Consider the following 121896-nt stretch of genomic DNA (forward strand, 5'->3'; position numbering starts at 1 on the left):
AGAGACCAGATCTAGTAGGACAAAGCTGGGAGTTGGAAGGGAATGGAGGGGTAGGAGGAGCAAGGTTCATTTTTCAGGGGCTCACTAGTTTTTTCTGAGTTGTAATTTACATACAGTAAAAGTTGTTGATTTTAAGTGTACAACAAGATTTTCTTGTGTTTCCTAGAGAAAAGTTTTAACTTTTCTACAACTGTGTATTAGATCCATTCAGGTTTTTACTTCTTGGGTGGAGTGGGGACAATTGGGTCTGGTGTTTGCCTCAAGATATTATGAGTAAAACTCTGCCCCCTTTCTGTTTGGATCTTGCCCTTAGAACCTAACTGGTAGGGCCAGGTGTTGTCTCCGTAGCTACTCAGTTGTTGAAACAGGTGGGGTTAGACAAGGGACTAGGGGCAGCCATTCTGAGAGCTTAGTCTCTGTGGTTTTTCTCTGAATTTGCTAGAACACTTGCACTTCAGGTCAGTGCCCTGGGCTTATTGAGCTGGTTGTATTCCATGGTGAGAGGAGCATGCCTTTGAGTTTTGTGTGTGTGTGTGTGTGTGTGTGTTTCCATTTCCACATGGCCCAGCCACTTTGGTAACCATCATTACTAGTATTATTAGCTCTAGGAGCTGAGCTTGGAGAAAACAGTATGCTGGTAAACACTGCTCATTGAAAATCCCTTCTGGGAGAAATTCTTGGATGAGGATGAAGAGCTTTGCAGAAGTTACAAAGGTTTTAAAAAAAACTGGAGCAAAAAGAATAGCAGGGGTATCTTGTCTGTTGCAGGACTGATATTTGAGTAGAGTAGAGTCCTGGCATGGATTCCTAGCTTTACAGTTGTTTTCCCAGCATTTGATGCTTTTCTGCCAAAGCCCCTTTTGGACCCTGCATCCTAAGTTTCAGATCTGAGGCTGAGGAGCTGTGCCAGGAGGGGAACCCAGATGCTTGGCCTCACAGATGAGACCAGCTGCAGAGGCTTATAGCTCTGGAGTCAGTGGTCTTTGAAGCAAAAACTGGTGGAAGCAGCTATGGTGGGGTCTTGAGGCTGCTAGGACCTCCAGAGGAGGGGTGACGCAACTGCACATCTCAGCTCAGGCTGCACATCATGGGGGTGTCAGGAAGGATGGAGAGGATCTGGTAGTTTTTGCTGCCCAGGGTCTGACTAGCTGTCATTGGCTGAGGAGCACAAGGAAAATGTTGATAGTAACCAGTAACTGCAATGGTTTGTATTTATATATAACTCTTTTTTTCGGGCCTCTCACTGTTGTGGCCTCTCCCGTTGCGGAGCACAGGCTCCGGACCCGCAGGCTCAGTGGCCATGGCTCACGGGCCCAGCTGCTCCGCGGCATGTGGGATCTTCCCGGACCAGGGCATGAACCCGCGTCCCCTGCATCGGCAGGCGGACTCTCAACCACTGCGCCACCAGGGAAGCCCTATATATAACTCTTTTAGGACAATATTTCAAAGATAATTAGCATTATAATGAATCAAAACTGCAAGGGACTGTGTAAAATGGGGTATGAGTGAACTGAATTAATGAGATTGCATTTTTCAAATTATTGGCTCATCAAAGAATTGGTTGATAGTTTAAAATGAGTAAATTTTTAAATAGGAATTTTTAAATGACTCTCATAACGATCCATCATGTTTGTAGTAAATAGACGCAAGTCTATAACCAGTGGACCAAAAAAATGTGAATGCACATTAGTCCGATTAAATTCAAAATCACCAACTTAGTTCCAGCAAAATAACACTACCCACCACATTAAATTAACCTTAACTTGAATTTTATTGCTCTTTCTAATTTTATACTTAAAATTTTTATTGTTATTAGATAAGCCTACAGTGTATACATTTCGTATCTGTATACCTTTGAGTAATGTAATAATAAAATAAGTTAGCGAAAATTGGAGTTCAATATATGCGTGGTGAGTTTTACTTTTAAAAGGGATCTCTGATTCTCAGCCTGAACACAAGTAACGTCTGTCACACTTGATGTCGGTGACACCTAATGGCAGGAGGCAGAACTGCAACTTCATTGATGGTTTAAACAGCCTCCTCTTGGATAAACTTCAGTGTTCCTCTGGTCTTGAAATGAGTCTTGAAATGAGGTGACCACCAGTCCCTGGTCTCTCCCTGTGGCTCTTCAGCTATTTGGAGCAACTATGTGGAGGAGAGAATTATATTTAATGTGCTGGGAACAGAACGTGGAAACAAATGGTGACTTTTAGAGTGAGGAAGTCTTCAGGAAGGCATTTCTAACAATTCCAATGGTCCAACAAAGTACATAATTTGGCTAGAAATTCTCTTCTCTTTTTTTTTTTTGTGGTGACTTTAACATTCCTTGACCTTATGCCCTCTGGGTAATAAGCTCCCCACCACCAGAAATGTTTAACAAGCAACTAATGACCATTCGATCAGGGAGGGATTCTATTGAAGGGTCTCCTGAACTTGGTGGGAAGATAGATTAGAAGGCCTCTTGGCCCCATTGCAGCCCCGAGGTTCTTTAGACTCAGAGTTGAATCTGACTTCAGTGACTCTATGCAGGTAGGATGAGAAAGAAGGGGCTGCCTCAGAGCAGGTGGGCAGGACCCATTGATCCAGGTCGTGGGCCCAAGTCCACTCTGCTCCATGCCCTTCTGAAAAGTGTCCATTCAAGTCTCCACCTTCACCATCTCCACATCACTTGAGCTCTTATTAGGGTCAATTGAATAAAATATTGCCACTGCCCTCTCTAGGACATCTGGGTGTCCTAGAAGTCACTTTGCCTTAAGAAGTTTCTTAAAGCACTTTTTGAAAAGAGCTGATGTGCTCTAAATTGAGAACAGACCAGGGAAAGAATTATGCTTTTGTCACTATGAAAGGATCAAAGGTGGCCATGGGCTTAATGTGTGACAATGTGTGCAGTGGAGAAGCAGGGGTCAGAGCTGTAGATTTATAGAGTGATCCCAATAAGAACGGTAGGCGCAATGCCTCAAACCCCCTCACAAGTGGAAGGCCCATCAACTATGGCGCCTTAGGGGAAAATCCACAAAGTCTGAGAAGGAGAATGAGGACAATATAAGGTTGTTTAAAACAAATGTGATAAATTTAGAAAGGTCATGGACAAAATGCAGTTAAAAGGATATGAGATATTCATCACAAGTACTGCTATGACCAAGGTCCTATTTATACAGAAGAGAGTTACAGGGAGCCTGAGACAAGAAGAACTTGTACTCTAAAGAAATGTTAAAAACAAAACAAAACAAAGGAAATGCCATGGTCCTTGAAGACCTGGAGAGTGGGAGCAGAATAAGAGAATTCTCATTAAATGAAGGAGGCTGCCTAACACATTAAGAGGAGCGTGATTTGTTTTTCTCTTTCTGACTTACTTCACTCTGTATGACAGACTCTAGGTCCATCCACCTCACTACAAATAACTCAATTTCGTTTCTTTTTATGGCTGAGTAATATTCCATTGTATATATGTGCCACATCTTCTTTATCCATTCATCCGATGATGGACACTTAGGTTGCTTCCATCTCCTGGCTATTGTAAATAGAGCTACAATGAACATTTTGGTACATGACTCTTTTTGAATTATGGTTTTCTCAGGGTATATGCCCAGTAATGGGACTGCTGGGTCGTATGGTAGTTCTATTTTTAGTTTTTTAAGGAACCTCCATACTGTTCTCCATAGTGGCTGTATCAATTTACATTCCCATCAGCAGTGCAGGAGGGTTCCCTTTTCTCCACACCCTCTCCAGCATTTATTGTTTCTAGATTTTTTGATGATGGCCATTCTGACTGGTGTGAGATGATATCTCATTGTAGTTTTGATTTGCATTTCTCTAATGATTAATGATGTTGAGCATTCTTTCATGTGGTTGTTCGCAGTCTGTATATCTTCTTTGGAGAAATGTCTATTTAGGTCTTCTGCCCATTTTTGGATTGGGTTGTTTGTTTTTTTTGTTATTGAGCTGCATGAGCTTCTTGTAAATTTTGGAGATTAATCCTTTGTCAGTTGCTTCATTTGCAAATATTTTCTCCCATTCTGAGGGTTGTCTTTTGGTCTTGTTTATGGTTTCCTTTGCTGTGCAAAAGCTTTGAAGTTTCATTAGGTCCCATTTGTTTATTTTTGTTTTTATTTCCATTTCTCTAGGAGGTGGGTCCAAAAGGATCTTGCTGTGATTTATGTCATAGAGTGTTCTGCCTATGTTTTCCTCTAAGAGTTTGATAGTTTCTGGCCTTACATTTAGATCTTTAATCCATTTTGAGCTTATTTTTGTGTATGGTGTTAGTGAGTGTTCTAATCTCATACTTTTACATGTACCTGTCCAGTTTTCCAATAAGCACCACTTATTGAAGGGACTGTCTCTTCTTCACTGTATATTCTTGCCTCCTTTATCAAAGATAAGGTGACCATATGTGCATGGGTTTATCTCTGGGCTTTCTATCCTGTTCCATTGATCTATCTTTCTGGTTTTGTGCCAGTACCATACTGTCTTGATTACTGTAGCTTTGTAGTATAGTCTGAAGTCAGGGATCCTGATTCCTCCAGCTCCATACTGTATGCTAACACATATATATGGAATCTAAGAAAAAAAATGTCATGAAGAACCTAGGAGTAAGACAGGAATAAAGACACAGACCTACTAGAGAATGGACTTGAGGATATGGGGAGGGGGAAGGGTAAGCTGGGACAAAGTGAGAAGGTGGCAGGGACATATATACACTACCAAACATAAAATAGATAGCTAGTGGGAGGCAGCCGCGTGGCACAGGGAGATCAGCTCGGTGCTTTGTGACCACCTAGAGGGGTGGGATAGGGAGGGTGGGAGGGAGGGAGACGCAAGAGGGAAGGGATATGGGAACATATGTATATGTATAACTGATTCACTTTGTTATAAAGCAGAAACTAACACACCATTGTAAAGCAATTATACTCCAATAAAGATGTTAAAGGAAAAAAAAAAAAAAGAGGAGCGTGAAGTCCTCACTGTTTGCAGGTTCTTCAGAATTGGGGAGAGATCAGATGCAAAGAGTTTCTACAAAGCCCTTCTCAGCAATGCCCCAAGCACTTTCCTTGGAACTGGATACCTGGCCGCAGAGCCCCTGTGTTGCAGACCCTGGATCTGTGCTATTTGAGAGAGATGCTGCCCACCCTGGAAAATCTACCTGATCTAAGCTCTGAGATCCAACTGTTACACTGGGTGACCCGACCATCCTCTCCATGATTAGTTTCCTGCGTGCAAACAATCAACTGTAGAATGTGTGTGACCTGACTGAACTTGACAATTATTCCCTCAGGATCAAGTGACACTGAGACCTTGAGCCCATGGAGCATGTGTAACCGAGCAGGACCCTATGTCCTCTGCTTTAGTTCTTCTCTGAAGTACCTAGATAACAGTATCTCATGAATATTTTCTGAGCTGTTTTACAGATGCTAAAACCTCCACCAGTGGAAGAAGTTAACTACTTGATGACCATGAGCATGTAGCCCCCAGACCTAGTGCAGCCTGAGGATTGATAGTGTTAACCCCTGTGACACCGCCCTGTTACCTCACCATCAACCAATCAGAGAATTGTGCACGAGCTGATCACACACCCTGCGACCCCCCCCCCCCCCCACTCAGCTGGTCTTTAAAAATGCCTCCCTGAAGCCCATCTGGGAGTTCAGGCTTTGTGAGCATTAGCTGCCCCAAACTCCTTGTCTGGCGCCTTACAATAAACGCTGCACTTTCTTTCACCACAACCCAGTGTTAGTCGGTTACCTTTACTGCATGTGGACGAGCGGACCCAAGTTTGGTTCGGTAACACATCAGACTTCTTCAGGGAGTCTGACAGTTGGGCTCACTTGGGAGCCCCTGGCAGCACGGTAGCATCATTGAGTGCAATCCCGGGGTTTCCCTTTAGGGGCAGGAATGGTCCCTATGGAGATGTGGGTGGGTCTGATGTTGCACAAGGATTGGAGGGGGTTTGTGTGGCCTGGGGATGGGGCAAGGTTTTGTGGGGCCCACATGCGCTGGACCACCTGGAGATGCTCTCTGAAAGCAGGTGACCATGTAGGCTCTGCAGACACAGGCCCAGCTCTGTCACTTTCTAACCGGGTGAGCTTAGGCAGGGTAGTGAACTTCACTGAGCCTCTGCTTCCTTTTTCTCTAAAATGAGAATAAGAATATATTAGTTGCACCTGCCCCATAGGGTTGGCTGTAATAAGTGCAGTGAGGTGCCCAGCTCAGTGGCAGACACATGGGGGACCCCAGCAGAGGTGAGCTACAGTTACTGCAATGTAGCTACAGCTACAGGCAAGGGCCAAAGTGGTCCATCTGGTTGGACTGGGAGGGGGCTTATGCTGTTAAATATTGTTAAAAGGTTTGGATTATAAAGACTGGATTTATAAAATTTATGGAGCTAATAGAGAAGAATCATGTGGCAACCACCTCCCTCTCTCTCCTGCGCCCAAGGTTGCAAAAAGACAGTTGTGAAAAGTCCAGAAGTGTTTGGTGCCTCCGTGATGGTACAGACAACTTTTTCAGGGTGGTCTGTGACTTGCAGGGGAAAAGCTTGCGTGGCCGTGGGAGTGGGATCAGGCATGGGCTGCTGAAGAGGGAACACTGTAAAGACTATCATGACCTTTGGAAAGCTGTAATTTAACATCAGTGGTCTTCAGAAGGTCTAGAGCATGTAGCAATTTATAAATTTACAAATACAAAACTTGGAATCATGTGTCTTGTGAGGTTGGTATGTGTTGTAAGTTGCTTAGCTGGGGAGTGAGCCTAGCAGACAGCCTGGCAATCCCAAGCAATGTTAATGGTTCTCTACCAGTCTTCTCAAACATAGAAGGTGCTTGAGATGTGATTAAAAATGAGTGTGTGTGTGTGCACGTGTGTGTGTGAAAATGGCTTTCCAGTGAGAGAAACATGCTGTCAGAAGGCAAAAAGGTCATTGACTCACAGCATGAGGATACTCACAGGAGACATCTGTCTCAATGAAAACCGATTTTGGGGATAGGAGGGAACCTGCCCCAGTGGCTCCTTACATGTGAGCCTGGGGTCGTCCACAGGTGTCCAGACAGCTTGCAAGGACCCACGGTGTCCTGGATGGTTGTTATGCCCTGGGGGGAAGTGAGGCTTTGTCTGCTCAGACTCTGAGGGTGCCTACCACGCAGGCCCAGCCTCCCAGCCATTATCAGAAGCCGGCCCTTTCATGAAGGGGCTTGAGGTCTGCCAAGTGGTAATAATGTCCAGTGACGCCAGGGTGTGACAGCACTGAGGGGACCCATGTGCGCCGATGTGTGGTATTGATGCTCTGGTACATTTCTATAATGAGATCGTAAGCCTGTGTGCCGATGGTATGACTAAAATGACAAGGGTTGAATGAAGGGAAAGAAAGAGACATGCCTCTGCTTTAAGGAAACCCTAACCCTTTTGGAGCCTTTCCATCATCACGGCTAACAAAGCAAGTGAATTAATAAAAGGAAGTTGTCTCCTCTACTCTTCTCACCTCTTGCCCTTGGCAACAGAAACACACACACACACACACACACACACACACACTTGTCCCCTCTGGAGGGTGCGGGAGGCAGGTGCACTTTCTTCCATCAGGATGAATGTTTCTCGGCTCCTTCAAGTGGGGCACCAGGGCAAATTTTCCGGTATGTTTGTGGATGTCGGTCCAAAGACCAGGAAGAAGTCCAGGTGAGAAACTCTGAGCCACCTTGCCTCCCCTTCCTGCTACAGTCCTAGCCTGCAGCTTTCTTTCTGGATGCTTCTGGCTTTGCTCAGTCTTTTTACAACCCTCCTTTTCTTTTAATACAGGCACGCTCCTTTGCTGACTGTTCATGGGGTAATAGACCCACAGAGTATAGCTTTTGCCTGACTGGGTGATAAGTTCTTCCATATATGCTGGGGCAAGCTGATGTTCTTACAGACATTGAACACTGGTATTTATGGCCTAGTCAAGCATCTTTCCATCTTTCCACAATATTCCCAAGGGCCCTTTTGCAATTATATGTAGATGGCCAGACTGGAGTGATGGTCTGGTTGTGAGGGAGGGAAAGTATAAATTCTCCATCAAGAATGGCTCTGTGGACGCCCGCCCAGAGGAAACGAGGCTTTCCTGAGTTCATTTGTCAGACTGAGGCTGCTTCCCATCATTTGTCTTGAGGGTTTTTTTGTTTGTTTGTTTATCTGTTTGTTTGAAAGAACTCATTTTATTACTTGGATTGTTAGTCTTAGGAAAATAGCTTTTCACAAAGAGTAAAATGTAGAAAATATTCCGTGAAAGCCTTCTGCATCCAAGTGGGGAGTTTTTGAGTTTTCAGACATTAGGTCATTGATGATCAAAAAGTTGTCATTCCCCTTGGGAAAATGGTTATTATCTCCACAAGACAGTAGCAAGCTGACCCCAAAAGGGACGTGTGAGAATTTGTGTTGTGCATTCTTACACAGCTGTGCCAAGGGCAGCGATATCTGACAGTTTCTTCAAGTCCACATACAATATTTTATTACCATGTTTTAATTTTTTGGTTTCAGTTTCTGTTTTTTCTTTTACAAATAGCCTCTTACCAGAATGGGCAGAGGTGGGGTGTGTGTGAGATGGCCTAGAATGGTGGGAACTTCTTCTTCTTTTTTTTTTTTTATTAGTTTCTGCTTTATAACAAAGTGAATCAGTCATACATATACATCTGTTCCCACATCCCTTCCCTCATGCATCTCCCTCCCTCCCACCCTCCCCATCCCACCCCTCCAGGCAGTCACAAAGCACCGAGCTGATCTCCCTGTGCTATGCGGCTGCTTCCCACTAGCTATCTACCTTACGTTTGGTAGTGTATATATGTCCATGCCTCTCTTTCAGTTTGTCACAGTTTACCCTTCCCCCTCCCCATATCCTCAAGTCCATTCTCAAGTAGGTCTGTGTCTTTATTCCCGTTTTACCCCTAGGTTCTTCATGACATTTTTTTTTAAAATTCCATATATATGTGTTAGCATACGGTATTTGTCCTTCTCTTTCTGACTTACTTCACTCTGTATGACAGACTCTAGGTCTATCCCCCTCATTATAAATAGCTCAGTTTCATTTCTTTTTATGGCTGAGTAATATTCCATTGTATATATGTGCCACATCTTCTTTATCCATTCATCCGATGATGGACACTTAGGTTGTTTCCAGCTCCTGGCTATTGTGAATAGAGCTGCAATGAACATTTTGGTACATGTCTCTTTTTGAATTATGGTTTTCTCAGGGTATATGCCTAGTAGTGGGATTGCTGGGTCATATGGTAGTTCTATTTGTAGTTTTTTAAGGAACCTCCATACTGTTCTCCATAGTGGCTGTACCAATTCACATTCCCACCAGCAGCGCAAGAGTGTTCCCTTTTCTCCACACCCTCTCCAGCATTTATTGTTTCTAGATTTCTTTTTTTTTTTATTAGTTTCTGCTTTATAACAAAGTGAATCAGTCATACACATACATCTGTTCCCACATCCCTTCCCTCATGCATCTCCCTCCCTCCCACCCTCCCCATCCCACCCCTCCAGGCGGTCACAAGGCACCGAGCTGATCTCCCTGTGCTATGCGGCCGCTTCCCACCATCTATCTACCCCACGTTTGGTAGTGTATATATGTCCATGCCTCTCTTTCGCTTTGTCACAGCTTACCCTTCCCCCTCCCCATATCCTCAAGTCCATTCTCAAGTAGGTCTGTGTCTTTATTCCCGTTTTACCCCTAGGTTCTTCATGCCATTTTTTTTTTTTAATTCCGTATATGTGTGTTAGCATACAGTATTTGTCTTTCTCTTTCTGACTTACTTCACTCTGTATGACAGACTCTAGGTCTATCCACCTCATTACAAATAGCTCAGTTTCGTTTCTTTTTATGGCTGAGTAATATTCCATTGTATATATGTGCCACATCTTCTTTATCCATTCATCCGATGATGGACACTTAGGTTGTTTCCAGCTCCGGGCTATTGTGAATAGAGCTGCAATGAACATTTTGGTACATGTCTCTTTTTGAATTATGGTTTTCTCAGGGTATATGCCTAGTAGTGGGATTGCTGGGTCATATGGTAGTTCTATTTGTAGTTTTTTAAGGAACCTCCATACTGTTCTCCATAGTGGCTGTACCAATTCACATTCCCACCAGCAGTGCAAGAGTGTTCCCTTTTCTCCACACCCTCTCCAGCATTTATTGTTTCTAGATTTCTTGATGATGGCCATTCTGACTGGTGTGAGATGATATCTCATTGTAGTTTTGATTTGCATTTCTCTAATGATTAATGATGTTGAGCATTCTTTCATGTGTTTGTTGGCAGTTTGTATATCTTCTTTGGAGAAATGCCTATTTAGGCCTTCTGCCCATTTTTGGATTGGCTTGTTTGTTTTTTTGCTATTGAGTTGCATGAGCTGCTTATAAATTTTGGAGATTAATCCTTTGTCAGTTGCTTCATTTGCAAATATTTTCTCCCATTCTGAGGGTTGTCTTTTGGTCTTGTTTATGGTTTCCTTTGCTGTGCAAAAGCTTTGAAGTTTCATTAGGTCCCATTTGTTTATCTTTGTTTTTATTTCTATTTCTCTAGGAGGTGGGTCCAAAAGGATCTTGCTGTGATTTATGTCATAGAGTGTTCTGCTTATGTTTTCCTCTAAGAGTTTGATAGTTTCTGGCCTTACATTTAGGTCTTTAATCCATTTTGAGCTTATTTTTGTGTATGGTGTTAGGGAATGATCTAATCTCATACTTTTACATGTCCCTGTCCAGTTTTCCCAGCACCACTTATTGAAGAGGCTGTCCTTTCTCCACTGTACATTCCTGCCTCCTTTATCAAAGATAAGTTGGCCATATGTGCGTGGGTTTATCTCTGGGCTTTCTATCCTGTTCCATTGATCTATCTTTCTGTTTTTGTGCCAGTACCACACTGTCTTGATTACTGTAGCTTTGTAGTATAGTCTGAAGTCAGGGAGCCTGATTCCTCCAGCTCCGTTTTTCGTTCTCAAGATTGCTTTGGCTATTCGGGGTCTTTTGTTTTTCCAAACAAATTTTGAAATTTTTTGTTCTAGTTCTGTGAAAAATGCCAGTGGTAGTTTGATAGGGATTGCATTGAATCTGTAGATTGCTTTGGGTAGTAGAGTCATTTTCACAATATTGATTCTTCCAATCCAGGAGCATGGTATATCTCTCCATCTATTTGTATCATCTTTAATTTCTTTCATCAGTGTCTTATAATTTTCTGCATACAGGTCTTTTGTCTCCTTAGGTAGGTTTATTCCTAGATATTTTATTCTTTTTGTTGCAATGGTAAATGGGAGTGTTTTCTTGATTTCATTTTCAGATTTTTCATCATTAGTGTACAGGAATGCCAGAGATTTCTGTGCATTACTTTTGTATCCTGCTACTTTACCAAATTCATTGATTAGCTCTGGTAGTTTTCTGGTAGCATCTTTAGGATTCTCTATGTATAGTATCATGTCATCTGCAAACAGTGACAGCTTTACTTCTTCTTTTCCAATTTGGATTCCTTTTATTTCCTTTTCTTCTCTGATTGCTGTGGCTAAAACTTCTAAAACTAGGTTAAATAAGAGTGGTGAGAGTGGGCAGCCTTGTCTTGTTCCTGATCTTAGTGGAAATGGTTTCAGTTTTTCACCATTGAGGACAATGTTGGCTGTGGGTTTGTCATATATGGCCTTTATTATGTTGAAGAAAGTTCCCTCTATGCCTACTTTCTGCAGGGTTTTTATCATAAATGGGTGTTGAATTTTGTCGAAAGCTTTCTCTGCATCTATTGAGATGATCATATGGTTTTTCTCCTTCAATTTGTTAATCTGGTGTATCACATTGATTGATTTGCGTATATTGAAGAATCCTTGCATTCCTGGAATAAACCCCACTTGATCATGGTGTATGATCCTTTTAATGTGCTGTTGGATTCTGTTTGCTAGTATTTTGTTGAGGATTTTTGCATCTATGTTCATCAGTGATATTGGCCTGTAGTTTTCTTTCTTTGTGACATCCTTGCCTGGTTTTGGTATCAAGGTGATGGTGGCCTCGTAGAATGAGTTTGGGAGTGTTCCTTCCTCTGAAATTGTTTGGAAGAGTTTGAGAAGGATGGGTGTTAGCTCTTCTCTAAATGTTTGATAGAATTCGCCTGTGAAGCCATCTGGTCCTGGGCTTTTGTTTGTTGGAAGATTTTTAATCACAGTTTCAATTTCAGTGCTTGTGATTGGTCTATTCATATTTTCTATTTCTTCCTGATTCAGTCTTGGCAGGTTGTGCACTTCTAAGAATTTGTCCATTTCTTCCAGGTTGTCCATTTTATTGACATAGAGTTGCTTGTAGTAATCTCTCATGATCTTTTGTATTTCTGCAGTGTCAGTTGTTACTTCTCCTTTTTCATTTCTAATTCTATTGATTTGAGTCTTCTCCCTTTTTTTCTTGATGAGTCTGGCTAATGGTTTGTCAATTTTGTTTATCTTCTCAAAGAACCAGCTTTTACTTTTATTGATCTTTGCTGTCGTTTCCTTCATTTCTTTTTCATTTATTTCTGATCTGATCTTTATGATTTCTTTCCTTCTGCTAACTTTGGGGGTTTTTTGTTCTTCTTTCTCTAATTGCTTTAGGTGCAGGGTCAGGTTGTTTACTCAAGATGTTTCCTGTTTCTTAAGGTGGGATTGTATTTCTATAAACTGGTGGGAACTTCTGAGAAGTGTGCTGTCCGCATCTGTCAGGGTTTCAGGAACCCAGAGCCCAGTTTTGAAATGATCCTTTGGATTTTTAATGTATTTTCTTGATGTGAATTTTTCTCAAGCTTTGTATCTTTCATTTAGTACTTCCTGTTGTGGAACATCTTACTCCGATGCTTGACCACCTGCTTAGCATCACTGGCTCTTCTAGAAAACACTGTGGACGATGAAGCTGCCTCTGGAGACCTGACCGCCTGCCTCAACCACTGGCCACACAGCTGCCACATGCCTTACTTTTGGTCACCTGAGCCCTGCGCCTGTTACACTTCCACGCCCCTGTGTGGTGGCCTGTGCAATTTGTATGCACCACACAGGGTTAGTGGCTTTCAAGGGCCTTAGAGGAAGGACGGAAACTGAAGATTCCTTCCGTTTTGAGGCCAGTGACCTCATGAATGTGGCTCCTAGTCCCTCTGTGGATTGAGAGTCTAAAGAGTGTCTGGTGGTCCCACTGGCTCTCCTGTAGGAATCCCAGACCACTCTGGGCCCAATCCCTTCCCTCCCACAGGGCCCAGGGCCTAACTTTTTTTCTTTCCCTTTGAAGTGTTCACCAGCCACTTTAAATGAGCTTTTCTCTTCCCTTGACCCTGACTTTGGACCCAGCTCCCTTGTGCCTGGCTATTCCTGGGCCTCTTTGTTTTTGGGATTTTACTGGTCTTTATTCAGAGGATATAGGCTAGGGACACAAAAGTAGGCAAGGTATAAAGTTCAATAACCCCTACAGGTGTAACCTGAGGCTTAATAGCTGCTGAGAGTTTTTGTGAAAACCTCATGGGCTGCAAGCCCTGGGGTAGCTGCCAACATAAGAAAGGGGAGACCGGGTGGGGGTCATGGCCAAAAGTCAGGTGTATTTTTTCACCCTTAGTGGGAGCTGGAGATGGCGCAGAGTTTGTTTGCAAGGTGGAAGACAGTAATTACCAAATCACTACATTGGGTTTAGGTTTTAATTTTTAAAAATTCAGAAATTACGTAAAATTTTTTTTGTCGTTGTTGGAAAAGAACAGTGAAATTGTTCCCTTGACACCACAATTATCTTTTCAGCATTAAAAATAAGTCCTTGAATACCATGCACTTTAAAAGTTTGATAACTTTACTGCTGAATTGTTTGTATCAACCTGTGAACATTTCCAAATCACTTTTTGTTTTTACCCTAATTATTTTTTGTGACTTAAATAACTTATCTAAAAACATTTCCGCACAAACTCATCTAAATGTTAGTAAAGCTCCTCCTGGTGGCGAGTCTGAGTATTGATGTCCCGCGGTCTATCTTCCTTCACGGGCACCAGCAGGCTACGACCTAAGCTGCGTGAAGAGCAGTCTGTGCCAACCTTTTGATGGTAAAGCTCTTATTTGCCACTGATAGGTGTGTGTGTGTGTGTGTGTGTGTGTTAGGGAGTGGCTGGGTGTGTGAGCAGAATGTGCGTAGAGGCTAAAGATGGAAAGAAAGACCATGGGTTGTATTTAGGTGGGAGCTGAGAGCAAACAATCAGGAGATCTGCTTGTCCCTCTGCATCCCTGTTCCCCTATCAGCAGCGCTGAATTCGTTGGCCCAGAAAGGACCCTCATCACACAGGGGAGTTGTGTGCTCTCCACTCTCCAACCTGAGGCTGCCCATGTCTGAGGCACCACTGGCTGTGCACAGAATGCCAGCTCCTACTGCTGGCAAAGCCACTGGCCTCCAGCTCCTGCCTCCCTCTGCCCTCCTTCCCTATCCAGGCCCCAAGGAGACAGGAGGCAGCTCCCCCAGGTTGTTACTGGGGACTCTGCTCCCAGGCCTGGCACCAGCCAGGAAACCAGTGATAACTAGTGGTCACTAGTTAGAACTATGGCTTTACTTTGAATTTTCAGTGTGCCGTAATAACCTCCATACTAAATAGACATATTCATGTGTAAAGAATACATGCTCGTGTTTAAAACTCAAACAATAGATAAAGGCATTCAATTAAAAAAACTAAAATTTCGGGGCTTCCCTGGTGGCACAGTGGTTGAGAGCCTGCCTGCCAATGCAGGGGACACGGGTTCGTGCCCCTGTCTGGGAAGATCCCACGTGCCACGGAGCGGCTGGGCCCGTGAGCCATGGCCGCTGAGCCTGTGCGCCCGGAGCCTGTGCTCCACAACAGGAGAGGCCACAGCAGTGAGAGGCCCGCGTACCGCAAAAAAAAAAACCCCAAAAAAACAAAAAAAAACAAAAAAAAACTAAAGTTTCTCTTCCTTATTGCTCCACATTTACTACTGCAATGAACAATTTCTGAGTCATCTGGTTATTAGCACGCAAATGTAAATAACATGGCAATATATGTAAATTCTTGATTTACCAACTTTAGGTAGTATCTATTAACTACCTTGCAGGAAAGGTAAAGAATTTAGGGCATTATATAGGCTTCCTTTCTTCCTGCCCCCTCTACTTCCTCGTTTGGATCTGTAATGTTACTAGGTTTTCCAGTGGTTAGATACACGATTTAAGAGTGTACTTAAATCTCTATTTCTTGATGTATCATCTTTAGACAAAATCTACTGATTTTCCACTACGCAAAACAAGAAAATCAGTGCATGTAGATGTCCCTCTGCTCTCCTCCTCCAGATTTCTGTCAGCCATACTATCATTTTTATATTGAGCATGTTTTTTATAGCAGTTAAATGTTAAAGTAACCATAATAAAGTGTTCTATGCTTTGGGTTGATTCTGAAAACTGAAACCCCTTAAATGATATTTACGGCATTATGATTATGTAAACACTATTCACTTCAGAACCAAGTGTTGTGATTAGGCCCACAGAAGAGGAAAGAAAGTAACATGTAATTAAACCTTGGCCACTCAAAGGAGAATGTTCTTTGAATGAAGTCCTATTTCCTTCCACTCTGTTGTTTACTCAAAATTATCCCACAGTTTAGTTTGCACCAAATTTGAACCATGACTTTCTTAGACTGGGTTTTTCCCAAGGTTTCTAATTGTCATTTTACTTGTTGTTATTGGAGAATCACATATCTTCATCTTATTGTTTAGAATTAACTACGACCTGCTTAGGATATTTATTTTGAGCTCTTATTCATATAATTTGCATAGTTGAAGTGGCTTGCTTTCTGAACACAATCTTCACAGAGCCCTTTGTCTTTGGACCAGTAACCCTTTGGGTTACTTTCTAGGGCTGCTATGCTGTTGTCAGCTTAGGATTTTTTCACCTCACACCTGAGTCCCACGTTTTCTTGGATGTGGGTCATTTTCTCTTTTGGATTTATTGTTATTGCTAACGTACAGATTCACTAGAGAACATACTTCCATATAACATAGCAGTTAAGAGTTGCCCTCCTGGGGTTTCCTTGGTGGCGCAGTGGTTGAGAGTCTGCCTGCCGATGAAGGGGACATGGGTTCGTGCCCCGGTCCGGGAAGATCCCACATGCCGCGGAGCGGCTGGGCCCATGAGCCATGGCCGTTGAGCCTGCGTGTCCGGAGCCTGTGCTCCACAACGGGAGAGGTCACAACAGTGAGAGGCCCGCGTACCGCAAAAAAAAAAAAAAAAAAGTTGGCCTCCTGAGTTTGAAACCTGGCTTCATCGTTTATCATTCTGTGGTCTTGAACAACTGTGTGTGCAGGGTCTCGGTGTCCTCCTCTATAAAATGGGCATAATACAGCTCCCTCACTGGTTATTTTGGGATGGGCTAAGGTAATACATGTGGAACTGTTAGGTCAGTCACCAGTAAATGATAAAAATTAATATTTGGTGGATTTGGAGAGGGAGAGGAGTATATTAGTGTGCTCATTGACCATTCAACCATCCTGAAACATGGCAGCCAAAGCATGTTTCTGAAGTGGTCATGAAGGACCTGAAGGACCCTCTGCCACTGGGCACTCCCTTGATGATATTGTGCTGTCTTTTATGCCAATGACTCCCAGGTGCGTGTCTCCAGACCTCTCTTCTAAGCCCAGACTTCCATCCCTGACTGTCTACTTGACATCCCCACTTGCATGTCCAATACACATCTCAAACGCAACTTGTTCAAAACTAAACCCCTCATCTTCTCTCCCAAACTTGTTTCACTCCCACCATTCTCCAGCTCAGGATGGAGTTGCCATCCTTCTAGTTGCTCAGGTCAACCATTTCAGAGTCACATTGATTTCTTTTCTTTTTCTTGTATTCCACATCTAAGCCATCAGGAAATCCTGTGTACTCTATGTCCAAAATGTCCCCAGTATCCTACCCCTTCTGACCACCACCACCGTCTCCGCGCTTGTGGGAACCATGATCATCTCTCACCTGGACCATGCACAGCCTCCTAACTGGTCTCTCTGCCTCCACCATTGTTCCCTGCCATCTATCCTCAGACTTGTCAGGTATGATCCTGCCTTTCAGCCTATGCCCTCTTCCCAGGACTCTCCTCCCTCAGAGACCCATTGTCTGTTCGATGAACCTATCATGTCTTTGCTCCGACGTCACCTTCCCAATGAGGACTTCCATGGTCACCCTACTTAAAACTGCAGCCTGCCCTGGCCACTCCTGATTCTCCTTATTTTGCTCTACTTCTTCTTCTTTCTCCATGGCACATACCACCCTCTAAATGACTACACACGTTACTTATTTTTCATGTTTATTGTTTAGTATCTTTTCCTCTGCTAGATTGTCAGCTCCTTGAAGGCAGAGTCTTGATCTGTTGTATTCATTGATATATTCCAAGTGCCTAGTGTGGTGCCTGATTCAGTTGCAGGCACAAAGTAAAATTTGGTGAATGAATGAATGAATGAATGGCAGTGAGGAGAGTTGGGGTTCTCCCACACTGGCATACTCTGCTGGCCCAGCTATTTGAAGGTGACACCAGGAGGAGGCAATTTGGTTAATAAGTCCAGGGAGCAGAGTCTCCTTAAAGTTAAGAGTTACAGGGTGGTGACTTCCAGAGTGCAAGGCTATCAGGCAGCCTGAGGGTTTCCCACCCCAGCATTCACTGGACCTGCTGGTCTCAAGGCTTCTTTCCAGCTCCAACCTTCTGTAATTTCAGACCATATGAGGTGCTGAGTTCCCTGGAGGTATTCCAGCATAGGCTGGATGATGGCTTAGGAAGGATAGTGCAGAGGGATCCAAGCATGAGAAAAGCATTAATAGTGGATGACCTTCAAGTTCTCCTCTAATAATAAGATTTGATAATTAGATGACTGACCTCCCCCTGGTCTCTCCCATCCCTCAAAGCCTGAGTCACAGCCCTAGAATCCCTGGTCCTGCTGGGTCCCTCTGAGCCATTCCCTGACCCTTCCTATACCCCTATTACTCCATGGTTATGGTCACAGAACCTCTTTCCCCTCCCCCACAGAACATATTCTATTTTCGCCAAGGCAATGTAGTGTCCTTGACTGAGAGAGAGCAGCCTGGACTAATGGAAGGAGGGTAAGTGAGGGACACCTTCCTCTCAACCTTACTCTTTCATCTCTTCTTCTAATTTCTGCCCCTTCTCACTGACATGGCCACATGGCCAGCTCTGAACCACAGTTATCCATCAGGTTTGCACTGTGGTTCTCCACTTGGAGACGCAGGTGGACATGTGAGTTCAGAGGTGTGGAATAAGCACAGGAGAGATCTGGATGATCTCAGCAACCTGGTACCAGAAAACCTAGAGCTACAGGATATGCTGAGCTCTGGCCCAAGGAATTAGAATTTATTCAAAGCCCTCTTGTGAGCAAACAACATGATCTTTTGTCAATAAGAGGCCTGGGAGACTATGTCTAGCAAAATCACCCCTTTGCTTTTATTTCTCTGCTAAATGACCAGATAAAACCCAAATTACATAGGTCATTCCCTGAAATGCTAATATATATATTCTCCTACCTCTCACCTAATTATCCCGTTCCTTTCACATTAAAAAGGTTAACAAGTTATTTTCCACTATTTTCTTCTGGAGTATGTTTATGGCAGTTCAGCAGCTGCTTCACTGTAATGATGGAGTAGGGACCAATAAAGGCAGACAGCAATGCAAACTTTGCAGTGAATGCAAGTACCTTGCCGCCTGCTCTGAGAACACCTGCACAGGGTTTATACAAACATTATCTCTTTCAAAAAGTACTCCAGGCAAGCAGCTGATGTTATTTTCCTGTTTTACAGGTGAGGTAAGCAGAACTTGGAGAGGCTAGATAGTGAGCAGTAGGGCCATACAGGAGCCAGGCCTCTGACTTCAGCTCTCATCTGCTCTCTGCTTCTTCACGAATGTCTCTCTCCAAACAGGACTAGTGACCCATGAAACCCTGCAAGGACATTGGGTGAAGAGGCTAAGAGCATGGACTTTGACGCTAGCTCCAACTTACTAATGTGTGCTCTTTTCTTGTTATGGCTAAAATTTATTTATCTATTTATTTAAAAAAATTTAAATTGAAGTATATTTGATTTATAAAGTTGTGTTAGTTTCAGGTGAAAAGCAAAGTGATTCAGTTATATGTACATTATATAATATATATATTCAGCTATACATATATATTCTTTTTCAGATTGTTTTCCCTTATAGTTTATTACAAAGTATTGAGTATAGTTTCCTGTGATATACAATAAGTCCTTCTTGGTTATCTATGTTATATATAGTTACATGTATATGTTAATCCCAAACTCCTAATTTATCCCTCTCCCTCTTTCCCCTTTGGTAACCATAAGTTTCTTTTCTATGTCTGTGCATCTGTTTCTATTTTGTAAATAAGTTCATTTGTATCACTTTTTTAGATTCCACATGTAAGTGATATCACATGATATTTGTCTTTGTCTGACTTTCTTCACTTAGTATGATAATCTCTAGGTCCATCCATGTTGCTGCAAAATAGCATTATTTCATTCTTTTTTATGGCTGACTAGTATTCCATTGTATATGTATACCACATCTTCTTTATCCATTCATCTGTTGATGGACATCTAGGTTGCTTCCATATCTAGCATAATGCCTAGCATGCTGCCTTATATTTATTACTTCTTCAATAAATAGTAGTTTTTCTTATGAGCTAGGTCTCTGATGAGTGGGCTGTATTGATCAGAGGACATTGGAAGAGGGGAAAGACAACAAGGTTGGCTAGTTGACATAGAAAGAGTTAAGTCTGGAGATTTTGTGCAGGCTAGCCAGATGTCAAAGAGAAAGATGGACCTTGAGGAGGAACAAAAGACAAAACAGAGAGAGAAAACAGGTGTGCCCTTGAAATGTTTGACATTCTTTTAACTACCAAAATGAGGGAGGCCAGACAGGTACCTCTCCTCTTTGAGGACACCCCCCAAATAACACCACTCTTCCCTGTCATAGTTCTGAACCAATTGAGAAACAAACAAAAAGATATATTGGAGCCAGTTGACCACCTTTATGATTGTGATGATAAATTTTATACATCAACTTGATTGGGCCATAGGGTGCCCAGACATTTGTACAAACATTAGTCTGGGTATATCTGTGGGGGTGTTTTTGGATGAGATTAACATTTGAATTGACAGACTGAGTAAAGCAGATTGTCTTCCTTAATGTAGGTGGGCCTCATCCAATCAGTTGAAGGCCTGATCAAAAAAAAAAAAAGGCTGACCCTCTTCCAGGTGAGAGACAATTTCTCCTGCTTGACTAGCTTCAAGCAAGGACATCGGTTTTCTTCCTTTCTTGGACTCAAATTGAAATCTTGGCTCTTCCTAGGTCTCTAACCTGCTGGCCTTTGGACTGGAATTACACCATCAGCTCTTCTGGGTCCCCAGTTTTCCAAATGCAAATCTAGGGACTTGTCAGCCTCCATAATCACATGAGCCAATTCCTTATAATAAATCAATCTTTCTTATAGATAGATAGATAGATAGGTCATCTCTTGGTTCTGTTTATCTGGAGAATCCTAATGTAATTATTAATAAAGCTGAGGTGTGAGAACCAAATGGGCTGGCTAACTACCCCTCTCCAAGCTGGAACTTGAGACAACCCACCTGAGGGAAAGTTTCAGTCTTTAGAGAAGACACACTTATCTAGATAGCAGGCTTACACTGGTCCTGAGTAAAGAGGAAGGAGAAAGGGAACAAATCCCCATGTCTATAACTTGGATAGAATAGATTCACCAGTGAAGATGTGAACAAATGGCCATTATCCACTAACTGGGGAAGAATAAGCAGTGTTTAGGGAAAATTCTAATGTTCCCTAGATTTTTGTGCAGCTCACTGTGCTTATTAAGCCTGTGGTCGATCACAGCTGTGGGCAGCAGAAAGAATATCTACTGATCCCATCTATGTGAAGCTGCATCCCCAAACCAAATATTCCTCCTCTGTGCAGTCTTCTGGGAGCAGAGCTGAGCAGCTCAGGTTTTGTAGAGAGCTCTGAAATGGGTCAGAACAGTGAACTAACTAGAGTCCACTCCAGCTCACAGTGTACTTGAAGCTGAGAGTTTCTTCTCTGTTCTATTACCCGCCCCTAGTTATTTCATCTGTATTGAGGTCTGATGACATCATTTACTTCTCCAATCATAACATGCCAACACAAAGATACTCTGATGTTGAAAACAAACTCCATTCCATTAGGAAATCCCCAGGGAAGAATGACAGCTCAGAATTTAAATTCTCAAGGAAATTAAAGTAAAATATTTTAAGTTAAAAACCCCAGTCATCATCCTCAATGTCCTGTGTGGCTCTATCCTTGGCCAGCGTGTCTCAGTGCCTGAGCCAAGCAGGATTCTCATGACACATGTAGTGGAGAGGGTAGCTCACAGGGCTGGGTGAAGTTCTATCAGCATCTCAGGTCACCTATCAATTCAATGCCAAGTGTCTGAGGTGCTTCTCCCCTACCTGATGCTTTATTTTAAAAGTTTTCAAATCTCAGAAAAGCTGGAAGAGAGAATAGTACAATGAACACTGCCATGCTCTTCCTTGCATTCACCAATTTTTTGCCAAATTTGTTCTCCTTCTCTCTCTCTCTCTCTCTCTCTCTCTCACACACACACACACACACATACATACACACACACAGAATTTAAAAAATATTTACTGAATCATCTGAAAGTATTTTGAATGTTTTCAAAAATATTTATATAGTAATATCAGGTTTTTGATTCAATATTATCAATAATATATAGTCCATATTAAATTTTCCCTAATTTCTCCCATGGCTTTTTTTTTTTTTGATCAAGAATCCAATCAAGGTTCCTATTAGGTGTGTCTTTTCAGTCTCCCTTTGTCTCACTGCCCTTTTGTTTTCATCTTTTGTGACATTGTCAGTTTTGGGGAATCTCTCTCAGAATGGCCCACATTCTGAATTTGTCTCCTCACGTAGGTTCTGGGTTAGCTTCTTTGATAAGAGCACTCTGAAGGTGACACTGGACTTCCCACTGCACCACATTAGAGATCACCGAGGGTCAGTGTCCCCCACTACCAGTGAGGCCACATTTGATCACTTACTGAAGACTGGCGCTGCCAGATCTCTCCATTGTAAAGGTACATTTCCCCTTTTGTACTGTGGGTGGTGATGCACTGAGACCCTGTGGATCTCTTGTTGCCTAGCAACCTCTTACCCAGTAATTTTAACATCCATGGGCGATCCTTGCCTGAATCAATTGTTACCATGGGATTGCAAAGTGGTGATTTCCTAATGTCAACATTCCTTCTACATTTATTATTTGTTGTCTTCTTCTGTAAATAAGAGATTTTGGCTGCTCTTTTTTTCTTTTGAGAATAATTGTCTCATAAATTCTTTTAATGTGTTATCATTTATTACTATTAATATTATTTTTCATGCTCAAATTATCCCAAGGCAAACTCATAGATGATGTACCTTACTATTTGCTATATACTGAATGTTTGTCTCCCCTCCAAATTCATATGTTGAAACCTAATCCCCAATGTGATGGTATTAGGAGGTGAGGGTCTTTGAGAGGTGATTAAGTCATGAGGGCAGAGGACCATGAGAGCAGAAGACGGCTGAGGCCACAGCTTTTTTGTTTTGTTCTTAGTAGACATATTTTTTATTCATTTTAATTAGATTTTAAGCCGCTTTTGTCTTTGGAGGCTTTTAAAAAGAAAACTGAATTAGGTCCACTTCAATGTCCACTGATTTTCTTTTATGAAACTTGTATGATGCTCGCAGACCATATCATAGCTCTGCAATAATATCTATCTTGATTTTCCATTCTGCAGCTTTCTTTTGAATATGTTCTCTAGTTGAGGATTTGTGTAAAGAATATACTGCTGTTCTTGCCATTTCCAAAGCAGTCTTCAGAAAGGCCATATCTATCCCTTTATTATTTTTGGTCCCAAAGGGAGGATTCATAATTACTGTATCAAATGACTTAGACATTCTGTTAGATAATGAGCACACATCACACTGAACCATGTCAACATTTGTTAATTCAAACTCTTCGGCATTCCTATTAAATATTTCCAATGCATCTTCATCTATGTCAAATCCAACACACAACCCCTCATAGGGGGTTTTGCCCTTATAAAAGAGACCCAAGGGAGCTCCTTTGCCTCTTCTGCCATGTGGGGACATGTCTAAGAACCAGGAAGCAGGCCCTCACCTGACACTAAATCTGCTGGCACCTTGATTGTGGACGTCTCAGCTTCCAGAACTGTAAGAAGTAAATTTCTGTTGTTTTTAAGCCACTCTGTCTATGGTATTTTTGTTATAGCAGCCTGAGCACACTAAGACACTATTTAAAAGAATCCAGAGAGTTAATAGGACATGTCAGAGTATCATAGCACGGGCCCTAGACTTACTGACTTTAGAAAAGAAGCCAATCTCAAGGTCTTAAAACATTTATCCTAACAAAATTATGTCCCCGGAGACCAGCATTTAGCATTACCAAAGAAACTGGCATCTGAATCACAGAGGGTAAATGGAAAAGATCTTTTCACCATAATGAAATTGTTATAAAGTCTAGAGTCTGTAATTTTAACTAAAGTGGAAGAAATCTTAAGTTTTATTTTGCTACTATGAATTCACCATACTGGGAAAGGGGTAGAATTCACCTAAGTGGTACCTTTCTTTTCCACTGAAGAATTTTAAAACTTCCTTTTTTGAGCCTGGTGCTACCACCTTCTCAGAGCAGCATTGGGTATGAACTTCAACGGGTAATGTGGCCTCCATCACAGATGGTGAGCAGATCTTTTCCTTTAGTCCTGAGCTGCTCTCGCTGTTGTCATCTCTCAATTTGCAGTTAGGCCTAAAAACCCCCCTCCTAGGGAATGCGTTCCCCTTGTCTGTCTTTGTGTTAGTTGCAGTTCTGTAGTGGAGACAAATGTCTCTCTTCTTGCTCTATAAGGCAGCATGGGGCTACAGCTCAGGCTCATATCTCTGGTGTCCTTGTTAAAAGGCTCAGCTGAGGTTGGGTCAGCAGACCCAGCCCTTCCTACTTTGGCAAGGCCCTAACACCTAACAGCTTGAAAAGCTCTGTGACACACATGGAAGTCAGCTGCCTTGCATTGAAAGCAGAAAATATTGCCCTGGCTCCCAATATATCAAAGGCCTAGAATGAAAAGTTTCTGTTTTATGGCTGAAGCTTGGTCACAGCCACAGCTGTTCAAGAAAGCCAATCTGTTGAAGGACAGTGGTCCCTTTTTCAAGGTTGCTGGCTTTGCTGGGGCCCTTGACTCTCACCTAGAAGATAGCCTGAAGGAGAAGCTCATGTGCTAACACACTGTGGGTGAGTATAATCCCAAGGAAGTAGAAGGGAGAGGGAATAGGAGGGAGGCTGGGAAAGAACACATTTAAGAATGTGTAGACCCAACTTGGCCACAGTTTTGCAATAGGTTGATTGCTTGGTCACTCAAGGAGTCCTTGGAGAGGTCATATAAATAAAGCTTTTACATCTCTGAATGGTGCATTTAGGGAGGGGGCTGTGGAGAGGAGAAAAGGAGCAACATTTATCCATTGCCTTAAATATCCCAAAGTTAACTTCCCTGCACATTTGCACTTCAGCCCAACAGGGGAGCCCCAGAGTGGAGGTGGAAGGTTCATGGAATGTGTGTGACGGAGGTGTTGTCAAATCATGCCCCCAAGTGCCATAAGGAACTGGAACCCTTGACTGGCAGAAGCAGCTGCCTGAATTCACAACCATGGGAATAGTGTAAGTCGTGTCCAGGGCCACTGCACCCAGAAGAGTCCAGTGCACTTGCTCACCATTGCTTAATGGTCAGTGTGTATCCCCAGCCCTACAGCCTTTGGTCAAAACCTCATCTAAGTTCTAATGACCTGCCACAAAACACCACAGCCTAAGACTTAAAGCTCCTATCTCAAGTTCAGCAGCCAAAAGTCAACTCCAATACACTGTCATAAAAAACACAGTAAAAAAACCATATGATCTCTGCCTGGTAAGCACCACCAAAGCATAGAGCCGTCTGCCCTGTTTCGAGCAGAAGCCTCCATCTCTTGCCATGCATTTTGCTCCCCTGAATTCTCTATTTTTGTTTCTCATGGTTTGAAGCCTCCTATGCTAGACCTTGAGGTTGGGGTTGTGAAACTGTAAGTATCCCTCTATAGAGGCAGGTCTTTTAAAACTTAGGACAGAGGGGAACACATGCTCCTCTGGACTGCTCTTGGCTATGAGAACAGAAGACAGAGGGGCTGGACCACTAGAGGCCAGAAGTGTGGTGCTAATGGAACTCCCTTCCCACGAGAGGAGTGGGGAATATGTGCTCTCTAACATCCCCAAACCCCAGGGCACTTGTGTTAAGATTTATTAAAAGTTCTCTTACTGGGCTCTGCTCTCTACCTGAGGTTCAACAGTTCCCCTTGAATGGTGAGATGAGGGGCTGTCTTCCCTTCTTTAAGCCATTATCTAGGAGTCCTGCCTTCTCCTGGCTGGAGTTGGGAGGGAAAGTAAAACACCCAGTGCCCCTCACCAGACCACCCATCTCCTCCATCACCCCTTTCAATGAACTCTGATCTCAGCTGATAGAGGAGGTGTGAGGAAACAGGGAAGTACCCAAGGGTCGTGTGGCCACTTCTGAGTCAATCCTGTGGGATGTGTCCAGAAGCTCCTCTTCAGCACATGTGAGTTACTATCGACTGTTGAGCTCAGCTTTGGGGCTTAAGTGTTTTTCTGAGGGAAACAGGAAAAGTCCATTCAACACTGTTGCGCATTCATTTATTCACTATGTATTGAGCATCTGTGATTCACCAGGCCCCGTGTTGTATGTTGGGCATGATGCGAGGATGAGGGGAGGGTTATAAAATAGAACTAACCATAACACTCAACCCTAGAGAGGCTTTAAGTAGTCCAGGGAGAGAAGCACGTGGGTGCATGCACACACACACACGTGCGCGCACACACACACACACGCACACACTTTTGTAAGGACTACAAGAAACATAGATGCCAAAGGTTATAGAAACCTGTAGAGAGAAATGAGACCTCACTGAGTATTGATATTTGAACCAAGTGTTGAAGGATGAGTGAGTTTGAGAGAACAAAAAGGGGAAAGTTACTAGGAAAAAAGCCATGGCTGCTTGAAAGAAGGTGGTGTGTGTAGGAAATGAAAAGAAATTTGTGTGACAGGAGCACATGGTGTGTGTTCTTGTCTGTTAAAGGGGATATTGGGAGATGGAGCTGAAAATGTAAGTTGGAACTAAATCATGAAGACCCTTGTGTCCAATGATAGAGCCTGAAATCTGGATAATTGAAGGATTTCAAGCAGAGGAATAAATAGAGCTGGTTTTTAGAAAGGTCATATTATCAGCTCTGTTGGGAGGTCGAACTGGCAAATCTATTGGGGATGGTTATGCAAAGAGAGAATCTGGAAGTTGGGAAACCAGTTTCGAGGCTATTATGTAATGCTGCTGGTAGGTAACGGAAGGCCTGTACTAAGGAAGTGGCAGTGGGAGCTAAAAGGAGGATGTGATTTGAGAAATATTTCAAAAATAAAGTTGACAGGGAATTCCCTGGTGGTCCAGTGGTTAGGACTACAAGCTTCCACTGCAGGGGTCCCGTGTTTGATCCCTGGTGGTCAGGGAACTAGGATCCTGCATGCTGTGTGGTGCAGCTGAAAGAAAGGAAGAAAGAAAGAAAGAAAAGAAAGTTGACTGGATTGGCTTGGGTGACCAATTCAATGCAGAGAGTCACAGATGGCTATGCATCTTCTGTCTTGGGTGAGTGCATAGAGTGCTATCTTCAAGTAGAAAAAGAAGAAGAAGAAGGAAAAGAGAGGGAGGGAGGGAGAGAGAGAGAGAGAGAGAGAGAGAGAGAGAGAGAGAGAGAGAGAGAGAAAAGAAGAAGAAGGAGAAGAAGGGGGACAGGGAGAAGGAAGGAAGAAAGAGAACACAGTAAGGAGAGCAAGTTTTGTGGGGACAACTGATTGGGCTTTATGTGGTATTTTAGATACCTGCAGTTCATGCAAGTATCTTTTTCTTGTTTTGAACAATACACAGCATTCATCTCAAACTGACAGGTGGACCTTGTAGCAATGATTTTATTGGGATTATTTAAAACTCTAAGATTGAAGGTCATGTATTGTACTTCTCTGGGTTAAGAGAGAGCAGGTAATGATATAGACAAATTTGTAGAGGTGATGTTTATTCATCAGGGGGATTTAATGGACATCCAATTTGACAACAATTCATTGAGCACCAATTGAATGCCAGGTACCATGCTGGCTGCTTGGGCTTTGCTTTTAAGGAACTCTCAGTCTTGTTGGGGAAACACAAAAATGCACACGTCTCTGTAGCAGAGGAGCCGTGTAAAGGAAAGAGCACTGTCCTGGGTACCAGGAGTCCTGGGTTTCATTTAGTATGTGCTTTGCCACTAACTCGTTATTTCATTTTCAGCTAGTTGCTCTTCCTCTCTCGTTCTCAATTTACAACCACAAAATTAAAGAAGTGGCTTAGATAAACTCTAAGTTCCCTCCAAACATCAACCACTAGTGATTCCATGTCTCACTGTATACAAGTGCTATGGGAGTCCAAAGACAGATCATTTCCAGTAGGGGCTGACATTTGACTTGGGGCTCAATGAATAAGCAGGATTCTAGCATATGCAATTGATGGAAAAGGCTAAGAGGAGGAAGTGCAGAGTGGCTATGTTAGAAAATGGGGAAGATCACCTGGTGATTGAGTGTAGCGTGTGGAGGACAATGACCACGGAAAAACCTGGAGAGGGAAGTAGGTGGTACTACGTGGAGAAGGGCCATGAATGCCCCGTCAAGGACTTTATTAATCCAGGCAATGTGGCTTGGAAACGATTCACCCTGTACAATCCACCACAGGGTGGAGATCAAGAGGAGGTGTGATGGACATCATAAAAATGGATCAAAACATCCCATGGCTCAGAGGCAAGATAGATCAACTTTGAATGGAGAAGGCTAAGAGGTATATTTATTCACAGTGTATGCATTTCCTCTATGGGAAAGTGTGAGGCCTGAGGTGGGGAAATGAAGATGATGGCAGCTACTTTTCACTGACCCAGGGAGGCTAATGAAACCCAGCATGTTGCTGAGAAGTTCTCTTAGCAGCAGGATCTGATGGTGTTCTAGTGGAAGGATGGTGCAGGGAGCATGTGATCTACGTGAGTGGCCCCCATGGAGTTGGGCAGTGGGCAGCCAGAGCCCACGCTACTTCTTCATGGGCCTGAGTACTCAGTATGCTCCTAGGATCAGTAGCATCAACAACACGTGGGAGCTTATTATAGATGCAGGATCTTAGCCTCCACCCAGAGTCAATGAATAAGAATCTGCATTTTAACAAGATCTCCAGGTGGCCCATAAGCACTTTATTTTATTTTATTATTTCTTTAACATCTTTATTGGAGTATAATTGCTTTACAATATTGTGTTAGGTTCTGCTGTATGACAAAGTGAATCAGCTATATGTGTACATATATCCCCATATCCCCTCCCTCTTGTGTCTCCCTCCCACCCTCCCTACATAAGCACTTTAAAGTTTGAGAAGGCTTCCTGCTTTCTGAACATAGCTTTCCTCGCTCAAACTCCTTCTGTTAGTTTATTTCCTACCCAGGGGAGAGAAAAGAGTACTTCTTGGATTTCCTAGGGAGCACACTGGATCAGATGCCAGTTTGAGGGTAGGAATACACCATAATGACCCATAATATCTTCCTCATTTATTCATTCATTCTTTCATTCAATCAATCAAATAGTAATAGAGCACCTCCTATATTTCAGTATGTATTCTATCTGCATCTCTGGTCCTCCTGGCCTTGACTGTCCTGGGTTACTTCTGGCAGGATGGGAAGGATCTAGGACCTAGGGTGTGACATCCACTTATTTGGCCAGGTAGATATTGGCACATGGACAGGAGAGGAGTTATCCTGGTGTCAGATTCTGAGCTTAGAATTTCAGACAGACGGGGAGTGTGGAATGCAGTCCCATCATGGGGAGGTCCATGACGAGCCCAGTGTCCATGTCTCCAGGGGTGTGTGCTGTCCCATTTGGCAGAGCCCACTGGAGCCTTATCAGACTGACTGCAACTGAGAAAAGCACCAACTGAAAGCAGGTTATCCGTGGCAGATTTTAGGGGCAGTCCTCATGGAGGAATGGTGGGGATGTGTATGGGAATAGGACTCGGAATAGTGACCAAAGCTGAAGCTCATTAAGGAAGCCAGGCAACATCATGGGCCCTGGGTTGGGAGCACATGTCACTAAGAAAAAGACCACTGGGCCAGGGCTGTCACTCTGGAAATAGGCGGGAGTCCTGCAGGGCCCTGTGTTCTGTTCACACTAGGGTGTGGGCACTTGATGCACGTGTTGCTGGGTGTGGCCTTGGGTCTAGGACCCAAGGTTTAAATCTTCTCACTTTGATGTCCCTTCTCCCCCCAAGGGTGGCTGTGGGTGCAGAGGCTGAGACAGCAGTCGGGAGCTGCGTGGACTCATCTGTGAGGAGTGGATGCAGCCAAGAGCTGGGGCTTAGGGGCTGTGGTGTAAGCCCCCTTCACCTGGGAGTAGATGACACAGGAGTCCTGGAGGAAGGAGCACATAGGTGAGGGCCAGAGGCCAGCAGGCCCTAGGTGGGAGAGTACACAGGTCACGGGACTCACCGTGTTCTTGAGAAGCTCTGCGTCAGAGGCTGCTGTGGAAAAAAGGGAAGCATTCATCTGTGAACTCAGAACTCTCTCCTTGCATCTGTGCCATCAGCCCAGCCACAGCCATCTCCAGGTGGCTGTACTGAACCTTTCCTAAGAACCTCAACCTCACAACATCGACCAACTCTCTCCTCAGCATCACTCCACTCTTTGTTCCTCATGCTGAGCTCCCCCAGGGACTCTCAAAAGAAAGAAATCTACTTTTGATCTTGTTCATGCTTTGATCATAGATTCATAGTGTATATTATGGAGAAGCAGCCTGGCCTGGAGCAGAGGCAGTACAGTGGTTTAGAGCAGACTTCTGATCCAGACCACCCCAGACTGAGCCCCAGGTCAGCCGTGCCACCTCTGTGGCCTTGGGCAAGTCACTCAATATCTCCTGCCTCGGGTGTCTCATCTGTATGTTGGGAATAATAATACCTACCTATAGGGTTATGTGTGTGTGTGTTTGATTTCTAACATCTGTTATGTGCTGAGCAGTTCCAATGTGCAGGTACACTTCTGAGGGCTATAAACAAACAAACTTTAAATATATGTGTGTGTATATGTTTATGGTATATATATATATATATATATATATATATATATATATATATATATATATATATATTTAATGTATTTATTTACAGTACTCAGAACTGTACCAGGCACGTATGAACTGCTCAATACATGTTGATATGATAATAGAAGTTGTTATTATTATTATATTGTCTTAAAGCTGGAATGAAATATGGCATTCATAAAGCAAGGCTTTCTCTTTTTGGCTTGGAATGAGCCTCAAGGCTCCCTGGAACTGCCCTGAGAAGCAGAGCTTGGCCTAAGGCTTGGACTCTAGAGAGAGATTCTTCTGTGATTTGTTAGCTCTGTGACTTCAGGCTGGTCAGTTAAGTCTCTCTGCCTCTGTTTTCTCATGTGTGAAATGGGCTAACAGCAACACACATCAAAGGGGATTGTAAGTGTGAATGAGTTCATACGTTTTAGAGGTGGGCCACTGAACCAAGAATGGAACAAAATAGAGTTCATTTGATTTTGTACAAGAAGAATCAAAAAACCAGAGAAGGAAGCAGAATGGCTAAAAATCACATGGCACTTTTTACAGAACAAAGTTAGAATAGCCCCAAAGGCTTTCCCTTTCCTGCTCTGAGAAGGAGGAAACCAGGCTGGGATTCTTCACGGCTGACCATCTACCATGAGTGAGGACTAATGACACAGACAGACAACCTGCATATACTCATCATAAAAGCTGCTTAAACTCTGCTGCCGTAATAGCATCTCCACATCTACTTCCCCATTTGATCCTCACAATAACCATATGAGAGAGTGTGATAGGCAGAATAATGTTTCCCACAAAGATGTCCATGTCCTGATACCTGGAACCTGTGAATATGTGACCTAAGATGGAGAAAGGGATTTTGCAGATGTGATTAAGATTAAGGACCGGGCTTCCCTGGTGGCGCAGTGGTTGAGAGTCCGCCTGCCGATGCAGGGGACACGGGTTCGTGCCCTGGTCCGGGAAGATCCCACATGCCGCGGAGTGGCTGGGCCCATGAGCCATGGCAGCCAGGTGGAATTTTAAGGAGAACTTTAAAATCTGAGAACTTTTCTAGTTGTGGTCAAAGGGAGCACTGACTATGGAATAAATGTTTAAAGAGGTGCCACTTGCTGGCTTTGAAGATGGAGGGATGGGACCATGAGCCCCAGAAAGGAAAAGAGTGTCCTTTAGAAGCTGGAAAAGGCAAGGGAATATATTCTCCCCTGGAGCTTGCAGAAAGGACCTCTGCCGACACTGATTTTAGCCCAGTGCGACCTGTGTTAGACTTCTGACCTACAGCACAGTAAGATAATAAACTTGTATTGTTTAAGCCCTCCTGGTCATTTGCCACAGCATCAGTAGAAAACAGGTACAGGTAGGTAGGGAATGATAGACAGTCCTGTCTCATTTCACAGATGGGACACTGAAGCTCTGAGGGGCTGACTGCCCAGGGTGATGACTTTGTTACTCAAGTGATGCTGAGGCCATTTGTGGAGAATGGAGAAAGCAGCTCTGCATGGTGAGCTTGGGTTAATCACAGCAGTGTAGGTGGGCACAAAGTAAGAAGCCCAGTGACCCAGCCTGAGGGGCAGTTCTGTGTCTGGTTAGCCCAGACCCATTGAAGGGGTGGAGACTGAACCACACATAGCAATAGACCGCCAAAATCAAGGGTTGTTGGGTCTTACCTGCCTGTTTGTTCTCCCCCTTCACGCTCCGGACTTCCGAGTACACCACGTCTCCTCTGTTAGGATTTACTTGGAGAGAATTTGAAGTTTGAGAGGACTCAAAGGTTCTTGCCCCTTGTCTTGCTACTTCCTCCTCCCCCAGATAGAGTTTGTTCTCTGGAGGGGGCAGAGCCCTCCGGGCCTCTGTACCATCCCTTCCTCATTTCTTGTCCCACCACTTCCTGGACCAACCCTAGGGTCCCTGCCCAAATGGAGGGTCCTCTGTCCTCACCATTGCTGTACACTGGTTGCAGTTCTATCCAGCTTGGTACATTGTGGTAGGTAGGCTCTTGCGGGTCTGAAGCTGACGGGTTCCTGTAAGATAGAAGCATTGATGTTTCCCAGAAATCCTGATGAAGTAGCTATAAGGATCATTCCCTGTTAGTGAGTCTTTACTACAGGATAGTTGCCAAGCCTGGAAACATAGATGAGCATATAACAAATGGTCTATTGTTATGGACTATTATATTATAAATCATAATATTAATCCAGACTTTATGGCCACCTGGTATGTCACTGTGCTAGTGCCTATAACAATATTAAGTTGATTTTATTATTACCTCTATTTTTTAGATGGAAAAAATGGAGGTTCTGAGAGGTAAAATGACTTGCTCAAGACTATGTAACTAGAAAGGGAAAGAGCCAAGATTCAAACCTGGCTCCGAGGTCTACACTCCCAGAGAGATCAGTATCTGTGTGAAATCAATAATTAGAAAGGCTCAAATGGGAATTCCCTGGCGGTTCAGAGGTTAGGACTTGGTGCTTTCACTAAGAAGGGCTCGGGTTCAATCCCTGGTGGGGGAACTAAGATCCTGCAACTGTGCAGCATGGCCAAACAAACAAACAAACAAAAAGACTCAGAGGAACTCAGGATGGTTTGGATGCTGCTACCATAAGCTTGCCCACGGATAGTTTGTGAGCTGTGGTGTGACCCCTAAAGTCAGCCTTTGGAATCCAAGATGGCAGCCCCTTCTTCACAGGCACCACCTCCTGTTAGTAGAGAGGTCTCTCAGTGTGGCCAAGTTGTGTGACTCCATCTTCTTGGCTGTCATCACAACAGGTGTTGGTTAGGTTGGGTTGGCCATGACCAGAGCTTTCCAGGCTGATTAAGCTAAGGCCATCTTAGGAAATAGATGGATTCAGTGGTCATATTGTCACTCAAACAACTAAGGCAACATTGGACCAAGGATGTAGTTAATAAATAAAAAGCAATTAACACTTGCTGCAAGAAAAAGGCCTGTTTAACTAAGCTGATGGGTAAGAAGGTCCTGGGAATTGAGATATCCCAAGGGAGGTGGCAACATGAAATTGTCACAACCCATCTCAGTGACATGAAGCAGTGACCGTGCTCTCAGCAGTAACCAGATTCAATTCCATTTTCATACTTGGTGGGCATTTCATTAGCCATATGGCAATATAGGCAGGTCTTACCTGGAGGAGTCAAATGTAGGCTTTCCTCCTGCAAAGGAAAGCAGAGAGACATTGAGTCCAGGAGAAGGAAGATTCACAAGGAGCACAGCTCATAGGAGGCTCACCTAGAACCTTCCAGGCGTCACTGTCTCTAAGATGTGAACCCTCCTTTGCTATGTCCAAGGGAGGCGGCAGATTGGGCAAAAACTACCGATCCTGGATTCCAGAGGGGTATAAGTACCATACATTTAAAAAATCAGTAAGTTAACAAATTCCATTTGGTTTCTGTTCTCACTCTTATTTCTCAGAGTTTTTCTTCTCCTCTTCCATTCCTTGGGGGTCTTGCAAGTGTAGAGAGGGAAATACACTGTAATTTGTCATGTCAGATAAACTACATCTTGTGAAGACATCTTACACCCAATAGGGCTGTTCTGGAAACTTTGCATTTGATAATGACAAATTCTGGAGGAACTAGAAGGGAAGGTAGGAGCTGTGGAATTGTGTAGAAAGGAGGGGTTGAGAGCTTGGGGTTGGTTCCAAAGGCAGCATGGGCCTGAGGGAATGGAGATGGGAAGGACAGGGACTCAAGCAAAGGTTAACCAGGGAGTTACTCACCTGCTTTTCTCGGGAGCCAGCAGTAGAACAACAGTGCCATGGCAGCAAGACCCATCATGCTGAGCAGCCCCCCGGTGACACCGGTGGCAACAGGGCCACTTCTGCTCTCTGTCAGCCCTGAGGGTGAGACCCCAGGCATGAGCCAGAGGGAGAGGTGTGTGGTCTTGAACTCCCCTGACCACTGGAACTGATGCCTGGGAGAGAGAATGAACTGAGGGGACCAGGACTCTGGAGGCTAATCAGGTGCAGGTGTGGCACAAGAGATGGCACCTCTCTTGGTGGAGAAGCTCATGTCTGTGGCTGACTCAAGGGTTAAGGGTCAGGATGGATGATGCTAGCTGAAGAATATTAAATTCAGTGGTCTTCTTTAGCCCTCTTTCCCACCCAAATGACAAGCTTTCAGAAACAGTTAATGAAAATAACAGTTTGGAGAACATCTAGCTTTGTGTACCTGTCCCTGAGAAACACTGTCCTGGTCAGGCATCACAAGGATTATCAGAGTATCCTAGGAGGAAATCTTTTGGCCACATCTGTGGCCTGAGATTAGGAAACTTACCTGTGATGGAAAGTGTCACTGCCTCACTGCACTGGGGACCCAGGCCATTGTCGGCCTCACAGGAGTAGGTTCCAGAATGATTTGCAGTCAGTGAGAGGTTGAGGGACACTCCTTGTCCAGAGTGGGACATACTGCTCTCCAGGGTGACATTCTTGTGATAAAACTGGTACACGATCGGGGGAGAGCCTCTCTGGGCCTCACAGTGAAGCTCCACCACATCCCCCACCACAGCCTGAGCCCTGGGGGCCCTGAGGGTGAGGATAGGGCGAGACACTGGAACTGAGGGAAAAAAAAAAGTCAATAGAAGTTCCTACTTCTAACATATTCAGAAAGGAACAAAAAGTAATATAAACAAATAATAAAAGTCATATCTCAATCAAGGAAAATATATTGAAACACAGGACAGGCAAAGTTAGTGACCTGAATCCACAAATAGCTTTCAATGCACAAAAATATCCAACAGAAAAGTGTGAAAAGAGTATGAATCACTAAAAACTTCAAATAGCCAATAAATATATAAAAATATCATCTTTGTTACTAATTAAGTATATACAAATAAAAACACCCATCAGACTGGCAAAGCTTAAAAAGGCAGATAATACTGATGGGGTTGTGGATTAAGAGGCACCCTGATATGCTCTCAGTGGGAATGCAAATTTGAGACACTTCCTTGAATAGTGATTTGGAAATATATATCTAATTTAAAATGTACATAAACTTTGACCCAGCAAATCTACTTCTAAGACTATTTCCTTTAGGGCTACTAACATAAGTTATGTAAAAAATGGTCAACAGACACGTGAAAAGATGCTCAATATGGCTAATTATTAGAGAAATGCAAATCAACTACAGTGAGGTATCACCTCACACCAGTCACAATGGCCATCATTAGAAAGTCAACAGGTTTGGTACTGTGATGTGTTTACTTATTATATACAGTTCATACTTCATAGAAACTGTTATTTTATTGCTTTTGAATAAATTTTATATTTTGAATAAAAAAAAAGTCAACAGGACTGAGACCTTCAAGATGGTGGAGGAGAAAGACGTGGAGATCACCTTCCTCCCCACAAATACATCAGAAAAACAACTACATGTGGAACAACTCCTACAGAACACCTACTGAAAGCTGGCAGAAGACCTCAGACTTCCAAAAAGTGTGGCTGACAGGGTTTTGGTGCTCCATCCGGGTGTCAGGCCTGTGCCTCTGAGATGGGAGAACGGAGTTCACGACATTGGTCCGCCAGAGACTTCCCAGCTCCACGTAATAACAAATGGCAAATGCTCTGCCAGAGAGCACCATCTCAATGCTAAGACCCAGCTCCACTCAATGACCAGCAAGCTACAGTGCTGGACACCCTATGCCAAACAACTCACAAGACAGGAACACAAACTCACCCATTAGCAGAGAGGCTGCCTAAAGTCATAATAAGGTCACAGACAACCCCAAAAAAACCACCAGACGTGGTCTTGCCCACCAGAAAGACAAGATGCAGCCTCACTGACCAAAACACAGGCACCAGTCCCCTCCACCAGGAAGCCTACACAATCCACTGAACCAACCTTAGCCACTGGGAGCAGACACCAAAAGCAACAGGAACTATGAACCTGCAGGCTGCGAAAAGGAGACCCCAAACACAGTAAGTGAAGCAAAATCAGAAGACAGAGAAACAAAAAGCAGATGAAAGAGCAAGGTAAAAATGACCAGACCAAACAAATGAAGATGAAATAGGCAGTCTACCTGAAAAAGAATTCAGAATAATGATAGTAAAGATGATCTAAAATCTTGGAAATAGAATGGAGAAAATGCAAGAAACAGTTAACAAGGACCTAGAAGAACTAAAGATGAATCAAGCAATGATTAAAAACACAATAAATGAAATTAAAAATTCTCTTGAAGGAATCAATAGGAGAATAACTGAGGCAGAAGAACGGATAAGTGACGTGGAAGATAAAATAGTGGAAATAACTACCACAGAGCAGAATAAAGAAAAAAGAATGAAAAGAATTGAGCAGAGTCTCAGAGACCTCTGGGTCAACAGTAAACACACCAACATTCAAATTATAGGGGTCCCAGAAGAAGAAGAGGAAAAAAAAAAGGAACTGAGAAAATATTTGAAGAGATTATAGTTGAAGACTTCCCTAATATGGGAAAGGAAATAGTCAATCAAGTCCAGGAAGGGCAGAGAGTCCCATACAGGATAAATCCAAGGAGAAACACACCAAGACACGTATTAATCAAACTATCAAAAATTAAATACAGAGAAAAAATATTAAAGGCAGCAAGGGAAAAGCAACAAGTAACATACAAGGGCATCCCCATAAGGTTAACAGTTGATCTTTCAGCAGAAACTCTGCAAGCCAGAAGAGAGGGGCAGGACATATTTAAAGTGATGAAAGGGAAAAACCTACAACCAAGATTACTCTACCCAGCAAGGATCTCATTCAGATTTGATGGAGAAATTAAAAACTTTACAGATAAGCAAAAGTTAAGAGAATTCAGCACCACCAAACCAGCTTTACAACAAATGCTAAAGGAACTTCTCTAGACAGGAAACAGAAGACAAGGAAAAGACCTACAAAAACAAACCCAAAATAATTAAGAAAATGGTAATAGGAACATACATATTGATAACTACCTTAAAAGTAAATGGATTAAAAGCTCCCACCAAAATACATAGACTGGCTGAGTGGATACAAAAACAAGACCCACATATATGCTGTCTACATGAGACCCACTTCAGACCTAGGGACACATACAGACCAAAAGTGAAGAGATGGAAAAAGATATTCCATGCAAATGGAAATCAAAAGAAAGCTGGTTAGCAATTCTCATACCAGACAAAAGAGACTTTCAAATAAAGACTATTACGAGACAAAAAGAAGGACACTCATAATGATCAAGGGATCAATCCAAGAAGATATAACAATTGTATTTATGCACCTAACATAGGAGCACCTCAATACATTAGGCAAATGCTCACAGCCATAAAAGGGGAAAATGACAGTAACACAATCATAGTAGGGGACTTTAACACCCCACTTTCACCAATGGACAGATCATCCAAAATGAAAATAAATAAGGAAACACAAGCTTTAAATGATACATTAAACAAGATGGACTTAATTGATATTTATAGGACATTCCATCCGAAAACAACAGAATACACTTTCTTCTCAAGTGCTCATGGAACCCTCTCCATGACAGATCATATCTTGGGTCACAAATCAAGCTTTGGTAAATTTAAGGTAATTGAAATTGTATCAAGTAAATTTTCTGACCACAATGTTAAGAGACTAGATATTAATTACAGGTAAAAATCTGTAAAAAATACAAACACATGGAGGATAAACAATACACTACTAAATAACCAAGAGATCACTGAAGAAATCCAAGAGGAAATAAAAAATACCTAGACAGTGAAAACACAATGACCCAAAATTTATGGGATGCAGCAAAAGCAGTTCTAAGATGGAAGTCTACAGCAGTACAATCCTACCTCAAGAAACAAGAAACATCTCAAATAAACAACCTAACCTTACACCTAAAGCAGTTAGAGAAAGAAGAAGAAGAAGAACAACAACAAAAAAACCCACACAAAGTTAGCAGAGGGAAAGAAATCATAAATATCAGATCAGAAATAAATGAAAAAGAAATGCAGGAAACAATAGCAAAGATCAATAAAACTAAAAGCTGTTTCTTTGAGAAGATAAAAAAAATTGATAAACCATTAGCCACACTCATCAAGAGAAAAAGGGAGAAGACTCAAATCAACAGAATTAGAAATGAAAAAGGAGAAGTAACAACTGACACTGCGGAAATACAAAGGATCATGAGGGATTACTACGAGCAACTATAGGCCAAAAACAATGGACAATCTGAAAGAAATGGACAAATTCTTAGAGAAGCACAACCTCCAAGACTGAACAAGGAAGAAATACAAAATATAAACAGACCAATCATGAGCACTGAAAGTGAGACTATGATTAAAAATCTTCCCAAAACAAAAGCTCAGGACCAGATGGTTTCACAGGCAAATTCTATCAAATATTTAGAGAAGAGCTAACACCTATCCTTCTCAAATTCTTCCAAAATAGAGCAGAGGGAGGAGCACTCCCAATCTCATTCTATGAGGCCACCATCACCTTGATACCAAAACCAGACAAAGATCTCACAAAGAAAGAAAAGTACAGGCCAATATCACTGATGAACATAGATGCAAAAATCATCAACAAAATACTAGCAAACAGAATCCAACTGCACATTAAAAGGATCATACAACATGCTCAAGTGGGTTTTATCCCAGGAATGCAAGGATTCCTCAATACACACAGATCAATCAATGTGATACACCATATTAACAAACTGAAGGAGAAAATCCATATGATCATCTCAATAGATGCAGAAAAAGCTTTTGACAAAACTCAACACCAATTTATGATAAAAACCCTCCAGAAAGTAGGCATAGAGGGAACTTACCTCAACATAATAAAGGCCATATAGGACAAACCCACAGCCAACATCATTCTCAATGGTGAAAAACTAAAACCATTTCCACTAAGTTCAGGAACAAGAGAATGTGGTCCTCTCTCACCACTATTATTCAACATAGTTTTGGAAGTTTTAGCCACAACAATCAGAGAAGAAAAAGAAATAAAAGGAATCCAAATCGGAAAAGAAGAAGTAAAGCTGTCACTGTATGCAGATGACATGATACTATACACAGAGAATCCTAAAGATGCTACCAGAAAACTACTAGAGCTAATCAATGAATTTGGTAAAGTAGCAGGATACAACATTAACGCACAGAAATCTCTTGCATTCTTTTTTTTTTTTTTTTTTTTTGTGGTACATGGGCCTCTCACTGTTCTGGCCTCTCCCATTGCAGAGCACAGGCTCTGGATGCGCAGGCTCAGCGGCCATGGCTCACGGGCCCAGCCGCTCCGCAGCATGCGGGATCTTCCCAGACGGGGGCACGAACCCGTGTCCCCTGCATCGGCAGGTGGACTCTCAACCACTGCGCCACCAGGGAAGCCCCTCTCTTGCATTCTTGAGAGGACAGATAGAAGAAGCAAGAAGAACTACAATCCTGCAGCCTGTGGAACAAAAACCACATTCACAGAAAGATAGACAAGATGAAAATGCAGAGGGCTATGTACCAGATGAAGGAACAAGCTAAAACCCCAGAAAAACAACTAAATGAAGTGGAGATAGGCAACCTTCCAGAAAAAGAATTCAGAAAAATGATAGTGAAGATGATTCAGGGCCTCAGAAGAACAATGGAGGGAAAGACGGAGAAGGTGCAAGACATGTTTAACAAAGACCTAGAAGAATTAAAGAACAAACAAACAGAGATGAACAATAAAATAACTGAAATGAAAACTACACTAGAAGGAATCAATAGCAGAATAACTGAGGCAGAAGAACGGATAAGTGATCTGGAATACATAATGGTGGAATTCACTGCTGTGGAACAGAATAAAGAAAAAAGAATGAAAAGAAATGAAGACAGCCTAAGAGACCTCTGGGACATTAAACGCAACAACATTTGCATTATAGGGGTCCCAGAAGGAGAAGAGAGAGAAACGACCAGAGAAAATATTTGATGAGATTATACTCGAAGACTTCCCTAACATGGGAAAGGAAATAGCCACCCAAGTCCAGGAAGCGCAGTGAGTCCCATACAGGATAAACCAATGGAGAAACACGCCGAGACACATAGTAATCAAACTGGCAAAAATTAAAGACAAAGAAAAATTATTGAAAGCAGCAAGGGAAAAATGACAAATAACATACAAGGGAACTCCCATAAAGGTAACAGCTGATTTCTCAGCAGAAACTCTACAAGCCAGACGAGAATGGCATGATATACTTAAAGTGATGAAAGGGAAGAAACTGCCACCAAGATTACTCTACCTGGCAAGGATCTCATTCAGATTCGATGGAGAAATCAAAAGCTTTACAGACAAGCAAAAGCTAAGAGAATTCAACGCCACCAAACCAGCTCTACAACAAATGCTAAAGGAACTTCTCTAAGTGGGAAACACAAGAGAAGAAAAGGACCTACAAAAACAAACACAAAACAATTAAGAAAATGGTCATAGGAACATACATATCAATATTTACCTTAAACGTGAATGGAGTAAATGCTCCAACCAAAAGGCACAGGTTCACTGAGTGGATACAAAAACAAGACCCATATATATGCTGTCTACAAGAGACCTACTTCAGACCTAGGGACACATACAGACTGAAAGTGAGGGAATGGAAAATGATATTCCATGCAAATGGAAATCAAAAGAAAGCTGAAGTAGCAATACTCATATCGGATAAAATACACTTTAAATAATGAATGTTACAGGAGACAAGGAAGGACACTACTTAATGAGCAAGGGATCAATTGAAGAGGAAGATATAACAATTATAAATATATATGCACCCAACATAGGATCACCTCATTACATAAGGCAACAGCTAACAGCTCTAAAAGAGAAATCGACAGTAACACAATAATAGTGGGGGACTCTAACACCCCACTTACAACAATGGACAGATCATCCAAAATGAAAATAAGTAAGGAAACATTTGCTTTAAATGACACAATAGACTAGATAGATTTAATTGATATTTATAGGACATTCCATCCACAAACAGCAGACTACACTTTCTTCTCAAGTGCACATGCAACATTCTCCAGGATAGATCACATCTTGGGTGACAAATCAAGCCTCAGTAAATTTAAGAGAACTGAAATCCTATCAGGCATCTTTTCTGACCACAACGCTATGAGATTAGAAATGAATTACAGGGAAAAAAAACGTAAAAAACACAAACACATGGAGGCTAAACAATACGTTACTAAATAACGAAGAAATTACTGAAGAAACCCAAGAGGAAATAAAAAAATACGTAGAGACAAATGGGAAGGAATACACGACGATCCAAAACCTATGGGTGGCAGCAAAAGCAGTTCTAAGAGGGAAGTTTATAGTTATACAAGCCTACCTCAAGAAACAAGAAAAATCTCAAATAAAAAATCTAACCTTACACCTAAAGGAAATGGAGAAAGAAGAACAAACAAAACCCAAAGTTAGAAGAAGGAAAAAAAATCATAAAGATCAGAGCAGAAACAAATGAAATAGAAACAAAGAAAACAATAGCAAAGATCAATAAAACTAAAAGCTGGTTCTTTGAGAAGGTAAACAAAATTGATAAACCATTAGCCAGACTCACCAAGAAAAAGAGGGAGAGGACTCAAATCAATAAAATTAGCAGAGAAAAAGGAGAAGTTACAACAGACACCGCAGATATACAAAGCATCCTAAGAGATTACTACAAGCAACTCTATGCCAATAAAATGGACAACCTGGAACAAATGGACAGATTCTTAGAAAGGTATAAACTTCCAAGACTCAACCAGGAAGAAATAGAAAATATGAACAAACCAGTCACAAGTAATGAAATTGAAACTGTGATTAAAAATCTTCCAACAAACAAAAGTCAAGGACCAGATGGCTTCACAGGTGTTCTATCAAACATTTAGAGAAGAGCTAACACCCATCCTTCTCAAACTCTTCCAAAATATTGCAGAGGAAGGAACACTCCCAAACTCATTCTATGAGGCCACCATTACCCTGATACCAAAACCAGACAAAGATACTATAGAAAAAGAAAAATACAGAGCAATACCACTGATGATATAGATGCAAAAATCCTTAACAAAATACTAGCAAACGGAATCTAACAACACATTTAAAGGATCATACACCATGATCAAGTGGGATTTATCCCAGGGATGCAAGGATTCTTCAATATACGCAAATCAATCAATGTGATACACCATATTAAAAAATTGAAGAATTAAAACCATATGATCATCTCAATAGATGCAGAAAAAGCTTTTGACAAAATTCAACACCCAGTTATGAAAAAAACTCTCCAGAAAGTGGGCACAGAGGGAACGTACCTCAACATAATATAGGCCATATATGACAAACCCACAGCAAACATCATTCTCAATGGTGAAAAACTGAAAGCATTTCTTCTAAGACCAGGAACAAGATAAGGATGTCCACTCTTACCACTATTATTCAACATAGTTTTGGAAGTCCTAGCCACAGCAATCAGAGAAGAAAAAGAAATAAAAGGAATTTAAATTGGAAAAGAAGAAGTAAAACTGTCACTGTTTGCAGATGACATGATACTATACATAGAGAATGCTAAACATGCCACCAGAAAACTACTAGAGCTAATCAATGAATTTGGTAAAGTTGCAGGATACAAAATTAATGTACAGAAATCTCTTGCATTCCTATACACTAATGGTGAAACATCTGAAAGAGAAATTAAGGAAACACTCCCATTTACCATTGCAAGAAAAAGAATAAAATACCTAGGAATAAACCTACCTAGGGAGACGAAAGACCTATATGCAGAAAACTATAAGACACTGATGAAAGAAATTAAAGATGATAGCAATAGATGGAGAGATATACCACATTCTTGGATTGGAAGAATCAACACTGTGAAAATGACTATACTCCCCAAGACAATCTACAGATTCAGTGCAATCACTATCAAACTACCAATGGCATTTTTTACAGAACTAGAGCAAAAAATTTCAGAATTTGTATGGGAACACAGAAGACCCCGAATAGCGAAAGCAATCTTGAGAAAGGAAAATGGAGCTGGAGGAATCATGCTCCCTGACTTTAGACTCTACTACAAAGCTACAGTAATCAAGACAGTATAGTACTGACACAAAAACAGAAATACAGATCAATGGAACAGGATAGAAAGCCCAGAGGTAAACCCACACACATATGGTCACCTTATCTTTGATAAAGGAGGCAAGAATATACAATGGAGAAAAGGCAGCCTCTTCAATAAGTGGTGCTGACAAAACTGGACAGCTACATATAAAAGAATGAATTTGGAGCACTCTTTAACAGCATACACAAAAATAAGCTCAAAATGGATTAAAGACCTCAATGTAAGGGCAGACACTATAAAATTCTTAGAGAACATAAACAGAAAACTCTATGACATAAATCACAGTAAGATCCTTTTTGACCCACCTCCTAGAGAAATGGAAATAAAAACAAAAATAAACAAATGGGATCTAATGAAACTTAAAAGCTTTTGCACAGCAAAGGAAACCATAAACAAGACGAAAAGACTACCCTCAGAATCAGAGAAAATATTTGCAAATGAAGCAACTGAAAAAGGATTAATCACCAAAATTTACAAGCAGCTCATGCAACTCAATATCAAAAAAAACAAAAACCCAATCCAAAAATGGGCAGAAGACCTAAATAGGCATTTCTCCAAAGAAGATATACAGATTGCCATCAAAGACATGAAAGGATGCTCAACATCACTAATCATTAGAGAAATGCAAATCAAAACTACAATGAGGTCCCACCTCACACTAGTCAGAATGGTCATCATCAAAACATCTACAAACAATAAATGCTGGAGAGGGTGTGGAGGAAAGGTAACCCTCTTCCACTGTTGGTGGGAATGTAAATTGATACAGCCACTATGGAGAACAGTATGGAGGTTTCTTAAAAAACTAAAAATAGAACTACTATACAACCCAGCATCCCACTACTGGGCGTATACCCTGAGAAAACCTTAATTCAAAAAGAGTGATGTACCACAATGTTCATTGCAGCTCTATTTATAATAGCCAGGACATGGAAACATCCTAAGTGTCCATTGACAGATGAAGAGATAAAGAAGATGTGGCACATATATACAATGGAATATTACTCAGCCATAAAACGAAACAAAATTGAGTTATTTGTAGTGAGGTGGATGGACCTAGAGTCTGTCATACGGAGAGAAGTAAGTCAGAAAGAAAAAAACAAATACCGTATGCTAACACATATATATGGAATCTAAAAAAAAAAATGGCTATGAAGAACCTAGCGGCAGGACAGGAATAAAGACGCAGATGTAGAGAATACACTTGAGGACATGGGGATGGGGAAGGGTAAGCTGGGACGAAGTGAGAGAGCGGCATGGACTTATATGTACTACCAAATGTAAGATAGATAGCTAGTGGGAAGGAGCCGCATAGCACAGGGAGATCACCTCGGTGCTTTGTGACCACCTAGGGGGGTAGGATAGGGAGGGTTGGAGGGAGATGCTAGAGGAAGGAGATAGGGGGCTATATGTATATGTATAGCTGAGTCACTTTGTTATAAAAGCAGAAACTAACACACCATTGTAAAGCAGTTATACTCCACTAAAGACGTTAAAAAATAAAGTCAAGAGGGCTTCCCTGGTGGTGCAGTGGTTGAGAATCTGCGTGTTATTGCAGGGGACACGGGTTCGAGCCCTGATCTGGGAGGATCCCACATGCCACGGAGCACTGGGCCCGTGAGCCACAACTACTGAGTCGGCGCGTCTGGAACCTGTGCTCCACAACAGGCGAGGCCGCGATAGTGAGAGGCCCGCGCACTGCAATGGAGAGTGCCCCCCGCTTGCCACAACTAGAGAAAGCCCTCGCACAGAAACAAAGACCCAACACAGCAAAAATTAATTAATTAATTAATAAACTCCTACCCCCAACATCAAAAAAAAAAAATCAAGAAACATTGCTGGAGAGCCTGTGGAGAAAAGGGAACCCTCCTACACTGTTGGTGGGAATGTAAATTGGTGCATCCACTATGGAGAATAGTATGGAAGTTCCTCAAAAAAAGTAAAAATAGAGTTACCGTATGATCCTGTGATTCCACTCTTGGGCAAATGCTAGTTCAAAAAGATATATGCACCCTAATGTTTATAGCAGCAATATTTACAGTAGCCAAGACATGGCAGCAACCTAAATGTCATCATTAGATGAATGGATAAAGAAGAAGTGGTACATATATACAATGGACTATTACACAGCCATAAAAAAGAATGAAATAGTCACAAAGAAAGAAAACTACAGGCCAATATCACTGATGAACATAGATGCAAAAATCCTCAACAAAATACTAGCAAACAGAATCCAACAGCACATTAAAAGGATCATAAACCATGATCAAGTGGGGTTTATTCCAGGAATGCAAGGATTCTTCAATATATGCAAATCAATCAATGTGATACACCAGATTAACAAATTGAAGGAGAAAAACCATATGATCATCTCAATAGATGCAGAGAAAGCTTTCGACAAAATTCAACACCCATTTATGATAAAAACCCTGCAGAAAGTAGGCATAGAGGGAACTTTCCTCAAAATAATAAAGGCCATATATGACAAACCCACAGCCAACATCATCCTCAGTGGTGAAAACTGAAACCATTCCCACTAAGATCAGGAACAAAACAAGATTGCCCACTCTCACCACTCTTATTCAACTTAGTTTTGGGAGTTTTAGCCACAGCAATCAGAGAAGAAAAGGAAATAAAAGGAATCCAAATCGGAAAAGAAGAAGTAAAGCTGTCACTGTTTGCAGATGACATGATACTATACATAGAGAATCCTAAAGATGCTACAAGAAAACTACTAGAGCTAATCAATGAATTTGGTAAAGTAGCAGGATACAAAATTAATGCACAGAAATCTCTGGCATTCCTATACACTAATGATGAAAAATCTGAAAATGAAATCAAGAAAACACTCCCATTTACCATTGCAACAAAAAGAATAAAATATCTAGGAATAAACCTACCTAAGGAGAAAAAAGACCTGTATGCAGAAAACTATAAGAGACTGATGAAAGAAATTAAAGATGATACAAATAGATGGAGAGATATACCATGTTCTTGGATTGGAAGAATCAACATTGTGAAAATGACTCTACTACCCAAAGCAATCTGCAGATTCAATGCAATCCCTATCAAACTACCACTGGCATTTTTCACAGAACTAGAACAAAAAAGTTCACAATTTGTATGGAAACACAAAAGACGCCGAATAGCCAAAGCTATCTTGAGAACGAAAAACGGAGCTGGAGGAATCACGTTCCCTGACTTCAGACTATACTACAAAAGCTACAGTAATCAAGACAGTATGGAACTGGCACAAAACCAGAAAGATAGATCAATGGAACAGGATAGAAAGCCCAGAGATAAACCCACGCACATATAGTCACCTTATCTTTGATAAAGGAGGCAGGAATGTACAGTGGAGAAAGGACAGCCTCTTCAATAAGTGGTGCTGGGAAAACTGGACAGGGACATGTAAAAGTATGAGATTAGAACACTCCCTAACACCATACACAAAAATAAGCTCAAAATGGATTAAAGATCTAAATGTAAGGCCAGAAACTATCAAACTCTTAGAGGAAAACATAAGCAGAACACTCTATGACATAAATCACAGCAAGATCCTTTTGGACCCACCTACTAGAGAAATGGAAATAAAAACAAAAATAAACAAATGGGACCTAATGAAACTTCAAAGCTTTTGCACAGCAAAGGATACCATAAACAAGACCAAAAGACAACCCTCAGAATGGGAGAATATATTTGCAAATGAAGCAACTGACAAAGGATTAATCTCCAAAACTTACAAGCAGCTCATGCAGCTGAATAACAAATAAACAAACAACCCAATCCCAAAATGGGCAGAAGACCTAAATAGACATTTCTCCAAAGAAGATATACAGACTGCCAACAAACACATGAAAGAATGCTCAACATCATTAATCATCAGAGGAATGCAAATCAAAACTACAATGAGATATCATCTCACACCAGTCAGAATGGCCATCATCAAGAAATCTAGAAACAATAAATGCTGGAGAGGGTGTGGAGAAAAGGGAACACTCTTGCACTGCTGGTGGGAATGTGAATTGGTACAGCCACTATGGAGAACAGTATGGAGGTTCCTTAAAAAACGAAACATAGAACTACCATATGACCCAGCAATCCCACTACTGGGCATATACCCTGAGAAAACCATAATTCAAAAAGAGTCATGTACCAAAATGTTCACTGTAGCTCTATTTACAATAACCCAGAGATGGAAACAACCTAAGTGTCCATCATTGGCTGAATGGATAAAGAAGATGTGGCACATATATACAATGGAATATTACTCAGCCATAAAAAGAAATGAAATTGAGCTATTTGTAATGAGGTGGATGGACCTAGAATCTGTCATACAGAGTGAAGTAAGTCAGAAAGAGAAAGACAAATACCATATGCTAACACATATATATGGAATTTAAGAAAAAAAAATGTCATGAAGAACCTAGGGGTAAAACAGGAATAAAGACACAGACCTACTTGAGAATGGACTTGAGGATATGGGGAGGGGGAAGGTAAGCTGTGACAAAGCTAGAGAGAAGCATGGACATATATACAGTACCAAACATAAGGTAGATAGCTAGTGGGAAGCAGCCGCATAGCACAGGGAGATCAGCTCGGTGCTTTGTGACCGCCTGGAGGGGTGGGATAGGGAGGGTGGGAGGGAGGGAGACGCAAGAGGGAAGGGATGTGGGAACAGATGTATATGTATGACTGATTCACTTTGTTATAAAGCAGAAACTAATAAAAAAATCTCATTTTTAACCTCAGTGGTTTATCTTAAAGATTAAATGAGATATTGCATGTCAAGTACTAAGCACAGGGCCTGGCACATACAAGGGCTCAGTAAGTATTTATGATGGTGATGATGATGATGGTAGTGACAATGATAATAAGTATTCCTTTTTCTTGCAGTTCTCCATGATGTGTCCTAGTTCTAGGACTCAGACACAATCATCTAGCAAGAAGTCCTTTAGGTGTGATAGCACTAGCATAAATAATAGGCATTTGCACCAGGGATCATAGAAACAAAGGAATGAGGATGTGTATAAAATCACAAATACAGAGTGTGAGGGGTATGATGTGCTGGTCCACTGTGTTGTGAAGAGGGAGGGAGTGGCACTTGGTCAGAAGTACATGCCTGTGTGGTGGATCTAAGAGGTGAGTGTGTAAACCATGCGGTAAGAGTCCCTGTGAACCTTAGAGGAAAATTGGCTGAGGCAGGGGCTGCCTGCCACTGGGGGAAGAAGAATGGACTAGTTGAATGGAAAAAAAATCAAATCTGCAATCAGGTTGCTTTCTAGATGCCAAAGAGATGGCTGCCCCAGCCACCTTGATGGGATGCTGGCTCCTGGGCTTGTATGCCTAAATCAACCTGCTCATGTGATTTTGTCTGTATTTCTTATGATACTCAGGGACCCAGCCAAGGGAGACTAAGGGTATCAGCCTGTATTTTGCTTTATGTACTTCAGAAAGCATTTGCATGTTATTTCATGGTCTCGTGTTTCTCTGGATTGTATCCCAGGAGCAGGGACTCCCAGCTTCTCCTTTAGCATGTCTCCTTCCAGGAACCTTTGAGTCTGACATACACCATATTCCCTGTGCACCAAAATAATAGAATTTTAGGGTTGAGGATGACACTGATATTCATCTAGTTCAATTTTCTCACTTTGTGAATGAGGAAATTGACGTCAATATAAGGAAATATGCTTGGCCAAGTTCATAGAGCTAGTATCTTCAGAACCAAGACTAGAACATTCATCTCAACAGGTCTTAGCATACTTTTGCTCTACCATAGGTTTGGCCTGTAGGGGATCATCACAAAGCAGATTCAGAGATGTCAAGAAGCAGTTTTCCTTTGGTTTTTATACCTAATGGCAAGATGTCAGACAGCTTAGAGAATGAAAGAATTTGATTAATGGGTGACCATTTTCATTCTATGTCATCCTGCTTTCACCTCTGTATCCCCACTGCTTTAAGAATCACTTTGTAAACTAACTTGGATTGGTTGTGATTGTATATCCTTAAAGGCTATGTACCTAGCTAATATTAACATAGAATTTTTAATATGGAAATATGAGGCATGTTTATATCCCTGGTAGTGAAAGAAGCTCAAGAGTAGAAGTTTGTTGGAAGTCAAAGAGAGAAAAACCAGGACAAAGAATGACCCAACCTTTTTTGGGGCAACGAAACCTATACTTAGAATTCGTTATTTTCCCTTTTGTATCACAATTGCAGATCAAAATATAGTCTATGTTCTAAAAACCTTCTTTGCATTTTTAGTGTGCAGTTTTGATCGCATTCAAGAAGACTTCTTGAACTGTGCTGCTGGGAAGGTCCAGGTTCCTGAAACTGCAGCCACAGGAAGGATCCCAGACTTTCAACTGGAGATTCTATGTGCAGGAAATATGCTGGGTGGTCACACCAGCAAACAGGAGTGCTGGAGCTCCATTTCTGCTGCCGGGGAGAGAAGGCGGTCAGTCCCTGGTTGTGTGCCTGTGGGCAGGACCAACTCACCTATGACACTGAGTAGCATCACCTCACTCTGCTGGACCCCCAGGCCATTGTCGGCCTTACAGGAGTAGTTTCCAGAATGTTTTGTGGTCAGAGAGAGGTTGAAGGATGCTCCTCCTCCCAAGGGAGCTGAGCTGCTTCCCACGGCGACATCCTCGTGATAAAACTGGTACAGGATCATGGGAGAGCCTCTCTGGGCCTCACAGTGAAGCTCTACCATGTCCCCCACCACAGCCTGGGCCCTGGAAGCCCTGAGGGTGAGGACAGGTTGAGACACTGGAACTGAAGGAAGAAAGATAGTTAACCATCAGTTCATGCTGTTTAAATATGTTCCTCCATAGAAAAGACATTTCAAACAGGAAAATGTTTTTCTGTTTTTAAAGACCTTGTGACATCACTCAGAACTCAGCTATAATTTCTTCAGATCTGAAGAAACAAATCATTTGTGTAGTGTTATATATAGTCTGGAATACTTCGATATACAATCTCAAAAGTGTTTGGGGAATCTGAAAACAGAGATTAAATTGAAACCCAAGTATCTAAGAAGTCAAAAAACAATTGGAGAAAAGGAGAAATCAGTTAATAGAAAATGAGAAACAGGGGAGACTGCTGCTTACATAGCCAGGGATGTAACTGAGCCTTGGCCGCATCAAAAATAAGACCCAAAAGAAAATAAATATTGATCAAGTTATTGGCTCATTTTTATATTTATTCATTCATCAAAAATTAATTGAGCAGTTTAAAAGTCTCAGGAAGTACACAATATGCTGGGGATTCAATAGTGAGAAAGACACAGTCCCTGCTCTCATGAAGCCTGCAATCTAGATGAGATTATAGAGAGCAATTAAATAGAAATACAAATACATAATTAAACCATTGATAATTGATACATAGTAAAGAATAGGATGCTATGAAATGTATAATAATGGGGCCTGATCTAGTATGGGTTAGTCAGGTAATGCTTCCTCACAAAGTGACATCTGAATTAACCAGATGAGGAAGGGAATGAAGACTGCACAGGCAGGCAGAGTGTGCGCAAAGGCCCTGAGCTGGGAAGAAGGTTGGAGCTTTTGAGCTGTTGAAACGAGCTGACAGCAGCACTAAGAGAAGGGTTTGAAGAGTGCCATGGAATAGGAGGCTAGAGAGCTAGGCAGAGCTTCACAGGCCATGGTAAGGATTTTGATCCTTCTTCACAGAGCAATGGGAAACCTGTAAGTGTCTCTATACAGGGGCATGAGATGATCAAACCTGTATTTTTTAAAGACAATTTTGATCTCAGTGTGCAAAATGCATTGTAATGGGACAGAAATGGAATGGAGAGGTTATTAGGGGTGGAGTGGTGGCGTTGCAGTAATTGAAATGGTGGTAATTGAAATGGTGGTAGATTTGATTATGATAGTGGCAGTAAAGATAGAAAGAAAAGATCCAAGGAATATTTTGGAAGGAAAATCAATAGGAGTCAATGATTAACTAGCTATGGAGACCAAGGGAGAGAAATGGCAAGGAAGACTCCTGGGTTTTTGCCTTGAATATCTGGATGAATGGATGTGTCTTTCACAGAGCTAGGGACACTTGGAGGAGGACCAGATCTGGGGGGAATTTCATGAGTTCAGTTTTAGAGATGTTCAAGTTCATGAGCCTTTAAGAGATATGGCATAGGCAGGTGCTCAGGTACGAGGTATCTTTTGGAGATAGAAGTTTAAGAATCATTTATAGATGACACCCCCAGGATCATTCAGAGAAAGAACATATATAAGAGAAGAGGGTACATGCAGGACAAAGCTCTGGGACACACCAATGCTTTTATAGTTTGTCTATAAAAGGAAGAGCTAGTAAAGGGAACTGAGAAGGAGTGGCAGAGAAAGGAGATCCAGGAGAAGGTGAAGTCATTGAAGCCAAGGAAGGGAGGGTTTTAAGAAGAAAGAAAATGCAAACAGTATGTGCTATTTCTGAGAGATCAAGTAAGGTGAGGATTGGAAAATGGCCGTTGGATTTAAAGCCATGGAGGTCATTGGTGACCTTTGTGAGAATCATTTTTTTGTATAAAGGTCAGAAGAAACCAGGTGTTAAATCCTAGTGGGTAAGGAGGAAATGGAGACAATCTGTGTAACTGACTCTTTTTTTGGAAGTTTAGCCATAATACAGCAGTGGCTGGAGACATAAGTGGGACCAAGTTAGGGTATTTTCTTAGACATGGGAGAGACATAGCACGTTAAATGCCAATGGGAAGGATCCTATAAAGCAGGAGAGAAAGTTGTTCAAAGTGTCTGAGAATGCAAGAAAGGATGGACTCTAGAGGCGAGATGGAGATTTTCACCTTTCATAGGAAGCAGTCTTCTATACCTTAGGAAGAGGAAGGATGAGTTACTAGATGGATACAGAGACAAACACACAAATGGTGGTGGGAGTCGAGGGTGTGATTGTCTGGGAGGAAGTAAAGGTGTTAATGAACTGGGGGTTCTGTTAAGGTTTGAGAACAATAATGATTGGAGGATTTTATTTTTTTTAAATTCCTGTATTCTTTTATTTTTTAAAAACATCTTTATTGGAGTATAATTGCTTTACAATGATGTGTTAGTTTCTGCTTTATAACAAAGTGAATCAGCTGTGCATATACATATATCTCCATATCCCTTCCCTCTTGCGTCTCCCTCCCACCCTCCCTATCCCACCCCTCTAGGTGGTCACAAAGTACCAAGCTAATCTCCCTGTGCTATGTGGCTGCTTCCCACTAGCCATCTATTTTACATTTGGTAGTGTATATATGTCCATGTCACTCTCTCACTTCATCCCAGCTTACCCTTCCCAATCCCCGTGTCCTCAAGTCCATTCTCTACATCTGTGTCTTTATTCCTGTCCTGCCCCTAGTGATTGGAGGATTTGAAGAAACAAGTAGAGGGATAGGAGGTTGTGGTCAGGTGATTGGAGTAGTGTATGTACGGGGCAGTGGGTGGCAGAAAGAATGACAAGCCATGGTGTTGAGTGGGTCATCCATGTGGACGAGTTATGGAATGATGGCAGAGTGTAGGGTAAAGAGGAAGACTATGAGTGAGGAGCCAAGCCTGCACTGAAAGTGGGCATGACTAGGAGGTCAGCCCATGACAGGCCAGGTAGGAGAGAGAGTGCTATACCTGAATGAGAGGTAAGATGTCAGGAGAATAATGTTGAAAGTTCTTTTAGCAGGAGTTCTGGCTGGAGGTCTGAGATGCTATGGGACAGGGGCAGCAGAAGCTAGAGAGAAATTCATGAGTCAGTGAAAGGATGAGTTGGCCTTTTTATTGATTGACTGACAAAGAAAAGCCCAATTAAATCTCTTCTGAGGTGAGACATATTGAACTTTATAATATCCTTTCTTGCTGATCATTGTTGGCCAGGATGCAATTTGTGTTTTAAAAGCCTTTATTCCTATGTTAGGGAACTTTTGGTCACAATGTCTTGCACTGCTGCTATCAGGAGAGGAAAAGCAATCAAAGGAAAGGTGCAAGTTCCTGAAAATGTAGAATACAGAACTCTCAGTTGGAGGTTGTGTAGCAATGATGTCACACAGCAAATGGCCCTGGGGTACCTCCAATCTCAGCTACAGGGGAAGGTGGGGGAGATGGTCTGTCCCTGGCTGTGCTGTAGTTGGGTCCACTTACCTCTGACACTGAGTGACACTGTGTTACTGCGCTGGAACCCCTGGCCATTGTTGGCCTCACAGAAGTAGTTCCCAGAATGCTCTGCTGTCAGAAGGAGGTTGAAGGAAGCTCCCCTTCCAGAGGGGCTTGAGCTTTTCCCCAGGCTGACATCCTCATGATAAAACTGGTACAGGATCGGGGGAGAGCCTCTCCAGGCCTCACAGTGAAGCTCCATCACATCCCCCACCACAGACTGGGCCCCGGGAGCTCTGAGGGTAAGGACAGGGCGAGATACTGGAACTGAGAGCAAAAATGAGTTAGTTGATACAAGGGTCTTTTCCCATTTCCTCTATTTTTATTTTTCAGTGGTTACCTCTGTTGATTCTTTGGTGACACTTTCTAGATCTTTTCTATGTGTAAGAACTCTTATTCTTATCAACACATAAACAAATGCATAAAAAACTCACATACATGCATGGGATCACAGTATACATACTGGTCTACAACCTGATTTTTCCCCTTAGCAAAATATCATGAGCATCATTCTGTGTTATTACCTAAAGACCTATCTCAGTCACTTAAAAAAAATCAGCTTTATTGAGGTATAATTTACATGCATAAAATGCAACTCCTCTAAATTTAAAATTTGATAATTTAGGGTAAATATTGCTTGATTATTTTTAACAACAGCAAAGCATTCCATGGTATGAATTTACTGTAATACAATTAAGCAATTCCCTATTATGGAACTTTAGGTTGTTATTGTTTTCTAATTTTGAATAAGGCTGCATTACACAATTCTGTATATATATCATTGTATTTTGTCAATGCATTTCTTAGGATAAATTCTTCAAAGTGGGATTTCTGGGACTGGGATATGGGCATTCAAATAATGATATAAAATGCTAAATTTTTCTTCAAAAAGTTTCAACCAACTTACACTTGCACTAATGGTATGTAAGAGTTTCCTTTCCCCACCTTCTGATCAATTATAGTCATATAAATGCACAGGCTTATTTTTCTTACCATTTCTCTTTTCCTAGTTTTAAACTCTACAGTTGTTCCATCTGAAGAATTGACTTATTCTATCCTATGGGACCTTACAGTTTATTATTTGATTTTTTATGGACTGCTAGTGAACTATAATTCATTAATGATGAGTTGTTCTCTATAAAGTATCCAGAAATTATTTACGAAATGAAAACTTTGAAATCTGTCATTAATTTTTCTAAATTATTAAGTCAATTTTTGTTCTCCATTATGAAATAATAATAATCATGAGAAAATTGTTTTTTTAATTTCCTCTTCTCCCTCTGACTGATTTTACTTTGTTACATATATTTTTTACTTTTTCAGCATTTATAATAGTTGCTTTCTATTCTGTAACCATAACTCTCATATTGCTTAGCCTTTGTTTTTATGCCTGAATCAGTGGTTTTCAACCATATCTGTACAATATTTTCAACTGAGGATGTGTTAAAAAATATGGATTCTGAGACCCCATCTGAGAGATTCTGAATTTAATTGGTCTGGAGAGTGCTTAGTAAAAAGTCTTTTTCAAAATTCCTAGGTGATTCTAATATGCAGCCAAGGCTGAGAACTACTGATCTGAATAGATTCAGTATTCACTTTTCATATCATAGTTTCCTCATTTGGAGTCTTTTATATTGATTCATACCTTGGCTGGCTAGAGTTTGTCAACAAGTAATTTTTCAAGAAGCGTTAATGGGTACTAAGTTCCCTGAATTCTTGCATGTTTGAAAATGTTTTTTTGATTTGATATAAAATTCTCAGTTCTCATTTCTCCTTTGAAAGTCCAAGTCTGAATACCATTCCTCTCTCTTTTAGCATTGACTTCTGTGTAAAGACTAAGACCAACTGCATATTTTTTCTTTCTGAGATGACAGCTTTTTTTGCTTTTTTTTTTTTTTTGCCATGATCACACACACACACAGACGCGTGCACACACATGTATATTTTTAGCCTTGAAAGTCAATAACCTCATCAGGATATATCTTTTGATCTACATATTCAAGTTTTCTTCACTTCAGGAAACCTTTTATTATGTCTTTGAGTTTTGTTTCTCTCTTTAGACACTTAATTATCCACACTTGTGGGCTTCGTTTTCTGATCTCCATATTTTACTTTCTTTTTCTTTTTGCCTTTTTCTGTGTCATTCTACTTTGCGTTCTGTATTATTTTCTCAAACCAATTCTCCATTCCATTAACAGATTTTGGAAGTATGCATTCTCTTCTTACTGCTTCAAATTTGGATTTTATTTCTAACATAGGTTTGGTTTTTCTCCTGAGCTCTGTTATATATATATATATATATATATATATATATATATATATATATATATATATATATATATATTCTTTTCTGTTATCATCTCTTTTTTTAAAACATCTTTATTGGAGTATAATTGCTTTACAATGGTGTGTTAGTTTCTGCTTTATAACAAAGTGAATCAGCTATACATATAAGATTCTCATATTGGACTTGTTTCCTTTATGGCTTTTACTTCAATGAATAAAATTATATTCTGAGTTTTGTATTTGCTTGAGAAAGCTGTGTGTGTGTATGGGGGGTGGGTAGTGTTTTAGTGACCCAGGGCTGTTGATAGATTCAAAATGGGTATATCTTATTAGCTCACATTCCCACGAAATTTCTGTGTCTTCTCTTTGGGGTATATTCCCTTGGGAAAAAAAAAAAAACCCAGATTATTCTGCCAGAAAGTCTGCATAGCTCACAGTGAAACTTCTCAACTTGTTTGCTAAATTAGATCTTATTTACTTCTGTTCAGTTGATATAAACAGTTGCAAAGATCAATGTTTTCTCCCTGCTCTTTTTTTCCTCATCTCATCTCAAAGACTTTTTGTGCATGGAATTACAAATGCTGAGTGAAGACCTACTCTATGCCAGACTACAAGTAGGCACAGGGATGAGGTGCAGACCAAAACTGATAAGGTTCCATTCTCATGAAGCTTATACTCTGGTACTGAGGAAGACAGACACGAAACAGGAAATAAAGGGGTTTCAGATATTGCTAAATTTGAGAAGAAAATACAACACCATAATGAGAAAGAGGATGTCTTAGGGATTGGGGCTTTCCTAGGTAGATTGGCTTCAGGCTTTGGAGTCTGGGTCTCAGGTCATTTACATTTTAAAAATAATCTCTTTACTCAACAATTTATATTGGGGTAATGTCTTCCTTTGGCCATGTTTTATTTCTATGATCTGAAACAAGAGCTATTGAGGAGCAAGAGGTTCTTCAGATCCATATGTTCCAAGATAGGACCATAGTAATAAGAACTCCAAATGGACTCATGGGTTCCTAAGACCACAGACTATAACAGAAACTTGCCTAATTTACAAATTCTGAGCAGACCACACTTGCAGTTACAATCACACTCTGACCAATTCCTGCTCCCAAAGCCCTAAAAGTGCCTCCCCTAACTCCCTGCTGTGAGAGATGATGAGACTCTGTCAAACTGATGCTCTCCCTTTCTTTGCCAGGTAAGCGAGCTCAGCTCTGGGGCACCCACAGATTTCCCTGGTTGTCTTGTCTGGGGCTTTGACGAGTGTCGCTCAGCCTCTCCCTCACTTTGTTTCTTCCAGAGCTTCATGAATTCATGGTCTCTGGGTTCCTATTCCAAATCGAATCACAGAATTCTGGGGCTCTAAAGGACACTAATTACTGTCTTATCTAACTTTCAATAGAAGGTGAAAACAGCGAGATAAAGAAAATTTAAAAGTTTTGCCCAAATTATGAGCTAGCTATTTTCATATCCAGGGCTAGAATTCAGGTTTTCTGACCCACACTAACATGAGACAACTCGAGCAAGGTGTTTTTCATGTACACTGGCTCGTTCTAGGAAACCTCAGAGGTCCTGCTGTGCATATCGTTCCTAGAAAAAGTATTTTCTTAAATGTAGTTGATTACATGTCATGTTGTCCCAAGTGACCCTGTTCTCTTGGCCATCATTTGTTGAATTAGAGATGAGCAGTTGGTTTAAGAACATTCTATGTATAGACTTGCCAGTGGCCTATGAGGTGTCTTAGAGCTAGGCTGATTGACTAGTTAGACTAGTTGGAAGCACCACTTTGGCAGTTGGGACGGATGCTGAAATACAGAGCAGGACGTCATACCCAGAAGCCCAAGGCAGCCAATGCTGAAATTAACAGGAGTTTTGAGTAAAGATAAGTTATAAGATAGAGTCATAAGAATGAGGGTGGAAAGCACTTAGGAGCAGTAAGAACAATGGGGCAGAAGGACATAGAAAGGAAATAGCTGATGGGCCTAGGAGTAGAGAATAATGAAAGCTTCTAGCTCCTCAGACATCAGTATAATCTGTTTTTGAGAAATAAGTTGAATTCTGAGAGATCTCCCAGTTCTTATTCCATGAATCTGAATATAATGTCTTTCCTGTTTTGTTTGTTTGTTTGTTTTGTTTTGTTTTGTTTTTTTGTTTTTACTCCCTGGATATCCTTAACAAACCCTCACCCACTGGAGACATAGGGGTTTTTTTCTTCTGATCTAAAATGATCTGATATACCAGATTCAAGATTTTTCTATTTATATTTCTCTTCTCTGAAAAGAAAACTGATCTTTCACTCTCTACTAAACAAAGATTCCAAGTGTAAACAGAAGCAATTTTGTTCCTAAAATGACACTTTTTCATGGTTCCATGGGCAACCATGACCTGTACACCTATGGTTCATATACCTTTATAAATGTATGTCATACTGCAACAAAAATTTAAAAAACATAATACAATGAAATGACACTTATTTTACTGGGTTAAGTCAAAGGATCACAGAAACCCCAGAAAACAAATGAGCTGGTTTCCAGGAAGCCATTTCCTCCCTTCCCTTCACCTTCAGCCCTCTTTAAACCTACTGGAAGAGCTTGAACTGCTTGAGAACCCTCTGGAGAAAGTAAAGTCTTGCCCACTATATGCCCATATGACTGTGCTTATAGCTAAATTAATATGTAAGTGTTATTGGGGAAATATGAGATGATTCTGTGCATGGAGTTAAGAGAAATTGGCTTGGAGACTGAACATACAGGGCCTGAGAAGATAATTTGAGAAAACAACTTCATTTGGTAAAAGCTGGGGAAGGTGCTGAGCTATCATAGGGGTCTGGCTGAGCCAGGGATGGATGAGGATTAAGGCCCACAGATAGCTGGTTCTATGAGAAGGGATCCAAGACAGGCATGAGGTCGACTGGGGTAGGAAACTGGAAGATCCATGCAGACCTCTGAAGGGGTTGGTGCGAGAGGATCTGGGTCGGGGATGGGTCACTGGCAGGAATCCAGAGCTTACCAGTGACAGAGAGTCTCAGGGTCTCACTGCTCTGGAGGCCAAGGCCATTGTCAGCTGTACAGTAGTAGTTCCCAGAATGCTCTGCAGTCAGAGAAAATCTGTAGGACGTTCTCCATAAAGTAGATTCTATCTTCATGAGCAGCACACCTTCACGAAAAAACTGATACCAGATGGGCAGAGAACCTCTCTGAGCTTCACAGTCAAAGCTCACCTCATCTCCCACAAAAGTCCGGATCCCAGGAGGGCTGAGGGTGAGGATAGGTTGAGACACGGGGACTGAGGGAAGGAAACACTTAGTCAACAGGTGCATCTGCCACTTCCTGGAGCTTTCAATCAGTGGCTAGTGAGATGTCCAATCTCAAGTCCACCGGCCCTCAGGGCAGCCCAGTGCCTCCCAGGCTTTTCTCCCCAGCTCTCTCCTGTTTTCCATGCTGGTCTTCTTTCCCATCAGACCTGGCCCTTCTCCTCTCCTGTCTCCCTTTGTTAGGTGACCCTCATTCCTGTTTTCCAGAGGAAATGATGTTATTCGGGAAGAAGTCCCTTATTTTGCTTCCACCAGACTGACAGATTTACCTTGTCCCTTTCCTTTGCCATATGACCATGGAAGATCTGTTCCCTCACCTGCCAAGTCTCTCTGAGTCTTCTTATCAGTCCCTGCTCTACACTTCCCCCTTTGCTGAGATTGGCCTCAGGCCTCTGCCTTTGGCCCATTTTTGTTCCAGATTCACATACTCTTCCAGGACGCTCTCCTCTGTTCCTACACTCTCCCTGCATCCAGCCTGACCCTCTCTATTTACAGGTGAGAAAACTGAGTCAGGAAAAGGTTAGGAGATCCACCTGTGGTCCCTCGGCAGCTGTTTTCAGGGCCAGATAGGACCTGAGTCTGTCTCCTTACTCATGGTCTAATGCTGAATCATATCATCTCCTTGAAAGTGGAACTGGAACTTGCCACCAATGAAGGGAACAGCACAGGGCTCTACAGAAGCTATTTTCCTCTCACTACCACAACTACCTTAATAGGTTTCAGGGTAAGATGGCATCAGATACTGGTAAAGTAGGTGGTGTAGTTTGGGGTGGTGTAGTAACCGTAGTTACATGGTTGGAGTAACTGTGATGTTGCTACGTGTCTGTATCCTACATGGATTTGCACATTGGTTATTGCCAATAATTAATTATTGATTGGAACAACAGATATCTCCACAACTCTGGGATAGAGAAATGATTTGAGAACTATTAAGATTGATTGGAAACTCAAGCATCTGGGGATTTGAAGGATAAAGAAAGAAAAGAGAAAAACTGAATTCTGTAGATGCCAGGGACCAAGGAAGGGGAGAGAGAGAGATGCTGCAGACATATTAAGGGGTGTGATGGTATCTGAACTTGTCAAAAGATGAGGCCCACAAGATAGAGACAGTTGTTCAAAGACCTGGGAGCCAATGGGGATATTAGAATGGTGTTATGGACTGAACTGTGTCCCTTCCAAATACATATGTTGAAGCCCTAATCTCCAATATGACTGTATTTGGAGATAGGGCCTTTAAGGAAATAAATGTCAAATGAGGTCATAAGGGTGGGGCCCTAATCAGATGGGACTGGTGTCCTTATAGAAGAGGAAGAGAGAGGCCTCTCTCTCTCCCAGGGCACAGAGGAAAGGTCATGTGAGGACACAGAGAGAAGGTGGCCTACCGCAAGCCAGAAAGAGAGCCCTGATTAAATACCAATCTTACTGGCACCTGATCTTGGACTTTTAACCTCCAGAACTGTGAGAAAATAACTTTCTGTTGTTAAACCACCCAGTCTGTGGCATTATGTTATGGCAGCCTGAGCAGACTAATATAGATGAATTGGGGAAGAAGCAGGAAGTAGGTAAGGGAGTAGAGATTTGTTGGGATTCAGTAAGAGGAAGATTAGACCCAGGAATCGCTGGACTATTTTTTTTTTGATTGACAGAAAAATCAAAGACTGCGTATCATCTAAACCAAATAATGGTGAACTCTGACAGAATCTGGACCTTGAAAAGTTTTCACAGCTATGTTAGGAGAGTTTTGGTCAGACTGTGTATTTTACTGTTGATGATTCACTGTAAGGAATTCCTGAGAGTGTGGTCACAGGAAGGAGCCCAGATCTGCCAAGCAGAGGCAATGAACCTGCCGTGATGCCATGTGAACCAAAAGCCTGTGAATTTCTGAAGCTGAAGTCTTTAGACTCGGGGGTAACAAACAACCTGATCCTGTGACTTCTGGTGGTCAGTCTTAACTCACTTCTGATGGAGAGTGGCCTCTCCTCACTGCCTGGGTCCCCAGGTCATTGTCTGAGTACAGGAGTCGTTCCCAGAATGTTCTGTGGGCAGAGAGATTTAGGCATGTTCCTCTACTATAGGGATCTGGGGTCCTCAGGATTTCAGCCTCATGATAAAACTGATACAGAATTGAAAGAGAGGCTCCCTTGGTTTCACAGTGAAGATCTGGAACTCTATCTCATTCTTCCCAATATCCTGTGCCCTAGGAGCCCTGAGGGTGGTGAAAGGATGTGTCATTTGGAACTGAAAGAGACAACAAGGTAGTGGGAGGGAGAGAATCCCTGCACATCCTTAAATCAAGGAGGCTTATGAAGAGACATGGCTCCAGATTGTTCCAGTTCTAAAATTCTGTTTGTTCTGGCTTTATCCCAGGAGCCACTGCATTTAAGCTAAAAAGTAATTTGTAAATATGAAGAGTCCAGACATATGCCAATCACTGAGTACTTTCTCTGACCTCCATTTCTAGGAGTTTCCAAAAGCTCACACAACTCCTTCTATCCCTAAATCCCACTCCTGTTAGTCTCTAACTTCTGGTAGATTATTCAGAGTAGTAAATTATTGGCAACTATCAACATTCACTCCCACCCAACCACCTTGTGGTTTTCACGAAGTTTGAAAACCCATCCCTCAGATAATATCTGGCAGACACACCTTTCACATTGATGGTCACTGGGTCACTGCGGAAGGAGAAGCGACTATTCCTGGCAACACAGTAATACTCTCCATCACAGCTGTCCTTCACCACAGGGATCTTGAATTCTGTTTCTGAGGAAGTGTGAAGCTTTCTTTCTGTCCTCGGCTTTTTGAATTTTCTGTACCAAGAAACTGTGATGGGCCCTGGAACTCCATTTACTGAGCAGATGAGCACCAGCTCCTGCCCTTCCAACACCAACTTTGGGCGAAAGTATATACGGACGTCAGGAACAACTTCTAAATGAATAAAAATGACATGTGGGATTCTTGGTATTGGGATGTCACAGAATGAGTCATAGAAGAAGAATCTCAGAATGGGAAGGGCTAAGTCTGCTGACCCGATGGGAAGTTGGCCTGGGGTAGAATTGGACTTGTTCCTTGGGACAAGGGAGAAAGTGGTGGAGAGACTGTGGTCCATCCATGGTTTGGGAGAACTTCAACTCCCTAATGAACTGGTGGAGCATCTGGCACAAGAAAAAAAGGTAACCCTGCCCACCCTCCCCTCATGCCCTACCTGTTAGAACATGGACTAATCATTCTGGAAATTACACCCAGTGTCCAACAGTGGTGCTGCTTGGGGGGAAGTGGTGGATGGTGAAGGGGACAGGAAGACCTGCCATCAGAGGTGCTTGTTCTGAAGCTGTGACAACTGCAATGGCTAGTTGGAAATCAATCATTGGCATATACAGCAAGCTTGCCCTGGAATAAGCACTTCTTAACACCTCTGCCAGTCAGTTAGATGGTCAGAGGATGTGGACCCATAACAGTCCTCCTAAAACTGGGAAAATCTGTGATGAAAGTGTTCTATACCCCAGGTGGTTGTGGTTTTACATTAGGATGTTGGCTTAGGGCAGTGCCTTTTTGAGTCATCCTGGGGGCTTGAAGAACAAGGGAAGATACCTGGGAACAGAGAGGGAGTAGGGTTTGAGATTGGGGTTCCATCAATTATGCTAGGGGAGATCCTATGCTAGAAATTACTATTTTGCAACTGTTGGGTAACACCCTCTCCAATTCCTCTCAATTTTCCAGTCCAAACCAGGGACCTAAGAAAAACCTGTTGCCTGTGACTGGAGACCAAAGATTAATAAAATCTGGACAGTTTAGAAGAAACATAGAACCTTCTTTTTTGCTTAGGAATGGGAGTGAATTTATGGAGAATGCTACCACTTTCACCCCTTCCTCATTCAGGAAAGCATGCACCCCAGATCTGCATCTTTCCTAATGCTCAAACACATCTCCTATGAGATAGGTCAAATTTAATCAGAAGAGGCATTTGACCATTGGTTAGCAGTCATGCTTGAAGACATACACAGTTTCAGAGACTTAGGGAAAAGTAATCGTGGGTAAAACACCATCCCTAAAGACAGCACGTTGAAACCATCCACTCCCCAAGCTTTTGTCCTTTGTTTTGTTTTTATTCTTAAGTGCCCTGCTCCAGGTATCTAGCATTCTAGGAATCTGTCCATCTGGCTGAGCAGAGTCCATCCAGCCCAATTGGAGGGCTCTGTCATAGCCCATGGCTTATGCCTATAGGCCTACCAGGAAAAAAAAATGGTGTCAAGGAAGAGAAACTTCAGAAGAAAAAGAAAGAGTTGTATCTCATGGGATTGAAAGAAAAAAAAATAAACAACTGTTGTGCCACTCTGCCCGGCTCTTCCCAGCCCCAGTCTTAGCAAGTCTCACCTCACTAACACTCACTTTTCACCTGTATCTGTAATCTCTGGCTCTGTTTCTGGACAGAGGGAGTCATACTCTGTGCCTGGCACCAGTAAGACCCTGAGTTTTCTCTCCATATGGTGAGGATCCTGAATTCTGGGGACCTTCTCCAGCCTGGCCCCAGGGGCTGTCTGTCTCTGAAGAAGTGAAACTGGAGCTGGACATCTGGCCTCTGTGGAGAGAGCTGGGTCTCACAGGTCAGAGTCACTGCTTCTCCTTCGGTGGGGTGGGTGGAGCTGGCTCTCAGCACAGGACTTGGAAACAGCTCTAGAGAGAAGAATCACAACAGTCCCCAGAGCAGTGACGCTTGGAACTGCTCTGGAGAAAAACACAGTCCATCCTCAGCACCAGCAAGCAGAGCATACAAAAGCAGGCAGAAGAGATGCCACCTTTGATTACTAATATCCTTCAGCCCAAAGCACAGTAGTACTTTCTCTGTTCCTTGTAGGACTGTGCCCTGAGGTTCAATGGTATTACAGTCCACCCTCTTTATCCTCTACAATCTCAGAGGTCCTCCTTTTGACTAACCTATTTCACAAAATAATGAAGGCTTTACCTTGGACTTCGATTTTGACCGAGTTTGAAGAAACCAACTGATCATCTTCCTTAACTCCAGTACAGTGATATTTGCCATTGTCCTTCAGACTTGCCTGATGAATATGGAAGTCAGAGGATTTTTCAAGGACTTCCAGGACTTTTCCATTCTTGTACAGCTTTATAGTATTCAGTACTGTGTTTGCCTTTGCTTGGCATCTCAGAATCACAGATTCTTTTTCAAACACATCAAGTGGAGCCTGCAGGATCAGGTTGGCTGTAGGAAACACAAGGGCAGTTGTTTGTTTCATCTGATTGTTTCTCCCTTCTTTTCATTATTATTCCAATAGATTTTATAAGAAAGGGACTAGGAAAAAAGATTCTTAAAATAACTATCATTTCTTTTTTTCTGGTCTTATCTATCTATCCATCATCTATCTATCTATTTTATATTTTATTTTTTGGCCATGATGCACGGCTTACGGGATCTTAGTTCCCCAGCCAGGGATCAAACATGTGCCCCTGAAATGGAAGTGCAGAGTCCAAACCACTGGACCACCAGGGAAATCCCTCTTTTTTTCTGGTTTTAAAAGGAACACATATGTTTGAGAAAATTTTGTAAACGGAAATGTAAATTAATCTTATCATCTCACCACCCAGATTTTTTCAAGTTATTTTTTCTATGTACATGTATATGAGTCTGTGTATTTCTTTTCTTTTTATGAAATTAAAATATTTATCTACTTGATAACTTGCTTTTCACTTACTTTGCTATGAACACTTTCCTATGTCATCAATATCATTCCCTAATCTGGTTTTGAATGACCACAAAGTTTTCCTACAATAGCAGTAAGGTAATTTATTTAATGAGTTTTCTTTTCTTGGCCATTTAATGTTCTTCAATTTTGGTTGTATATATCTATGATTATTTCAGTAGGTAAATTCTTAAGAGGGGAATTGTCAGGTCAAAGAAGTTCTTAGCTCTTTGCTACTATACTGCTTCCTTGTTCACTAAATTAAAGAGCACTATAACTAGAAAGATACTGCTTCAACTCAAAACAGGTGGCTTTAGGACAGAAATGGAAATTTCTGTCTATCTATCTATCTATCTATCTGTCAAATATTAACAAATCCTCATGTAAATTATTTATTTTGTTTTATTTTTTTTGCAGTACGCAGGCCTCTCACTGTCGTGGCCCCTCCCGCTGCGGAGCACAGGCTCCGGACGCGCAGGCTCAGCGGCCATGGCTCACGGGCCCAGCCGCTCCGCGGCATGTGGGATCCTCCCAGACCGGGGCACGAACCCGTGTCCCCTGCATCGGCAGGCGGACTCCCAACCACTGCGCCACCAGGGAAGCCCTCATGTAGATTATTATTCCAAATAAATTTTATAAGCCTCAAACTATACATAGTTTCAGAAACCATTCAGATAAATTGCTTCTCAAATTTCCTTTTACCTGAGCAGCTTGTAAAATATATAAATTCCTGGGCCCTATTTCTATAGCTTTTGAATTAGTAAATATAGCTTAGTTCTGGGTAACTTTATTATTTCTAAACTTTTTTCTTTCATTTCTTTCCCACGTGGAGAAAAGAGCAAGCCCACACGATTACTCAGGAGTGAGTCCTGGGCCTGCCATCTGTAATCTCCAGATTCATGGACCTCATGGATGTTTCCTGAGGTTTCACTTTGCTTTTCTCCCAGAAGATACCAACGGTACCATTTTATTTTCCCTGATGCATCAAATTGAAATGCTTGGCAAGTCAGTGTCACATTCTCTCCTTGGAAGACAGTGGTCCATGGAGGATGGAGGAAAATTACAGATTTTGGTTCAGTTGCTGTGGATGAAAGAGAAAGAATCTGAGGTGGAGTGGCTTGCAGTCCCCATCACAGTGGTTTGTGAGGCCCAGACTGGAGGTCCTGGATTTGGAGAATCCCTAAGAAATCCCCCTGGGAAGGTCACTGATTGCTCAAGTCTGTGTTTCAACCAAAGCACTCACCCAGAAGAAGGTGATTTCTGAGGGGATGACAATGAGCAAAATGATTTCAAGAGGGTGATACCAGGCAAGGTTCACTGCCAAATGTCAATGGGAAAAAAATGGTAGGTTAGTCTGTTATGGAATTGGATCCTGGGAAATGTCGTCCCCTGCCCCTGCCACTTCATCATGTTCATAAACTCATAAGAACTTCCCAGGCAGTTGTTAAAATCACAATTTTGCACTTTCCAAAAAAGGATAAATCATATTAAGATTTTGGCACTGGAAAAAGCTTGAGAGATTAACTTGTCTAACACCTTCATCTTATAGATTATGCCCAGGAAATGACCAGAAAAATCCCATCATAGCTAATTGTGGTAGAGCAAGGAATGGACAAGTTGTTAGCTAGAATCCAGAGGTGATCTAATTAAGGATGAAACACTGGGCACCTGATTTTGGACAGGAGAGAGGTGGTAGTGAGTTCTTGCTATTTATGAGTCCTCAAATATCCAAAATGCTCTTTGACCCAAAAGATTGGCAATTAAGTGTCAGAACTTGAAAAAAATGTGGGATACAGACAATTTGTCTTCTCCCTCAATCTCCTCTTTTTGTGCATTTCTTCCTTTTAAGGGCCCATTTTTTGGATGTTCTTATGCTCCCACACACATTTCCTGGAGGATTTTACTCCTAAAACTTTAGAGAATGCAACATTCCCACTGGTATCTCCACAGTGTGATGTTTTCAGGGAAGTTTTGCAGGCTTGCTGATTGGAGAACGTCTTATCCCAAGTACTGCACATTTGCTATGGAGTTAAGATGTTCTGCTTTGTTATCTGGGGTCCATTTGCAATAGGAGTAAGTGCAGGACCTAGTGAAGGCCAGGAGTTGCTTGCACATTTGCTGCTTCTTCCAGGGAGGGTCAGAGGATGACCACGTGGCTATCCTGGCTCTTGGGCAATGCCAATAGACCAGGTGACACTTTCACATCTTTGCCGACCTCAGCAAGAGAAACAGGAGATATTAGAGATCCTCAGGCAATCATCACAAATATTTCATATTTATTAGGGAGACACTCTTATCCAGGGACACTGAAGTACATAAGAAAGGAGAACTCACCAAATTGTCCACTAACAGGAGCTGTAAAAATATAAAGAGACAGAGATGAGCACAGAGCAAGGAATCTTTGGCTTTTCAAAGGGAATGCTTGTTTTTTTTTTCATTCATTTATTATTTCTTTCATTAAAATTTATTTTTTAATGTAATAGTCATTTGTCAGATGTCTATTTATACTGGTCATTGTGCTTGGACTAAAGCGTGGATTAAAAAGATGAATAAAAAAATGGTATCTGATAAAAGAAGTTGATTGGTGAGATAAACAGAAACCTGAAGCAAAATAATATAATTATAATACAGGGTATAAGTGCAGTAATAGAAATACACATGGGGCATCTTGAAGGCAGGAGGATCACCCATCCCAGTATGTAGGGTCTGTATGTGTGAGTCAGTGTGTGGCAAAGAGGATGGGTGGACCATGAAAGATACCTGAAGGAAGTGATGCTTGAGAAGACTGAATGAGAACATAGGAGTCAGCCAGGCAAAGGTGTTTGTGTGTGGCAAGAGCTGATGGGGGGTGTAATTAAGACAGAAAGGGCACAGATGTGAAGAAATAGCACTGGTGTTTAGAAGTTGAATGAGGGAGTGGTTCTGGAAGGTAGAGAGTTTAGGGGAAATCAAATTAGACAGATAGGCAGGGCCTAATTTATAGATGGTACATAGCTATGGGTTCATCATAAAAGTAACAGGGAGCCATGGAAACGTTTCAAGTAGGAAAGTGACAAGATTAAAAGTTATAACTTATTGGAGCACTCTGGCAGATGTAAAGCAGAAGGACTGGAGGGAAGGCAGAGCAAGAGATGATGATGTTTAATTTTCTTCATAATGTTTATCTGAAATTATCTTATTTGCTTGTTTACTTTGTTTGTTTACTTTCCCTTCTCTAGAATAGAAGCTATGTGAAAGCAGGGACTTCTCATGTTCACCATATATCACGCAGAATTTATAACAGTGCCTGGCTTATGAGATATTTCATAAACATTTATTGAGTAATGAATTAATTAAAGTACTAAGTTAGTAAGTACCTCTACTTGGGAGGATACGGGTTTGAGAAAGGAGTATTGGAGAGGCAGAGGAGGCAAAATTGACTAGTTTGTAAACTGATTACACATTCCAGATGAGGGACAGATTTGATTCATTCATTCAACAGAAATTTGTAGAATGCCAACTGCATCTAGGAACTGGAGAAGACAATGGAAACCCAGCAGTGAGCAAAAGGGATATTATCCCTGTCCACATGGGGGTGATGAGAAGTAATCCAAACCTAAGTGTTATGATCAGAGCAATGGATTATTTGCCATTTTCTAAATATCTTGGCACCATGGATTTGTATTGTTTTATAAGTAGCTAATATTTTTCTGAGTGTATTCTATGTGGTAGATATTCACATACATTATTTCATGTAATCTTCTTAACTATCCCTATGAGGAAAGTTCTATGATTATCCCCATTTTACAGACCAGAAACTGTTTAAGTAGCTGTTAAGGGCAGAATCGAGTTTTTAACCCATTTATTTGAACCCATCCTGTTTGACCACAAAGCACATATTCCTGGCCATTACCCTATCCTGCTCCTTTGTTTTGGTGTTACACTAGGATGTGCTTCCTAGTTCTGGAGTATTCCATGCAGCTTCCAACTATGGGGTCCATTTTTCTCACATTGTGCTGCACCCCATCCCTGCCCCCTCCAGCTCCTTCTGTCTATCTGTTTCATGAAGTCATTACCAGCTACTTGGCATATAGTTTGTTAACCACTTTTACCATCATTGGTAACTTTGCTTGGACAACTGTTTAACTGAGATCTTGTTACATAGATATTCCTTGTACATTGGCCTTGTTGAAGGCCCTTCTATATCATGAGCTTCCTAAGCACAGAAATGCTGCCTCCCATGTCTTCCCATCATCCTTAGCACCTAGCATAGTGCTGTGTATTAATGTTACTAAATAATTTGTTGAACAAATGAATAAATATGTTTTATTCTAATATTTTCAACTTTGGTGAAAAATGAACCAGTTGATATGTGTGAATTGATAGACTTATACACACCCACAGGCACAAAGAGAATGTCACATGTTGGGAGTGACATGAGCAAGATGGTAGAGTTCTCTAGTCTTTGTCTCCACCCTCTACAGAAACAAAGTTTTGGCAGCCATCTACAAACAAAAACTGAGAGCTTTGAGATCTAGAGATTTGTGAAACTCCATTGGAGCCCAAGACCAAGGAGGGCCACTTTGAGAAGACAAGCACATGCGCTGGTAGAAGACTCACTGACTATGATCCCAGCTACAGACTGAAAGCTGCCTTATTCTCCTGTAAACTCAACTCTAACTCCACTTGTCCATGGTCCTGACATAAGCCTTTTCTGCCAAGGAATCCATGCTCATCCATGCCCTTGGTAGCAAGCCCAGCAGCCTCAGACCTGAGTTCTATTGCTGAAGCAGTTCTGTGACCAAGATCCAGTCCCACTGTACTGTAGTACAAAGCAGCCTTGCCTGCCCAGGGTTCTATCCAGGGACCCAGTGAAAGCCACACCTGTAAGCACCCCTGGCAACAGAACTTCATGTCTTGAACTTGACTGTGGTCCTTAAAGCCATCCTGTGACCAAACTCCAGTACCACTCTACTGAAGTTCAGGGAAGTCCTGACTGCCCAGGGACCAGCCAAGCAACCCAATGAGAGAATGCTCAGGGACCTAGCAGAAATCACACCCATCCATGTCCTTGGTAACAGGCTTGCCAACTTCAGACCCAAAAGTAGACCCAGCAATAATCATGAGATCCAGCTCCAGCCAAGCTCAACCATGATCCTAGAGGCAGTCTTATAAGTTTATGGAAGAAGCAAGAGTATTTAGCAGTTCAAACAAGTAAATACCAGAAAGAGTGTCTGCTTTTCTAAATCACAGACACCAGTGCAGAGCTACACAGATCATATTTGTCGGGCAAATATGACAACATCAAAGGAAACTAATAAAGTTCCAGTAACTCCCCTAATGATCCATGAACTGCTTGATTAACATTTCAAAATAATAGTCTTAAAGAAGCTCAATGAACTATAAGAAAATGCAGACAAGTAAATTAATCCACAAACAATAGATAAACAAAATGAGAAGTTTAACAAAGAAATAGAAAACATAAAAAAGAACCAAACAGAAATCTTGTAGCTAAAGAATACAATGACTAAGCTGAAAAATTAAATAGACACCTTCAATAGCAGAAGGGATCATGCAGGAGAAAGAATCAGTAAATTCAAAGACAAGCCATTTCATATTACCCAGTTAGAGGAACAAAAAGAAAGAAGACCAAAAAAGAGTGAAGATGACCTAGGTGGTTTATGAGATAACATTGAACCAATCAATATATGCATTACTGAAGTCCCAGAAGGAGCAGAGAATAAGAGCAGAAAGATTGTTTAAAGAAATAATTTTAAACATCCCAAATCTGGGGAGGGAATTGAACATCTAGATCCACGATTCCCAAAGGATCCCAAATAAGCTAGACATCAAAAGGTCCAAGATATATTATAATCAAACTCTCAAAAGTCAAAGACAAAGAGAAAGTTTTGAAATCAGCAGGAGAAAAGCAACTCATCACACACAAGGGAACGCTAATAAACTTACAGTGGATTTATCAGTAGAAAAATTGTAGATCAGGAGAGAGTGGGATAATTAAAATACTGGAAGAAAAAAAACCTGCCAACCCAAAGTACGATACATGGCAAAGCTGTCCTTTGAAAGTGAAGGCGAGATAAAGACTTTCCAAGATAAACAAAAGCTGGAGAAGTTAACTACCATAAAACATGTTGTAAAGAAAAGCTAAAGGAAGTTCATCAAGTTGAAGTTAAAGGACACTAACTAGCAACATGAAATCACATGAAATTATAAAATTCACTGTTAAACGTGAGTATATATATGGTTTGACTTATGATTTTTCAGCTTTGTGGTAGTGCAAAAGCAATACGCATTTGGTAGAAACCATACTTTGAATTTTGATCTTTTCCTGGGCAAGCAATATGGGGTATGATACTCTCTTGTGATGCTGGGCAGCAGCAGTGTGCCAGAGCTCCCAGTCAGCCACACAGTCAAAGGGGTAAACTTACAACAATTCTGTATCTATACAGTCATTCTGTTTTTCACTTTCAGTACAGTATTAAATAAATTACATGAACTATTCAATACTTTACTATAAAATAGGATTTGTGTTAGATGATTTTGCCCAACTGTAGGCTAATGTAAGTGTTCTGAGCATGTTTAAAGCAGTTTAGGTTAGGCTATGATATTCAGTAGGCTGGGTGTATTAAATGCATTTTAGACTTACGGTATTTTCTAATTATAATGAGTCTATCAAGACATAACCTCATCCTGAATTGAGGAAGATCTGTATAGTTATATTCAGACTACTCTGAATACTGGGTCTTATTCTATTCAGTCTGCTATGAAAAAAATGCCATACTGGGTAGCTTATAAACAACAGTAATTTATTTCTCAAAGCTCTGGAGGCTGGAAAGTCTGATATCAAAGCAGTGGCAGACTCATCTCCAGTATAGTGCACTTCATCATAGACAGCTATCTTTTCACTGTAATCTCATATAGAAGAAAGCATAAGAGGGCTCTCTTTGGCCTCTTTTATAAGGGCACTAGTCTCTTTCATGATGGTTCTGCCCTCATGACATAATCATCTCCCAAACGCCCCACCATCTCCTAATACTATCACCTTCAGTGTCAAAATTTTAACATATGAAGTTTGAGGGGAAAAAAACATTCAGACCATAGCATCCTATATAGTGGTATATAAATCACTTTTAATTCTAGTGAAAAGAGTTGAGAAAGACAAAAGTATTAAAAATAACTATAGCTAAAACAATTTGTTAATGTATATACAATATAAAATGTGTAAATTCTGATGTCTATAACAAAATGGGGGGAGAACTAAAAGTGTAGAGTTTAATATGTGATTGAAATACATTTCTTAACTTAAATTGTCTGTTATATTTTATAAGGTCCCATAGTAATCACAAAGAAAAAAACTGAAATAGATATACAAAGACACCCAAAAGCTAAAACTATCTTGAACCAGAAGAACAAAACTGGAGGCATTATACTTCCTGACTTCAAATTTTATTACAAAGCTATGGTAATCAAAGCTAGCATAAAAATAGACATATAGATCAATGGATCAGAACAAAGAGCCCAGAAATAAGTCCACACTTTTATAGTCAACTGATCTTCAAAAGGGGTGCCAAAAACACGCAAGGGGGAAAGAATAGTTCTTTCCGTAAATCATTCTGCAAACACTGAATGTCCACATGAAAAAAAAATTGGATCCTTATATCTCACCATGTACAAAAATCAATTCAAAGTAGATTAATGACTTAAATATATGACCTGAAACTGTAAAACTACTAAAAGAGAACATAGGGAGAAAGCTTCTTGACATTGATCTGGGACATGGGTTTTGGATATAACCCCAAAAGCATAGGCAACAAAAGTAATAACTAAGACAAATGGGATTGCATCAAAAATAAAAGCTTTTTCACAGCAAAGGAAACAACAATATAAAGAGTAACCTATGAAATGGGAGAAACTATATGCAAACCATATATCCAATAAGGGGTTAATATATAAAATGTCTAAGGAACTCTAAAAAATCAACAGCAAAATACAAATAACCTGATTAAAAAACAGTTAAGGACATGAATAGATATTCTTAATAGAAGACATAAAAGTGTCCAAAAGTATATAAAAAGATACTCAACATTAGTTATCATCAGGGAAGCGCAAATCAAAACCAGGAGATAATACCTCATACCAGTTAGAATGGCTATTACCAAATAGACAAAAGATAACAACTGTTGATGAAGAAACCTTGTACACTGTTGGTAAGAATATAAATTCACACAGTCATTATGCAGAAACAGTATGGAAGTTCCTAAAAAAATTAAAAGTAAAACTATCATATGATCTAGCAATCCCACTTCTGGGTATGTATCTGAAGGAAATAAAATCAGTATCTTGATGAGATTCCTGCACTCCCATATTCATTGCAGCATTATTCACAGTAGCTAAAATATTGAAACAATCTAATTGTCTGTCAACTGATTAATGGATGAAGAAAATGTGGTGTATAATAATATTCTGCTGCATATATATATGCAATGGAATATTATTCAGCTTTAAGAAAAAGAAAAAAATCCTGCCATTGTGACAACATAGATAAACCTACAGGACATTATGCTAAATGAAATAAGCCAGAGAAAGACTAATACTGCATGATCTCACTTACATGTAGAATCTGAAAAAGTTGAACTCACAAAAGTAGAGAATAAAATGATGTTTGCCAGGCAGTGAGTAGGATGTAGGGGAACTGGGGAGATGTTGGTCAGAGGAAATGAACTTTCAGTTGTAAGACGAAGCAGTACTGGAGATCTAATGTAGAGTATGGTGACTAATAATGTATTGTTGAAATTTGCTGAGAGTTCATCCTGAGTGTTCTTACCACACACACACACACGGTAATTATGTGAAGTGAGAGAAATGTTAACTAGCTGATTGTGGTTATTACTGCATAATATATGTATATCAAAACATCTCATACATCTTAAATATATACAATTTTTATTTGTCAATTATACTTCAATAAACCTGGAGGGAAAAAGAAAGAATGTCACGCATCTTAGGTTTTTCCCTTGCCTTGCCCACTTCCCCCTGTGAGTCTCGGGTTTTGTCTCCCCCTCCCTGTGTTCTTTATCTGACAATCACAGCTGTGGTTTGCATTTGTGTGCAAAAGAAGGAGACATCTTTTTTTTTTTTTTTTTTTTTCCAGTACGCGGGCCTCTCAATGTTGTGGCCTCTCCCGTTACGGAGCACAGGCTCCGGACGCGCAGGCTCAGCGGCCATGGCTTATGCGTCCAGCCGCTCTGTGGCATATGGGATCTTCCCAGACCGGGGCACGAACCCGTGTCCCCTGCATTGGCAGGCAGACTCTCAACCACTGCGCCACCAGGGAAGCCCCTGGAGACATCTTTTGTATTAGAAAACTTTCCCTCCCATGTCCAGCACCATGGTGTGGCATTGTCATACAAGGGATAAACCCTCCTCCTCTGCAGAGAGAAAACTAGGGCCTTCTCTGAATGAGACAATATGAACAAGCAAATGTAATACATTTTCTGGACTTTATCAAGTAATATTTGTTGTAGAAAAAAAAATGAATAAACCCTTAAGTGTTGTGGTCACTGTGGTTTCCTTCTTTGTAAAGTTGAAGCTCTGACCACGCTTTCAGCCTCAAGGGAGAAATCTCTGAGCTATACAATGAAGCCAGAGAATATAAGCTCCCCAGGCAGAAAAGAATCTCTGAGCAGGGGCTGAGCCCCAAGAAAAGGCCAGGTCCATGGCAGAGAGATGCTGTCCCAACCCCACCCAGGGCCTATGCTGAGCTGTTCTACTTACCCAGGACCAGCAGTGACACCCACAGCAGCATGAAGACTTGGCCTGCCCAGGGCTGAGCCCAAAAGAGAGGTTTTCTCAGGTATACCAGGTTTGGCCTTGATCTTACAGTTGTACACTCTCACAGTAGCCCCAAGGAAGAGATCTGAGAAACAGCTTTTTCAAAGAGCAGGATGCATTAGTAAATTAGAAAAAAGGAAGTGGAAGTACCCATCTTCAACTACTAATCAAAGTTTCCTGCCCAGTGATCAAAGTGAAAAAATAAATGATAGGGTTTTTAAAAAGCTCATATCCTTGACCCCACATTTCTATTGCTTGGAAAATACCTTAAGGAAAGTATGGAAGATAGCTCTAAAATAATGTTTTTGTGACATTATTCATAATAGCCAAAACACTTGAAGCAACATAATAGGACTGCTTAAGAATATTCTGATACATCTAAACAATGACATAAAATGCAGACATTAAGAATGAGATAAAGTTGCAAGACAATTTTAAAGGCAAGACAACCTTGATTAATGTGAAGAGAAAAAAGTGAGGAGTAGATTGGTATTTGTAGTATTAACACATTGGGGTAGATGTGAAAAATAGAGTACATGTGTATATAAACTGACAAAGTATCCTTTTTTATTTCCTGGAAAGTATACCTAAAATAGTGGTCATATTTGAAGAACTATGGATGGGAAGGAGACATTTTATTTTATGTCTTTCTATACTGTTTAACTTTTTAAAAATTACTATGTTTGTGAATTGATTTTATAACTTTTTAAAACTCAAGTTTCCATCCTGGTATACTGACAGCAAAGATCACTAAGACATTAGCTGCCATGAGAAATGCCAGTTCCTTATTTTCAAATAGTTTTCCCCAACCTTTCTTTCTGAGTCCATACCTTGGTCTTCTTAAGGGGACATTTAATCTCATATCTGCAAAGCATATCACCTTACATATATTATGTTATATCCTACCTACTTCATTCTGAGACAAGAAAAGCATATAAGGGTAAATAGAGATTATTCCATCTCAGTCCAGCAGGAGGACCTCAAGGGAACAAAGAGCTTTTACTTGCTTTTGAAGCTAATACAAATAGCTCTGCTACATATATTCTTGTATAGGTCTCTCAGTGCATGTGGGCATATATATCCGTTGAATATATACCTGGGAGTAGAATTCCTGGCTCTTAAAATTATTTTAGAAGGCTCAGTTTAGAAGGTACTGCTAAATTATTTTAAAAAGTGGTGGTGCTAATTCCTACCTTATCAACCAGTGTGTGAGAGTTCTTGTTGCTGAAAAATATTTACTGATATTGGTATTATAATCTTGTAAAATTTAGCCACTGTGCTAGGATTATCTGAATGCAGTTTTAATTTTCATGTCCCTGGTGAATTATGCAATTGAGCATCTTTTCATGTTCTAATTGGTGAATTGGATATTCTTTTAATCTCACTGGTCATTTTTTCTTTTCTTGCCTTAAAATACAAATTTTATTTCACCTGGCTTGCAATTTTTCTTTTGTGATATCATTGTCTGGTTTTGGTAGTGTGATGCTGGTCTCATAAAATGACTTCAGAAGTGTTCTTTCCTCTGCAATTTTTTGGAATAGTTTGAGAAGGATAGGTGTTAAGTCTTCTCTAAATGTTTGGTAGAATTTACCTGTGAAGCCATCTGGTCCTGGACTTTCGTTTTTTGGGAAATTTTAAATTACTGATTTAATTTTATTACTGGTAATTGGTCTGTTCATATTTTCTATTTCTTCCTGGTTCAGTCTTGGATGATTTTATCTTTCTAAGAATTTGTTCATTTCTTCTAGGTTGTCTATTTTATTGGCATATAGTTTTTGCAGATGAAATGATACTACAGATAGAAAATCCAAAAGATGCCACCAGAAAACTACTAGAGCTCATCAATGAATTCAGTAAAGTTGCAGGATACAAAATTAATATACAGAACTCTGTTGCATTTCTATATACTTACAACAAACTATCAGAAGAAAAATTAAGGAAACAATCCCATTTACTATCAAATCAAAAAGAATAAAATACCTAGGAATAAACTTACCTAAGGAGGTAAAAAGCCTGTATACAGAAAATTATAAAACACTGATGAAACAAATTGAAGATGACACAAGTGGATGGAAAGCTATACCATGTTCTTGGATTGGAAGAATTAATATTGTTAAAATGACCATACTAGCCCCAGGCAATCTACATATTCAATGCAATTCTTATCAAAATACCAATGGCATTTTTTCCCAGACCACAACAAATAATTTTAAACTTTGTATGGAAACACAGTAGACCTTGACGAGACAAAACAATTTTGAGAAAAAAGAACAGAGCTTCCAAACAGCTTGAAACTAGGTACTGAGATACTCCTCTTAGGAACTCTGAGAGGTCTTGGCACATCCTCAAATACTGGGAGCATTTAAAAATATAATAGGCTGTTTGAAGAAGCACAAAGATTTGAGAGATGACAAAGAGCTGGAGCAGGGTTGAATAATAAGTTTTATCTCCTACATGAGGCCACTCTTCAATATTGGGAGAGGTCTTCATTTCATCTACTGTATACAAACCATAACAGAGTCAAGCAAAATAAAGAAACAGAGGAATATATTCCAAATAAAAGAACAAGGTAAAACCTAGAAAGAATAAAACCTTAATGAAATAGAGATAAGTAATTTACCTGATAAAATGTTCAAAGTAATGGTCATAATGATGCTCACTGACCTGGAGAGAAGAATGGATGGACACAGGAAAACTTCAACAAAAAGAGGGAAAGTATGAGAGTACCAAATAGAAATCACTGCTGAAGAATACAATAACTGAACTGAAAAATACACTAGACAGATTCAACAGCAGACTAGATGAAGCATAAAAGAGGATGAGTCAACTTTAAGACAAGGCAGTAGAACTCACCCAATCAGAGCAGCAAAAAATAAATTGATTGATTTTTTTTAAAGTGAAGATAGCTTAAGGAGCTTATGAGGCAAAACCCAATGGACACACATTCAACTTATAGGTGTCCCAGGAGAGGAGGGGGAGAAAATAGCAGAAATCTTGAAGAAATAATAGATGAAAACTTCCCTAACCTGGGTAAAGAAATAGACATCCAGATCCACGAAGTTCTGAGTTTAAATAAGATGAATCCAAAGAAACCTACACCAAGACACATTATAATTAAAATGTCAAAATTAAAGACAGAGAGAGAATATTAAAGAGCAGCAAGAGTGAAATATTTTGTTATGTACAAAGGAACACTCATAAGAATAACAGTAGATTTTTCAGCAGAAACTTTGCAGGCCAGAAAGGAGTAGGATGATATATTCAAAGTGTTGAAACAAAAAATAAAAAAATCCAACAAATAATACTCTACCCAGAAAAGTTATCATGTAACATTTAAGGAGAGAGAAAGAGTTTTCCATACAAGCAAAAGCTAAAGGAGTTTTCACCACTAAACTGTCCTAACAAGAAGTGTTAGGAGGACTTATTTAAAATGAAAAAAAAAGTTTAATACCTAACAAGAAAACATATGAAAGAAAATATTTCACTGGAAAGGTAAATATATAGTAAATGTAGTGGTTTAATTACTTATAAAACTAGTATAAAGATTAAAAGACAAAAAACAGTAAAAACAACTATTGCAATCATTAGTTAAGGGATATACAAGACATAAGAATATAAACTGTGAGGTGGAAAGTAAAAATGTTGAGATATAGGGATCAAACTTATGTTGTTATTAAAATAGAATGTTATGTTATTACACAAAAACCTCCTGGTAACCACAAAACAATCCTTTAGTAAATCCGAGAGAGAGAGAGAGAAAGAGTAATATAAGCATAACAGTAAAAAAAAAAATTCATCAAAACCACAAAGGAGGAGAACAAGATTCAATAAGTGGTGCTGGGAAACTGGAGAGCTACATGTAAAAAGATGAAATTAGTACATTTTATCACACTATATACAAAAATAGACTCAAAATGGATTAAAGACCTAAATGTAATATGTGAAAAAGCTCTTAGGAGAGAACATAGGCAAAACACTCTTTGACATCAATTGCAGCAATATTTTTATGGATCAGTCTCCTAAGGGAAAAGAACCAATAGCAAAAATAAACAAATGGGACCTAATTAAATTTAAAAGTTTTTGCAAAGCAAAGGAAACCATCAACAAAATGAAAAGATAACCTACCGAATGGGAGAAAATATTTGCAATAAGCTCATAAAACTCAACATCAAAAACAAACAAACCAACAAAAAACAGAATTAAAAATGCACAGAAGAATTCAATACACATTTTTCCAAAGAGGAAATGCAGCTGGTCAACAGACACACCACTAATCATCAAGAAAATGAAAATCAAAACCACAATGAGATATCACATTACACATGTCAGAATGGCTATCATCAAAAAGAAGACAAATAACAAATGTTGGTGAGGATGTGGAGAAAAGGGAACCCTTATACACAGTTGGTAGAAATGTAAATTGGTGCAGCCACTGTGGAAAACAGTATGGAGGTTCCTCAGGAAACTAAAAATTGAACTACCATGTGATCCAGTAATTCCACTCCTTGGTATACATCTAAAAAAACCAAAAACACTAATTCAAAAAGATACATGTACCCCAATGTTCATAACAGCATTATTTACAATAGGCAAGATATGGAAGCAACCTATGAATGAATAAAGATGTGGTATATATTGAATATATATATATATATATATATATATATATATATATACACACACACATATATATATATATATATACATATATATATATATAATGGAATATTACTCAACCAGAAAAAAAGAATGAAATTCTGCCATTGCAGCAACATGGATGAACCTCAAAGGTATTATACTAAGTGATATAAGTCAGACAGGGAAAGACAAATACCATGTGACCTCTCTTAGGTGTGGAATCTGAAAGAGGCAGGGGGTTTGGGGTTGTAGAAATAAGGGAATGAAAAGAAAAAAGGAAAATAATGTACAAGTCTTTTTGTAAGCAGCCTTTGGCAGGAAAGAGCTCTTCGCAGGAGGCCCCTTTTTTCTTGTCACTAAACTTAAACCAGGCACCCCTATGCTGTACTCATCTCTAGCACAACTTTCAAATCTTTTGATCACACAATACCTTGCTTAACCTGTTGGTTCTTTCTGTAGATCAAGGAAGTAGAAATGAAGAATAAGTAATTAACAGATGACCACATCTCTTCCTTAGCATCCCCTTCAGTAATCTCGTGAACAAACTGTGTGAACAAGACAGTATCAAAAGAAAGATCACAAGAATTTGACAAGCCTGCACACAAACCTGCATGCAGTGGGGGATGGCAACGACTCTGACCCCCTATCTCAATGATTAACTGAGATAACTTCCCCTTTTCCCTTTAAAACTTTCATGGCTGAGCAGAATCTTGGGAAGCGGATTTTGGGGAACACTGAGTCCACCATCTCCCCAGACTGCCGGCATTCTGATTAAAAGCAACTTTCCTTTCTACCAACATTTGCCTCTCTTGAGTATTGATTTTTGAGTGGTGAGCAGCTGGACCTGATTTGGTAATACTTTAAGAATATTGTAAAATTTATTGACATGAAAAAGCTGGATAAATGGAGAGTTATATCATATTTGTGGATAGCAACACAATAACATAATGACCTTAAATCTTACCACATTAATCAACAAATTCAAGACGGGGAAAAAAAGAAAGAAGAGAAGTAACAGAAGTTTAAGGAGGGTGGAAGGGAGTGACCTGGACACACAATAACCCTTCTCTAGTAACATCCTGATGAGTTAAGTATAAATGAATCAGAAAGAAATGGATTTTTTCCCCTTGAAATACACATGAGTTTAAGTACCAAGTATGCTTGGAAAAAATGTTTTGTTAAAACTCACCCTCCCCAAAAAAGTTTCATTGAAGATGGAGTTTTGTTTTTCACTCTTTTAGTCATTTGTGGGTTGTCTCAGAAAGTAAAATGTGGTGGATATGCTTTTATTCTGAACTGAAAGTGATATTTATCCTGATAGCTTACCATATATTGGATGCTTACTGTAATACAACATCACAGCAGGTACTATGTATATATTATTTTACTTAATCTTTGCTTCAACACTAAAACAGTTAAACAGTGAAATAACACAGGCAATGTTCTGTCAGGTGGGTATTATTGTCCTCATTTTACAGATGAGGAAAACTGAAGCTCAAAGAAATTAATTACCTTAATTTCAAGTACCTTGTAAGCCCAAAGACCCACAGACAGTAAGTAGACTCACAGACAGTAAGTAGTAGAGCCAGGTCTGGAACCCAGATCTGTCTGAGAATGAGCATAACCAATTCAATAAAGAGATTCAACAGTCATTAACATTTGAATAGGAATCTAGGTAAAGCACTGCCCTAAAGCCATCTGTAGCAGCAACAGTTTCCATGGTTAAATGGTTATCTCAAGGGCAATATTAAGGACCTATTCTGGGTTCCTGATGGCAGGAAATGGAAACTTGGTATTCTGAAGTTTATAAGTAAGCACTGTACTATCTATAATAGTACAGATTAGAACCAAAGGCTTTTGGAGGACAAAGTGAGAGACATATTTAAAGTAGGACATGAGGAATTAACCACAGTAATCTCATGATCACTGGATAAACCTTTCAGTTCAAGGGCTCTGTCAATCAATATGGAAAAGGGTTGGAACTTCTCAGGTGCTCTGGCTATAGGCACCTGGAGGAAAAAGTGTCAGATACAGTGATGAGAGAGGATTGACAGAGATGAAGAGGGAGTGTTGGCAGCATAAACAAATCTGGACAAAGGGAGAATTTAAATATTACCATCAGGTCATTTTCCTGAAGGAAAATCTAACTGGCAACGTTCTGTCAAGACAGAGAGGTAAAGGAGCACAGTCTCTGTTACCAGAGAGACTCAGAGCTCTGCCACTTACCAGAAGGATGACCATGAGCAAATTATCAAACTTGATCCCAAGTTTCTTCATCTTTATAAAGGAGACAACATCACCCATCTTATTAAGTTGGTGCCAGCCTATTCAAAACCCAGACCTGCATGAAACCAAAATCTGCTGTTCTTTCAAACTTCTATTCACTTTCTACACTACAGCCTTTTAACCAAATTGCCTTTATTTGTGGTAATTAATGCTTATTAAAAATCACTGGGTGAATGCATATATATTTAATAACTCTGTTGAAGTATAATTTTCAATGATAAAATCCATTTGTTTTATCACCGCAATCTAATTTTTTTTAAATTTCCACTACCCCAAATAGAAACTTGGCACCCATTTGTACTCTCCATTTCCACCCACAGCCCCAGGCAACAGATTACTAATTTACTTTCTCTATAGATTTGCCTATTCTGAGCATAGAAATTGATTCATACAATGTGTGGTCACTTAGTATGCTTCCAAGGCTCATCCGTGTTTTAGCATTCATCAGTACTTTGTGAATGTATGCTTTGTTTTTTGAACCTTCTTGGCTAGGATAACAAGGTTTGTTAAGAATCTCCTTGAATATTTCAGTTTCCTTGAAGGTACTGTCTACATCAACCTGAGTTTGATAAACAAGAGCAACAGCCAGAGAAAATAAGGAAAGGACATGTCTGATATCCCCCGTTAAACTTTCTAGGGTTCTGAGGTGAGATACCCATGCCTGTGGGTCACTTTGCATACTTGCTACCATTTCCCCGACCATGTCCAGAAGGGATATTAGGTCAGATTAGGCTGCCCTTGACTTCTGTCTTTGAATGCTGGACATTCTTTTTGTGTGCTGTGGCTTTGCTACCTTGAACAGGTAGCAAAGAACAAAAGCTCCCCAGCTTTCCAACTTTTTGCTAGTTCTCCAATCTATGTCCATTCCTCCACCTAATTCAACTTCTGAATACCCTCTATTCATTACTTCATATTGATTTTTATTTCTTATTAATTTATCTACCTGGTTACATTTAGAAAAAGTAATCAAAGCAGGCACCCATCATTGGGTTTGTCAAGCAAATCTCTCCCCATCTTAAGATACATGCTGGACCTGCCAAGGTGACTCTCTACACAAAGACCCTTCTCCTTTCTGTGTTTTTTTTCCAACTTGGCCATCCCAATACACCAACTGCCTTGTGTATTCAGACTCTGATCATTGGCCAGGGAGGAAGCTTGTTGTATGGGAAGAACATTGGTATTCGAATTGGATAGACATGAAACTGAATCTTAGCTCTGTCATTTACCCTCTGGGGGACTTTGGGCAAACAATGCAAGACTTTGAGTCCCAGTTTTCTCATTTATAAAGCAGGTATTAATTATACTTGCCTTCTAGTTGTTGTCAGCATTAAATGTTTGCAAAGTATATGTCACAAGAACATAGTAGATGCTGCATAAATGGCAGTTATGAAGCTTATTCAGCCTTCCACTCTGAACTCAGCTCTTTTTTCCATTCATGTAACCGAGCAGGACACTATGGGGCTTTCCCATGACAGACCCCTCCCCCACATCCTCGGCTTTAACTCCTCTCCGAAGTACCCAGATAGTAGTATCTCATGCATATTTCCTGAGTTTTTCAGATGCTAAAAACCACCACCAAATGGAAGAAATTAACAGCTTGGTGATCATGAGCACATAGTACACAGACCTACTGGCGCCCAAGGGCTGGTAAAGTTAACCGCCCTGTTACTTCAACATCAACCAATCAGAGAATTTTGCACGAGCTGATCACATACCCTGTTACCACCCTCATCCCCCAACCTGGACTTTAAAAATGCTTTGCTGAAGCCCTTTGCAGAGTTCGGGTTTTGGGGTGGGGCATGAGCCACCCATCTCCTTGTGTGGCCCTGCAATAAACATTTCACTGCTCCAAACTGACGTTTCAGTTTGTTTGGCCTCACTGTGTGTTGGGCACATGAACTTGTGTTAGGTAACATTCTCCAAGGCTGCCCTCAGCCCGGGGCTTTCAGATCCAATTGTCTTCTAATCCCAGCACTAGCATAATCACAAATTCCAATGACGGGTTCAAATATTTATTTAGAAAGCATTTAGAAAAAGAGAGAACTTGTTTTGGGCCTGTTTGATTCTGGAAGATCCATTGGAGAAGACCTCTGACCAGCCACTTACGACTTGCTGGAAGCATCACAACTCCATCTGGTTTCATGAACATATGACCTGCACAGTCACACAGGACCCAACAATTATAAAGGCCCTGAGCTTGGTCTAACGCTCTGCTGTTCCCGTCTTGAAATTTCTAATAATTTTATCTTTAAATTGTGTTTTGTAAATGAAGTCTGACGGAACAATGGAGTCAGCACATGAGCAGAGAAGATACTTGCTATAGGTGTGTCCACTTTCCTTGCTGCCCAAATGCAAATAGCATTCAAATACCCCAGGAACACTTTCCTGTTGGATCCACAATATGTGTGAGTCAGCAAGACTCAAAAGGTGTACAAAGTAAACATATTACATCAATGAGTAACAGCCCTGAGAAGTCATGCTTTCCATTTGAACCAGAACTTGCTTTAAACATAGTAAGAAGGCAATCGTGTTCTAAGAAACTTCAACAACCAAGGAACCCTAATATAAGGTACTTCCCTATATTAGCTAATCAAGTAAGCTGAAAATAACATAAAAGGAAAAGGAAAGATAAGGCAATCTCTATATTTCAGTCTTTCCTTACTTGTCAGTAATCTAAAGATAGAAAGTGTTGGCGTAACGTGCTCATATTAAGAAATGAAATTTTAAAAGTTGAGAGGTTTTTTTTGGCAGAATTTCCACTGTTCTCAAAGGAACAAAATACACATGATGAGTGAACTACGAAATACAAATTGTCTAATTTCTGTGGTTCTACATATGAGTGAAATACTATCATATTTGCAGTTAAAGCTGGCATTGCAAAATATAAAGGTGAAACATAAAATTCATGCTAATGACTTAAAATTTTGTTTTTTCTTTTCTTATAATGACCTTAAATAGCAAATAAAAAGCATCATGACAAGAAGAGGCAGAGACATGGAAAAAATGAAAAAAAAAAAAAGCTTTATATTTTAGTACATTTAGCATCACTTTTTTCTCTTGGTTTTTGAACAAAGGGTCTTGAATTTTCACTTTTCACTGGGCCACAGAATTTATGTAACATCCTGCATCTAACTCTGCTCTCTTCTTGGTGGTCCTGAATAACTTCCTGGGGAGAACTTGGGCTACTTGTGCTCTTAGGGAAGGAGGCCCTATGCAAATGAGCTGACTTCTTTTCATAATGAAAATTCTCATTTTTTTAGCCAGAAAATAATAGAAGTCAACTGGTTTGAGGCTTTCCCCTTACCCCTCCAGCTTATGTAAATTTCTGAGGTGTTATTTTTCCATGCCTCTGGGAAGTCCGAAGACACAACATATTTTTGCATAAACATAAATGATATATTTATCTTGGGGTTCCTCTTTCTGAGACTCTTGAACTGACGTTTGGGTGGGGGCTGTTTTTACATATTATCTCAAGGTCATGCTTAGCTTTAGAGATTTTATTAAGTATAATAAGCAAGAAGCTGGGATGGAGCTAATGAGAACTGAAGGCTGATGGTGTGCACAGCAGAATCACCAAATATACAAGATTGAAGTATTGTAGAGATTATCTAGGTAAACATTTTAAAGACTCAAGAGCGAAGGCAGGGAATTTCAAATTCTTTAAAAAAAAAAAAAGTCTAGGCCACAAAGTGATTGGCCAGGAGGAGACAAACCTGAATGTGAATCTCAAATTTTCTTCAAGTTTTTTTGGTAAATAAAATCCTGGCACGTAAAATTCAACACTGAGAGGAGCTGGGTGAGACTGCACTCATGCCAAGGAGTGTTTGAACGATACTTCAGTCTGTCTTCATCTATGGCATTGTCATTCCCTTGGTTGCCTAAGCCAAATTCCTGGGACTTGTCCTAGATGCCTTCCTTCACCTCCAATCAATAACTGCTTTTACTGAGTTTCCTACAAAACAAGGTGTGTGCCCCTCCCCTCTACTACATCTGTGGCTCTGCCCTGTTCATCTAACCTTGATGACAGTAACAGTACCTAACCACTCTCCCTGTCACCAGGCTCTCCCACCACGACGTTGTCTTTGACACAGCCACTAGAAAGTTCTCTCTGGAGGACAAATCTGAGACACCTGGTTTGACTAAAACATCTGTGGTTCTCTGTGGTTCCCTGTGGTTACAAGATAAAACTCTTTACAGCACCAAGGCTACTGGGATCTCTCCCTTTCCAGACTGACACAATTTTCCAGTAAACAGAGTTTTATTTTGCAAATGTACTAAAATGCTTGTAAGTTCCTGAACACATTTTTCTGTTTTATGCCTGGGCACATTTTCTATGTCTGCTTAAGTCCTTTGCTTCATTCCCTAGCCCATCCTTTCTGTGTCTAGTTTTCCAACTCAGTTTCCTTTTCCTCTTCTTTCTATTCTTCCTTCCTCCTCCTCCGACAGCTAACATTTATTAAATGTTTACTGTGTCTAGCCACTATGCTTAAGGCTCCACACATTTAATCTTCACAGCAAGTTTATGAACTAGATTCTACAGTTATTCCCATTTTTAATCTCTAAGGAGTTATTTGAGTAACTTAACTAAGGTTACATAGCTATGAACTGTGACCTGGATCTGAACTCAGATCTGGTTGGCTCCCACCGTTAATACTCTCTTAATCACTGTGTACTATCTCTTCCAGAAAAATTTCCCTTGGTTGAGTCAGGCAGTGACTGGCTGGGATGTTCACCAGATCTGTGTCTTCTGCTTCCCAGGCTACAGCTGGATTGCTTTTCCCACCCCTGAGTTAGGCAAGGAAACTGTGGCTAAGTTCTGGTCAATGGACTATGGGAGGAATGAGTGCATGCCACTTTCAGGGCTGGCCCCTAAAGTCTCTCTGGTGACCTTCCACACTCTCTCTCTTTTTGCAAATAAATTGGAAGCCCAGATGACAGTACCATGAGATGTAAGCAGCCTAGGTTCCTGAATGACTGGGTGGAGCACAGCCTTGCCCTTCATCCTGGGTGCAAGTGATGCTTTGTTTGGAAAGCTCCTAAGACTTCTGGGGTAATCAGTTACAACTGTTTTTTGTTTTTACTTTTTTTTTTTTTTTTGGCTGCGTTGGGTCTTCGTTGCTGTGTGTCACAACTCTAGTTGTGGTGAGCAGGGCTACTCTTCCTTGTGGTGTACCGGCTTCTCATTGAGGTGGCTTTTCTTGTTGTGGAGCACAGGCTCTAGGCTGTGGGCTTCAGTAGTTGTGGCCTGTGGGCTTCAGTAGTTGGGGCATGTGGGCTCAGTAGTTGCAGCATGTGGGCTCAGTAGTTGCAGCTCATGGGCTCTAGGGTGTGAGGGCTTCAGTAGTCATAGGCATGGGCTCAGTAGTTGTGGCTTGCAGGCTCTAGAGTGCAGACTCAGTTGTTGTGACGCATGGGCTTAGTTGCTCTGCGGCATGTGGGATCTTCCTGGACCAGGGATTGAATCTGTGTCCCTTGCATTGGTGGGAGGATTCTTAACCACTCCACCACCAGGGAAGTGCTGTTAACACTGTTAATGTTACTTTCCCTATCACATGGGCTAAGTGCCCCATCTAATGTTATTTTCATATTATATGGGAATTATCTCTTTATGTATCTATCTCTTCCAGTACACTACTTTGGAAACATCTTAAGGGGAAACACTTTCTCTGATCAATCTTTATGTTTGGTATATTAAGTACACAATAAATATTTGTTGACCTAGAAAATATATCAATGGCTTACTAAATACTAATATTGATAATATGTTTTGAATGCTTATATGCAAAAGGCACATTATCAAGCACATATTCATTGCTTTATATAATTCTAATAATTCACAAATGTTAATTAAGTGCTTACCATGTATTGTGTATTGGGCTCTGAAAGAGGCACTGGGGATACATTAGTAAACAAAACAAAGTCCCTGTTTGCATAGAACATAAATTATACTTTGGGTAATCAGATAATAAACAAACAAGAAAAACTCTTAGAATGTCAGATGGTAAAAGTGCTTTGGAGATATATGAAGTAGCATAAGAAGAAGAGGAATTAATGGGGGTTAGGAGATGTGGCTATCTTAAATGGGTGATAAGGGAAGACCTTGTGGGGATTATAACATTTGAGTAAGGTTGAGAGGAAACAAGTAGTGGTTATCAGGAGGAAATCATTACAAACAGAGGGAACTGCAAGGACAAAAGCCTTGAGTAGGAATCTGCTCACAATGGCTGTACAAGGTACATAGTATCTTCATTTTGCATAGAAAGAAATTGAACCCAGAAAATTTAAGTAACTTATCAAAGAACTTATAAGTGGCACATTCAAGGCTTGAACTGAAATCTTTTGGATTTAAAAGCCCATATTCATTCTGATACACTCTCCAGCCTATGACTTTTACTAGTTACACTAAAAGTACACACACACACACACACACACACACACACCCCATTCTAAAAGAACTGTCATGGAAGGTCATGATGAATGGCTTTCCTAATACCAATACTTTCTATGTGACTTCTTATTCAATAGAGACTAGAAGGGTGAAGCTAGGGTTTCTGCATGTAGCCTCTCCTTCACTAAACAGATCACCTGCCAGACTTAGAAGTGGACTTTGGTGTAATGAAATTGCAGCTGTGAGCTCTTCTGGAAGCTGCATGGTAGAGCTGGATGTTTTGATTTTTCTGAGCTGCAGAAGGAGAGGCTTTCGTGTTGAGTGGAAGTTATAGCAGCTTCTCAGTTCTGGAGCTTTGCCGGTAGCAGCTGAGACCCTGTGGATATTGCAGTGGCTGCTCTCTTGCCAGGCCAAATTGGCAGTTTTATTCTGGGAGTTGCTCTTGGAGGCTGAGCCTAGAGCCTCATTCTCCAGCCTATACCCTATATTAAATCCCTTTCAGGCGTCCAGTTTGTTTTAAGTTGTACATATATAGCTTGCTCATCTATTTTGGTCCCATGATTCAAAGTCCTTTTCAGCCATAGTATTCTAATTACCATTCTGACCTTGCTTCCTATTATAGTAGACATGCCTTCCTTGGACTCTGCTACACTGAACTCCATCATTATCAGGGAGCTTATTTCAGAAGTGGTATCTTCACCTTTGCCTATTTCTATTATGCTTCACAAAGATGCTTGGACTTTTATCACTAATGTATTTTTCACTGCTATGTGTGGAAAGGGGTGTCCTCCAGGCCCTCTTGGGAGATATAGTCAGAGTATATGTGAGTGGGTCATATGTGATAAATCCACTTCAGCAATCTCATTTATATTAATTTTTGAATCTTTCCACTACATTATACCAATAAATAGTTGCTATCTCAACCTAATTTAACCCAGGCCACTGTTGAGTATAATTTTTGATCCTCCAAGAGAGCAACTATTTAGGACCACTCCTAGCCGCTTGTATTCATACACTGAATCCAGAATCTCTACCAAATGAAACTATATCAATTAATTTAGCCCCAAAGAAAATTACCTTCCTCCACCTCTAGTCTACTATCCTCAGCAAAATATCCAGGTTTTTGCTATCATAAATTCATAAATGGAAAAAATTCTCTTAACATGTTATCCTTCCTTTTCTGGGTTTTGCAGTATTATTGGCCCTCTACAACATATTGAGATAGTCCTTTCAAAGTAAGATTAGTTATTACTGCATTCTGTTAAGAAAGAAGCCCAACCCAGACCTCTGGATATTGGAAGCAACATATATCACATTGGTTGCCCTGTTCTGACTCAATAACTGAACTACCCATAAAGCTGTTATCTTTGAGAGAGTCCCTGAGGAAGGAAGAGTTCTTCAGCTGGTCTAGGCTAGAGTACAATCAGTTCTGTCCTTGGTTTTTATCACCTAGTTTACCCAAAGGGTCCAAAGTGCTGAGGCTGATTAGGATGTTCTGTGGATGCTGTAGCAAGCCTAGACAGGAGAATCACAGTCAATGACCCTAGGGTTTTGGAGTAAACCTATGGCCTCTTCAAGTAACTACCATCTTTTTGCAAAAGCTCTTGGGTAGCCTTGCTCAGGTAGTCACTGAACACTTGAACATGACACACCAGAGACCTGAGCTGTTCATCATTAGCTGGAAGATGTCTGATCCACTAATCAAGAACTCATACCATCGCCAAGTGGAAGTGATTACGGAAGATCTGACACCTGAAGGTATGAGTAAGTTGAATAAATAATAACTGGCTCATATTCCTCTCTCCAACTTCTCTCTCAACGAACAACTATGGTCTGGTGGTGAGTTCCCTATGACCAGTTGACAGAGGAGGAAAAAATCTATCCTGGCTTAAATATGCCAGTGTCAGCTGGAGGTGACTGTTGCAACACTGTAGCCCCATCTGGGGAGTACTTGAAGGACTGTGAAGAAGAGTTTTGCCAGTGACAGAACTTTTAGTGGCACATCTAGAGGTCCACTTTGACTGGAAGATGAGATATCCAGAGATGAATGTCTACTCTGATTCATGAGCAGGGGTCATATGGTCTGGGGGTTGGAAATAAAAAAGTTAGGAGATTAGGAAAAAGTTACATGGGGGGACCTCTCTGATTGAACCCAGAGCATGAGAGTATTTGTGTCTCATATGAATGCTCACCAAAGGCCTTGCTGAAGAAGAGGATCTCAATAATCTGAGGGACATGATAACTTGCCTTAGGTGAATGTCAGTCAGCTCTTTCCCTGGCTTCTCCACTGATTGCTCTAAGGGTTCATGTAAAAAGTGGCATTGGTGGAAGATGCAGAGGTTAAGTATGTACTCAGTTATATAAGCATCTGCTCACCATGGCCAGTCTTGCCACTCTTAAGTGCCCAGCCTGACAGATACAGAGGCCAGACAGAGTTTGATAAAGTGCCAGATCCATGGGGGGCCAGCTTGTTACATGGTAGTAGAGTGTTTACATTAGATCTCTTCCATTCTGGAGAGGGTGGTTATTCTCCTCAATGAAATAGGTAATTCGTTCATTCAAAAGTATTTATTAAGCACCTACAATGTACCAGGCACAGTTCTAGGTGCTTGGGATATATCAGTGAACAAAAAGGACAAAGGTTATTGCCCTTAACTTACTTTCTAGAGGGCTGACATACAATAAGCATAATAAATAAGCAAATTGTATAGTATATTTTAAAGTGATAAGCACTGTGGACAAAAAAAGTAAAGCAGAGTAAGGGAGATTGGGAGTGCTTAACTTTTTATCATGGAAATTTGAAACACAAAAGCAGAGACCAGTATAAACCCTCCTTCCTCCTGTAATGTACCTACCATCTAGCTTCAGAAGCGGTGCTCACATGACCAATCTTGTTTCATCTATACCCCTATCCTATTCCTGCCCACCCTCTCATTACTGGATTATTTCAAACAAAAGCATATCATTTAATCTACAAATACTTCAGTGTGAAGTAAAAAATGAATATTTTTTAATAAAAACATAACCACAATACTATCATTTATATCCAAAACACATAAATTCTTCAAACACATAAATTATCCAAACATAATTTCTTTATATTAATGTACAAATTTCCTTTAGTATTTCTAAGTAATTCCTTTTTAACTTAATTTGTTTGAGTCCAGCTTCACTTATTCCTTTTGACTGACATGTCTCAAGTCTCATTTAATTTATAGGTCTTCCCTCTTTCCTTCCTTCCTTCTTTCCTTCAGTCATTTGTTTGTTGAAGAAACCAGGTCATTTGTCCTGTAGAATTTTTCCATAGTTTAGATTTTTCTGATTGAAATCCCATGGTGCTATTTAACATAGTCCTTTGTCCCATTTATTTCCTGTAAACTGATAGTTAGACCTAGCGACTTGAGTGGATTCAGTTTTGATATTTCAGGCATAAATACTTTGTAGGTGGTATTGGGTAATTCCATCAGGAGGCATATAATATTAGGCTGGTTTTTGTATGTCAACTTGATCAGTAGCATGAAACATTCACACAAAATAGTCGTTTTCTATTTCTTTCAGTCTTTCTTCGTCTATTGGAAGAATTTTTCTAACGTCACCTATTTGATAACTCAAAGATACAGCTCCTACAAGGAAGGCAGCTCTGTATCCTTTGAGTAGGGAATAGTATTAAGAGACTACAACATGTGCAATGGGTGCTCATTGTTATTGAGTTGTTAATTATTTCTAGACATTTCCAGTGGACAGAACTAGGAAATAAATATATTTTTTTAAAAGGCAAGGTTTGTCGTCAGTTTGTACTAACATTTCCAATTCAAATTTAGGTTTTTGGGGTTACTTAAAGTTACTTAACTTTAAAATTTTATATTTGTATTTCTTGTCTCCAATGTTAAAAATCTTTGTCCCTAATAACATTAACATAATTAACTTTTGCTTTTGGAAACTCAGTCTAGAGCCTGCTTCTTCAGGTCTTCTAATGATTTTTATAAGTAGTTAATATAAACTTTTAAATTTCTTTAGCTGTAAACCACTTGGACTGGATTCTTCTGCCTGCAACTGAATCTTGACAGTGTAAACAGTGTAAGCAGGAGGGATGGGGTTATGCATTGCCTGTAAAGTACACATGCAGCCACTCATAGTGAAACTAATTGATGCAGCTGATTCCCCAGTGGGAGAATTGTTGAAGATGTATTAAACAGAGACCTGAGTCACTTGGTCCCTTCTGTATAGATGCAACTCCCAGTTCTCCAAAATTTGTGCTTCTGTTTTTCAGCAGCAGTCCTTCTCCCTTCTTATTCCTTTCCCCTAAATCACACCCTAGGGAACACATTAGGTTAGGCTCAGAGCAGGTACACAGGCTCTTCTTTTAACCATGGACCCTAGTCATTTCAGTGACGTCTTTGAGGGGCTTTCCCATCATGGCATCAGAGTGGGTGAATCAGAAGTCCTGGGAGTGAATGTACATGGGCAAGAAGAACCGGAAAGTTGGAACTATTTGGTCACTCTAGAGACCTCAAGGACTGCACTGAGCTGGGTCTTGGGATCAGGGACAAGTCACATGAGTAGGACACTCTTGTAATTTTCCATGACATCTTCATCTTTAGAGCTGACATTTCCAGCTGAATCATCTTGGAGCTGTGTCTTCACCTCAGAGTAGACAATTGAGGCATGCTGGGGTGGAAAAAAAGATAGAAGAAGAACTGGAAGGAGAAGGAGTATGGGGCTATAAGCAGTAGTGGGAGAGAAAACAGTCAGGAAATGAAACTCACCTGGTCCTCTAGAGATGTTCTGAAGGTATTTCCTGTGGAAGAAAAGGAAACCACTGAACTATGAGGAGTATTTGGATCCACTCAGAACTCAGTCTTATAGCTTATTTCCCAGAATCTGGGAGTCACTGGACCTTTTGCATTGATTGTCATGTTTTCTCCTCCCTGACTCCCAACATGTCCTACAACACGTGTGATTTTGTTTTACCATTTCTTAACCCAGCCCTCTGCATGTCCTTTTCAGGCTCCCTTGATCTATAATGTTCTCCTTCAATACCACAGAAAGAAGCCTCACTCCCTTCCTTTACCAGATGTTAAGAGATAATTTCTCTCTTAGTTACAATTCTTGCCTCTCTTAACTTCCATCTTACCAACCTTGAAGTCCAACCCCTGCTTGTTCTGCAAGTTCCCACTAGACCTCTTAAAATGTATGCCCTGTGAGAAAAATTCTCTTACATTAGCATGTTCTGGCTATTGATTTTATTGCCAAAGTTTCTTAGAGGTTGAGCCATAGTGAGAGAAAAGTTTAGCAGGTATGATTTGTCACATCCTGCATATTAGAAATTAAGAATCTCAGAGAAGGTAGAATCATGAGAGCTATATATAGTAATTTTATGGAGAGATAGAGCTTGGGGAAAAAGATACATCCTGGAACTCTCTCTTTTTCATTATATTTTTACCATAGACCTTCTGGGTTTACAGATCTTTTTAATGACCTGATAGAAGCTATGTACTCCCTCCCCAGAACAATAGACATATGCATGGAAATTTGCATAAAATTTCAGGGGCTTCATGCAAACACTGAGGCACTGGTGAAGAAATCTTGCTACAGATCATCAACACATAAAGTGCCTAAAATATAACTCGTCCACCAACAGAGTGTTCAGCTTCAGTGGTGTTTTGACAAATATGTCAAGGACAGAGTGTGAAGAGCAGCAACTGATCAAGGTGACTCTATAAGATGTACCCAATTAACCCAATCAAATTGGTGGCAGTTCTATCATTCAAAAGGTCCTGAGTAGTGGGGATGGCTGAGAAATAAAAGTAACAGACAAAGCAGGTGTTCAGATGATGCATGTTAGTCAAATATAGCAATAAGCACTATATGCAGCAAATACTATAGCAAAACAGAAGACTTAGTCTTTTACTGGCTTGTGACCTTGTAAAAGTCCTTAGCCTCATTTGTAAACCAAGTTCAGGATCACGTTACAACTGAAATTTCTACTAGGCACAGAAATACTGGAGAGGTGCTACAGGTAGAAGAGGCAGCTTACAAAATGGAAGAAAATACTTGCAAACCATATATCAGATAAGGAATTCATATGCAAAATATATAAGGAATTCGTAGGACTCAATAGCTAAAATAACAACAATAACAATAACTCAATTTTATAATGGGCAAAGGTTCTGAATAGATGTTTCTTTAAAGAAGACATACAAATGGCCAACAGTTATTGAAGAGGTGCTCAACATCAGTAATCACACAAATCAAAACCACAGTGAGATATCACCTCACACCTGTTAGGATGGCTATCATTAAAAAGACAAAAGATAACAAGTGTTGGCAAGGATGTGGAGAAAAAGAAATTCTGGTACACTGTTGGTGGGAGTGCAAATTGGTACTGCTACTATGGAAAACTGTATGGAGGTTTCTTAAAAATTTTTAAATAAAACTCTCATGTGATCCAGCAATCCCACTTCTGAGTACATATCCAAGGGAATTGAAATCAGGATCTTGAAGAGATCACAGCACTATTCATAATAACCAAGATATGGAAACAACTTAAATGTTTATTGATGGATGAATACATAAAGGAAGTAGGATACACACACAGACACACACAGACACACACAGGCACACACACACAATGGAATATTGTTCCACCTTAAAAAAGAAGGAAATCCTGTCTTTTGTGACAACACAGATGGACCTAGAGGACATTATTCTAAGAAAAATAAGCCAAATACAGAAAGACAAATACTGTATATTCTCAAAGTCATAGAAGCAGAGAGTAGAATGGTGGTTCCAAGGGGCTGGGGGAAAGGAGACTAGAGGTATTGCTCAAAAGGTACAAAGTTTGAGTTACGAAGGATGAATAAATTCTGGAGATATACTATACAGCATAGTGCCTACAGCTAACTATATTCTATTGTATACTTAAAGTTTGCTTAGAAGGTAAATCTTATGTTTAGTGTTTTTACCACACATCATCATCGTCATCATCATCATCATTATCATCATCATCATCATTATCATCATCATCATCATCAAGTGTGTGGAAGGAAACTTTGGAAGATGATGTATATATCTATGGCCTTAATGGTGGTGATGGCTTCCTTGGTGTTAATTTATCTCCAAACTCATGAGTTGTATACATTAAATGTGCATAGCTTTTTACATGACAAAAAAAATAGTGAACTACTTATAATATGCTAGAATGTGGATGAATTGCAAAACATTTTGTTAAGTGAAAGAATCCAGACCTAAAGATTCCATTACATAAGATTCCATTGATATGAAATTATAGAAAAGCAAAACTATAGGACAGAAGGCAGATTCGTGGTTGCCAGGGGTGAAGCTGGGAGGAGATTAACTGCAAAGGAGCATGAAAGGATTTTCTGGGCTGTTGGAAATGTTCAACATCGTGATTGTGGCGGTGGTTCTGTGAATGGATGCATTTATTAAAATAATTTGAACTGTGCGTTTAAATGTAGAGAATTATATTGTATGTCGATTATACCTCAATAAAGCTGATTAAAACAATCAATGAGTAGAATAGAAAACAGAGTGCATCACACTAAGTATTGTCTCCTAAAACTTTAGTTCAGTTATGTGTGTGTTTGTGTGTGTGAGTGTGTGCACATTCACACTGCTTAACAGTACAATTTGCGTTTCTTACTGCAGATAATAATAAAAAATATTTCAACACCCTTATCTAGAGTGTTGAGAGTTCTGACTCATGACTGGTAGTGGGATCAGAAGAAAGCTGCTGGGTCAGCAAGGACCTGAAATTCCCAGGTGTCCCCAAGGACAGATGTGGTCCACATGGGGGACAGAACAAGCAGGAGTATGGTCACTTTGGGTCCTGTTCAATAGGGCCTCCAGGTACCAAGGGAATCCAGCAGCAGGAAGCTGGATGTGATTGACTGGAGGTGAGGCCAGTGAAGGAGTCACAAACAACTCCTGGAATTAGAAATGCACCAGCTGTGCCAAAGGAATTTTAGGAAGGAGGGATCCAGCAGGAAACCTCAAGAGACCACACATGTACCTTATACAGGGGAGTGCCTGCTTAACCATCTGCCATCCCAGAGAGGCAGAAGCCAGCTTCCAAAATACCAGCTGGAGTAACTCCTTTCCCACTCCTTTCTCCAGGTTAATTAGGGGAAGCCAACAAAAGAAACAAAGAGGCCAACTCTGCCTGGTCCTCCCCCTCATCCCTACCATTGCCAGCTTCCATTCTGAAATTTGCCTGAACTAGGAGAGGGGAAAGTTTTGCTTAACATCTTCAAACTAGGTGTTCTAGTTACTTAACAGAGACTATGACATAAAGTGTCCACTTACTGTCTATTGTCTAAGATAATGTTTTGGAAAGACTTTGGCTGCCAGAATTTTCACCCTGAGTGCCCGAGAAGATCTCTCACAGAAGAAAGTTTAAACAGACAGTGGGAGACGGAAGATTTTTGTAATTAAGTCATGAGTCTTGCTTGTTCAGTATACTGGTTACACAGGGTTTTTATATGGATTAACTAAACATATACATACGTATGTATATTTATATATATTATAATGCATATATATCCTTATCACATAATAGGTGCATTGCAATCATTCATTCATTACTTAAGGGAAATCTTTGTACATACACCTTCATGATTACAATATCTGTTAGAAGGATGTTTAATTTTTGTTCTGATCATCAGCAAAGATATGCTATGTAGTTTTCTGTGTTTGTCTTCTCTCTTCAGAATCTAAGCATCACACTGTAGGGATTTTTGTCTGCCTTGTTCACTGATTTACTCCCTTTACTTAAAGCGGTACCCATCACATAGGAGGTGCTCAGTAAATATGGGTCGAATGAATGAATATAGTTTGCAGCAAGAATCTCTCCCCAGTGACTTACCTTTTCCTTCTTCCCCAGGTTGAATAATCTGGATCTCAGAATATACCAGGTCTCTTTCTTTGGGGTGCACTGAGAACAAAAAAAGCAACACTTTCTAAGCTGCCCCAGTCAGTGGGGTATGCTGCAGATGCTTCTTCCTAAGCAATTATTTATTGTGAATGTCTGAGTTTGGGATACTTAGGGAGACCAGGGGCCTTTGCCAGGCCTCAAAACAAAGTATCTCTCCCTGGCTCAGGCTGGGAGCAGTTTCCTACCAGGAAATCCTTACCATTGACATACAACTGCTGCAGCTCCACTGGGTCAGGGCACATGGGATGGAAAGATACTCCTGGGCCTAGGGTCAGGGGTCTCCTGTGAGGCACAGAAACACATAATCATCCTTGGAACATTATAATATGCACAAGAGTGGGATATGCAGAGACAAAAAGGAATGTGGAGAAGTCAGCAGAACAAGGCCAGAAGAGTCTCTAACATCATAGGAATGATGATCTCATAGATAGAATGGTCACTCTCAGTTGGCTAAAAAAACCCAGCTTCATCATCAGGAGGAAGTGTCCTCAAAGCATTCTATCTGGACAGTTCAAGAAGAAATTAGACATAATCCATGCTCCAAGTCCCTGACTATGAGACTGAGGCACTGGGCTTCCCTGGTGGCGCAGTGGTTGAGAGTCTGCCTGCTAATGCAGGGGACACGGGTTCGTGCCCCGGTCCAGGAAGATCCCACATGCCGCAGAGCAGCTGGGCCCATGAGCCATGACTGCTGAGCCTGCGCGTCCGGAGCCTGTGCTCCGCAACGGGAGAGGCCACAACAGTGAGAGGCCCACGTACCGCAAAAAAAAAAAAAAAAAAAAAAAAAGACTGAGGCACTGACACAGAAAGAAGAAGACCATATTTTCCAAACCAAATTTAAAAACACAAAATCTGATGAGTATATGAGCACATGTGGGGCAAAAAGAAAATTCCTAGAAGCTGAGGTTCCTCTAGAGAGTCTAGAATTAATAGTCATTTTATACATAGTTATAGTAACACGTTGCTTAACTATAGGACTATTTGCACCAGAAATATTCTGTGGCAACCTAGAAAATCTATAACCTTTGGTATCATCCATTCAGATAAATGGATAAATTTCAAATAAGAAACTGATCTAAATACATGCAAAATCCATTATACAAACTATTAGAAGGATTCTAGGAAGCTGTGATTGTGGCCATTTCAAGGAATGTGAAAATGGGAGTATCTAGACACAGGGACACAGAGAAATCACTTAACCTAAACTTGCAGCCCCACAGTTCTGCACATTTTATTCTTGGGAAACCAGAATGCTGAGGCCTCACCTGGTTGTGTCTCCCAGAGAACCATCTCCTGCAAAATAAAACGAAGGCAGACTTGTGTCAGCAGAGGGAGCTCATTCTCAAATATTTCACACACATGCACTGCCTAAGAGAGGTCATCAGAAAGTTATTTCAAACATGGGCCCAGTCTCATATTCTCATGAAAACGATGTGAAAAAGAACTGAACAAAGCATATAACTTGCTGGGGACAGGGCTACACATTTCTATGTTGAATATGCAATTATTTGAGACTTGATTAAGGTTCAAGGCTGTGTTGATATACCTCAGGAAATACTAAATATAGCCAAATTGTCTTTCTTGCAGAGTAGTGAGGGGTTGTAGATGGAGTTCCAGGAGCATCTGTGGTTATGCCCAGAGGAACCTCAGGCTCAAGCTCATTAAGGAGACTCACAGTCAAAGGTCCAAAGCTCCCTACATTCAGCCCAATGCAGGGCACATAGCAGGTGCTCAGAAGGACCTGGTGAGTTGAGTTGAATTGAATTAAATTAAAAGACAGTGATGAAGGATGGGTAATTATACTAGAGCTGAAAAAGTTTCTGTGCCTGTCTTCTACATCAGGTTTCCTGGCATCTGAAACTAGCCTGACCTGGGTTAAAGCAAGAAGCCTTTGGAAGCACATGGCAGATAGTACAAGGGAGAAACTCCCTCCACCAGGTAGAGGGGGAGGCAGCGGCCTGACCTGTGGAGAGCAGAGCCATTGGACCACAAGGTGCTGGTTTCAGGCTTTGACTCTGGGAAGTCTCTGAGGAAGAAGAGGGATAAAGATTAGCCAGCTCCCATTCTCAGTCATTTCTTCATAGGGGCTTTCAGTTTATTTTGATTGTCCACTTATAGGGGATGTAGGATGGGCTGAAGCATCTAGTTGACCAGTCTGTTTGGACCAAAGAAACTACCCAAGGAAACCATTTAAAGTTTTTGAAACTTCACATTAAAATGTTTATTTCCTCCCTACCTTTCACTTGAAGCTTTGTAAATTAGACTAGATACCTATTAAGGAAATTGCCATTTCAAGGAAGAGTATGAGTGTGTCTATGAGCGCTGGGGTGGTGAGGTAGAGAACGGTGGCATGGCTGTTATGAGGTTGGGATGAGCTGGAGTGTCTGAGGCAGGGACAGGGCATGGGCTCTAGCAAAAGGTAAGAGAGAACACAAACCTAGTTTCCTCTGGTGCCAGCAGTAAAACAGCAGGGCCACAGCCAGGAGAACGCTGAATGTCCCCCCAGTGGTTCCCGCTGCAACAAGGCCTCTTCTTATCCCTGGGGTACCTGGAGGGGAAAAGCCTGTATGAGCCTCTAGGGGAGGGGTCTAGGGCCTGGAGCCCTGGAACCTTTCCTCAGCTTGGCTGGGGCCCTGAGCCCTGGTAGAGGGAAGAATCTAAAAGATGAGGACTCATGGGGGCCTTTGAGGACTAGGCTAGGACTGGTGTGGCACAGGAAGCAGGTTTCTACTTGTGGGCAGCACAGCCCTGAGCCTGTATGTGACAGGAAGTGACTCACTGTGAAGGGGTAGAAGACAAGAGCCTGGGTGGATTGTGGCAAACGGGAGAAAGGTAGACAGCTCCCTCCACTGACCCCCAGACATCATTTCAGAAATTAATATTTGGGGGGAAATCTACATCTGCCTCTCTATCTCTCTATCTATTCTGTACTTTGGCCTTTTGGAAATTTCCCCTAGACATCTGGAAAGATGTTATGCGACAGTGGCTTGGCAGCACCTAACTTTGGAACAGCAGCCTGCCTGAGAAAGAAAGCAAATATTACCACTGATTAGGGCACTAGCTGAACCAGCAGTAACTCTGAGATTGCTCTCCATTAAAAAAATGTATTGGGACACCACAATGAAATGCCACCAGTTTCCTTCCTCATAGAAGCCTGAGTCTTACGTGCTTTGAAGGGGAGGTGGGAAAGAAACTGATGGAAGGAATAAACTAAATTGTTGGGGAATTCTGATTTTTCCATTGGATCCATTCTCCAAGGCAAGGGTGTCCTCTCTCACCACTCCTATTCAACATAGTTCTAGAAGTCCTAACCAGAAGAATCAGGCAAGAAAAAAATAATAGAAGGCCTCCAGAATGGAAAGGAAGAAGAAAAATTGTCTCCATTTACAGATGATATGATCTTATATAAAGAAAATCCTAAAGACTCCACAAAAAATCTGTTAGAGCTAATAAACAAATTCACTACAGTTGCAGGATACAAAATCAACATACAAAAATCAGCTGTGTTTCTATCCATGTAACAATGAATTACCCAAAGAAGAAATAAACAAAACAATCCCATTTTCAATAACATCAAAAGTAATACAATACTTACTAGTAAATTTAACCAAGGAGGTGAAAGACCTGTATATTGAAAACTATAAGATATTGTTGAAAAAAATCGAAGAAGACACAAATATGGAAAGATATCCCACGTCTGTGGATTGGAAGAATTAATATTGTTAAAATGTCCATACTATCCAAAGTCATCCACAGATTCACTACAATCCCTATCAAGATTCCAATGGCATTTTTTACAGAAATTAAAAAAAATTATTGTATGGAACCACAAAAGACACCAAATAGCCAAAGCAATCCTGTAACAAAAGAACAAAGTTGGAGGCTTCACACTTCTTGATTTCAAACCATATAACAAAACTAGAGTAACCAAAACAACTTGGTGTTAGCATAAAAACAGATACATAAATCAGTGGAACAGAATTAAGAGGCCAGACATAAACCCATGCATATACCGTCAACTAATATTGGATAAGAGAGCCAAGAATACTCAGTGAAGAAGATAATCTCTGGGGAAACTTGATATTCACACGTAAAAGAATGAAACTGGACTTCCATCTTATACTACTCACAAAAATTAACTTTAAATGTATTAAAGACTTAAATGTAAGACCTGAAACCATAAAACTCCTAGAAGAAAACATAGGGGAAAAGCTCCTTGACATTAGCCTTGGCAATGACTTTTTGGATATGATACTGTAAGCACAAGCAACAAAAGTGAAAATACACAAATAGTACTACAACAAATTAAAAAGCTTCTGCACAGCAAAAGAAATAATCAGCAAAATGAAAAAGCAATCTACAGAATGGGAGAAAATACATGGAAATCATGTATCTGTTAAGAGGTTAATATACAATAATATAAGGAAGTCATACAACTCCATAGCAAAAAAACCCTCAAATAATCCAATTTTAAAATGGACAAAGGATTTGAATAGACATTTTTACAAAGAAGACATGCAAAAGCTAACAGGTTCATGAAAAGGTGTTCAACATCACTAATCATTGGGGAAATGCAAATCAAAACCACAGTGAGGTAGCACCTCACACCTGTTACAATGGCATTTTTTATAAAGTTTGTTTAGAACCAGAGCGTAAGCAAAAACAGTAAAATTGGGCTTCCCTGGTGGCGCAGTGGTTGAGAGTCCGCCTGCCGATGCAGGGGACATGAGTTTGTGCCCCGGTCTGGGAAGATCCCACATGCCGCGGAACAGCTAGGCCCGTGAGCCATGGCCACTGAGCCTGTGTGTCCGGAGCCTGTGCTCTGCAACGGGAGAGGCCACAACAGTGAGAGGCCCGCATACCACACAAAAAACAAACAAACAAAAAAAAAACAAAACAAAAAAGCAAAAAAAAAAAACCCCAAAAAACAGTAAAATTAAATTTCAGCATTTCAGTTTAATAAAGCAGTCTACATTATGGTGATTTAGCAGAACATAGGAAAGCAAGAAAATGTGTCACACTTACACTAAATTAAGGCCGTTGAGTTATATTACTAATGTATGCAACTTTAATTTTGTTTAGCACTCTCTGCCAAAATAAACTTTATTCCCTATAACTTAAAAAAAAAGAAGAAGACTAGAAATAACAAGTGTTGGTAAGGATGTGGAGAGAAGAAAATCCTTGTACACTGTTGGTGAGAATGTAAACCTGTGCAACCACAATGGAAAACAGTATGCAGGATCCTCAAAACTTTAAAAAAAATAGAACTACTATATGATCTAGCAATCCCACTTCTACATATATATCCAAAGGAAATGGAATTACTGTCTTGAAGAGATATCTGCATCCCCATGTTTATTGCAGCATTATTTATAATAACCAAGACATGTGCAACCTAAGTGTGCATTGATGTATGAATGGACAAAGAAAATCTGGTATATATATATATAATATTCCATCATGATGGAATGTGAATATGATGGAATATTAGACAGCCATAAGAAGGAAAATTCTGCCATTTGCAACAATGTGAATGAAGCTTGAGGTCATTATGCTAAGTATGACAAGTCAGACAGAGGGAAAGATCTCTGTCTCTTTGAGCTAAAAGATTGTGTCGAGGTTGAAATCTGGGCTGCCAGGTATAAGCTTTGTGACCATAGGCAAATTACCAAACCTTTCTGAGTTTCACACTCCTTTTCTGTAAAATGGAGATGATACTATCTTATTTTCTAGGATTATGACTATGATAAGCAAAAATGATATGTGTAAAACTTATTCATTCAGTAAATGTTTATTGAATGCCTAATAGGAGCTAAGCAGTGGAATAGGCACTTGGGATAAAATATGGTCAAAATAGAGATTTACCTTTATGAGGCTACTATGGGAGGTGTGGAAAGAGACAGAAGAAGACTGCATGGCATGGCAGTTGGTGACACATGCTGTGGGGAAGAATCAAGCAAGACTTGGAGAGGGAGGGCCTTGGTGAAGAGCTGCTATGTTATATAGGGTGGCTGGGAAGGTCTCATTGAGAAGGTGAGTAAGGTCCTGGAGGAAGTGAGGGGATGAGCATAAAGATATTGGGGAAAAGTAGTGCAAAGGCCCTGAGGTTGGAGTGTGACTGGAAGTTTTGAAGAAGAGACAGGGGGCAATGGTGGCTAGAGTGGAGAAGGTGAGGAGAGAGTGGTGGGCCATCAGGTCAGAATAGCAGGATAGCCAGATCATCAGGATCTGGTGGGACGTTGAGAGGACATTGGCTCTCCCTCTGAAGGAGATGGGAAGCCATGGGAGGATATTGAGCAGAAGAGTAACATGATCTGATTTATGATTTAGAGTTCCTTCTGATACTGTGTTGAGAATAGGTTGTGTGGAGCCACAGGCGAAGCAGAAAATCAGTGTTATTGCAATCATCCAGGTGGCTTGGATCAGGTGGTAGCAGTGGAAGTGGTGGGAATTAGTCATATTCTGGTGATACTTTGAAGGTAGAGCTATCTGGACTTGCAGGTATATTACAGTTGGAGGATCTAGAGAATCCGCCTGCCAATGTAGGGGACACGGGTTCAAGCCCTGTTCCGGGAAGATCCCACGTGCCACAGAGCAATCAAGCCCATGCACCACAACTATTGAGCCTGTGCTCTAGAGCCCACGAGCCAGAACTACTGAGCCCGCGTGCCACAACTACTGAAGCCCTCGCGCCTAGATCCCGTGCTCTGCAACAAGAGAAGCCACTGCAATGAGAAGTCCACATACCACAACGAAGAGTAGCCCCTGCTCACCACAACTAGAGAAAGCCCGCACGCAGCAACAAAAACCCAACACAGCCAAAAATAAAATAAATAAATTTATTTTTTTTAAAATGTGATGGGGATCCAGTAAAAAAAAAAAAAAAAACCACCTTAAAAGGGGTATCTGATGAATAGGTATAGAAGTACCATTGGAGTGAGGCAAGCCTCAGGGTGATGGGTTTGAGAGAAAACAGAAGGAAAGAGAGTGAGTAGAGATAACTCTTTTAAGGGGTTTTACTGTAAAGGAAAGCAGGGAAATCTAGCTTTCCAGTAGTTCCTCCATAAAAGCTAGCTTTATTGGATAGCCTGGGGTGCAACTGAACCTGAGAGAGAGGATGAATTGAAGCCCCATAGAAACCATTTCTTTAGTCCCAGGGGAGCTGAGTGGGAGCCTGGTTTGACCTAGTATGACTCCTTGGAGACAGAGGAAGGTAAAGATATAAACTATGACTGTGCTATCCCAAAGGAAGGCTTATCTCCTCTGTGGACATAATGGGGCTCTGTATTTGCTCTTGGTACTTGTAAGTTTCCTGACCTGCAAACAAGTTGGTATTGACACACTCTTAGACCTACAGTAATGGAGTAAAGGGATGTTTTATGTCTTTGGTCCTATGGAGGATTACCAAAAGAAGAGTATAGTTGACGTTTAGGATGAAGGACCTATACTCTACCCTAAAACACTGCTAATGACATAAGACTGCAGTTTGAGAGCAACACGCAATGGATCAGCGTACAGGCACACAGAATCATCCCCAAGAGATGAAATGGCCCCTGGCCAGCATTCCCTCACTGTAGTACCTCCTTATAACCTGGTATAATGGAAAAGAGTGAATATCGCAGTGGAAAATGGCAAAATGGAAATAGAAAAATGAGAATCACAAAGATAGTGTTGGCTATGCCCACCCCTAATTTGAGAAATCTGAGAATAAATAAGGTCAATGGGGATTAAAACTTACTTCTCACAGAGACGTTCACCGCCTCGCTCTGGATGAGGCCATAGCCGTTGTCAGCTGCGCAGTAGTAGCCCCCTGCGTGGCTCTCCCTGATAACAGGGATCTCCAGCTCTGCTCTCTGGGAACGCTGACTTTTCTGCCCCAGACTCTCCCTCGTGTCCCCTCTGTGCCAGGAGAACGTGGTGTTCCCCGTGCCTTCAGCCACAGAGCAGACAAGGAGCAGCATCTTCCCTTCGACCGCCTGGTCCCCCTGGGGCTGGGTCTCCAGGAACACTCCAGACACGGGGATCCCTGTGTGAACACAGACAACAGGTGAGGGCATGATGAGAGGAGGACGGGGTTGGGATGTTGGACAGGGTCACTTTTTATGGGACTTTAAGATATACTCTTCTGCAGGTGTTAGCACGGTAGCTCATAGACTGTGGATTTGGGGCCTAGAGTATCATTAAATGTAGTAACCTTTCCATCCTTATGCACAGACTCTAGGAGAGAAAAATTGGGTCTCCCTGAAAAAGCACTTGGGTTTTATGTCATGTCCTAGTTGTCAGTGTGAATTATTTTGACCTGGGAGAAGTAATAGCAATAGTGGCTATCATCACACTGACTTAGACCACATCTGTTTCCAGAAGTCCTGCTTTGGTACCTAAGACAAGCTGATATTTATTGTATTTATCTCTGTGTGTATGTATGTCTTTCTCTTCTGCTTTACATATCACGCTGTTTGTTGTTACTGGTTAGGGTCCACTTCTGTGGATATGTGTCTTCTAAATAGTTTGCCCCAAGATCTGACATCCTAGAATCTGTCAATTCAGTAGCAGAGAATTTTGTTTCTTATTTTCATTTTGTTTTGCCCAACTCTTGTATCTGCCTCCGTGAATCACCTCTGTCATTTCAAGGTGCTAGAATTTCAAAGAAAGACTAAGTTTTTAGAGAAATAGAGGTGGAAATGAAATCCTGTATTTCTTTTATTATCTACCTCACTTCTCAGTCTAAGCCTGGTGCCTCTGTCAGGATGACAAAATCCATCTGTACTGGGCAGTCCCTACCCTCACTGGGCCAGAAGGAGCAGTCAGGGGAGATACCACAGCCCGGCTCTCCAGCACTCACTCTGCACGTCAATCTGAAGCGGGAGGCTGAGTTTGTGGATGCCGCTGGTCATGGCCCCACACCAGTATGATCCTGAGTCTTCTCTCCAGATGGCTGTGACCTGGAGTTCTGGGGACGCACTCCAGTTTGAGAGGATGACCCCATGGTCTCTGAAGAAGACAAAGTGAAGCCGAGCGTCTGACCGCTCTAGAGGAAGCTGTGTTTTACAGCTCAGGTTTACAGAATTCCCCTCTGTAGGCTGGGAGTCTGTGACTTTCAGCTTTGGACGTGGAAATAGCTCTAGAGAGAAGAGGTGAATCAAGTTCTCAGTATGAGGCAGGCTTGGATTCGCGGTTCTGGAAAACTTCAGACACCTAGCAAGACAAACTTATTGACCCCTCTATCACATTTTTCTTTCCCAGGATTATTTAAGTCAAATTGTTCCACTTTCTCTGCCTCTTAGAGGACGTGGTCTCAAATATTTCCAGAGTTTGTTATGATATCAACTTATATAGGGAATTCCCTGGAGGTCCAGTGGTTAGGACACTGTGCTTTCACCGCCGAGGACCCTGGTTCGATCCTGGTCACGGAACTAAACAGATCCCACAAGCCGAGCGGCACAGCCCAAAAAAACAAAAAACACCACTTACATAGATCCCCGCGGATGTGCCCAATTTACCCTGCCCTGACATTGCTAAGCAAATTTGTATGAAATGAAGTGTTTACCTTGAATTCGAATATTTGTGAGACTTGTTCTCAATACACGATTATTTTCCAAGGATCCAATGCATTGGTAACAGCCACTGTTGTTTAAACTTGCTTGTGATACCAGAAGATCCAAGCTTTTATTAGAAACAGAAATAACTTTTCTATTCCAAAAGTACCTCACAGCAGTCAGTTTCTCTCTCGCCCTTTTCCGGCATCTCAGAACCAACTCATCACCTTCAAACACAGAATGTGGGGCCTGGAGGATGAAGGAGGCTGGAAACCACACACAGATAAGACGTTATCATTGAGGCACCCCATCCTCTGTGCATCCTGAATTACAGAGATTTTTTTTCTTCCTTTTTCCTTCCCCAGGATTTAGTCTCCTGACTCAAGCTCACTCATTTCCTTCCAAATCAGTTGACCAGCTTCAGATACAATTCCTAAATAAATCCTAAACACATCTATTTAACCATTCAGGGACAGATTCAAAAATATAAGGTTTCTAACGTGGAGCGGAAAAGCTGAGAGGAGGTGTGACTGAATCTCTGACGTCATTGATTACGGAGAAGATCAACACCAACTTGCTCACCAAATAACAGAACAGGAGTCATCAAAGACGTAGTTCTTGGAGAAATACACTAGAAATTGTTACAGTGCATTGGAGTGTGCTATGCAGAGGGCTTATGGTCACAGATACAAATTCAGGGTCAAGAGACAGTGAATGCTGTCCACTCATGAAACTCTCATGCTCTTCAGATTCTGATTACAGGCTAGTTCTATCCTTTCTCTCTGAGATGATACAGTGAATGCCTGCTCCTATAGACCAATGCCTGAGGAGTGATCTAAATTTTCTGAAATAGAGAAGGGACAGATCCTAAGACAGGTGAAGACACAAGCCCTGAGGCTGGAGATTTCCCACCTCTGAATTCCTATTTTATGGCACTTTTCACTTTCTATTTTGTGCTTAGTACATTCATGTAAAGCCCTTGAAGGCAGGACCTAAGACAGCTTCAGTTTTTTGTTTTTTTTTTTGCGATACGCGGGCCTCTCACTGTTGTGGCCTCTCCCGTTGCGGAGCACAGGCTCCGGACGCGCAGGCTCAGCGGCCATGGCTCACGGGCCCAGCCGCTCCACGGCATGTGGGATCTTCCCGGACCGGGGCACAAACCCATGTCCCCTGCATCGGCAGGCGGACTCTCAACCACTGCGCCACCAGGGAAGCCCCAGCTTCACTTTTGTATCCCCTAAAACTAAAACTTCTTTCTTTAACTGTGTGTGTAAGAATGTCTGTTGATTAATATTAGACATTTAAACTCTAATGTCAATAGCAGTTTGAAAAACACTTATAGACAGTGAGGGAGGACATGAACCTGAAAGGTCAAAGTTAGAGTAGAACGAAGGACCTCAGTTCTTGGAAAATCCAGGGAGCTAAGATGTACTGCAATCACTTCCAATGTTTTAACTAATTCACCTTCTTTCTCACCTGTAGAAAAGAGCAAGTGCACAGGGTTACTCGGGAGTGAGCCTGGGGCCTGGCAAATGTACTGTCCAGAATCACGAACCTCGAGGGTGTTTCCTGGGGTTTCACTTGGATGTTGTTTCCCAGAGTACCAACGGTACCATCTTATTTTCTCTGGTGCATAGAAGTGAAATCCATTGCAAGTCAGATTCACTCTCTCTCCATGGAAGACAGTGGTCCACGGAGGCTGGAGGGAAATCACGGGTTTGGGTACAGTAGCTGGGGAGAAGAGAAATGAGTCTGAGGTGGAGGTGTCTGCAGTCCCCACTACAGTGGTTTGTGTGGAGTGGACTGAAGCACCCAGCTTTGGAGAGTCTCTGAAAGGCCCCCTGGCGGGGCTGCTGTTTCCCCAGGTTTCAAGTTTTCCAGCTGTATTCACCTTACCCAGGAGTGCAGCAACTGCTCTTTGGTCTACAGGAACAGACTAACCTTTCAGAGGGCAACCCCAGCAGGACCTACTCACCATAGAAGATAAGTGATGGGAGGCTCGCAAACCCCCTTACCTTTTCCAACAGGCCAGGTCCTCAAGTAGATTCCTCCTGAACTCCCTCCCACCTGGGCTCTTCATGTTACACACACCTCTCTAAGATGAGCATTTGTGTGGCATGGCCATATGGTGGGGTGAGGGATTGTAGAGGGAGGGAGTATAGGAATTTGGGGTCAATTACACAGTTATGGAAAAGGGTCCATAGTATTTTTTTCCAACAAGAAGTAGGTAGGGGAGGGGTGAGCAGGCTGTTGTCTGAAGTGAAAATTATACTGAAATAACTACAAACAGTATGAGTTCTGGGAACTAGGTGCTTCTAACTCCCCACACCCCAAAGATACTCTTTCATGAAAATAAAATGTGGGCCCTGCATAAAATCAGGCCTTAACATCTTTGAATTATTAATGGACAGAAGCTGGAGAATGTAAGGGTAAATATCAATACAAATTAAAGATAAGAGGTTTAATTCTCCCTGTTGAAAATAAGGGAAACAACTTCTCCCTCTCTTTTTTCTTTCAAATGTATGTGAATCTTTATAATGGCTAAAAAGCCTCTTGCCAGTCTCATAACTCAGGAACATCTTTCTCAAGAAGGAGCCTTTTTTTTTTTTTTTTTTTTTTTTGCGGTACGCGGGCCTCTCACTATTGTGGCCTCTCCCGTTGCGGAGCACAGGCTCCAGACCCGCAGGCTCAGCAGCCATGGCTCACGGGCCCAGCCGCTCCGCGGCATGTGGGATCTTCCCGGACCGGGGCATGAACCCGTGTCCCCTGCATCGGCAGGCGGACTCTCAACCACTGCGCCACCAGGGAAGCCCCAGGAGCCATCTTTTTGAAATGCAGACATCTAGGGGGATAGCTCCCCTGGATCCTGTCTCCCCATTCCTGTGGAAGGGTAAGCATTTACCTTTGGTAGGTACCTTGTTGCAGTATGCAAGACTACCTCCAGTCCTAAAGATATGAGATGTTTATTCCTCCTCTGGATAAAAGCCAATAACCATGATAAATTTAGGATAAACTATGTGTGACAAAAGGTGCTGTCAAGTCCTCCTGCTTGAGAACTAGTTACTGTTTAATCTTGAAAATGTGTATGTAATGGGCTGAATCCCCTTGGCAATATAAGAGTGGGAGATCCTTTTCTGTCTTTGCAATCTCTTGGTGGATTGTCTGTGATGAGCATGCTTATTATTAAGCGTATGTTTTAATGTTTATTCAATACTAAAAGTGTTTGCTTTCTTTATTACCTTTGTGGAGAGGATTTCTGGGTTGGGAGATTTTGTTTTTAACTTTATTTCCTGCAGCCGTTACTGTGGCTCTTTCTTATCTGAGTGTTTATTTCCTAAGTTTTGTAGCTTCAAGGTGTGAGAGTTAGTAACTGAAGGATGAATCTACTACTGTGGCATAAAAATTATTTTGAGCTGAAGGCATTTGAGAATAGATTTTATTTTTTTTATTCTGAATTCCCTTATCTGCCTAAAAGCAAAGCCTCTGAAGAGTTCAATTGTCATAAATCACCTCCCCAGGAGCAAATAAATGATCAGCTCTTATCACCAGACACTGGAAGTTGGCAGCACACCTAAAGCAGAACTCGTCACAAAACTAGCATAGCTCCCATCTATTCTCTTAAGGGCCCATTTATCTTTCCTAAAAATCATTTGTTTTCCAGTAAGTGGCCTTCTCACCTGCCCCTTTCCCTATCCAGATGTTATATAAGTCCCAAATTCTAACTGCCTCCTTAGTTTATATTTTTCTGTGTATTCCCATAAGTTTTGAATAAAAAATTTGTCTTTTCTCTTGCTAGTCTTGCTTTTTTCAGTTTAATTTGCAGGCCCTCATTAGAAAACCTAAGAGGATAGAAAAAAAAAAGGATTTCTTCCTTGACATAATAAAAGTAATCACAGACCTAATTATTCACTATTGGAAACACCCACTCAAACATTCTTACCCCTTTAACACTACTATTTTCTAGCAGGCACAAAGATCAATGTTTTGATAAGCTAATCCTTCATTGTGTATACAATGAAAATTGATTGTAAAGTGATACTTCAGATTCTGCCAAAGATACAGTAATTCATGAAGGTGGTAAAAGTGTTGTGGTTCCACTGCTCTGATGGCTCCCAAAGCCACTGACAAGTGTAGTAGAGCAAGATCTGTTAAAAGTTGAAGAGGAGCAAACAATGATAGGGAAAATATTTGTTTGGCTTCTGAAAGTTAGTCCCAATGCCCTTCTGTTGAGCCTGTTGCCCACCAGCAGGTTTGAAAAACAGAAGCACTAACTTGCCCAGCCATGCGACACAGTTCTGAGTAAGGAGATGTCAGAGGAATAAAGCTAGGAGTGAACTAAGGGGTGAGGATTCTGGGGGAAGACTTTTCCTTTATGATGAAAGGAGAGAAGCATAGCAGGGGAGCTCTTTTGCAGTTTTAGTTTCCTACAGCTATCACATACAAAAAAAAAAAAAACAACAACCCCAAAACCCAATATTTGATCCATGCTTTGTTCTACAAATTGCCTTGGTAATCTAAATTCTGTGATGTAGAAAATAAAACACATTATTTCCATTTGTATTGTCTTTTTTCCAAAAATAAAATCTCACTGTTGGGGATATGCAGTTTACCATAAAATCATAAGTGGAATCAATTAAGTGTGTTTTTATCTTAGTACTTTCTATACTCAGGTAAGGAGGACTGTCTGTATTCAAGGGCGTACAAGCAATTGTTTTTTTAAAGCTTGAGACTTTAAATATTCTTACCTTTTTCTGTAAGAACTGCCCCAAATACACCTTAGAATTGTACCCAAATGTAATGGAAATACTCTGTTTGGGGGCAAAAACTGTAGAGTAACCTGAACGCTTGTTTTAAATAAAGAAATTAAATGTTCTGTTTGATTATAGAAACATTCATGTGTCTCTGCAGACTTTTTTTCCTTTCTCTTTCTCTAGAGGTTTATACAGATATACTATGCCCCAGTGAGTATGGGGTTGTGTTTCTCATAAAGAGAATAGAAATCTGCACTGCCTATGTTCCTGGGAAGCACCTGGGGTTAGGGAAATGGAGACTGGGCAGTAGGTCTTTTACTGGAGGGAAGGGAGAACTTCTTTGGTGTATGCAGCTTTATTCCTCGCTGGTCCAAGTAAGTTGCCCCTGCTATGTGCAGGCGGCCCAGTGGTCAGGGGGAGACACATCTTGTCAGCATCTTTAAGAGGTTGGGACTGAGTCAGTGGGTTCTGAGATTAGCCACATCTACTAGCTGACACTCTCTGTATTTTATTCTCCATCCTAGAATGTTTAACAAAACCTAGTCCAGTTAAGATCTCCTCCCAGTTAGGCAGAGATTTGTGGGAAATGGGCTGTAGCCACAGCACTGAGGGGGAGAATCACAGGCCCAGAAGCTGCAGGGGATGGTGTGCATCAAGGGGCAGTGGATCCCACTGGCTGGAGCTGGCTGACCATAAGCAGCTCCCTGGATGGGGGTGGGGTGGGGTGGGCTGGACAAATCCGCAGGGATTGCCAAAACTCGTGGAGACAGCTCCCAACAGAAGGCTGGACTTTCTGCTGACCAGTAGGATGGGGGCTCAAAGTTATCATGATCTGAGCTTATTAATAGAGAAATGTCTACACAGAATGCTGAAGTTTGGGATGAGTTGGTTGCCCATGGCTCTGTCAAGCTAGGGGGGACGTGGGGAAGCCGGCAAGTTGGTTGCACTCAGCCTCTCCCAGTGAGGTAATGGCTTATTTCTATCCTTCCTCTCTCAGGATTCTATGCATTCTGTCAAGTTGGCTAGAATCCCACATCAGGTGGGGACACCCCCTTTCCTTGAATTCTGTGACATGTATCCCAGCCCTGCCTCCAAGATCATCCAGCACCATGCCAGGTTTCATCCAGGAGTGTGACTCCCAAACTCTTAGGGTCAGAGTCCTAAGATATGTTTTCACCTGCCCGTAGTCCTCAAGGAAATGATGCGGGCACAGCAAGTCCTCTTTTGACAAGTATGTGAGATACAGGATAGTTATTAAGGTATCCAGAAACATAAAAGAGAAAAGGAAAGAAAAGATGGACTTACCAAGTGGTCCACTGACTGGAGCTGCTGCAAGAGAGTCAAGAGCCAGGCATCAGCACAAGGCAACGAGTCCCAAACCATTCTACCATGAGAGTCCACCCGCCCATTTTCGACTTCCAGCCAAACGGAGGAGAAACGAGTCCAGTTCCACCCACCCTGGAGAAACAAGGTAACGCCATGGCCAAAAGCTCAGGCTGCAGACTCAGGCAGAAACAGGTTTGAATTTTAGCTGTGTGGCCCTGGGCAAACTACACAAAACCTCCAAGGCTCAGTTTTCTCCTCTGTAACATGGGGGCCATCAAACTGACCTCATGGCCATATTTTAATGAGTTAAATTAGTAAGTCATCAATTAAGGGTTGCTGTAATTATTTTTTTTGACATGACTGTGGCTGCTGCTGAGGCTTGGCTTCACTATCTTCTTTCCTGGAGTGTTATTCTCCTCCTTCATTATGAAGCAAAAGCAAGTTACACTCACACATCAAAGCTCAGATGAAATCCAACCTCCTCCATGAAGCCCTCTGAGATGCCTCTAGGCTGCAGCACCCTCACTTTTCTATTGATTCAGAACCCCTCCCATTCCAGCTCAGTTGAAACTCATAACTGGACATACAGTATGGGGCAGTGGTTAAAAGCACAGCTCCAGTGTCAGATTATGGGTTTGAATCCTGACTCTGCCACTTTACTACTGCATGAAACTTAAGGCAAGAGACTGTCTCTATGCCTTAGATTCCTTATCTGTAAAACAGGATTTATAGAAGTTCCAGCTCATCAATTGTTAGAGGATTGGATACATTAATACAATGGGATATTCTTAGAAGACTGTCTGACATAGGGCTCAGCAAGAATTAATTATTATCAGCAAGAATTAATTATCATTATCCTATGATCCATTGTGTAATATTTTTCTTGTATTGCCAAGTCAAATGCTCTTTCATTTGTCCTTTGATTTCTTTATCAGAATGTCAGTTCTTGAGGGCAGAGGCCGTGTTCTCCGTGTCCCTGCATACTCTGCATTGCCCAGCACCATGCTATGACCCATATAGCCATTCATTCACTATTTACTGAGTTCCCATAATGTTCCAGTCACACTAATAACTCTTCCTTTCTTAATTGGAGTCTGGAGATATAGCTGAGAACAAGGCAAACACATTTAACAAAATTCAGTGTACAAATGACTGACTGGTCTTTATTTCCCTAAGCTTGGGCTACTAGAAAATCAGTGTCTCATTTGGACAAATATTGGCAAGCAGGGAAGAAAAATCAAAGGGAAATTGTCTTATTTCTCCTCTTCTCATGCTCTTTGCAAACATCAGAGCAGGCTTGATCTTAGAGTACAAAAAAGAAATAACTATTCTCAGCAGAAAATCATTCTACATCAGCTCACAGTCAGAACATGGCCCTTTCACAAGGGACTCAGTTCATCTTTCACTCTTGGTTTTCATGATCTGTGATTAGAAAGGTAACCAGATTTAATTGTAGTTTTCTGCACGGAAAAATAAGCCCACTTTTGGGGGGGTGGTAAGAGGAATTTTTCATAGGCAATTAAAAGCAAACAAGGAACACATTATTAGAAATAATTTTTCCCCTCTCATTCCATTGTATCAATATCTTTCCCCTTTGTTCATTTTCTGCTGTTCTAAATGGGAGTAAAATCCATTTTTTCAGCAGCACAGAGGAGAGGTCTTTTGCCTGCAGAGAGGCTCCGTTTTTACAGCACACAGAGGCTTCCCCCCACTACTTACCTAGGACCAGCAAGGATGCCCACAGTAGCATGGAAGTCTGCTCTGGAGTCCTGAGAAGCATCTCATAGGAGACAGGCCAGTTCCCAGTGCTGGAGAGTGAGTTCAGCAAGTTGTTACTCTGAGTACAGCTGGTTGAGTTAATGAAGTGAAAGGAGGAAGTAGGGGAATCTTTCTTAAAATACCGAAGAGTTATGTTACCAGGTATAAGAAAATCTCAATGACGGAAGTCAACATTTGATAAAAGATATTTAAGAACTGCGCTGATATATTGGTATGAATAGCTCCTCAAGGCTTTAGTTGTCTTATTTTCAGAAAGCTCCAGTCTCTGCCTTCCAAGGAAACTGCAACTTATTCTCTCTGCTACCAGATATCAGGTAAGACTGCAGTTCTGTTGAGATTCACATAATCCAAGGATGTGTCTAAATCACTCCTGAGCTGGAAAACTTCTCATTCGATACAGAAATGCCCTTCTCTGGTCCCTGACAGACTCTGCTGGACCACCTCCAGATGACCATCTGTATATGATGAAGTATCTGAATCATAAGACAACTTGCACCTTGTCTGACATGTATGAAAATATCCTGACTCATTTGTCTCAGAGGAAGCAACAAATTTTGATCTGAGCAGGGAGCAATGAATAAATTACAGCCCCATCATGTTCTTCCAGGAGAATGGACTGTGAAATTTTTAACTTAAGGTCCTAGAATCCAAAATCTGCTAAAGGAATGTCTCAACAAATACATATTGATTATATAACTGTATGTTAGGCATGGTGCCAGGTGATGGGAGCACAGAGGTAAGCAAGACTCGATAAGCTTTCATTATAGTGGGGAGACAGAAAAGCCAACAGGGAGTTAAATACAGAGTGAAAAGTGCTCCTAGAGTTCAGTAGGAGGGAAATCTGACCCAGTTCTGGAGAATCAGGAGAGGCTTCCCTGTGGAAGAGACACCCAAGTTGACTGAGAGATGAGCAAAGACAAAGGTAAATGTAGTCACATCACTGTCATCATCATACTTATGATATCTGTGAATAAATGACCCTTGGCCTTCCTAGGAGGGGAAAATAACAGACATAGGATTAATTATGTGGTACGTTCTGTATTCTTCTCTTACAGCAACATTTTTCTATATATCTATAATAGTTTCTTTCTCTAATTAGGGGTTTGTATTGAACATCAATTCCAGGCAATGTCCATGAACTTAGAAGTATCACAAAATAAATAAATTGCATCTCCTTTAAAGACTTTGTAAAATGTGGTAAGGGCCAAAGTAGACATAGACATGAAGCACAGTGGAACATAAAGAGTGTCAAGGTGGCACTTATGTCCTTTGTCACCTAGCCCTGGGACCTTTCTATCATCTTTCAGCTCCGGAAGGGTGAGACATGATGAACCTGGATTCATATCTTGGTCCCAACTTTTATTAGTTGTGTGACTTTGGTCAAGTACTTAGCCTCTTTAGGCCTCAACTTCAACACTGGTATAAAGAAGATAAAAATAATATCAACTTTAAGGCGATGTTGCTATTGATGTGTGTATGAATGCAGTAATGATGTAGAACTCGTGGCCCAGTGCCTGGCACCATGTGAACACTAAAAAAATCACTATTATTATTTTAGGACCATGAGCTGGAGAGCACTTTATAATTGATGCAGAGTATTTTAGACTAAAGAGTATTAGACTAAAGAGTATTTAGACTAAAGAGTATTTTAGTCTAAGCACTAATAATATTGATTGAGTAAAGGTTGAGGGGACGTTGAAATTACATCTTCTGTTTTCTCGTTTCTGGCATCAATTTTGTTGAATGAAGGATTTTCAATTAGCAAATAAAATTTTATATTTATGACATTATATAAGAAGTCCAAACACAAAAATCATATTGGCAACCACTGTGTAAAATTTTAAATAGTTTAAGTCAGGTATTATTTTTGTTGTTGTGTTTAAGTCACTGATATAAATGTCTCAGTTATTGGTATCAAAACTGTAGTTTCAGGCTTCCCTGGTGGCGCAGTGGTTGAGAGTCTGCCTGCCAATGCTAGGGGACACGGGTTCGTGCCCCAGTCAGGGAAGATCCCATGCCACGGAGCGGCTGGGCCCGTGAGCCATGGCCGCTGAGCCTGTGCGTCTGGAGCCTGTGCTCCACAACGGAAGAGGCCACAACAGTGAGAGGCCCGCGTACAGCAAAAAAACCCCCCCAAAAACAGAAAAACAAACTGTAGTTTCATTTCAAAACACCAGCATATACCACAATTTATTAGTCAATTGCTTAACTAATCAGGGACAACTTTTAGATTTTATATTAACGAGGGAAAGTAATACTTGTATTTAGTGACAGCATAAGAAAATGTGAAAAGTCTTATCTTTTTCATATATGAAAAAAGAAGCATTTAAAACTCTACATTTTAAAAATAAATTTTTAATTTTGGAATAATTTTAGATTTACAGAAAAGTTGCAAAGATAGTACAGAGGGTTCCTATGTAACCCTCACCCCATTTCAGTTTCCTGTAATGGTATCGTCTCATGTTATAGTGGTATATTTGTCAACTACTAACTCCACGCTTTACTCAGATTTCACCAATTTTCCCTTTAATATCCTTTTTCTCTTATAGTATCCCATCTAAAATACCACATTACATTTAGATATTTCTGCTTAGTCTACCCTGGTCTGTGACAGCTTCTCAGTCTTTCTTTGTTTTTCATGACTGACAATTTTAAGGATCACTGGCCAGATATTCTGTAATGCCCTTCAATTTGGGTTTGTCTGATGTTTTTCTCATGACTCAACTGGGGTTATGGGTTTGCAGAGGGAATACCACAGAGGTGGAGTGCATTTCTCATCTCATCATATCAAGGGATACGTGATATCAACATGCCTTACTGCAAGTACTATTTATCTCAATCACTGGGTTATGGTAGTGTTTGTCAGCTTTCTTCAATGTAAAGTTACTATCTATCCCTTTCCATACTCTAGTGTCTGGAAGCAAGTCCCTAAGTCTAGCCCACACTCAGGAAGTGGGGCTGGGAGGAGATTAAGTTTCACCTTTGTAATGAAGATTTGTCTTTTCTCCCCCATGTATTTACTGTTTGTCTGTTTGTGTGTGTTCATTTGTTCATTCATTCATTTATTCAATATTTGTTTATATCCCTATGGACTCATGTGCATTTATTTTATACTTTAGGTAATAATCCAATGCTACTTCATTGCTTTAACTGTTTCAGCTTTGGACATTGGGAGCTCTTTCAATTGAGCCTCTATTTCCCTTTGACATGGATTGTGCTGTGGGGTGGAGCTGGGTGTGGGGAGAGAAAGAGGAAGCTGCAGGCTTGGGACCTGCAACCAGAGCTTGCATTTCTTATGGTTCTATGTTCCAGTATGGAATTCCAAAGATCCAAGAATTTCATATTTGAACTTAGACTACCAGGTCATTATAAAGCTATATTTGTCAAGGTGTAGGATAAAAATATTTTATTAGTTCACTAGATTGATTGATAACTTTTAAACCTCTAGATATATACAATGAAGGCCTCCATTTCTACTCTTGTCTTGGACCACACATGTTAGGGGGTCTCTAACATGTATTTGGAAGGGAAAGTGAGATACTGCTTTTCCAATGATTTTGTTTATATGTAGAAATTGATTCTCTTACTACTTCACTTCCGCTGGCCAAACATTTTGAAAAATAATAAACAAAATAAAAATTTTAAAGCCATAACTTTTAGTTAGATTTTGTAATTTTCCAAGCCAGGCAATTCATTAGGAGGCTGTATATTAAAGAATTTAAACTTCAGATACCAAAGTAAAATCACCCATCACTGGTAAACAGCATTAAACTATGCATCTGGTTCTAAATTTTGTCTGTAACTACCCATTTTTAGCTGCAACTGCACATCACAAAAACCTTGATAGAGAGAAGGTTGCTTTTTCAAGAGGCATAGTCTTAAAAATTTACATGGGAGGGTGCTCTCTACTTTATGGGAGTGGGGCAAGTTTACATTTTACTCTGTTTTAATTGCTTTTCATAAATTGATGCCTTTGGCATGTTTTAATCTGACTCAGCCTATTTCAAAGGGTGTGAATTCAAAGCCTATGGGAGTCAGGCAGGCAGTGTAGAGTGAAGAAAGTTAGGTGTAAGAAAAATCAATTACCATAATGCAATAAAAGTTTAATTATCTTACCAAACTATTGGGTATGTGTGTAACATAATACAGGCATGTGTGAAACTAGAGATTATATTTTAAATCCAAATTTGAAAACTACAAATTGGAATGCAGACATAATTCATTATTTTTTCTCTTACATTGTTTATTATTTCTCCATTGGGAACTGGAAACTTGACATCTTTTCTTCTGCATCAAGAAATCAGTATCAGAACTTAGATCTCACATTGTATATGCAACATAAGATTCAGTTTTGTAAACCTTGTAACCTTTAAATGGTATGGAGTGCCCTTAAAAAATTAAAAATAGAACTACCATATGATCCAGCAATTCTATTCCTGGATATTGTCAGAAGAAAATGAAAATACTAATGCAAGAAAACATATGCACCCCTATGGTCATTGCACTATTATTTTCAGTAGCCAAGATATGGATACTACCTAAGTGCCCATCAATAGATGAATGGATAAAGAAGATCAGATATATATATATATATATATATATATATATATATATATATACACACACACACACACACACACAATGAAATATTATGTATATATGTGTATGTATACATATAAATACACAGTGAAATATTACTCAGCCATAAAGAAGAATGAAATCTTGCCATTTGTGACAACATGATGGACCCAGAGGGTATTATGCTAAGTGCAGCAAGTCAGACAAAGACCAATACTGTATGATTCACTTATATATGGAATCTAAAAGCAAAAAAAATGAACAAACATAAGTAAACATAAATAGTCATAGATATACAGAACAAAAATGTGGTTGCCAGAGGGAAAGGGGGTGGGGGGAGGAGAGAAATAGATGAGGGAGATTAAGAGGTACAAACTTCCAGTTTCAAAATAAGTGAGTCTGGTTCCTAAGTTGGACCTAGGCCAACTCCAGTTGGTTTTGGGACCCAGTTTGGAAAAAAAAAATGCTCAGAGTCTGAAAGCTCATGAAGCAAAGCTGCTGAACAAGAACCAGATTCCGAGGAGATGTCCCCACACCTCCAGAGGCAGCAGGCAGGCAACAGCTCCAGTGGGCTCAGTAGTTTAAATATTTCATCCATTCTTTTCATGCTTGTACGGTTTCTGAGGAGAAGTTGAACGCCATTCTTCTCTTTGTTCTTCTATAGCTGTGTGGCTGACAGGGTCTTGGTGCTTTGGGCGGGTGTCAGGCCTGAGCCTCTGAGGTAGAAGAACCGAGTTAAGGACATTGGTCCACCAGAGATCTCCTGGCCCCACATGATATCAAATGGTGAGAGCTCTCCCAGAGATCTCCATCTCAACACTAAGACCCAGCTCCACTCAATGACCAGCAAGCTCCAGTGCTGGACACCCTATGCCAAACAATTAGCAAGACAGGAACACAACCCCACCCATTAGCAGAGAGGCTGCCTAAAATCATAATAAGTTCAAAGACACTCCAAAACACACCACCAGATGCAGTCCTGCCCACTAGAAAGACAAGATCAAGCCTCAACCACCAAAACAAAAGCACCAGTCCCCTCCACCAGGAAGCCTACACAACCCACTGAACCAACCTTACCCACCAGGGGCAGGCACCAAAAACAATGGGAACTATGAACCTGCAGCCTGTGAAAAAGAGACCCCCAAACACAGTAAGTTAAGCAAAATGAGAAGACAGAGAAACACAGAGCAGATGAAGGAGCAAGATAAAAAACCACCAGACCTAACAAATGAAAAGGAAATATGCAGTCAACCTGAAAAAGAGTTCAGAGAAATGAGTGTAAAGATGATCCCAAATCTTGGAAATAGAATGGAGAAAATACAAGAAACGTTTAACAAGGATTCAGAAGAACTAAAGGGCAAACAATGATGAACAACACAATAAATGAAATTTAAAATTCTCTGGAGGGAATCAATAGCAGAATAACTGAGGCAGAAGAATGGATAAGTGACCCGGAAGATAAAATAGTGGAAATAACTACCACAGAGCAGAATAAAGAAAAAAGAAGGAAAAGAATTGAGGACAGTCTCAGAGACCTCTGGGACAACATTAAATGCACCAACATTCGAATTATAGGGGTCCCAGAAGAAGAAGAGAAAAAAAAGGAACTGAGAAAATATTTGAAGAGATTATAGTTGAAAACTTCCCTAATATGGGAAAGGAAATAGTTAATCAAGTTCAGGAAGTGCAGAAAGTCCCATACAGGATAAATCCAAGGAGAAACACAGCAAGACACATATTAATCAAACTATCAAAAATTAAATACAAAGAAAAAATACTAAAATCAGCAAGGGAAAAACAACAAATAACATACAAGGGAATCCCCATAAAGTTAACGGCTGATCTTTCAGCAGAAACTCCGCAAGCCAGAAGGGAGTAGCAGGACATATTTAAAGTGATGAAAGGCAAAAACCTACAACCAAGATTACTGTACCCAGCAAGGATCTCATTCAGATTCAATGGAGAAATTAAAAATTTTACAGACAAGCAAAAGCTAAGAGAATTCAGCACCACCAAACCAGTTTTACAACAAATGCTAAAGGAACTTCTCTAGGCAGGAAACACAAGAGAAGGAAAAGAGCTACAATAACAAACCCAAAACAATTAAGAAAATGGTAATAGGAAAATACATATCTATAACTACCTTAAATGTAAACAGATTAAATGCCCTAACCAAAAGACATAGACTGTCTGAATGGATACAAAAACAAGACCAGTATATATGTTGTCTACAAGAGACCCACTTCAGACCTAGGGACACATACAGAATGAAATTGAGGGGATGGAAAAAGATATTCCATACAAATGGAAATCAAAAGAAAGCTAGAGTAGTAATTCTCATATCAGAAAAAATAGGCTTTAAAATAAAGACTATTACAAGAGACAAAGAAGGGCACCACATATGATCAAGGAATCAATCTAAGAAGAAGATATAACAATTGTAAATATTTATACACCCATCATAGGAGCACCTCAATACATAAGGCAAATGCTAACAGCTATAAAAGGGGAAAACGACAGTAACACAATCATAGTAAGGGACTTTAACATCCCACTTTCACCAATGGACAGATCATTCAAAATGAAAATAAATAAGGAAACACAAGCTTTAAATGATACATTAAACAAGATGGATTTAATTGATAGTTATAGGACGTTCCATCCAAAAACAACAGCATACACTTTCCTCTCAAGTGCTCATGGAACATTCTCCAGGACTGATCATATCTTGGGTCACAAATCAAGCCTTGGTAAATTTAGGAAAATTGAAGTCATATCAAGTATCTTCTCCAACCACAATGCTATGAGACTAGACATCAATTACAGGAAAAAAATCTGTTAAAAATACAAACTCATGGAGGCCAAACAATACACTACTAAATAACCAAGAGATCACTGAAGAAATCAAAAAGGAAATCAAAAAATACCTAGAAACAAATGACAATGAAAACACGCTGACCCAAAATCTAAGGGATGGGCTTCCCTGGTGGCTCAGTGGTTGGGAGTCCGCCTGCTGATGCAGGGGAGGCAGGTTCGTGCCCCGGTCTGGGAGGATCCCGCATGCCGTGGAGTGGCTGGGCCCATGGGCCATGGCC

General features: G+C 40.8%; 1 protein-coding gene across 1 annotated transcript; it reads right to left on the reverse strand.

The window, feature by feature from the left end:
* Positions 1–28358: 28358 nt before the first annotated feature.
* FCRL5 (Fc receptor like 5) lies at positions 28359–114194 on the reverse strand (the record flags this gene model as incomplete). Its single annotated transcript, XM_082613444.1, has 15 exons — positions 28359–29568; positions 29647–29678; positions 31909–31977; positions 32180–32262; positions 33379–33406; positions 33973–34089; positions 34529–34807; positions 49797–50075; positions 53432–53710; positions 104570–104857; positions 105674–105952; positions 106379–106633; positions 107844–108098; positions 112424–112444; positions 114164–114194. The coding sequence occupies 15 exons, from the start codon at positions 114192–114194 to the stop codon at positions 29479–29481; spliced, it is 2385 nt and encodes a 794-aa protein (XP_082469570.1). The 3' UTR covers positions 28359–29478.
* Between the last annotated feature and the right edge of the window lie 7702 nt (positions 114195–121896).

The sequence above is a fragment of the Mesoplodon mirus genome (genome assembly GCF_964341445.2).
Source record: "Mesoplodon mirus genome assembly, chromosome: 3".
Taxonomy (NCBI): Eukaryota; Metazoa; Chordata; class Mammalia; order Artiodactyla; family Ziphiidae; genus Mesoplodon; species Mesoplodon mirus.